Below are 106,420 nucleotides of genomic sequence, written 5' to 3'. Positions count from 1 at the left end.
CCTAAATAATGGTCTGTATAGCTAAATACAGACTGTGGAACAACCTGTTTATTACCAGTGTTCAAAGATGGACCTCCTGATACATTTTGTAAGCATACATAATTCTGCATATCATGGCTCAGCTGAATGTGAACAGTGTGAAGGAGTTCCTGGGGTGGGTAATGGAAGTGTGAGAACCAGCCCTGCAACCCTTCTGCCTGTTGCCCACGCGTCCAGCAGGCCTCAGTGGGTCTGTTGCAAAGCATGCAGTAGGAGGCCCTTCGTTTATAATGGGTACAGGGTTGTGGTATTGGAAGGGATGGTTCTTTTGAGTGCTGAGGATTCCTCTTTCTGCTCCTCCAAATTCCTTTGTGTACTCCAGCATGAAAACCTTTCCTTTGGAATGAGGAGGATTGAACTGGCACAGGATTTACTTTGCAGGGTGTATCAGGGAAGTGTGGGACACACTGACACTCAGTCCTGCTAGCCCAGCTGTCAGAGGGGCAGCCAGGGACACTGATCCAGGTCTGGTTCATGCTGGGCAGCAGTTATGTACTTCCTTGCCCTGAACTGCTGGTAGGAGCATGAGAAAGGCACACTGGCTTCAGTTCCAGTCAGGCCATCCACATCACAGGAAGAAACTGGATTTTTGTAGAAACATTAAGTATGGATTATGGTTTGGGAGATAGGAGAGGGAGTTTTAAGAAGGCACAGAATCCAACGGGTAATTTTAAAAACAAATTACATGAAACAGCCTGTTACTGCTGTGGCACACACAGCACGTGGTGCTCAAGGTTTCCCTGCCCTGCTGGAGAGCCGGGGACAGCAGGCTGCACAGACACTAAGGCCAAGCTCCTGGGTCCAGAGTGGTGTAAGTTTGCACATCAATCAAGTTAAACCAGTTTGGTACAGAGGAATTTGCTTTCACTTCGTCACATCACTCAGTCCTGTTGATCTGTGTGTATCAGCCTTTCTGTACTCCCAACAGAATGGGAGCTGCAGTAGAAACTCTCCTCTGCTGAGCGCCTCAGAGCCTGGCAGGACCTGCTGCTCCCTAAGGAGCTTCCCCGTCGCTGCCTGGCCGGTGCCGGGGTGTTCCCACAGGCGCGGTGTACCTGTGCCGAGGGGCAGCAGTACCCTAACCCGTACGTGCCCGGCAGCCGCGGCGCCGCGCGCTGCAGAAAGGGTGTTTCTCATGCTTCGCGCTGAATCAAAAGCTCCCGACGGCTGTTGGGGTTCGAATGAGCGTTAACGCGTCAGACGCACAGCAAGGATGTCACTTTCGGTCTCGGCTAATAAACGTGCGCTGCTCGGCGAGCCTGTGTCTCCGCCTGTGTACCGCGGCCCCGGCGAGGCCCCGAGGAGCAGCCGCACGGCAGCCGCTGGGCACCCGCTCCCCGCTGCCGCTGCCGGGCCCGCAGCCCCCGCACCCCTCCGCGACTGCAGGCGGACCCTGCCCGTCCGGGCGGGGCCTGCCGGGTGCCGCCCCGCTCCCGCCTCCGTCCCCATGGCGAGCGGCGACGCGCCGGGGGCAGGTAGGGCGGCGGGCGCGGGGCGGCGGCGGCGCGGACCCGGCCCCCCCACTCCACGGGGATCCCGGGTTTCCCCGTGCCGCCCCTTCCTCGGGGGCTGCTCAGCCCTGCGGCTCGTCCCCATACCCCAGCCCCCCACCCCGGCCTACCATTCCCCATGCCCTCGCTGTCCCAGCCGCCCTGCTCCCGGCGGTCCCCATCCTCCTTCCCTGGCCTGGCCCCGCTCCCGCAGACACCTGGGCCCCCTGAAACATCAGATCCTTGCCCCACACCTCGCGGGCTCCCTGCTCACTCACTCTCAGCCCCACTTTGGAGAGTGGGTCCCAAAATACCTCCACCCCTGCGTAGGTTCAGCAACCCACCTTGGCCCTGCCTGTTACCTGCCCGTTCCTTCCCCTGACCTGTGGTCCCTAAGAGACGTACCAGGATGACACGACCAGGGCAATAGTGACCGTCTGCCTAAGGGTTACACTCCTGCCCACCTTTAAAGACCCATAAAAACAGTGATTCCTACTGTCATTTGGTCTTTCTGAAGGAATCTTACCTTTCTGTTAACTCTCCCAGACTCCCCCCCCTCTCCATCACCAGGCTTCACCCTGTGCTCCTCAGGAAGGCTAAGCAAAACAGATTACCAGAAATTTCCTAAACATAAATGTCCACATGTGGAATTGTTTCCCAAAAGTATTGATGAATCTTTGCTGCCTGGACTAAGTGTACTGAATCAAGTAATACCCTGAATGCTTGACACTGTACGGCTTTGGCTGCTGTTGATTTTGGGTTCCACCTTCACAGGGAATTGGAAATAATCAGGTCATGTGCACTGCAAGACAACATAGTCAGGAATCTACACATCCACATGCTTTTCATTCTGTCCATCATACCTGCTTGACATGAAAGAAAATACAAAAACGTGTAAATTTCCCTAAGACTGTAGCCCTTAGATAGATTTTCTGCAGGCAATGAAAGGAGGTGGCAACTTCCCTCCTTTGTTTTATTTTTGGGTTTGTTATATTCAGTCACTTTGTTGGTAAGTCTGCTCCCCCTCTAAGAAAATTCTTTCCTTTGTACTTAATACATTTGCTTCTCCTCAGGCTTCAAGGGGGAAGGACTGCTGAGCTGGACTGTGGCATCCAGCATGGGAACCCCAGTGGACATGGTGCCCCGACACACATCACAGCCTGCTGCATCCTCAGTAAGTTTCCAGGAGTCCTTTTTTTATATCTGACCCGTTCTGGATGCCTGACGGGTGGTTTGGAGGGGACACTCAGTGACACCAAGGCATTAGTTACACTAGGCAGCTCTTTTCTTCCCCTTTTACTGCAGCCATGGCCTCACAAGTCTGACAGCCTTTGTTTCCAAATCAGCCACACTTGCTTTTATTTCCCAAACCAAAATGTTGTTTCCAAGGGCTGGTCTGTGGCCAACGATCTTTCTCAAGAACTGATAAGAGAACCAATGTTGATGAAGTGCCTTAAAATGCTTGCAGGGAAGTCTGTTGGCACTGGTGGTGGTTGAGACACAAGGACAGCCGAACAGACTGAGCACTACCAGCCCTTTGCCATGCACCTTGCCCAGAACGCAGCAGGGGCAAGTACAAGGGTCAGGCTCGTACTGAAAGTGGCCAGGAGAGGGCGATGCCACCAACTAAACTGCCACCCTGCGCGTCTGTTCCGAGTCATTTACCCCAGCAGCAGCTGATGTGGGGATACATCCTGCTGCTGCCGAACAAAGCCGGTCTGCGTCTCTGACACACTAGAGATGCCTGACAAGACATAACATCCAAACTCCATGGACAGACAGAGGCTGCACTGTGAGCAGTGACTCAATGGAGGTCTCTACATCCTGCTGTTGCCCAGATGTGTTGTAGTCCTTACAGGATGGAGCAATTCAAAACGGTGACTCCTTTTTGAATGACTCGGGCTGATTACAGAGGGAAACTGCCTGTTGCTTTCCTTTCTGTTTTAGCTGCATCTCTGTATGGGACAGGGTACAACGGCACAATTAGGGAAGTGCTTTTTCCTCCAGATGCTTCAATACCCAGGCAGAAAAAAACAGGTTTGGTTTTGAATGCACGTCTCACAAAGGCTTGGCCTGATACTTTAAATCTAAAGGGAATCTGCTGAGGGTTTAATTCTAGTTTGAATGCTCTCTTTTTCTTCTGTCGAAGGGCAGGTGGGGAGAGCGTGGCTGAGTGCTGTGGTTTGCAGCTTCCTGTGCCGAGTAGGTTGCTGACAATGCTGCTGTTTCTTCAGGGCTGCCAGAACCACTGCTGAGAGTTAAGGTCTGGCAGCTCTGTCAGCCTTCGGTTTTGCTTTTCTAGCTACGCAAGGCACCTCCTATTTGTCACTCCCCGACCCTCTCCCAGCCCCCACGCCACACAGGCCTTGCTGTGTTTGGAGGGTTTGAAAATCTCTTCTCTGCAGCACGTTTCCTCTGGGTAGGGCTGCTGGAAATGGGTTTCAGATGTTTCCCCAGCTCAGTCCTGGGCCTGCATCTTGTAAGCTGAAGCGTTTCTATAGGAACCGGATGACATCTCTCCCCCAGCAGCTCCCTCTCGAGCATGCCCAGTGCAAGCCCTGACTTTGGCTCAACTGTGCAGTAACGGGCTGCACATATGGGACCATGAATGCGGCTCCTAATGAGCTCCAACTCTTTGTCTTTGGGAGGAGGAGGAAGAGGTCGTGCCCAGAGCTGGAGGATCTGTCCTGTGCCCTCTGAAACCCTCGTCCGTTGGTGGGCTCGTGGAGAATGCTCGCTTGTTTGGCCAGGGGGAATTTGCTGGATATTCTTCAGGAGGGCTTCACAGAGGTAAATGCATGTCCCAAGTCTCACACAAACCTTTCCAGGGCAAGGCAGCATGCTTTTATTTTGCAGCATCTCTCGTAACCGCTACGAGTCCCTGTGCTTAGCGTGCTCTGAGGGATAGAGGAGAAAAACGAGCGAGGATTCGGGGCAGGAGAGCTGCTGGCTGGCAGAAGGACATGCTGGGCAGCTCAGCCAGGGCTCTGCAAATGAGAGGTAGATTTTGGAGTTTATGGCTGTTTTACAGATGGTGCTTTTAGCTCAGAGGTTTCATTCTCTTTGCACAGCTTCACTGTTGTACTGGGGGGAAACAGCAATTGCAGCACGCTTACGGAGCACAGTTTATTTTATAGAATTGACTCCTCTCCTGAGTATATGAAGGCTCCATGTCTGAAGGCTGTTAGAAAGCCTCTAAACCTGCTTTGTGGACACACATTTCTTGGGAGAGGCTGACAAAGAGCAGGCTGCTGGTTTTTTTCCCCGTTTGTTCTGTAGGTTGGATCTCTAGGGCACTATTATTCATCTTGGGCAGGAAAATACAATTTTACAACAGTTTGCAGTTTGCTTATTCTGCTGTTAGAGAGGCTAATAAATCATAACAGAATGAGTGAGAAGTATCCAGAAATTCTTGAGGTGGGAATCCTGTAACTGTATGGTGAGGGCAGTTTGTTGTTGGTTTCCCTTTTTTAGGGGACTCTTTGTGGACTAAGTACAAAATGCCAGGGCAGCCACTACCTGGTCATGCATTGTACAGCCCACGCTGGAGAAGGGTGTCCTGTCTGTAACCTGAAAAAGAGGGATGACTGTGGGCTCTTGTGCTGAAACAAGCAGTGGCTGCTATTTGCTTTCAGGGATAGTATTTTGGTGTGGTTTATTCCTTCTGAGACTGTATAGCTTATTTTTGTTTGTGCAAGTGATTCCTCATCCCTGCAAAGCTCATCCCCCATCAGATTCTTCTATTCTCATGCTCCATTCTGCAGAGAAAATGAACATCCCTCCTGGGCTTAACAGCACCAGTCATTACAGGGAAAACAAACTGGGTATGAAACTTTAGCTGCATAGCTTCACACCAGTCACAGGGCTGTAACTGCTCTGCGTAACCGCCCAAGTACTCCATCCCCTCCTCCACAGAGTATCTTAGTCTCATTTTTAACTACAAAAGGTATTGCTTTAGCTCAAGCTTATACTTCCTGTGCTTGAGGGCAGCAGATCTTTCTCTGACATAAGCTAATAGCAAGCTGTATATTAACAGTATGATTAATAATGGGAGCAAAGAACTGTTTTACATTCAGTACTAGCTCCATCCCAGCTGTTTTTACCCACAGACTACTCAGCTGTGGAAAAGAAGTCCCTCTCCCACCATAAAACCAGATTTACTTCCATGTCTTCCTCTTGGGATCTCTCTGCCACATCACACACTTCCCACGAGGAAAATTAAAATCCATTTTGGAAGTGCAGAGCCTATGGCATAGAGAGGTTAAGCAACTTGCCAAGGGCATGCATCACATCACAGGCACAGCTGGAAACGAGTGAGAAACCCTGTAATTCCACGTCTTTTTTGATCCACCAACTGTATTTCCTCCCCTCTGTGTACCTTACAACCTTATTTATAGAAATTCCCTGGATGTGAAAGAGTGTCCCAGGAAGTCTGATCCCAGCGCAGCACTCTGATGTTTGGAAGGCTGGGAGTGGCTACTAAACCTCATGTTTGGGTATAAAACCATTGTGTGCCCCTTTCCCTTTTCTTCACAGGCAAGGTTCTTGCCTGCAGAAAGCACTGTTCAGTCATGCTGTGTGCTCACCGTCCTCACAAAGCTGCTTTTTCCTGTCTGTACCCAGCTAGTGCCTGTGCTCTGCTAAATAAGGAACAATGCTCCTTTTCTTTCCTGAAGCATCAGGGCCTGTCTCAGTGCAACTTGTTTTGACAGACCTTAGATTCCCGATGTCCTGGAACCACTGGGTAGTTAAGGGTGAATCGTGCTCCAAAGTGCTGGCAGTTTGCAGTGAAAGGTTTCTTGTGGCTCAGTGTTTTGCCTGCACAGAAACACTGTGTGTGAAGAGGGCCTCAAAATACCAGGCTGGGGGAAATGCAGAGGTATTTAAAAATCTTGCAGAAATGCCAGAAATCATCCCTAAAGCAGCAACCTGGCTTCAGACGTGACATCTTGGGGTTTGGATGTCTGACTGTTGATTCAAAGGAGTAGAATCATAGAAACCCAGCCTGGTCTGGGTTAGGAGGGACCCCAAGGGTCCCAGAGCTCCAACCCCCTGCCACAGGCAGGGACACCAACCTCCAGGCCTGGAGCTACACAAGGTTGCCCAGGGCCCCATCCAACCTGGCCTTGAACACCCCCAGGGATGGAGCATCCATCCTAGCATCCATGCCTAGGGCATACATCCTAGCCAGATCATTTTACGCTCGTTTCTATGTGGTAGACTTCTGGCAGTGGCTGCTTCCTGCAGTGATAGTGAATTTGTCTAAGGAATGAGTACCATCTTCGGCTTTCTGAACAGAAAAAGGGTGCAAAGAACTGCCACTGTGGGTGTGGAAGGTATAGTGGGTAATGCTGGGACTTTTAGCAAACAGGAGATTGGAGTCAATGGGGGTATAGGTAGAAAACAGGTTAATTGCAGGGAGAATCCTTGTGTGTGGTGTTAGGAAAGTGAGAGGCAAAATTACTCTTTGAAGAAAGCACACTTAGATGCCCCTGACAAAAATACCCCTATCTGGCAGATAGGGTAAAAAATTAATAGAAGGGAAAAGTTTCTTATATGAAAAGGGAAGATGGAATGATCAGGCTTTTGTTCTGCACAAATTAAACAACTCTACAGATGTTAAAAACTGTTGGACATGCATTTCTGCCATTTGCCCACCTAAGCACAGTTTCCTGGGAGGAGACTTAAGTTTAGTTACTACCAGGTTGCACCAAACCAGTGAGCATAACTGTCTTTCAGATGTGAGTGGTGCTGCTGGTTGTTCAAAGAGATTTTGTGCTTACATCTGCTGAGCTCTTCCTAATGGATTCAAAACTGCAACACTAAATGGATGGAATACCAGTATAATGTTGCATTTTACAATCTGAAGAAAGGGTTTATATTAAGATGAGGAAAATCCAACTGAGTGTGCCTAGAACATACTAAGGACATCGTTGGACTGCTCCTCCCACAGGTTTGTGCTGCTTGAGTCTTTGAACATGACCTTAGAAGTTACAGGAAACATAAGCTGGCTAGAATTTCATGGAGAATTCAGGATAATCCTTCAGCAAATCAGTGAAAAATCCTTGTCCAGACATGCTAGGGTGTTGGAAAATCCGTGTTTTCACTAGGATATGGGTGAGGGGTTAAGGAGTTGCTGGTCTCTTTTAGATCACACACTCTTTCAGTCTCCTGGTGTGCACTGGAGTGCAGGGGGCCTCCTTTTCCAGACTTTTCTCACTGTACTGAGGCATCTTCTGTGCTCAAGACAGGCTGTTTATAGAAGACCTGGAAAATAAACATCAGACCAGGCGTTATTTTGAATGAAATTACACCTCCTGCTTGAAAGGAAGAGCTCTATGAAAGGGGAGTCCTGCGGGTGCCTATGGCACTCATGCTGGCATCACTCTGGGCATAATCAGGTGGCTTTCACTGTTGGATGCACCAGGAGCTATGTCAATACATTGAACAGCCTGCATCACCTTTAAGCAACAATCTTGAGGATTTGTCTGTTGTGCCAGACATCTGGCTCAGCACTCTGAACAAACAGGACACTGACTGCCTTTCATACTGGGACAAACCCCTTAGCATGAGGGCTGTTGTTAGTCCTGGGGCTGGGCAGTGTCCATGAGGTATAAAGGAAAAGGCAGAGTAAAGATTATGAGCCAGGCTGATTCCTAAACCCAACAGTAACAATAGATTCCTCAGATGAACACAGAAGAGTCATCAGGGTGTGATGGGGGTGCAGTGCCCTCACCTCAAGGGATGTGAACGTTACCCTTGCACAGTGGAATGCAGATGGCACTGATAATGAGGGACAGGGTGGTATACTGAGGCATTGTGATCTACCTATATTTAGTGTCAGGCCAACTGGACTGACTGTTGGTCACGGATGGAGAAACATGAGCCCTGAGCAGCAGGTGGTGACTTGCACTGGTGAAATGAGAAGAGCCAGGACAGTTACAACTGGCAGGAGGGCTGCAATAGAGCTGCTGCTTTTCTCCCACCTGTGGAAAGCACCAGATAATGACATTTGATAGTAATTATCAGTAAGAGATTACAGCTGCTGAGATGTTGACCCTGGAAAGGCATTTTCCTTTGGTGTAGCAATTGGAAGCACAAAGATCATGATCTCTACACCTGGTTTCCTATAGCTGGCAGGTCTCAGGCACTTCTTCAGTGTGTCTGCTGAGTGTGATCCAAAGTAAAACCCTGCTCTGGGCGTGTGTGGTGGTCACTCAAGTGCCAACCTGTGATTTGCCAGAAGAAGTGCCTGCAAGGTGGGAAACGCCTTAAAACTGCAGGTGAGCCCTAGCAGCTTCCTTTAAAAGCCTTCTCCTGACCTGAAAAGCCTTTCAGGGCTTCCAGAGTGATTGGGATATCAACACTCCACAATGGTCTGCCGGGGAGCTGAAGCAATCTGGGCTCAAACTTCTTTCAGGTAAGGGAGTGTCTCTTCCCACCCCAAGGTATGGGTAAACCTGGCCTTTTTTTGGAATGCAAAGCTGTGTTAACATAAATAGGATTAAGCTTAACTCCACCATAATCCTAATAACATATGCTCTGTGTAGTGGATTTTAGAGTAGGCTGATATGTTTTTCCTCTGAAAATCTTAGTTTTGAAAGAAATATTGGTGTAGGAGTGGAACAGTGTGAGCCACATCAAGTGCAGGATTTGGCTGAGCAGTGAACAGAAGCTCAAAGCAAAATGCAAAGCTCTTGAGTGGGCAGTGGTTGAAGGAAGAATTATTCAGGAAATTATTCAGTTATTATGAAGGAAGAGGGATCAGCTAGTTACAAAAATAGCTGTTCCTTCTTTCAGCCATACCAGGTTACAAGTGAACGAGGGGAAACTCTAGGGACTTGTTTGATCCTGTCCTGTGAGGTCTGGAGGTTCTGTATGAAGCTGTGGTGGCATAATTACAGCTTCATAAGCATTGGTGTAATAGGTCCCACAGGATCTTCCCTCTCACCTAGAAAGACAAAAGTTAAACAAGGAGAGTGCTAAGAATTTGAGCAGCTGATAGAGCAGGGCCCCTGAGCAGTTTTGGGGGCTACCGGGTCCAGCCTCCTAGGCACAAAGGTTCACTCTGCACCCGTTATTCAGTCTGGGATGGAGTGTCCTGTTTGGCTGTGGGGGTTAGTGTCTCTCTTTGCTAGTTGTCTAGAAGGCACAAAATGTCATGTCCCACTCTGATACCAGGAAGCCGTCTGAAAGCACAGGGGGTGCAGCCTTGGAAAAGGAGAGGAGGAGTACTTTTGAGATGTCATCTACCTCCTCATTTATTCTTGACCTCTTTTCTCTCCTCCTTGGAGTGTTGCTGACTAAGAGGAGCTGAGACCTATGTGAGACTGGATGGGACACATTTATCATGCCACCTGGGATGCCTGCAGCCACAAATCGTGATGCAGAGTGTGGGTTTTGTGTCCCTTGTCCACAGAAACAACGACAGGCGCAGGCCAGGGAGAGTTTTGGTTGGGTAGCACAGGCAGTGTAGAGCTGCTGTTCTCAGGGCAGAATAGCAGATCTTTGTTTTCTCTGTGCTTGAAGGTGGTACCTGGAGTACTTGCTGGAATAGAAGCTATGAATGATGTCCATACAAGTAGCAGATCATACTGGTAGTACTAGTTAAGGTTTTTCTGTTGTGAATTGAGATGGGTGCCTTGGGTTTTGAAACAAATGGAATTCAGAGGGAGTGCAGTAAGTGCTTTTTCTTATGCATCTGATTCGTTAAAATGTGTGGCTGTGGATCAAGACCTCTGCTTGTATTGGAGGTACAGGGCTTTGAGGTATGGGCCACAATGACTTTGGTATTGTCCAGTTCATGCCAGCTCATGGGGAAGCTGCTGAGAGGGATGAAGCAAAACATTTTTGACTTGCTAGTGTTGGAATTTCTGCTGAGCAGCTCGGGGGCTTTATCCCTTCATGCCTCTAACACTGCTGTGCTGTTTTTAGGTCACTAGTTTTTACTTGTTAACTTCAGGCAACCACTCACCTCAGCTGCCAGAACTGAGAGCTCACTCCCTGGGTTTTCAGCTTTGTAGCAATCCAGTTTTCCTGCTGAAGTCATTAGATCATCTAGGTTTTGGATAACAAATCAGGAAATGCTGATGAGTCCAACTGTCTGGACTTCAGCAGGAAAATCTTATGCTTGGGTTGAGGAGAGGAAGCCCAGCTGACCAGCAAAGTAAGGCTGCTAATGAAATGGTCTGTGGTATTAACAGCAGCTACTGGCATGAAATGGCTTTAATGGTGACATCCATGTTCCGTTGACTCAAAGTCCTGCTTTTAATAATCAGTGTTTAAAATGTAAGTGCACTAGGGTTTAGGAGTGACTTTTTTTACCTAATCACCCTTCCCATGTTTGTAAGAGGTTGAGACTAAAAGTTTCCCAAAACTGTTTTCTTATGAATGTGTGAAGAATGTTCTGAGAAGAGGAAAGAAACTCTTTAGTGAAAGGGTCTATTTTTCCTTTGAGTGAAAATGAACTTATCTGAATGGAAGAACCATATAGACTCCTGTAAAAACTCCAAATGTTCTGCAAGGGGCTGTGCAATATAGTGCAGTAGAACAGACTGAACCTCAGTGCCCACATGATCAGTTAAAATACAGGTGCAACAAGTAGGGATGCACTTTGCAGCTGGCAGGAGTTATCACTGCTGCTCTGAAAATTAGCACAGGGTCACCAACTTGTGCAAGACAGAGAAAGTCAAGGCTTTCTTATTTATTTTCTTTTTAATTTTATTTTCCACAGTGCCTGGTTGCATTAAGTAGAAAATAAAGCCCTCTGAAACTGGGCAGGCAGACCTGAGGTGTGTGCTGGTGCCAGAGAAGAGCACACAGACCCGATCCACGTGACAGGCCGAGGCTGCTTCAGCTGACGCCCATCAGATCTGCCACTGCTGGTTCCTTTCTTTCCAAATCCCACAGGCAGTCCCCCAAGGTCATCTCCTCTGCTCCGCTCTCCAGCTCTCTGCTGAGTGAGTGGAACTGATTGAATGCAGGTCCAGTCACTTTTCTGAACCAACAGACCGAGCCATGTGTGATTACAGTCGGATTTGTCTCTGTCAGGATAATTAAGAGTGAAACTATGATCAGACCGTGACTTGGATGGGCTGTAAAAGCAGAAACTCTAACGAACCTTGCTGAGATAATATAGAATGGAGACTTAAAACCTGCTGGATCAGCAGAATAATATGAAGCTTAGGGAAAAGGGGGCTAATCCCATAAAAGGATCAGTTTGTTTACCCTTGATGTACCACACTGGCCCTGCCAAAAAGGATTTCAGTGTTACCAGTGTGCCTTCAGCATGGAAGCGCTACAGACGGGGCAGAAAGAGAAATGCCTTGTGAACCTGCTCTTTGCCTTGTGGTTACTTAGGTAAAATGGGTCCTCACATGTAATTTAATGGGAAATAACTCAGGGTTTCTTGTTCCTGCATTGTGGGTTTTACACTCTCTTGCTGTGCAGAGAAATAGTGTGGGTGGGACACTAAATGCTACGAGTGAGACGATTCTGGTACCAGAACTGAGGGGATGACTGCATTGGATTGGCACCAGCCTAGATTCATTGTACTGTAAAGCTCTCTTCTCAGCTGTGCTTAGCTCATGAGGCCTGTCCTGCTGCCTGCTTGCTCTTCCTGCCCTGGGGTGGCATGACCTGCACCACAGCGTGCAGTTCTGTCAGGCAGTGCTGGGCAGGCTTTGGGATGAGACCTGTGGTGTTTGTTTTCAAGGACAAAAGACACCAAGATCTGTGGAGATGAGTGAGAAAAGTGAGAGCTATGCAACCTCTCCCTGGAATGGCCGTGATGTGCAAACGCTTTGTTTTCTGTTTTCAGCAACAGTTACAGGCATATGTGGCCTGGGTGAATTCCCAGCTGAAGAAGAAGCCAACAATAAAGCCAGTCCAAGACCTGAGACAGGATCTCCGAGATGGAGTCGTTCTTGCTTTGCTCATTGAGATTGTAGGTCAGTAATGCCATATGGCACTGTTTTCATCTTGTGAAGAGGCTGGCCTTGGCTCTGACATCCGACAGGCAAACTGGCAGAGGCTAATGAAGGTGTCGGCTTGCAGGGTCGGGGGGGAAAGGCTGTGATATCAGTATGGGTTTTGTCCACTTTTTTGGAGGGCAGTGCCTCTGGGTGGGAGGCAGCATTATTGGAGGCTCGTGAGGGGTCACACCACAGGCAGAAGGAGGGATGGGATCTGACCCTGCCCACTGCACAGCTCAGTAAATCAGAGGAGGCTGCGCTGTGGCTGGGATTCCAGCACCATCTCCATCCATCAGCACCTGTACTGCTGGGAATTCTGAACCTCAGGCTTCCAACCAAAGAGGTAAACGTTTAGGACCCAAACCTGGGATGGCAATAACCAGAGCAGAAATCTTTCCATTCCAGTGCAGGTCAAGCCTGGTTTAGGCATTTCAACCCTCAGTCCTGTGCAACCTGCTCAAGGTGGTTGTTCTTTAGGAGGGGGTTGGACTTGATGATCTTTAGAGGTCCCTTCCAACCCTCTCTGTTCTGTGACTGTAAAATAAAACAAGCATAAAGCAAGTCATAAATGCAATTCTATTAAAGTCCTTATGTTTTAGTAAACAGTTACAACAGATGTGCTAAAATCTGTCAGGGACCATATTAACTTGTGTGAGGCTGGCATGGAGTTATGAAAGGATTTTCCTTGTTAGATGAGTGGTGTTAGTGTGTGGCATTTTTGGAAGAGTAATCTGCTTGCTGAGACACTCCCTTCTTCCTGGACTCTACTCCTGAATTCTCTACCTCTTCCTCCTGAGGGGAATGGGGGTTGCAGTCAGTTCATTGTGGATTGTCTCTGCTGTGGTGTCTGCATAGTGGTTTGTCTCACTCCTCTCACCTGGCTGGAGTTTTTACCCCTTCTTAAATACCATATCACAAAGCACTACCACAACTGCTGATTGGGTCAGCCTTGGTGGGCTTGTCAGACATGGAGAAAGGTTCTAGCATCTTCCTACAGAAGATCAGGGCCTACACCTATAGCAATTCCTACGACAGCACCAAGTGGTTCAGATCTCTAATGAATTTTTTTCCTTCTTTTAGCTGGAGAGAAACTGAATGGCATTCAGTTCAACCCCACCAGTCAGCAGGAGATGAGGGAAAATGTGGATAAAGTCTTACAGTTTGTGGCATCAAAAAAGATCCGCATGCATCAGACATCAGCAAAAGGTACGTGTCTCCAGCAGTTGTCATGGTTATTGTACCTGTTAAAAGTCCTGCTTGTCTGTTTCATATCAGAAAGATACATTAGTGGGTTATGGGAGAGTTTTCTTGTTTGTTTGGGTTTTTTTCTCCTGTGGTTTAGTAGCAGGTTTTGGGTTAAATGATACTGCACTCTTGACTGATAGCAGTGCAGTGCACAAAAACAAGTGTCTTTTCTCCTGCTACTGAGCAGTCAGATCATGTTATGGTGTAATGAGGAACACAGACTCAGAGTCTTTCACTAGGAGGACGTACAAACCAGTTACTGTGACATGAAACATGGGTAAAATATTCCTGGTCCAGTGGAAGCCTGTGGTATTGTTTTACATGGCTTGTAAATAGGAAGGAGACTCAGTATGGAAAATCACATGCCTGTGGCATGGCTTAATCAGACATCACAAGGGTTGCTGGCGTGTGTGTGTGTGTGTGTGTAGAGCTATGGTGTAGAAGACAGCCCTTACTGTTTGCTGACTGTACTGGGAGGATTTACAGTTCTGATTGTGGCCCTTCAGGGAGAAAGGGGGGAAACGCTGAGATAGCAATGGTCACACACCCAGTGTAGTGTAGCAGAAGCATACAAGCTGTTGGTTTACTGAGCTTTGAAGGAGGCTTAGCATTTAAACACAGAGCACTGAGGAGTGTTCCCACAGTACTGCCCCAGACAGGTTGAAAGCTGGAATGTTTCTTTCAGTAATAGTGTGAGTTGTCTTATGAGCTCACGACTACAGGAATTACAGCAATATTGGCAAAAGTCTCACATGAGCAAAGGTATCAACCTGCATATGGAATGAAATTGTCATGTGGTCATAGATTAGGATGTAAGTATGAGACTGGGACACACACTCCAGAGTTCCAGTCTTAGTTATCATATTGACTCATTCTAGGACCACATAAACTTTAGGCTTCATGTTTTCCATGGGTGACATGAAAGTACCACTTGCTGTGTCTTATTTTGACTATTTCTAATTTTTTGGGTACTAAAGTAAGTAATAACAAGCCTTCACGCCTCCAGCACTTGATTATTTAAATATTAATTTTTTTAAGGTACCTTTGATATTTGGAAACCCTGTTCCTATTATTTTAATGGGCTTTGAACATGTCGTTTGACTAAATTGCTTTGAGAAGTCCTAGTCTGAAAGATCTGAAGATCTTTGCATGAGATCAATGGGTGTGAGCTAGTTAGTACGCTGGGAAAACACCTAGTGAGATGTTATTAACACTGGCTGGTCAACGTTCACAAGGTGCCACAAACAATTTGTGGTGTGCTCTTGCTGAAGGAATACATAGCTGCTCCCCGGTATTACAAGCAGCAAACCCCCTGTGCTGACCGAAGGGACTGCGGCTCAGCGGGGGTCTCGGGTGACCGCTGTGCGTTTCCAGTCAGCGTGAAGTGATTCCCATGTGCTGTCACACAGCCTATTGCTGGGGATGGCCGCAGAGGGGAGGCTCAGGTGGGTTCACAGCATTCAAACTTGTGATCGGCAGGTGGCACTGAGCTGCTGGGTACAGGACCGGCTGTAACTCAGGCCTCTCGGCACAGTCCTGCTCTGCCCTCACGGGGTTAGCGGTACCCGCCCGTGTTGGTCGGACCCAGCCCGGGTGACCCTTCATGTTAATGGCAGTTACCCCGGCTTCATTTGTTTTGCAGATATTGTGGATGGGAACTTGAAGTCTGTCATGAGGTTGATCCTGGCCTTAGCTGCTCATTTCAAACCCGGCTCCGGCAGAGCAGCGCCTCAGCGCGCGGCCGGCGTGGCAGGGAAGAGCTCGTCCGCACCCGCTGCGAGCCACAGGCCCCACTCGGCTGCTGCCGTGGCCCAGGGGGCCGTGGCTGCTCTGGCCGACGTTCGCCAAGATGTCCTGCAGTCTGGCAGGGATGTTTTCCGCCACAGGCAGAGGTAACGGGTTTTCTGTGGTCATGTGAGGTCACGTCGTGTTAGCAGGTGGACGATTTATCTTAAAGTAGCCGATTCTTTACCTAGCAGGGTAAGGAAGGTAACTCTGTTGTGCAAACGTACAAACACCGCTACCCTCTGGCTCTAACTGAACAGATAGTGGCCTAAGGAAGGGGAACTTGACCTATCCTGCTGACCACTGTCACTTCACTGGAGGGGAAAAGCGTTATTTACGGCCAAGCCAGAGGGAAATCTGCTGCCTCGTTTTCCCCCGTTTCCTGCCCAGCACAGTGCCCTTCCTTGGTGCTGTACGCTTGGAGAAATTCTCACCTCGAGTGAAGCAAAAGTAAGGTCCTGACAACAGGTATTGGTGGTTTCAGATCTGGGAGCTGCTGCTTCCAGAATTTGAGGCACTGGGCACGCTGCACAAGTCCGTTCTGTCTTGTAACCCCTGGGACGCTTACTACTGTATCCCAGAATCTTAAGCAGAAGCAAAGTGCTGCGGGCTGTTAATCAGCTGATGCAGCCTGCCATGCAAGCAGGAGAGTTCTGGTGATAATGGAGGAATGGTCCATGTAGAGGAGGAATGTGTAATCCTGAGAAGCACCTTTAACATGCGCAAGAGGTGCGATGTGGATTATAATAGTAATGACATTTAAATGGAAGCCAGATGGTGGTCTACTGAGGGTTTAATTTACACAGCTGAAGGTCATTTGCCCATATTATACTGGATTAAGGGAGTACCCATTGGAAATGGCTGAAATGGTGTATTTGCTGAAAAAATAAATATTAAAAGTTTCCCTTGCAAAGGTCTTGGGCCAGCAGTTCTTCAGAAAAGCCAGTCCTTGTGCTATTTGCAAGTTCTGTTCTTTTCCTTGCCTTCCTAGGGCTTTGGTAGTTTTCTAGTTACAGAATTAGTATAGTCCCCTCCTCCTTAACCTTCTCTTCATTAGCTTTCCTACCCATCTTGGAGACAGGAAGGATTTCAGCTCCTATCAGGTGAGGCTTTCCTCATTCTGTGATTATTATCTCTAGGAGTAGCATGGATGAGGAGATTGAAAACCCTTACTGGAGTGTCCGAGCACTGGTGCAGCAATATGAAGGGCAGCAGAACATCCTGTCAGAATCCCACTCTTCCAGGTAAGGAACTTTATTGCCAAGATGTGTTCCCTCATGGTCCCTTCACAGTCCCTGAAGTGCCTGTTCTTATCACTGTGATCTGGTTAGGTCTGATAGAAAAGAGCATTCCCAGCATATAGTCTCCTCCCTGATCTGGAGAACGAAGCCTCAGGAACCCACATGAAGTAGTGGGTTCATGATGTGATCACACAGATAAGAGCTGAAAACTTTGGAGTTACAGTTCTCTAAAGCTGTACAGTGTCCCTCAGTGAGGCTTTCAAAGGAAATGGAGCCTGTAGAATGCAGGATTGGTTACAATGGCATCACAAAATGCCTTTTCAGTAGGTGTCACAGCTTGTGGCTCTGAACCTGAGCAGCATGTGCCAGTTACAGCACCTTACATCGGTGCCTTACAAGCTCTTCTTACTACCCTTTCCTTTCTGGCCAGAGTGAAAACTCTTGCCCTGATTCACTTGAGCAACAGAGGGGAGAGGGAAGACATGTAGCTGTGGTGTTTGTTTTCCTGGATGTAGGAGAGACAGTGTCGCTGAAGGAGCTTTTAAAGCAAACCTGTACTACGTTGGGGGAGCTGATCTAGCTCATAGCTTCACAGCAAAGGACAGCCTTTCCCTTTTTCCCCAGAGAGCAAGAAACTAGCTTGAAGACAAAGGACTGTGCAACTGAACATATTAGATCTCCCTCTGGATATGATGCTTTGCTCAATTTAATCTCTTCTAGAACAGACTAAGAGGGCAGAGCTGCAGCTCTCTTAGATTCACAGTTTCCAGTCCCCAGTGTAAGGTCAACTCTTCTTTGTTGCCTTCTTGTCCTGCCTGGCCTGGTCCTTGAGAGTGCCTCAGCTAGCATGCACACCATCCCACCCCAATTCTTGCAGAATTGAGAAGGCTCATTTTCCTAGGTCAGCAGAAGTTTCTCAGCAGTCAGGGTGTCTTCACAGGATTTCTCAAGCCATTTTTGATGCTCCATAGTGCAGAGAGGCCAGTGAATTAAGGTGTCTTGGCCCAACAGAGGAGAAAAAAATACAATAGTCCTTATCACCAAAATTTTGCTGTGTAGCATTGTGAGGTCGGGTTTATAAAAGCAGATGTACACACTTGGAATTGTGGGAAACAGTGCTGGACCACTGCCTCCACATGATGTCAGTAGAGAGTTCTGAAGCTGTCATCCCAGGGAAGACAGAAAAATTCCTGTCTCGGCAACAGCATCTCCTGTCTAATGTCACAAGGCTTTGGTGTTGACTCTTGAACTGTGATCTCAGCAGAACTATGAGTGAAACATTCTGTTCCCTTCACTCGTTCTTCAGTTTAGTGTGGCTGTAGTATTTTAGGTGTGCTCTACACCCTGTAAGGGATGGTCAGGCGACTGCTCCTGTGTGGCTGGCTGCATTTTGGTGGCAAGTGAAAATGTCTCTGCACATCCTAAGTCACTTTGTGCTGTGGGGTTTGGTTTCTTCCCCCATAATGTCCTGAGTTCTCTTACCATATGGTCACGGTGGATATTACTGCTGACAGGAAGTAACAGAGTGAGAATCTTCACACAAGTGATCAGGGATCTGCCCAGGGGAATTGGGAGCAGGATGATCTCCAGCTCTTGGGCATGGTCTCTGCTGACAGGAGGCTGCATGATGAGAACAAGATGCTGCTTTCTCTTTCCTCCTAGAGAGAAATGTGCTAGCTTAGTTATGAGAACTGGCTGGAAGAATCAAGCTGCCGTGGGTTTTTTATTAGTAAGAGATGTGGTTATTAACTGCAACCACCCCCTCCACTTAATTGTGCTGCTGTCGTGTCCGTCCCAGAGCAGCATCCCCAGCCCAGCATCAGCTCATTTCTGCATTAACTCTTCAGCAAGAGAGCTCACAGCCTGAAAAACAGAATTCCCAGAGACAAAAGCTCTAATAAGCAAAGGCAGTTGAAATGATTCATGGAAAATTTGCCAAAATCATATGTATTCCCAGGCCACTAAAGCCCCTCACCCATCCATCTCCCTTTCCCCTCCCCTTCCACCAGCCTTCCCTCCCCCACTGTGAGCCAGGCATCTCAGAGAAAAGGCTCTGCCTTGCACAGCCTGTGTGACAGCAGGAGGGAGAGGGAGCTGGAGATAGCGAGGAAGAAGCCGTGCACAGGGCTGGGACGTGCTGCGTGCTGCCTTCCGAGACCACAACCAAGCGTGGAGGAGCAAGGAACTGACTGCGTGCAGGAGCCCCTTCTCTTGGCTGTTCGTTGGCATCTGCAGCAGGTTCTTGGAGTCTAAAGAGGGCAGAATGGGATGAGAAAACACCTCTGGAATCCACGATCGCAGTTCTTGTGATGAAAACAACTGGCTGTGCAGCTGACCAGAATGCAGCAGCAAGAGACAAATAACCCGAGGAATAAACCAGCGAAAGCAAAACTCAGGCTGCGGGCAGAATTCCCAGCCTCTGGAATCAGACCCGCCTGTGTAGGCTGCTGATCTGCCAGCTGACTCCTTCCTGCAAAGACCTGGAGTTGGGGGTGGGGTTGTGGGGGGTTTTCCCCCTTTTTTTCCTGGTTTCTGCTATGAATTTTTCGGCTCATGCGAAGCAGCCTGGCTGGCGAATGTTCCTCCGGTGGTTTGACAGGAGCCGGCGTTTTCCTGCGCTGAATTCGGAGCAGATGAAGGGCCGAGGCATGTCTGTAGCCAGGATCCGGAGGCTTCCCTGGAAACGCGTTCTGTGAGGAGAAAGGTTAAAGTGGGATCATGGGAGGGAAGCAGGTCAAATGGTGAGCGATTGTTGCCATTGTCCTTTGAAGCAGCGGGGACGGGGTGGTTATGAAAATGATGAGAACCCAGGCTGCTCACTGGGGCTGCTGCCCTAAAGCCTGAACTCTGCAGGCACTGGCAGCTCTGGGACTGGTGAGGAAAGGATGTGGGTTAAGAAACCAACCAAGAAAGAGTAAATCGGAACATCAGGCATCATAAATCTGTCTTGAATAGCTTTAATTTCCCAGCACTTATTTTGGCTATGCTTTAATGGTGAATTATGTACTTTTAAAGAGCAAATTGCATCAGCGTACGTTTTTGTACTCTAATGGGTTTGGTGACTGATAGGAAAACTGTTAGAAATGTTTTCAGCGTTGAGTTGATGGCATAATGCATGAGGCAACCTGACCTGTGCTACTGCTTCATCTGAGGGCATCGCAGTGGCACTGTCACTGTTTGGCATGGTCTGAGAGCTTGTCACTGATGCTGTGTGAACCTGCTGGCCCTTTAAAATAGGGAAACTGCCTGTGAAGGGGGCAGTGGACATAGGAATGTCTAAGCAATTATTTATTACACTGTCTGTGTTGAGACCTGCAGAGGCCACTTAACCCCACCCTCCTGCCCCAGATGGGCTCCTTTGTATTTGCTTTGAGCTGTGGATCCCGAGCTGAGAAGAGCAGAGATGGGAAGAGGGAAATGTTATTTCTAGGCTCTGCATCCCTTGTGGGGGTTTTTTTTGTCTTGCTTCTCCTTCTTTCCAGTTCCCAGGTCTTGCCAATCCCTCAATTTCACCACTTCTCACTCTTCTGCCCACACTTTCAGGGATTAGTTCCTGTGACTGTTGAATGGGTCAGTGACCCTCAGCCACCTTTTGAAGTTCCGACTTGGGTGACACATTTAGGAAAAGTTCCTGAAAAAGATTGCTTGAACCTCATAGTCAGGGAGTTTTAACCTAAGAACACGAGTGAGCAGTATCTGACTTTAAGAACTATATTGCCCTTGGAATTTCGAGTCAGTGAACTAGTGCTCTTGAAAGCCAGAGCAAGAGGCGAAGCCAGCAATGGTGACTTGATGTTCAGTTCCCAGTATGAACGTGAGGCTTGCTGTAAAGCGTTTCTGAGCTGACCTGCAGCAGACTGCAGCCTTTCCCCTGTGAATCCTGTGTTGCCAGTCTCAAACTTGCATCCTCTTAATGGAAACAGAGAGATGCTGTGCTGCTCCTAAGTTAGCCTGCTGTGACAGTGACGTAGGGTGGTGGAAAAGTCACATGCCTGGTTTGGTTTATTACTGGCTTCTCCAGTCTGCAGATGATTCTTAGTTTGAACAAGCATGTGTGCAGTCACTTTCCTGTGAGGTGAGGAGGATGTTGATCAGCACTAACAGTAACTGTGTCTCCTGTCCTCTGCAGTCTTGCATCGCCCAGTCCTATCCACAGTCTGAAGAGTGACTCCACTGTAGCCCCATCTGAGGAGAAAGGAAGACTTGTGATCATCCCCACTGAAGAAACAGAAACTAAAACAAGTACCCTGCAGATGTTTTACAGCTCATACTTTCACTGGGATTTGCTTATATCATAAACTTGCTGAAAAGCTCCTGGGTGACTGAAATGAACGTAGAGAATGTGATACTGAGTATCTATCCACACAAAACTGAATCCCAAAACTTCTGACACTACAATAGTGTCATAACATGGCTTGCTTGGGAAATCAGAAGCTGTGGAGCTGGATTAAGGGTCATACATAATTTTTGCTGTAGGGTGAACATGTTCATCGCAGCCTCATTAGGCCATGCGGCTTCATTCACAGTTCCCTTAAAGAAAGAGTCAGTGTTAAAGCCCACGATGGATAACGTGACTCTGTGTAAGGGTCTGTGTGTGTAGCACATCTGTACATAGGTCAGATGGCCCTTGGCAGGGAACTGTAGTATAGTGGTGGTGTTTCCATTGAGAAGTCGTTGCTGTGTTGCCACAAATGCACTCTGATATGGTCAGTTTACACTAAAATTTTCCAGGCAGATTGGAGGAAAGGTTTTCAAAACTTTTCTGAAATGATTTATTTCTGTGTTGGTTTCTTGTCCTTCTCAGGAACACAGCCCAATACTAACTGCTTCTGGTTAGCATCTATCCCAAGAGCAAATGACAGAGAAGCTCTCCTGGGAAATGCTTTGCTGCCTCAGTGCTCCTTCAAAAGTATTTGTCAGGCTCTCATCAGCTGAAGTAGCTGCCAGGCTGTGGCTCTTCCTTAAGTTTGTACCAATATTGTGTCTGCTTGGTGTCCTTACTGCAGGATACTGCAGCTGCCCATCTGCAGACACACAGCAGCTTGAATGAGCTGATTTAGCTGTCAGTCAACTACCTAACAAGCACTGCTATGACTATTCCTTGTCCAACCTCATCCCTTCTTAAGGAGGAAAAAGGGAAACCTGTGTTCCTGGGCTAGCCAGTGGACCAGTGCTCGTTTGTTAGTGATAGCTAGTGTGGCCAACAGGCAATTATTACATGGTGCAAGGTTTTTTTTCTGGACCCCTCTGTTTGTCATGACCACATTCAGCTGCTCTCTCTTCCAGAAGACACAGAATCTCATTTCCAGCCTGAGTGGCAAGCATGGAACCCTGGGTCATATTTGGAGAATTCATGGGAGGAGCAGCTTTTGGAACAACAGGACCATTTGGAAAAGGAAATGGAGGAAGCAAAGAAGATGATTTCAGGTTTGCAGGTAATAGATTTTCTTCTCAGCCAGTGTTCCCTCCCACATGCATTTCTCTTGCAGTGACAGGGACATCCTCCTTCACCAGGGCACTGAATAGCCTGCAAGCTTTGTGAACAGCTGAGAGAACAGAGCAGTCTCTGTGACTTGTGATCAGAAGTGATGCAGAGACAAGGAGTGTCAGGAGATCAGTGAAAAATCACAGAGCTGATCAGGGGTCCCACAGGCTTGCATCAGCCTTTCAGTGAGCTAGGCTGAGCTCTAATATTTGGGACACGCTCTCTGTGACTGTTTATTTGTGGGAGCTTTTTCTTGCTGCCCTGCTCTAGTCCCTCCCTGACTAAATGACCCTCAGCCCAGTGTGTCTGACTTTGCATGGGGAACAGAGCCCCTGATCCATATGGTAAAGACCGTGAACTCTCTCAGGAATATTCCTTTCTGTTTGTGCTGGGAACCATACTGGCTTTGAATTGTAAATATTTATGTGCCAGTAAACAAAGCAGAGATTGTGTGAGGAGCATAGGCAGCCGAGGCAGAGGGTGGGGAGGGTGGGGTACAGAGGGTAGGGGCTTGCCCTGAGGACAATGGGCAGGAAACAAAAGACCAGAAAAAAACCCAACCAAAAAAAAACCCCACCACACAAACCTCCCCCACCCCCCAAAACACCCAACCAAAAAAGCCACAGAAAAAACCCCAAACCACCCCCCCTCCAAAAGAGACCCCAACCAAACTCATCCCCTTTTCCCCCTGCTCTCCCATCTCCCCTCCACAACCACCCAAAGAAACCTCAACCAGAACTCCCCACCGCACCAAAAAAATCCCCCCCAACCGAATTCTTGGTTTCTTGGTAAAATCCAGTTGTATTATGTGCCCACTGGGAGCAGGGGGAGGTGGCACTGGAGGGACTGGCAGGTCCTGTTCCTCCAACTCTCATTTCGGGAGCGAGGAGGGTGAGCAGCTGGTATTGCTGCCCCGTCACTCCCTGGGAGCATGAAGAGGCAGCTGATGTTGCTACACAAGAAACTGGGCTTGATTAATTGATTTTTTTTCCCCCCTCTTGCTCAATACTTAAACTCTCATCAGCTGGAGGTTTTTAGCTGAAATATCAGGGACCTGATGTTCATACACCCCATAAGGCACTAAAACCAAGGCAGGTTTATGTTCCTGTGTGATTCCTGCTGGGCAGGCTCTGGGACACTCAGAAAAGAGTCTTGCAAAGAGTGCTGGCATTAGCTGGACACAGATTGCTACCTGCTGTTCAGCAATGGTCACAGCTTTTGGATGGGGGATTCTTTCCTTAGGCAGAGCCTGACCTGGCAGCCTTGAAGTCTGCTGGGCCTGAGCTGGCCTGTCCCTGCAAATGGGTGGTTACTGCCTGAGACAATCTTCACTCCCTGAAAATCTGAGTAGTTGTCCTCCTTTGGTGTCTTTCTGTGGGGAAGAGTATTGTCTGATAGATCTCTTGGAAGAGCTTTTTCAGGGGCTAAATCTTTTTCATTTCTGAAAAACTCTACTTATTTTTGAGGGGAATAAGTCAGCAGAAATGGAAAATAAAACTCTTTAGAGACTGTTGGTATGAGTGGCTGTTAGCCAGAGCTGCAGCTGCCTGTTCTCCTCTGAAACCCTTGAAAAGGTGGTGTTTGTTGGTGGTTTTATTCCCTTCATCTAACTAGGCTTTGTTGCTCAATGGGTCTTTACCTGAGGATGAGCAGGAAGGGTCCTTTGAACTCTGTGAACATGGAGCCTGCCCTGAGGAGCAGCTGGTGAGTGTATCGCTGTACCTGCCTTTCTCTGCTGGAGCTGCCCTTTGCCCTGTCCTGCTCCAGGCAGGTGTCTTGCACAGTAACAGCCACCCTGTTTGCATTTAGATCATAATCCGAAGTCGCCTGGACCAGAGTGTGGAAGAAAATCAAGACCTAAAGGTTAGAGGGGGAGAGGTGAAGGGGGAAGATCTTTGCTGACTCTGTCCTACTTGATTTTTATTGCTTTGGCAGGGCTTGGGGATGGGGCAGGAGGGATGGGCAGTGCTATGGATAACGAAGGAGACATTGCATTAGGGTTCTGTTCCTGTGTGGGTTCTCCACCTCTCTGGGAGTGTAGATATCTGCTTCTCTTAGACCATAATTCATTGACCCAGAAAGCACTTGATCCTTGACTGGGGAGTGCTTATTGTAACAATATTAGCAATTAAAAGCCATTTTGTGGATAGCACCAAAAAAAATATAAGCTGCCTCCCCAGTTTGCCTCAAGCCAGTGCTGGTGGAGTCAGTTGTTGGTAAAAGAAGCATCTAAATATTAATGGTATTTAAATGAGCCCTGCATGTTCTTCAAGCTGGAAAGATCTAGGTTGTAGTAGCTTCTCAAAACTTTATTCTGGATAGCTGTTAAGTTTCTAGCCATGTCTGAATAAAACCATCTTCAAGTAGGAAATAAATGCAGCGAAGAAACTGACCTGTCAAGCTTTCTGCTGATGCTGGCTCTGAGACCAGTCCTGATGCTAGGAGAGAAGTATCTGATGAATTTGGGCAACTAGGCAGTATTGCTCTCTCATGTCTTTAAGAGCAGGGAGTTGGGGAGCTGCTCAACTGTTTTGTCATGGTTTTAACTCAGGAAAATGGCTCTGGGCCTGACACACTCCTTGATCTGTGGGAAAAGGTGGGATGTGCTTTCTTCTGAAGCAGGTGTCTGGGGCAGACAGAGAACTCTTCCTTGGGTTGATCTTTAAGGGGTGTCAAGATGCTGTTTATCCAAACTGTGTTGCATTTCTAGAAGGAGCTGCTGAAATACAAACAGGAAGCTCGAAACCTCCAGGGAATAAAGGTGAGGAAAGTACAAATACATGTAGTAAAGCTTTAGAGTTTGCTGCAGCCCAAGGCTAGGGCCAGCAGCACCCACACACCTCTGAGGGTGTTTTATTATGGGACTGGGAGAAGGGGAACCCTATGGTCTGTTTCTTGTGCCAGGGAGACACTGCAGTGGTGGCAGGCACAAGGAGTTAGATCTCCTGGGTTCTATTTCTGTCTGTAAGACTGGTCAAATGTCCCCTCTTCTGTCTGTTTCCCCTAAACAACATACAAGGTGTAGGCTGCCTGCTGGGTTCCCATGGCTTCCCCACCACCTCTGCCTTCAGGCACATACAGTAGGACTGGCCCAGTGAGCTCATTCTTGTCAGCAGAGGAAGAAGAGCACAGGATTATCCTCCTTTCCAGCTGCAGCATATTTCACAGCTTTGGCTCCTGTTGGGTTGGTTTCAGCCTCTGGAGTTCTGCACATCAAGAACTGGCTCTTGAGCAGTGGGATTTTGAGTGGGCTGACAGGCTCCTGTGAAGGAAGCAAACAGCAGTAGCTGGCCCAGGCAAAACCCTGGCGTCTGGGTAACACTGAGTGAAAGGTGCAGAATTTGTTCTGACTTTGGGCTCTTCTAGGAGGATTTCACTGCAGAACTATGTCACACTGAGAGCTCAGGTTTCGTTCTGTGGGGCTGATGTTGGCCTCTGTGCCCTCGGGGTGCTGCAGGTGTGTGGCTGGAGCCACCAGGTCTAGGCCACTGAAAAGACCCTCCAAAGACATTGCTGCTTTCCATAAGAGCAAAGTGTCAGGCTGCTTCTGGAGCAGGAAGTGCAGGCAGAAGCACAGAAATCCCTCTGTCCTGGGTGGCTGAAATGCTGTCATGGAAATCACCTCAGGAAGAAAAAGGCAGAAGGGCTGAAAGCCCATTGGGCAGATGTCTGTGCCTCCTGCTCGCTTGGGCCATGGCAGCACTTCAGCCTTGTGAGTAGCCCCCTGTGTTATGGACACTAGTCTAGGTCAGTCTTTTCCAAGGGAAGGGTTTCTGCCTCTGTCCTGCACCTTCCTACAGATACCATCTTTCCTAGGATGCTTTGCAGCAGAGGCTGATTCAACAGGATGCTTCAGTTCTTCAGCTAAAGCAGGAACTTCTGAGAGCAAACATGGAAAAGGAGGAATTGCACAACCAAAACGTGAGTCACTGCTGCTGGGGGTCAGATTATTTTAGGAGATTGGTGGCCCTGAGGGATCCAGCAGCCACAGGGTGGGGTTGGTGGTTGCAGCAGAGTTCTTGAGGTCGTGGGATAGTGAATGACCAGTCAGAAGTCTCTGCATATTAAAAACTGGACAGTTTACTAGCTAGCTGTGAGACTTCCTGGAGTTTCCTGTTCTTCACTCACACTTCCTGCCCTCCAAGACCTTCAGCTGAAACAGGGAAGAGCCTCCCATGATGTTTTCAGGACAGTTGCATTCTTTCTTCCTCGTCGTGCTCTCTGGGTTAGCACGTGGCACTCTGACAGGTGAGGCTGCTGTGGACAGTGTTTCTCTGGAGAGAGAAGGCCAGGGAAGGAACTGTCCCAAAGGTTGCCATCTGCAGACACTAGCTCACTTGAATTCTGCAGACATGTGGTCTCAGGTCACCCTTTAGCACAGGGGGTAAAGAGGTTGTCAGTAACTCTCTTGAATGCCTCACACCCGGGTGGTGTTTTTGCAGGTTGATCTTCAGAGGAAGGTTGAAGAGAGAAACCGGCTCCTGGCAGAATACAAAGTAAGGGGACCTCTCTTCACTGGAGGCTTTCCTGGGGCAGCACCTGGCTCTTCAGTTTTGTGAATGTGACTGCTGCCTCCCTGGTCACCTCTGGGAATGGCACTGTGGGTAGTGAATAAGTTGCAGTAGCCGTGAATGTTTGCAATGAGACAGAGGGGTCAGATGTTCTTTGTGTTCCGCCCACAGCTTTTTATAGCAGATCTTTTATTGTCATGTCTTCTCTGTGATGGCTTGCTGAGCATCTAACGCTTGTGCAGAGGCCCCTTGGGTTGGGTTGGGTCACCAGATTGTCCACTAATCCCTCAGGAAGCTGTTTGCTCTGGGACAGTTGTCTGGCCTCAGTGGTGGATCTTTGCTGGGCAAAAGGACTCCAGGGAACGAGCACCTGACCAGTCTTAAAAATAATAAATTAATCCTTGGCACTGAGTTCTAACATCTAGCTAGAAGTGCACATTGTGTAAGTCAGCCTGGTCCTTGCCATGGGAAGATGATTGTGATCCTTACTCACTGTCCTGTTGATTCTCTTGACTGTGTTGCAGAAAGAACTGTGCCAGAAGGATCACCATTTACAGCAGCACCAGAGCAGACTGGATGAAGTGCTTAGGCAGCTGTCTGAGGCCAGCTTCCCACAGGTATGGAGCAGGTGGGCTACAGTGATGCCCTGAGAGCTGGCACTTACCTTGGTGCTCAGTTTGTGCTGACTCTTCTACTCTGCTCCCATCGCAGGTGGATTTGGAGTGGGAGCACAAAGAGGCCCTGCTAGCTCACTGCATGAAGAGAGAAGCTGAAGAGGTATGGGAACCCTTAGTCTAAACATCAGATTGTTGTTTCTGTCCAGCACCCTCTAGTCACCTACCTCCAGAAATCATCCACTGCACCCCAGAGAGGCCTGGCTCTGCAGTCTCATTGTCAGTGCCATAACTCCACAGACACCCAACCTGCCTTGGCACTGAGCTCTCTAGCTTAGCCTCCTGTGTCAGAATCCTAAGGGATGAAGCAGTGAGGGGAGTACAGGGGTGAGTGGAAGCCAGAGGCTCTTGGCTTCGAACTTCAGCTCTGACACTGGCTGATGGTTAGACCAGGGCTTAGTTTCTTATCTCCTCCTTGTCCTGCTGACTCTGGTACTGAGCACTTGGAGCTGTCTTGGTGGAAAGAGTGCCAGCCCCAATATCTGTCCCTGAACAGTGCCACCTGAACACTGAATGTGCTCACTGGAGCTTGCAGAACCCTCTGATGTAACATAGCTGTCTCCACCTCTTTTTTTTTTCCACCTGTATGTGAGGAATTTTGTCTGCTCTAACCTGTAGGGCTGTCTGCACACTCCTTACTGAGTAGAAGATGGGAGTTACATTGCTGATGTAGAAAGCTGTTATTCCCTCTCATAGTTTTGAAGCTCACCAATTGGAGTCTTTAGGGAGGTCCTAACACTTCCATTCCTAGTGGCACACACATCTTCCCCTGAACAGGTGATGGCTTACAGTGGTCCCAGTGCTCAGAGCAATGGCTTCCTCCAGACAGCAGGAAAAGGAGCTGTTTCCACAGCTCACCAAATGGTAAGTGCACCTTGGGGATCTGCAGATGAGGGCTCTATATATACTGGATCTATGATCTTGTTAAGAGATTTCCCTGTCTAAGACCCGTGGCTTTAGGAGGAAATAAAGCAGCCTGGAGTTTGACTTGTGGTCTCTTGGGCAGACAAATGACTTGCAGCTGGTTCGTGATGCCCTTCGCAGCCTCAGGAATAGTTTCAGTGGCCACGACCCCCAGCACCACACCATTGACAGCCTGGAGCAGGGCATCGCCAGCCTGATGGACCGGCTGCACCACATGGAAGCGCAGCGGAGGCAAGAGAGAAGGGTAAAGGCTTCCTAGGACACTGAGCTCTTAAGTTCTGCCCCTCAGACACAGCCTGGACCTAAGCAGCAATGAGAGCTCCACTTGGGAAGCTACACTTTGTCCTCACTCTTGGTTTCACACCCTAGGTCCGGGGGAGATCACCAGCAAGCAGAGCCCCAAGTGAGCGTAGAGACTCCTGGCCTCCCAAACCCAGTAAGTGCCGTTTGGCTCCTGCCAGAGTGCCTCGCGCAGGTCCCCCGGGCAGCGCCCGGGACGCAGCATCCCCGCGGGCATCTCTGAAGCGCCATCGCGCGGGGAGCCTGGCTGGGCCCTTCGGTAGGGCTGCCGCGGAAAGAACCGTCAAGCAGTGCCCCGGGGTGAGTGGGAAACGTCACGTCAGCTCTCCTGCGGGTTTGCCCCATCCAACGGACACAGGGCGCTGTGCAGGCGCCTCGCCCTGTCCCGCCGCAGCGTCTCGCTCCTCTCACCCGGCACAGCCGCGCCTGGCACCACGCTCCCTGGCTCCAGCTGCAGTGGCGCCACGTTCCAGTGTCCTCATGAAGGCTTCACTCCACTGTTGGGTGTGAACATCCCCTAGAAAGTCTCTGAGGCTGTAGGGGGCTGTAGGTACTAGGGAAAGACAGGGAGCCCCACCGTCCAGCTGCGTGGTGGTGTCCAGCAGCAGGGCAGCCTGGAGGCACAGGACGTGGAGAAGGGTAGGAGAGGAACTCTGAAGCCTCAAGTGTGTTGTGGAATTTGCTGTTCTCCCACCTCTCCCTGAAACTGCTGTTTTTAGAGCAGCCAGTCATGTGTTCCCTGCATGCAAACTGCACCCACCCACTCCCCTTGGCAGACTCTGTTTCCCTGCACTGCAGCAGGTAAACTTGGCTGTGCAGCTGCAAATGCAGACTGCTTTGGGTGTAGAGAGCTCTGAGGGGACTCCAAAGACTTGTTAAATTAGAAAGCCTTTGAATGGGTGTCCATAGTGCTGTCTGCATGCTATGAATCTTGAAAGCTGTAGAGTCTCTTGGTGTTGTTACCCTTCCTCTGCCCCAGCTTTTGGCACAGCGTGTTGCAGGGAAGCAGGAAACAAGGCAATAGCCAGGGAAAGAGACAAACACAAATGAGCAAAAGAAAAATCCACGGGCAAACACCCATCCTGGCCAGCTGGAATGGGAACATGGGGAGGAGACAGGTGGCCTTTTGCCCTGATGATCAGTCACTTCATCCTGCCCTACCCATCTGCTAGTGAAGACAAGTGATAATGTAGCTGGGCAGGGTATTGTTCAGTTGTTTTCTCTTCCAGAAAGGTTTTTCTGTCACTGCTGAGGTAGTAAGTAGAGTACCTGTGGAGATGGTGGCAGCAAGCCCCTCTGTGGATGGGACAGTAATCCTGGGGGACAGTGCTAGGCAAAGTTCTCCAGCAAGCAGGAGAACACCTGGCCCTGCCCAATAGGGGTGATTAGCCACTCTCCAAAGAATCTCTTCCCATCACCAGGTTCTCTGCTGTGGTGGCACATTTGCTGAGACCCCCCTCTTTGTCTCTGGTGTGGCAGGAGACAGGCTGCTTCCCCAATTACTGTGCTTTTTCTTCCCTGCAGAGCTGCCTCATTCCCACAGCACGCCTGTGATGAGCACCAGTGCCTGCACCAAAGTGTTGTACTTCACTGACCGCTCCCTCACACCTTTCATGGTCAACATACCAAAGAGGTGAGGTCTGTCATGCTGACACAGGTGGGAGGTGCTCGTTCCCCTTAGAGCATTAGTCTCATCTCTGATGGGTACGGTCAGCACAGGTTTGCTGTGCATTAATGTGGGCATTGTCTAGGGAAAGCTGCCTGAAGCAGTCCTCTAGCTGATGCATTTGTGTTAGAGCCCCAAGAGATTAACTTTTAAAAAAAATTAACTTCTAAGAGCAAGAGAAAGCAGCCAAGCTGCTGTTCTGTGGCATGCAGTGCAGGGCATTCCTGCCAGAACAACTATGGGTGTCAGTGCAAAAGGGAAGATGGAACAGGCTGTTCTGAGGTGGTTCTTCATCCTATCAGGAGGCAGCCCTTCCTCTGAGGGAGACCTCGAAGGTTGATGGGTGTGTTGGTGTGTTTCTAGAGGGGCAAACCCTTCGCAGCCCTGTGGCCAGGGTGCCACATGCCTTGTTAGACTTGTGCTGTGGCTCTGCATGCCACATGGTACTAACTGAATCAATGGTGTGCCATGGGGTAGCTCCAGACCCTTCCCTTGCAGGTTAGGGGAAGTGACTCTGAAGGATTTTAAAGCAGCCATTGATCGGGAAGGAACCCACCGGTACCACTTCAAAGCCCTGGACCCAGAGTTTGGCACGGTCAAGGAGGAGGTAAGTGTGGAGTTCAGCCATCAGTGCTGCTACATGGTCCTGAGACCTTGGTCAGCTTCCTTCTCAGCTAGTGTCCTCAGGCAAGGACAGTCACTGGCACAGCACTGCTCAGAGGAGGCTGGGCAGGACCCCAGCCTGCACTTCTATCCCTTCAGGTGGCTTTAGTCTTGCAATAAGAGACACTTTCAGGCAAATGTGGTTTATTTAAAAAAACATGATCCTGCTTTTAAAGGCTTTTTGGAGAGAAGAGTGTGTGTGGCAGCCTTTGTGTAGTGTGTTACAGCCCTGCCTGTGCTCAGGCTGCTGTTGGTGTGGAGTGAATTCATTAATGTTTATTGGGAAGGTTCCTGTTTGAAAGACAGATGGAGACAAGTCCCAGGGATTACTCTCTGGGAGCAGTCAGCTGGCTAGGAAGCCATTCCACAGCGACAGCCAGAGACTGTAGTCGTGTTTCCTGCCTTAGCTTTCCTGTCAAAAAAACCTGCCAATGATCATCTTGATGATTACTGGTTAGAGAAGGGGCCTAATCTGTTTTATACCTAAAAAGATCACCCAGACATGTGGATGATGGATGAGGTACACCTCCTCCAGGCTGTGTGGTGAAATCTGAGCTAGGATCTCTGGCTTGATGCCTGCCTCCTGTGCTACTCATGCCATGGAAGAGCAGCATCCAGACTGCAGTCCTGACTGGACTCTTCTTTCCTTTTTTTTAAGGTATTCCATGATGATGACATCATTCCTGGCTGGGAGGGGAAAATTGTGGCCTGGGTAGAAGATGACCATGGGGAGAATTAATCAAGCATTTCAGTTTTGTCACTATGGAAACCTGTAACTGGCTGCTGAGTTCAAAGAATGACCAAAAGGCATGTTTGCTGGAAGGAGTCCAATTCAAGCTGCCAAAAAGGGCTTCTCTGCAAACAAGGAGTGATGCATGTCGTGCATGGACACCTGGCACCTGACTTTCTGTGGCCAAATGCAGAGTTCTGAGACTGGAATAACAGGGCCACGAGAGAGAACCACCTTGTTTGTCCTGTCAGCTTAATCCTGCTGGCTCTAATGATGCATTGCTCCTTTTCTCTGCTTCTCCATTCCTGCAATACGTGCTGCAGGGTGTGACCTGTGCATTTCAAGTCTGGTTCTTGTGTGTGGTGGTACCTGACTCTGCCCTGATGGCAGCTCTGCCTTCACCAGTCGGAAGCAGCCACTGGATTGTGTGAGCTGAAGGTTTCACCAGCTTCTGTTCCTGGACTCCACATGTGCTGCAGGAGCAGAGTGAACTTCCTGGACATCCCAGGCTGACAGTATGGAAATCTGACCTGGAGAGGGCAAAACAGCCTTCTGGAGGTTTTATGCATGGCCTGAAGTAAAGATTTGCCAGAAGCTTGGCAAAGCTCCCTTTCTCCCAAACTCAGGCTTGCATTTCCCAGCCCTGCTTTTCCCACCTGCTCTCCAAAGCTCTACTTGCTTCTGGGTTTGCTTTGTTGCCATGGGGACTGCAGGAGAATGGTGCTTGCTTGTTTGCTGGAGGATTTCATTTGTGGGGGAGCTGGAATCAGCTGCTTCCCTGAGATGCCTGCAACCCCTCTTCCTGTCGAGCCTCCTTCCCTATGCTCCTGCCCTCTTTCAGCAAGGCAGTTTGTCACTTGTGGTGCCCAGGCATTGCTGTGAGCTGCTGTCCACTCATTGCCAGGGCCAGCTAACACTTATCCACAGCAGTAGGATAAGCCCTATCAGTTACCCCACCCTGGTGTGCCTGCTCCTGGGGTGCCCAAAGGATCACACACACAAAAAGACGACTGCTTGGGAAGGAACAAGCTCTTAAAATCCCTGAGGGTGGGTGTTTCTCTTTGTTTTTGTAGGTCAGTTTGTTTCTGCATTGCCTGTCTCAGCTCCTCTGCTGCCAGTCAGCTGTCCTCTCAGTGTGCTGGCTGTGATGTGCAGCAGGCACTGTTGACTTAGAAGGTCAAAAGTCAAGTCAGGGCTTTGCTCATCTGAAGTACATGTGGCCCTTCCGTGGCCACCCTGCGTGTCTGCTGTGCATGAGGCTGGGGGGTGAACCTGCTGGTACTGTTTTATATTGACGTGTCCTTTTGTAAACATATTCCTGTCCTTGGAATTATTTTTTACCAGTTTACATTTGTCTGAGGACTCTGGATATTTTTATACTAGTGCAAGTGCTTTCTGTATATTTCTGCACACATTATACTGTGTTTTACTCATTTTTCTAGTGGATTCCAAGATGTTTTGTATCATCTCCTGTTAACACTGGGCTCACAACTTGATTTTACTATGGAAATTCAGCTATTTCCTACTGGGTTTTGTATTCTTGCTGGCTTTAATTAGCAAGCAACAGTACTGTCTTCTCACTGCTTCACAGTCCAGGAAGTAGCTCAAGGCTTTTATGTCTCTGTGCCACATTGGCACAGCACAGCATGCCTGCTGCTCTGGACAACTTGTTACGGACTCTCGTTACAGACAGCAGTAGGAAAGGTCATCAAGGAACAAGTTCATCCCTGGGCTGCAGCAGGGATTACATCTCTCAGAAAATCTGTGGGGTTTTTCCTCCTCCCTGGAAAGTCTCTCTGTTGCATGGTGTCTAGTGGGTTGGTAGAGAGAGCATGGGGCTGTCAGGCTGAAACCAATTCTGTTTGACTTGCAGGGGGTTTTATTTGCTCAAGTGTTTCTTTTTTCATGTTTTGCTCAGCAAGAGCCACACACCCAGGCTAGAAACTTAAGAAGAAAACTAAGGCAGTGTTAAAGGTCTGCAGGGGCCAGTTCTGTATTCCCCTCTGCTACTCAACAATGAGCTGTTTGGTTTTGGAGCACTGAGGGGCCAGGAGGCTGTTACTGTGATTAGAGCTTCTAAAGGAAGAGTCTTCACTCCAGCCTTGCCCACAGCTCCTGAGTTTTCCCATGAAGAAATCCGTTGTTAGCTGACACAGGGCTGGCCTGTTCTTGTCCTTAGCTCAGTTCAGGTAGTAGCCATGGTCGTGTTGACTGCCAGAGCAACAGTGAGCTGTGTTTGAGGGGGAGCAAGACTGGACATCAGGCTGGCAGTCACTATCCTCTATCAGTGCTGACATCACCATTAAGGTAGGAAAAAGACATCTCTTGGAACAACTGCTGGCACTGCTCTGCTCTGGGATTCCTGTGTGCAGCTCCCCTCTGTGACAGCGAAGGTGGAATTGCTGCCCCTGCTCCTGTAATCAGCTGTATCCTACGCCTGGGTTGGGTCCAGCTGTATTTCTGTATCGACACTGTGGCCTTCTTCAGCCTTTCTCCCTTTTGCCTGACTGACAGCCACGGGGCTGGAGTTAAGGAACAGTAAGCATGACAAGGGCTCAGCTGGGGAAGGCCCTGGCCAGCTGTCTCTCTCTAATAAAAGATGTTGATTTTGACTCCCTCTGGCCCCGCTGTAACACCTGACTGCAGTGAGTGTGTTCTGGGGCTGTGCTCTGAGTACCACACCCAGGATGTTTGTCTTTCACTGTCTATTTCTGTCCACCCCGAAGCTGCTTTCCTCTTCCTGTGTTTGTAACTCCTTGCTGTGCTGTCTGTGCTCCCTGTGAGATGACATTTTCATAGACACTCTGCTGTTTGTGCTCATCACTGAGGGCAGGTGCTCTGCAGCCTGTTCTCCAGGCCAGGAAAGCTTTGTTTGTACCTCCAGCCCCGCTGGACCGGCCTGGGGCAGCCTGGGAGCAGTTTGAAATAAAATGGGGTTGGTGACCTGAGTCTGGCCAGTGCTTCCCCGGGGCCCGGGGCTGTGGCAGGAGGACGCAGGGGGAGGGGTTCGCTTCCCGCGGCTTTCCTCGAGGGCTCCTCCCTGCTCCACACGGCGTTAGAAAAGCGTTTCTGAGCCGGGCCCGCTGCGAGCCGCTGCGCCCTCCCCCGCCCCAGCCTTGCGGGGGCCGGGCAGCCCCCCTTGGGGCGCCTGTGCCGCCCCCTCCAGCGCAGGGCCCGGCTGCTCGCTCCCTGCGCCTCCCCCGCGCCCTGCCCGCGGCCGCGAGCAGCGCCGAGCGCCCGGCGGGGCTGCGCAGCCTGGGCTGGGGCTGCGGTCGGCTGCGGGCCCGTCTGACCGCCGCTGGCCGAGCTCCGCCCACCGCCGGGCGCCCCGCCCCGCGCCCGCCACCGCCCCGGCCCCGCGCACGCAGCGTGAGGGGCGGGCAGGGCCCCGGCACACGCCGCCCCGCCCCGCCCCGCCCCGCCCCTGCGCACTCTGCGGCCGCGCAGCCCCCGCCGCCGCCGCACGGCGGCCCCGCCCCGCCCCGCCGGCTGTCCGGCGCGCTTTACGGCAGCGCGGCAGTGTCGCGCGGCGCTGGGTGGCGCCGTGCCCGGACGGCGGAGGTCACCGAGCGGCGGCGGCTCCGGCATGTGGCGGGTGTTGGCGCGGCGCGTGGCGCGGGGCGCGGGCGGGGCCCCCGCGGCGCTGCGCGGCTGCCGGGCGCTGGGCGCCGGACGCGGCTCGGCGCTGGGGGCCGGGCCCGGGCCGCTGCGCCGCGGCCCCGCGCCCCGTCCCGGCGGGCTGCTGCTGCCCCCCGCCTGGCCCCGGCTCGTCCCGTGCCGCCGCTGCAGCCTCCCGGCGCACCAGAAGGTGAGAGAGGCCCGGCTGCCCCCGGGCCCGCGCTGCTCGCGCCCCCGCAGCCGCCGGGTCCCCGGGAGGACAGGCGGGTGTCCCTGCCCCTGCCCCTTCGCGCTGCCCCCCGTGTCGCCCCTCTCGGGGGCAGCTCGGCTGGCCCCGGGGAGCGGCAGGTCTGCCCCAGAGCCCCGTGTCACCGCTGGGCCCCCCCAGCCCTGGCCCGTTCTCCCTGTGCCTTCCTGGCTCCCTGGCACAGCCGCCCCCGCCCGGGGTCAGCCCCAGCTCGGCTCCCCAGGCTCGGTTCGGCCTGGGGTTGTACCGGCCGGTTAGTGCAGCCCTGAGCTGCTGGGGACTTGAAGGCAGGTTGTTCTTTGTGTCGAGTCCTGTCCCCGGATCCCCGCTCTCCCCAGCCTCTCCCCAGCCTGTCCCGGGAACTCGGCCCGTCCCCTGCTGCCAGGGCCTGTCTGGCTGTAGCGCCGTCCCGTTCCTTGCAGGTGGCCTTGCCAGCTCTGTCCCCCACCATGCAGATGGGCACAATTGCGCGCTGGGAGAAGAAGGAGGGCGACAGGATCGGTGAAGGGGAGCTCATAGCAGAGGTACCCTGGGGCTCAGGCTGGGTTGCATTTCTCAGGAGCTGTGTTCTGGGTTCTGCTCCTGGTTTCTCATTCAAACACAGGTCTGGGATTCAGGATCACAAATCCCAACAGATGCTGCTGGGAACAAGTGGGTAACAGCCTTTCAGAGCTTGTTGCTGCTTTAACTCTTTCAGAGCAAGCGCAGCCCTTAGCCTGTTAGCTGGCAGACTTGCCTAGGGCTGGGCCCACGGGCTGATTTTTGCAGACCTGTGTGTGTTGTGACCCTGTGCAGTCAGACTGGGAGGCTCTGAGCATGCTCACTGCTTGTTGCCATTCCCATGGTGATATCCTGTTCTCTCTCAAAGGTGGAGACAGACAAAGCAACAGTTGGCTTTGAGAGCCTGGAGGAATGCTACTTGGCCAAGATCCTGGTGCCAGAAGGAACAAGAGATGTTCCTATTGGGGCCATAATCTGTATCACAGTTGAAAAGTATGTATTTTGCCAACCCTTGAGATGAATTTTCTCCCTTGGGCCTTCTTGGGTGCCTTGTGTGACAGGCATGGAGACTGATCTGACCAGTCTTATGGTTCTGTGTTTTCTTCTAGGCCTGAATATGTTGATGCCTTTAAAAATTACACTCTGGATTCTGCAGCATCTGCCCCCCCTGCAGCCTCAGTGCCTCCCCCTCAGGCTTCAGCTCCTTCACCACCACCTCAGCCTTCTCCTCAGGCCCCGGGCAGCTCTTACCCTCCACATATGCAGGTAAGAGAGCATGGATGGCTGTTTAAGGCTTGTTCCACTCTTCTGCCTCTGGCATTGCCAGCCCTGGGGTATTTTATCAGACATACTCTGTGGGGTGGGATGTTGTTGGCTGTGATGGCAGGAGTGTGTGTGCTGCTTTGATTGTTGCATGGCAAGGGCAGGTGTTTGGGGAGGTGACAGGAAACTTCTTTCAGGAAATTGTTCTAGCATCTCTTGCTAGAGAAGAGACTTGTCTCTGCAGGATTGTTGGGCAGTGTTAGGCTAGAGAAACCTGCTATATTTGCATTATCTGGATAGTCCTGGCATGAAAAGACCTTGTCCTAAGTGTGAATAAGCTCTGAAGGCCCTGCTGTCACCTCAGAGCAGAGCTTGTCTCTGATACTCTGACAAACACCCCAGATGTGTTTGTGGGTGGCAGATGATCAGGTTTATTTGTGGATTATCTTTTAACCTTGCTTAGATACTGCAGCATCCATCCACTGTTGCATTTGAGCACTTTGTAGCAGGGTATTTCGGTGAAGTTCCTTTGAAGAGGAAACCATGAAATACTCAACCTCATTCCACAGATAATACTGATTTGTCTGAGATGTTAGGCAAAGCTGGTAACTAAACAAAGAATTAATTAAAGGCTTCTTAATCTGGCTTGTGTTGCAGCTCCTAAACTTGCTTCCTTCCCACTGCTTGTCCTATCTGCCCAGTTTTGCTCCGAGGCTGCGCTCACACGTGCTGTGTTTGTAGCACAGCAGTATGCCTGTGCCAACCTCCAGCACCTGTGCCAGTTTACTACAAGACAAGTCTGTGTGGCTTTTTGAAGCAGCCAGACCTGTTTGTCACAGACAAAGTGACTTGCTTCAGCCCTGCTTTTAGCCTCACAGGTGGCAGTTGTGAGACAATCCCAGTGTGATGGTGGTAACAATTATTTTGAGGTATAGACTTCTTGCTCTTTGCTTGTTTCTTGCTTAGGCCTTAATAAAAGAACCCAGGCTGACAATATGGGACAGCACTTTGCTGTAATAGCCCCAGATCTAAGAGTGCCTTAAGGCTGGCTGTTTCTGTAGGTTTGCATTGTTTAGTCAGGAGTTCAAATCATGTTTCCTGTTCTTCTCAGATTACCAGGATTTGATTCTCTTGTATTCTCTGTCTCTGCAGGTCACTCTCCCTGCCCTGTCACCTACCATGACAATGGGCACAGTGCAGAGATGGGAGAAGAAGGTTGGGGAGAAACTGAATGAGGGAGACTTACTGGCAGAAATTGAGACAGATAAAGCCACAATAGGTGAGTCAGCTCCAAAGCCAAGAAGGGGAGGGTCCAGAGCAGGCTCTGTGCCAGCTGTTCTCCTGGCTGCTCAGCACATGAAGCTAAAACAGATTTTGTTAATTTCTCGTTCCATGGGAGAGCTAAAAATGCTTGTGTTTCTTCATCAGCCCTTCTTGGCAATGTGCAGTGCGTGGAGATGTTTCCCTGTTAGTTGCACTGAAAGCAGTTCTCTTGCCCACTAAATACAGGACAGGGCTTCAGCTGCCAAAGTCTTCAGAAGCAACGTTTAGAGGAACTCTTCAGCTGCATCAGAACCAAACCAGTTGTGTTTCTTTCCTCAACAGGCTTTGAAGTGCAGGAGGAAGGCTACTTGGCAAAAATCTTGGTGCCTGAAGGAACAAGAGATGTGCCATTAGGAACAGCTCTCTGCATCATTGTGGAGAAAGAGTCTGATATTCCAGCCTTTGCTGACTACCAAGACACTGCTGTAGCTGACATGAAGGCACAAGCTCCTCCTCCTCCTCCAATAGTAAGGGCCGTTTGTAGCGTGTGAGGAAGTTATGGGGACCATTGAGAGGTCTGATCTGAACGTTGACAGTGTGATAGTGTTTATGATGCTGTGACTGCAAGGCTCACACAAGTTTTGGTGATAGGTGACCTCAGAAGTGATCCCTGGTTTGCCCTGCAGAAGCTGGAGCAGATAGTCAGTCGTTACAGTCTCTTCTCCAGCCTGTTGCTGGTGCCAGTTCTAATCCCTCCTCCTTGAAACCTGGGAGAACAAGTTGTATCACCTTTTTGGGGTGTATAGGTCAGCAGCTTAGTTTGCCTTGTTCCCAGTAAGTTTCTGATTTAAAAACTGGGAAGCTTATCTGAATCAGGAAGTGCTTTCAGATCAGTGGCTGGTTTTGCTGTTCTTTTGACTGGTAATTAGTTGGGTTATCCTGTAACTTCAAAGCTTTTGCTGAATGATCCTGAAGCTCACAGCTCTGATTCTTCTGTTAAGGTGGTGGCTCCTCCTGCTGCTGCTCCTCCTCCTCCACAGCCTGCTGTTCCTTCCACTCCAGCAGTCCCCACAGCTGGGGCACCTCCCTGGAAAGGAAGGATCCTGGTTAGTCCCCTGGCAAAGAAATTAGCAGCAGAAAAAGGAATTGATCTTGCCCAAGTGAAAGGTACGTTGCCCTTCCACTTCCTTGCCCTCACTGTCAAGTGTCTCTCCCTCTGGGTATGTACTTGCCTGTTCTTGTCTCTTCTCCATGTCAGGCACATCCTGACTGTCCAGCTGTTCTCACCAGAGTTGTTCAGTGACTTCTGTTGAGTAAAACCTTTGCCTTTTGAAAAACTGGCCTGTTGCATGTAATTGAAATCTTCTTCCATTTTTTCTTTGACCTTTTTAGGCACTGGACCAGATGGAAGAATCACCAAGAAAGATGTGGAGTCGTTTGTGCCACCAAAAGTTGCTCCAGTGAGTAAGCTTGAAAATGGGTATTTTGTGATAGAGATGGAAATGTCCTGCAGAGATGCAGTTGTTCTATGGAACTGTTACTCTTGGATCAGCTGGGTTATGGTGCAGTGTGGGCTGTGGGTGGCTGTTAGGTTGTAGAGCTCTAACCTGTCAAGCACAGATGAAGTTTTTCTTCCTTTATTTGTCCCTTTGGTATTTCACTGGGATAAAGTGTTCGCTCCCAACCCTTCATTTGGTTGTGATGTTGTTATGGGTTGAGGTAAACCCACTCCCAAGTGATCTGACACTGCTGAAAAGAGGCAATTAGAAAGTAAGTCAGGCTTCCTAACGAACAGCCTGCTGCTGTTACCACAGACCTGTTCTCCTACCATTGCTTTGTCTTCTGTGTGAGGTGGTGGAAGTGTTGCTTTGTGCACTGCTGGAAGGGCTGTGGCTGAGTGCAGTTTGGGAGTGCCCATAGCACACCTCTGCTGGCTGTAAAACATCCATCTAGCAGGACTTACTGCTCTAGGGGCTTCATAGCAGTGTCATCAGTGTCGCATTTCCACATGTCACTGCTGCGTTCAGCGACCGAACGCAGGACTCACAGGGACCCTGGTGGGTACTGGGGAGTAGAGGTACGTGCTGCTCTTAGGCAAGAGGCAGTTCAGCCTTAGCATTTGCTCCACATACTGAATTACTCTCTGCTATTGACCCTTGGATAGCACTGTGAATGGGTATTTGGGTTATTGATCCTTGGATAGCACCGTGCATGCCGTTCTCTCCCTCCCATCGCAGGCACCAGCAGCAGAGGCAGCACCCGCCGCTGCCGCAGTGGCAGCAGCACCAGCAGGAACCTTCACAGATATCCCCATCAGCAACATTCGCAGGGTAAGGAGGTTTTGTTCTTTCCCAAGGCCACGCTCTGCAGTCACAGATTTTCCAGGCTGATTTACCTTCCTCGCCTCTGTTGTGACTCTGCAGGTCATCGCGCAGCGGTTGATGCAGTCGAAACAAACAATACCTCACTACTACCTGTCTGTCGACGTAAACATGGGACAGGTACTGGTGCTAAGGAAAGAACTCAATCAGGTAAAGCACCGAGGCATGGTGGGTCTGTGTGGGAGGGAAACTGCATTCTCTCACAGTTTTGCTCAGCCTGTGACATGCCATTTTGGTTTGGAAAAAGTCTTTTCAGTGCCTTTCCTGCCTGTTGTGGATTTGTTCTGGACTGTCTGTGACAGGAGGAGACTTTGTGCACTCACTCTTTACTTCCTTAAGAGGGCTGCTTTGTACTGTGCTTGGTGGTCTTCAATTCTTCCAGCTGGAAAGTAGGACAAAAGGGTTAAAAAGGGTTTTTCAAGGTAAAAAGTCTAAAAAATTTAAGCAAAATAATAATTCAAGGCCAAGTTTGGAGAGAAACAGGCATTAGAAAAGGTTTTACTTTCTTAAATTAGGAAGGAGATGTGCTCACCTCCTAAATTATTGTGGCACTTCATATGTTAATGCTTGTAAATAGTGTGATTGTGCTCTAACACTTTATGTAAACAAGACTGCAGGGCAGTGACTATCCACACTCATTGAGTAATGTGTCAGACAAACTCATGCCTGGTATCTGCTTGTTTCCAGGAGGTCTCAGATAACATTAAGCTCTCTGTCAATGACTTCATAATTAAAGCTTCTGCTCTGGCGTGCTTGAAGGTGCCTGAGGCAAACTCTTCCTGGATGGACACAGTTATTAGGCAGTAAGTTTATGGTACGGTCGAAGCCAGAAACTTTCTTTGTTCAGTAGAGTTCATGCCAAAATAGCAGGCCTTCTGCTGGGGGGTTGGGCAGGGAGGGGAGCGGGTTTAATGCAGAGGTTGAGGACTAAGAAACTCTGAGGCTGGCGTGTGAGGTGAAATAATTGTTGTGAAATCAATCCAGAGTTGTCTGAACAGTTCTGAATGTTCTGGTTGTCCCACTGTGTTCCTGCTGGAGTAACCAGCATCTCCCTTGTCTTGCAGAAACCACGTGGTGGATGTTAGTGTTGCAGTTAGTACTCCTGCAGGGCTGATAACCCCCATCGTGTTCAATGCACATATCAAGGGCCTGGCCTCCATTAGCAGGGATGTGGTTTCTTTGGCAGCTAAAGCCCGAGAAGGTAAACTTCAGCCTCATGAATTCCAGGTGAGAAACTCGGATGGCTGGTAAACGTTGCTGCCCTTGACTTCTGCTCAGAATAAGCAAAGCCTGTTCTGGGATGTTTCGGCCATTTTCATTAATATTCCATGTGAAATAGCTTTTGTGGGTTTGACTATGGATGTGTTCTTCTTGCAGGGTGGTACTTTCACAATTTCCAATTTAGGAATGTATGGGATTAAGAATTTCTCTGCCATAATCAATCCACCTCAAGCCTGCATCCTTGCAGTTGGTTCCTCAGAGAAAAGGCTGGTGCCAGCTGACAATGAGAAGGGGTAAGCATTCACTCAGTTCTGCAGGTACTGAGCTTCTCAAGTCAGGCTTGGAAATAATGGCTAGTTTTCTGACACTGTAATTAGGTTATCATTAAAAAAAACCAAGATGAGGCTTCTTGTCCTAAAGCCAACATGCAGGTGGGTTTCTTAACTGTAGAAAAGGAGTGAACACCATCCACTCTCTGATGTCATCTTTTTTATAGAAGCCCACAGGGACAAACACATGTTACCAAGCACCAGCTGCTGTTGCTGGTTCTCTGATAAAAGCTTGGTTAGTGGCACTGATTGGCTCTCAGGCTTGCAGCAGACTGTATGAACCTTCCATTTCCCTTCCAGGTTTGATGTGGCCAGCGTGATGTCCGTTACCCTCAGCTGTGACCATCGTGTCGTAGATGGAGCAGTTGGAGCACAGTGGCTTGCTGAGTTCAAGAACTTCCTTGAAAAGCCAGTAACCATGCTGCTATAATTTAACCAAGCAAGCAAAGTGTTCCTGGGTCACACTATTTTGTTTTAAACAAGCTATTTAGACCTTAGTGTTCAGACTTAATAAGAAGAGTTCCTTTTTTATTTTAAATATGTATTATATTATCTGGTAATGTTATTACCAGTCTGTACAGAAAAAAGTTTGCAAAAGTGCTTTTCAGAGCAATATTACAGCTATACTGTATTTTTATACAGTTAGTTAACTTGCAAACACTTCCAATACAGACCTGAGCATCCCAGATGTAAAATTGATCCAGACAGAATGCATCTGCTTCTAAACTAGGGTGAACAGGGGCAATTCCATGACCTCAGTGTTGGCAGAAATTTAAATCAGAAGCATCTCTTCACAGGAGTTCAGATGAGGTGGTAACTGAAACGTTCCAGGTTAGTAGAATGCAAATTCCCTCGTTGTCCTGTTGGCTGGCTGGCTGGGTGGGTATGACAGATGCACAGAGGGAGACTGAAACACCTGGGAAGAGTTTCTCAAAGGCAAGTGCCAACATTCCCTGTCTCTCCTGGAATTTGGCACCAGCCTGGACCTTCTCAACTATGTGATTCCTTTTTGAGCACTTTAAGGTGAAAGAGCACTGATCTCTGTGGGGTTGCAGCTCCCTCATACCACAGGGACTGTGTTGCCTTCTCATGAACTTGTGCTTTTTCTATGAAAGCTCCTTAATTGCTCTTCCTCTAAGTTTATATCAGACTATGATGCCATGGAAGCAACTGTTTTGCAGAACCTTAAAAAGAATCTTGGAACCCAATATAGGCAAATCACAGGGTAATAATCCCATCAGTGGGTATTAATCATGTGGTGACTGGAGCGATGGGATTTTTTCTGTCAGGTGTTCTAGCATAGGGAGCTCTGGGTTAGCCCCTGGTACCGTGCTTCTTCCTTGAACTGTCTGTGCTGACCCAGCCTCAGAATGTGTTGTCCCTGTATATATTGTATGTAAAATGCTCCAATAGTTTGTTGGGCTTCTGTCCAGTCAGCCCCAGTCGTTGTATCCTCAAAGGGGTACAGTGTTGAACGTTCTTAAATTCTACTTTCCACATGGAAACGTTGATGTAAAAAGGACAACTGTGGAAAAATAACAAAACCAAACCAAAAACAGTTCAAGAGGAGTTCAAAAGAAAAGGTTAAAGCCCATCTGTTATTCTGTATATTGCATTAAGTATTGTCTCCTGTAAAGTTCTGCAAAGATCACTAAAGATACTGAAAGAAAATACTGTGGAAATTAAATATTTTTGTGGGAACTATTTAATGTCTGGTTGCTGTGATACCTGGTTTTCATGCCTGGCTTAAGCAAAACAAAAAAAAAAGTGCATTAAGATTTTTGGGTTGTTTTTTTCTTTTAATGATCTAAACTATCTTGGTTCCAGGCTTGCTCTGGTGAGCCTGCATTCTATTAAATGTTTGGAATTGACAAGTACTAAACCACGTCCCAGTGCTTTTCTATTCCCTTGTGTCTGGCTCACTCCACTGCCATCAGTTCAGCCTTTGGGTCTGATAGTCAAACTCACCCTATTAACCTTGTACTGTAACCACAAGTGTTCTAAAGTAATCCCTGCTTTGTCACCACCCTGCAGCAGTGATGTCAGCCTGCCTGGCTCCACTCTGCACTGTTCACCAGAACCTGAACTTCTGGCTACTACTTTCTTAGTAGGAACCCTAAATGGTTTCTCCTCACGTTCTGGGAGGGACTGTTGGGCTCTGGAACACTTGCAGCTCCAAAAATCCTACCTGGTGTGTGGACTTGTGCTGTAACAGCCCAGCTCAGCTCAGGGAGCGATAGAATTGCAGCTTGAACTCGTGACTAAGCAATGAATGGTGATTCAATCCAGCCTTCCGAGCGGCTCTGAAGCAAAGGGGGAAGGCCAGGAGTTCCTGCTCCTTTGTAAGCCCCTGTTTTAAAGTTGTAGCTCAAACCCAGTTTGTCTGTTCTGAATACTGGTGCAGAAACAGCACTGTCAGGCAAATGAGTCCTGGAAGCCACAGGAATGACACACTGCCCAATCAGTGTGAAACAAAGACCTCAAGATCTCTTAAGACTCATTTGTCCCTTCCCCAATTAATTCTAATAATGCTTAGTAACCCTTGAAGCTGTTCTGTTGCTTTGTAACTGTTTTGTGTATTAGCATAAACGAATGCAGGTGCCTTTTCCCAGTTCAAGTGCTCTAAGCTGGGTTTTGGCTGCCAGCTGCTCCATGAGCATCCCTGAGACCCGACTCCTCCCGTGCTGCTTTGAATAGTCCTGTGGTCTCACTCAGAGATCCCCAGAAGTGAAGTCAAGCACACTCAGTGGCTGAACAGACAGTCTACTCCAGGTAAGATCAGCTGGGATTGTCCTGAAAAGAACAGGGCAATTGTAGAACTGTGCCTAACACACCTCTGCTGGTTGTCCCAGTATTAAACCTGTGAGAGCTGCTCTTACCATGTGGAGTCCAGCAATCAATTTATTTAGCAAAAAGACTTCACAGCTGTTACTGCTGGACCCTAAGGCCAAATGAATGCTGTAGTAAAGCCTGAGTGCATTAATGGTTCTTTATTACAGCTGAGAATGTATTCCAGTATGCCTTGAGTACTTGCAATCTGATTGTTGTCCCCAGTGTGGTGCAGGATTAGTGTTCCTGCAGAGCTCCTTTCCTACAGGTGTCTTCTAAAGGCACTTGAGCTATTTGTCCCAAAGATCATCACCATCTAGAATTCAGCAATCTCACTCTGAGCTGTCATTTTGTTCTCTCCTCTGTGAACACGAACTGGATGGAATTCAGTCTTTCAAGGATCTGCTTTGGCAACTGGCACTGTGACAAACAAGACCCGTTTTCCTTTGTTAAACGCTGCTGCAGCTCTGTCTTCATCCACCAGTTCTGGCAGATCTACTTGTAATTTGTATTTTTCAGGGACTTCAATGATTATGTCATCCTAAACCAAGAAAATTAAAATACTTGATTAACAATTTGACAACAAGTTTGCAGTGGGCTTTTCTAGGGATTGGATGATAGAGTGAAAACAGGAGGTTATTCCCTCTGCTGCCTTACCTTTGAAACCCTCAGATCACACTCAGAAACAGAGCTGACCTTCGGCAATTCAATTTTGAGCTCAATTTTGAGTGGTTTCTTGTTTACATCTCTCATGGTGGTCATTTCATAGACAGGGGTTTTTAGCTTCTCTGACATTTCCATACTGGGAATTTCCTGGATCAGAGGTGCTTTAGGCTCTGAGATGCTTTCTTCCTTCAGCAGCACAGGAGAGCTGCTGCAGTCCTCAGCTTCCCTAGTGAGCAGCAGCTGAGCAAGTGTCAGTTCTCCTGAGAAAAGTAAGTTTTTCACATATATCAGTTACTAAAAATGGGAATGTTTGGCCACTTGAGAAATATATCACAGAAATTTCAACTGTAGTTAACTATAATAAGCAATTTTGTTAGCTGGAGACTTACTGTCTATTTCTCCTCTGCCCATGACTTGCTTTTAGTGCCAAGGAGCCAAAAATTGTTGTCTTAAAACTACTGACAGCAGCAATGCCTTTTGCTCAGGTTAAAGCAAAAGGTAATTAGCACCTCTAAGGATTGAACCCTAGCAGAGTTTGTGTGTCAAGTGGATATAGGAAAAGGGGAATTTGCTGTTCCAATATCACTGGTTTCTTAACTGTCAGTGAATGTAGTTGGGCCAGTGGGGTTACACTGATGTCTGATACAAATACCTCTGAATTCCTTGAATTCAGTTTATGTTTATGGCAAGAACGGGGGTTGGAGAGATGCAGTTTGAGTAAATTGGAAGGATCCAATAGGTCCTCCAAGAAAAGTGACAGCAGATCTCTCCGTACCCTTCCCTGGGTCCTGGCTGAGCCGGGCAGTTGGCCCCTGCCGGCCTCGCAGGCGCCGCCGCATGGCGTCCAGGCTCCCTTTCAACGGGAAGGACTCCAGGGAGCACGAGTTGGGAAGCACCAGGCTGCACTGTGCCCCGACGAATTTCAGAGTCAAACGAATCAGGTGGTCCATATATTCTGGGTTTTCTTCTGCCCTCTGAAGAACCGCTGGGTTGTATGCAACATCTATAACGCTGGACAGGTCTGTGAAGAGAAGGTGTGAGTCAAAGTCCTTGCTCCGGGGCCATCTGCCAGTGTTCTCTGCAATCACTTGGCTGAAAAAGGAAACGAAGTTGAGGGTTGTGGGTAGAGAGTTAATTGTATCAACCTCATCTCCAAGTGACACCGCTCCAGGTCTCCAGTCTCCTTGTTCAAGCAGCAGCAGCAGCACGGGAACACGATCCAAGCCAATGTGAGTGTGTGGCCAAGGCGATTCTGAGCGTGTAACTACTGCTCAGGATCTAAAGGCGTGCGGGTTTGGGTACTTCTGGTTCCCACCCCCGCCCCAGACTGAAGGACTCTGTAGTCCCTGTTGAGACGCGCCTATCGCATCCTTGCCCCCCGCTCCCCCGCCCTTCCCGAGCCGGGAGCCGGCCGCGGCACAGCACCACCCTCCGTTCCAGCGGGGACCTGCGTGCCATCGCCCGCAATGCACCGCTGCAGCGGGGACCGCATCCGGGGCGACGCGCGGCGCTCTCGGCACCCACCTCCCTCGCCAGGCGCTTCTTCCAGCGGCCCCGCGCTGACAGGTGTGGGGTCGGCGGCGGCTCCGGGCGCCGGGACCCGCTGCCAGCCGCAGACGTTGATGAACAGCGGCCTCCCGGCAGCACCCTGCAAGAGACCGGAGCGGGGCTGAGCGCGCCGGGCCCCGCCGGCCCCCTCCGCCCGCTCCCCCGGGCACCCGGGCGGGAGCCCCGCGCACCCACCGCGGGACGGGCCCGCAGGCACAGGTGAGGCTGCGGCGGGGCAAAGAACCGCTCGGCCTCGGCGCGCTGCTGCCGCAGGAGCCGGCGGTAGGCGTGCGGGTCGTTCTCCGCCATCTCGTCCAGCATCGCCCAGAGCTGCGCGACTGCCGCCGCGCCCGCCATGGCGACCGCTGTCGCCTAGCGACGGCAACCGGAAGAGCCGCGCTGCGCAGGTCCGTCCGGCTTCCCCGTCCTCCGGTGCCCCGCGTTCCGGGCCCGCCGCCGCCGGGCTTCTCCGCCCCGCGCTTCGTGGGCCCCGCGGCGATTTAACGCGCCGGCTGCCAAGGGGGAAGGCATTTGGCGCGGACCGCTTCCGGTGGGCAGCCGGGAGCAGGCCCGGCCTCTCCCGTCTGTTGCCGCCCGCGGCTGCGGGAGCGGCCCCTGCCCGGCCGTGCCGCTGGGGCCGGCGTCCGCGGGGCCGCGCAGGGTGAGAGGATGTCCCGGGTGCCGGTGGGGAAGGTGCTGCTGCGGAACGTCATCCGGCACACGGGCGCGCACAACAAGGTACGGCCGGGGCGAGGGGCTGCCCCCCCTCCCTCCCGGCCCGGCCCGGCCCGGCCGCTCTGCCGCGGCTCTCCCAGCTGCCGCTGCCCGCGTCTGCCGCCCGCTGTTCTCCGCAGGCCCGGGCTGGGAGACTCCCCGGGCATCACCTGGGCGTTGCCGTGCGCCGGGCCCGGGGCTGCCGGTGCCTCCCCGGCGGTGCGGGGCCGGAGCGGGGCGTGGGGCGGGCGGGGTGCCCGCCGGGTGCCGGGTTTCGGGGGGGGGTGGGGGGAGAGGCGCTCCTTGCGCTCGGCGACGTAGCCACTTGTGAAGTCTCACTTTCGGTTTTCCTTGAGCCCTCATCCTGGCCAGAGGATGTAGTTCAAATAAATTTCCTGACGAAGCTCAGCAAGTTTAACTCGTGTATTTCACATGTTTACAGAGTCAGTTATTTACAGTCAGTGCCCGAAGCCACTCAGCATGTGCAGGCTGTGACTCACCAGGGTAGTGTAGCTCCTCGCTGTGGCTTGGTCCTTCCAGATTATATTTATATCCTGAATTCTCTAGCTGTACTTAAGGACAAGGCAGGGCAGCCAGAACAGATAACGGCAGGACAAGGGGGAATGGACTAAAGCTAAAGGAGGGAAGGTTTAGATTAGATATTAGGGGGAAGTTCTTTGCAGAGAGAGTGGTGAGGGGGTGGAAGGGGCTGCCCAGAGAGGGGGTGGGTGCCCTATCCCTGGGGGTGTTCAAGGCCAGGTTGGCTGGGGCCCTGGGCAGCCTTGTGTAGCTCCAGGCCTGGAGGTTGGTGTCCCTGCCTGTGGCAGGGGGGTTGGAGCTCTGTGATCCTTGGGGTCCCTTCCAACCCAGACCAGTCTGGGATTCTATGATTCTATAACAGCTGGGATAGCATAATCAGGAAAAGCCACCATTTCTGAGGCTGTTTTGTCAGGGTGTTACCATCAAGCGAGTCTCCTTTTGGTTACACCTAGAAATACTGGTCAGTTCCAGTGTGGTAGGAAAGCTTGCTGGGAATGCTGTTAGCTGCAGTGTTGAGCCCAGAGATGACCTTATGTACTACGTGTCTGTAAAGTTTCCCTAATGTTACACTTGTTCCTTTTCTGTGATTTTTTTCAGCTTCAGGAGGAGACAGAAATGTGGAAAATAAGGGAGTGGGAGAAACAGACAGAAGAGACTTACTGGAAAAGGCAGAGCAGAATGCTGTCTGACACCTCCAGGTGGGTTTTAGCTGTGTAAAGGGCATAACTTTCTGCTCTAATACTTTAGGAGCACTCTGTGATGACTGTGTGTTTACAATATATGAAGACTACCAATACATGTATTTTCTCCTTAAAGAGTCCTGTGGAAAAGGTCAGACCGGTACTTAAGTCTGACCCTTATTCTCTTCATCTAGGTTCATAGTCTTCAAAATGCAGCGTTAGGCGGGCCAGGCTCTCTGAAGCAAGGGGGTGGGAAGTGCTTAGTGTGTCAGAAGGTTGTGAGGAAGGCCTAACATATTTCTGTTTATGTAAGCAGTAACCAAACCTCTTGTGGTGGGGTTCCTACGCTGTTCTGACACGCCAGTCTTGGCTGCTGCTGTGTGGTATCAGTTAAATCACTCTGATCATCTCACAAGCTACAGGAAAACAAGCTGGGTTTGGGGTGAGGGTTGAGGTTTTGCATGGGGGAGGCACAGCTTACTACCCTGAGGGCTTCTCAGAAGTGTGAACGCTGCAGGAAGTGGTTTTAGTGTCTCTGGGGAGGACACCTTGAAGCCTTACCTAGGCCTGCAGCTGCTGCTTGGCACAGGAAGTGCAGCCTGTCAAGTGAGAAACAGACCTAGAGTCACAAGCGTGTGAGATGGCTCAGAGCTGCTGGCACTTGCTGTGGCTCTGGGGTGTCAGTCTTTGTGTCTGATCGAATTAAAGCTCTAGCAAACCAGTTCTACTTCTCCAGTCCCCCCCTTTGCTGCTTTTGCTGGCCTGTGTCTCACTGCGTATCGTCAGTCTGCTCCTGCAGAGCATTCCAGAAGGGCAGAGCTGCATTCGTTGTGATGGCCAAGATGACCCCTTCCTCTAATTCTGCCCGGTGAGATCCCCGCTAAGGATCTGGCCGTGCACAGAGGGCCCTGGGAGGTTTGCAGACCGGTGTTAGCTACTGGCCTGGCTTTGTGAGAGCTGTTAGTGGTGACTTTAAAGCGAAGGCTGGTCTTCTCGCGTAGATGGACATCCCGGGCTTGCTGGGTTTTTGCTCCCCTTGTTGGACTAACCCCTTGCTCCCTCAGAGGTGGCAGCTAGCTAAGGACAGCTGTTGTCTCTCTGCAGCAGTCGGATGCGCAGCGATGGCTTTGACGAGGAGGGACACAGGCCCGACTGGAAAACCAGGAACTCCCAGTTCCTTGACCCAGTGGAAGATGATCTCCTGAGGGCCCGATCCTGGAATAAAAAGCTGTATGAATGTGAAGCCAACATGCCCGACAGGTCTGTGGGAGATGGAAGGTCCTGTGCTTATAACTGTAACTACAACACCTTTCTGGAGCTGATCTGCAGAGCTCAGGAAGCATCGTGAGCTCAGCCCTAAGCTTAGCAGCTGAAGTTAGCATCCATTGCTCTGACTAAGGAACTTTAAAAACCTCAAGAAACGCAAGTTAGTGCTCTCCAGGGTTACTTCAAAGAAATTAGAGCTGCAGTTTTCCCTAATTAGAAATGGAAAAGAGACTGAGAAACTTAAAGTGTATTTAAATAGTCCCAATTCAGTCATGCTTCCTTCCTTCCTTTGTTGGGAAGGTTCAGATCTTTCACTCTCCCCACCCCAATCTCATGTTCATTCTGTGGCTCTTGTCTCTCCAGAACTGTGTTTTTTTAGTTTAAACAACTTCTCTGTTTTTTTAATGGATGGTTCTGCTTTCTTACAGGTGGGGTCACAGTGGTTATAAAGAGTTGTACCCTGAAGAGTTTGATACAGATAGGTAAGTGAGGCTTACTGATGTATCCACAGTCTTACTGCTGACAGGTTATGCAGGGAATTTTACTGTTGAGTTTTAAGTTTTAAATATAGATCGGCCTTGAATGTAAAGCAGCACTGTTTAGTTACTAACACCCACTGAAAAACATCTAATCCCCCTTGTTTGAGCTTTAGGAGGGGATTGCATCTTTTATACTAATTAGACATACAGCTTCAGCTTGACTTAGTAAAATGCTGGGAGTCTGAGAGGGATATCTGGGCTGACAGAGAACCAGTGTAATAGGCCAAATCCACACCAGCTGTGTGTACACCCTCACAAATACCAGCTCGGGTTCTCCTTCCCATTATAGTGTGCCTGTATGTTCTGTGTTTCTTATTTGGAGAACATAAATTCATGCAGTATCCTGGAGAGTGGAGGCTTAACTGGAAAATAAGACCTTGGACAGAATTAGTTATTTTTCAACTCCATCTCACAGAATCATCAATCACAGTATTTTTCAGGCTTCCTGATTTGAAGTAACCTGAATTTTTATTGCCTGGTGGCTTTCAGTACACATGCTCACTGGTTCTGGCTCAAATATCTTGGTATTATTAAGTATCTTGGTATTATTGAATATATTATGATTATCAAATATCTTATTTCTAAGATGTGGACCCACATTGTTAACGAGCTCTTGAACCAAAAATGCAGCTCCCCCACGAGTCAAGAATCCGCTTCCCTGCTCTAGCCAAACGAGTCGATGAGCTTGCTTAAAACTTTGACACAGAGAGGGCTCAGCTGCTCTGTGCCTGCCTGGCTGCTTCATTCTGGTCATCCTTTGTTCTTCTTACAGTGACCAGCAAGAAGGGGATGAACGAAATGCCCTCAATGGGAAGAAGAAGTCTCACCTGGGGAAGCAGACTGCCCGCGAGGCGCACAAGCGGAAGAAGCTGCACAAGTCACACAAGAAGAAGCAAAAAAAGCGATCCCACAAAAAGAGAAAGAGAAAGAAAAAGGAGCAGGGGAGAACATCATCAGAGTCCTCCAGGGAAAGCGAGTGCTCGGAAGAGGAGACTTCAAGTACCCGGAAAGGGAAGCACAGGCGCAAGAAAAAGACCAGGAAAGTGCCTGCCAGGGATCCTACCTCGTCTTCTGGGCAGGAAAGTGACTTTTCTCATGCCAGCAGCTCAACCACCAGCAGCTCTGAGAACAGCGAATCTCAGGAGAAAAAAGAGAAACGGACCCCGAGAAAGAGAAAGAAGCATCATAATTCTGTGCCAGAGAGTGAAGTACCAGAGAAGAGAAGCAAGAGGAAGAACTGGAAGGTGGCTGCTGATGAGAAATCAGAGGATAGCTCAGATGAGGACTGATGAGTCTAGGCTCCAGCTCAAACAATAAGGTAGAGGACAGAGGCAGATGTTTCTCTTTCATCACTGCCCCACGGTTAAACTTGTTTCAACACTGTGGTTTATCTGCATCCTGCCAGCCCACGGGGGACAAACTGAGCCGTGGCAGCCTGCAGTAGGTGCTCCCGTGCTTTTCCCTGACTTGACATTCAGAAAAACAGGGGAGCAGTTGCCTGTCTCACAGGTTGGCTTGTCCTCCCAGCCTCAGGTTCTATTTCTTTGACCAGGTTGACCTCTGATGCATGAAAATATTACAGGCTGTCTGTAGGGGTAACAGGCATGTTTGCACCATACTTTTTTCTTTCTTCTTTAATTTTTTTTTACTAACAGATTGCTTTTTGGGGGGGTTACCAAGTCAATGACCAAGACTTGCAATAGGAGAGGGGAGAGGCAAAATGTCTGGTAGCAGGACATGTCCCTGGATTTAACCCCCCAGTAGCTTTGTCTTCCCATCCTTCAACAGACCTGTGTGGTGACATGCGTGTGGTCAGCTGGACACAGAAGGGAGCATGAAGGGGTACTCCCATTCCAGCTGCAGGTGCAGTTACTCCTTCCATAACGAAGAAGACAAGGCACCAGTGTGTTTTGCTTGTTTTAGACTTCTCCAAACCATGGCAGGGGCTGGCCATCGTGTCTACCTTTCCTTCATTCTCTCTAGTGGGGATGCTGAAACCATTTGTGCTTGACAGAGAAGCCTTGGTGGGTGTTGTGTTCTGTCTCTGGTCTGCCCAACGTATCACTGGAGAAATTGGTACTGGGCTGTTCTCCCTCCAGTTGAACAGCCAAGCCTTTTAACAAAATAAATACATCCAGACACGTCTGATCCCTTTGTCGTTGTTTTGGACTGAAGCCCAGGGACAGAGCACAGGCCTGAGAAGTCCAGGTGCTCCTCGTGTGCTCCCTGTGCTGCCTGTTTCTGCCTGGTCAGAGCGGGGAGGGGGGCTCGGCCGCGAGGGCAGTGTGCTGCGCTGGTGTGCGCTGCGCTGGTGTGCGCTGTCCCACCGCAGCAGCGGAGCGCAGCTCCAGCTTCAGGCTGCCCCTGAGCAGGCGCAGAACAGCCTCTGGGTCCTCCCTGCTGTCCCTCGTGCGCTCCGCGTGCCGGCCGCGCTGTGCGCAGCCCTGTGCCCTGCGGGAAGCGGCGCCGCGCCGAGGGGCTCCGAGGCGGCTGGGGGCCGCGGCATCCCCGCCCGGCCGAGCCGCCGGTCCCCGCCCCCGGCCCGGAAGCGGAAGGGCTGCGGCAGCGGCGGCTTCCGGCTCCGGTGCGCGGTGCCCTTGGGCCGGCTGGGGACGATGGCGGCGTCGGTGCTGCTGCGGGCGGGGCTGGCGCGGCCCCGCGGCGCCCGGATGGGTGAGTGCCCGGCGGCCCGGCCCCGCGGCCCGCCGCCCCGCCGCCCCGCCCTGACTCTTCGTTCCCGCTCTTTCCGCAGCTCTCGCCGGGAGGACCCTCCTCCTCCTCCGCCGCCCCGCCGTGCTGGCGGCCGTCGCCGATCGGAGCGCTCCGGCTCGGCAGAGCCACGGTGACCCCCGGCAGAGCCGCGGTACGTCTTGCGCCGCGGGGCAGCCCCGGCCGAGCGCGGGGTGCGGGCAGGGCAGGGGCTGCGCGCGTGTCTCGTCCGCCCCGGGGCCGGCAGCGGGTTCGTCACCGTCCTCGGGGCGGGCCGGGCAGGCGCCGTGTCCTTCCCGTGCCCCGTGCGCCGCCGCCGCCCGGTGCGGCCTTGAGCCGTCGGGAAGAGCCGGGGCGGGGCCGCTGGAGATGCCAGGGCGCTTCACTGGCACCTGCGTTGGGTTTACACTGCTGGAGCTCGGAGCTGACACCCGCCTGTCAGTATCCAGCTTCTGAGTGCTGCAGGGCTGGCAACAGGAGATCACAGAGCCGCAGGGGCTGGAAGGGACCTCCAGAGCCCATGGGGTCCAACCCCCTGCCCAAGCAGGGTCCCTGGGACAGGTCACACAGGGCGGTGTCCAGACGGGGCTGGGATCTCTCCAGAGAAGGAGACTCCACACCCCCTGGGCAGCCTGTCCCAGGGCTCCCTCACCCTCACCGGGAAGAAGTTCTTCCCCAGATTGGGGGGAACTCCCTGTGCTCCAACCTGAGCCCATACTAACTGACTGTTAGTAGATCTCAGCAGCTAAGGTAGCGGTTCTCCTGAGTGTGGGGGAAAAGTTGAAGGATTGTGGAAGCGATGGGAAGGTGTAACAGCTCTCAGGTTCCCTGGCAGTAGCAGTACGAGAGCGCTGCGCCCGGGGCGTCTTTCCTGGAACAACAGAGCTGCTGGTGCACTGGGGTTACCGTGAGGAGCCTGATCTGCAGGCAGAGTATTTCTGAGGCTGTGTTTGCCTTTCTTCATATGGTGAGAGGACGCAGAGGTGGTGAAAGACACCACCCAGCTCTCGTCTGGCAGTTGCGCAACGTAAATACCAGAAGATGCTGGGGCTGGGGCTGGGGGTGATTTGTCACCGTTGTGACTCCGCTTAGAAGCGGAAGGGGAGATGAAACACTTGTAAATAAACTGGCTTAAGCACAGCTAAGCTGGTTCCTTCTACCTATTCTGGGCTTCATACTAACATGAAAATTCGTGCATGTGGTGTGAGGCATCGTTGGCTGTGGTGTGCTACAGGGACTGCTTATTGGTCCCCGTCCCAGGTCCCTTTCACGAGTTACTGAAGGTCCTTTGCTTTCCTTACCTTGTCAGCTTTCTAAACTTCTTTCTCCTGGCAACAGCAAAACACACTGTGTTTCAGTTTAGATGGATAATAGCTGTGTGGTAGTTAAGTGCTTTCAGGATGTTGTAAAGGTGGTTTTGCAGAGTCCCTTCTCAGTGGTTTTAGCCTGGGCTGATGCTGGCTGGTGTTCTGCTTCAAACTGTTGCTCATGCTGTTAGGGTTTTGGTTCACTGCAGAACCTTCCAGATTTTTTTCCCCCTTAATAGTATTTGCATGCTTCTAAAAAGTAAGAATTGGTAAAAAAGCTCCTTAACTAATATTTTCTGGTGTCATCTGTTATGTGGTTCAGACTGTATTCAACTGAGTACCAAGGGAGGACTAAAATCCTTTGGCCTTCAGGCTACTTCTAGGCCATGTATCACTGTGATGATCCCATAAGTGTAACCCTCTGTTTCCAATTAAAAATGACAATCCTGGCTCCTGGACATAACTGTGCACAGTAGTTGTTATGTGCTATTCACTGGAACTTGCAGCTGTGTCCATCTAGATCTCAAAGCCATTCCTTACAAGCTGGGAATAGTGAATCATATGTAACAGAGAGGAAATTCACTGGGCTTTGTCTTTGGACATATTTCTTTCCTGTGATGGTTAATTTGGACCTTATTCCTTATTCAACCACAAGTGTTTAAAGTAGGACTGGTGTGTTTTTTCATGTCACCAGTTGAGCTTCTGTTCTTCTGTAGTAAAAGAAACTTCTCTTTCTTAGCAGCAGCAAAGAGTATTTAAAATTAACATTTTAGACATTGTAAAATAGATAATATATTCCATAGCAGTAATGCAAAGGCATCTAGGCTCTGTTTGAACGAAAGCATGGTAATCAAGTGGGAGAACACAGGTAATTGTGTGTTGCTGAGCAGGATGAGGGGTGTTTTTAAGGTTAGGGCACTTTGGACAGGAACTTTGCACTGAAAAATACTTCTTCTTACAGGCAGTTCCAAGGCTGCATCTTTGCACTGGACAAGTGAGCGAGCTGTCAGTGTCCTCTTGCTGGGTCTCCTTCCTGCAGCTTACCTGTATCCTGGACCAGCTGTGGACTATTCACTGGCTGCAGCCCTCACTCTCCACGGCCACTGGTAAGCACAATACATCCCTCAGCATTAAAAGTAAAGTCTGGTAGTCAGAATGGCTCCAAGCCTTAGGCCTTAAATCTGTATGAGGCACTAAGTCTGCTGGCTTATTTCCTGATCTTATTTCCTGATATAATTCCTGACCTCTGGAAAGAGGTGCAGAGTCCTTCCTCTCCAGGTTCAGTGACAGTCACAGTCTTTGACAGGACTTGGGCCTTGGTCTTCCTTTGTCACACTGTTCTCTCAGTCAGAAGGAAGGATGTGTATTCTCACTAAGGAATCCATGAACATTTTCTAATGGTTTGTCTTACTTTAGGAGGACTTCCTTGCCACTGGCTGTGTAGAATCTTGGACATTTTTATCTTGTAGAAGAAGCAATGTTACATGAACAGAGGGAACACAGACAGGACAGATCTATATAAACCAAGTTGTGCTTCAAAGGTTCTGTGCTGTGGGCTGGCTTTGCTCATCTCAGCAGTGATGAGATGCTGCATGATAAAGAGATCATAGTAAACACTCCACTAGAGAAGCTGAGACTTTGATGATATTTTCTTGATTCCTGAGAAATGGATGTTTGCTCCTGTCCTGAAGGGTAGTTCTACTGTGATCTTTAATGTGAGTAGGCTAGAGTCTTGCTAGGAATGGATCCAGCTGCGTGCTTGGCCTGACTGGCAGCATTTGCATCCTGAGGTGATGCTTGCCCCAGGGGTACAGCAGAGGGGCAGCCCCGTGGTGCTCGGGGTGCCGTGTTTCCTTCCCTTACAAAGTCGTGCCAGGAGCTCTTGCGCTTTCCTCACCGTGACTGGGCTCTTGTTCCTCAGGCCCTCAAATCTAGGACAGAGCATGGAGTGTGGCTGTCCTTGAACATATTTAACTCTTTAAACCACAGAACACTCCCAGCTGAGCTCTCCCAGCTTCAGAGCATTTGTTCAGCTGATTGGCTTGTGCGTGTTGGCTCCCTACTGGATGTGACCAGGTGGGGAAGTTGCAGGCGGTGGGACAGGTTGGTGCAGGTTGATGTGCTGAGATGGGTTCTCTGGACTACATGTCTTGCCAGTGCACAGATGTTTGTTTTTCTAGTGAGTGTCTCTTGTTGGCAAAAGTATCAGGATTGTTCACACTAGAAATCCCTGCTGCATGCTCAGTCCCATACTAGACAAGATTTGCTTGAGATAAAAGTTCGCTAGATCACCACAACAGATCAGATAATCCCTCTGGTAGCTAGTCAAAAACTGCAGAGGAGCATTGCCTGTGGTTTTGAGGGGCTTGTTTTCACCTTTTGCTATGTTTTTCCTTAGGAAATCTTGTCCTAAAATACGTTTGGCATAGTGTTTCAGATATTTATCAGTCCAAACAGTAGCCTATCAATAGATTTACTCAAGACACCCAAAGCCAGGTTTATCTTGTACTGTTCTTGCTGCCATCTAATACAGATTTTTTGCCCAGTCAAGCTGCTGTGTTGTGAGATGTAGATTGTGTCTCTACCACACTTCAGCTATTTCTTGCCAATCCCCTTCCTTGTTCTCAGGGCCAGTGGTTGTTTTTACAGGACTCTGTGACTCAGTTTGCGTGCTGTGAAGTCCCACACCAGTTCTTCTGAGAAGTCTTAGAGTGTCTCAGTCTTATTGTGCAACACAAAGAAAACATCCTATGAAATTCCTTTATCAAGGGTACAGTTGAAGGAATGCCAGTGAATCCTGAGCTGGCTGTGCCTTATCTAGCTGTTTTCTGAAGGCACAAGCTGTAGCTATGTGCTGCTTGCACTCCTGTCTGTATTCCACTCCCCACTTGTTAAAAAGAGATGGAATAGTTTGAGAGTAGTTGCCTTTCAGGTTGCTTCCATTTTCTGCTTCTCCTCTGTGTATCCAGGGGTTCCTTGATCCCCTTTTCTTGCTTTGGACACCTTTATGGTATTAGAGCCCCATCTAAGTGAAGCTGAGCTCAGTGTTCACTTGCAGTGGCATCTCATGCAGGACTTTGAACCTTGCTAGGTCACTACTAATGTGTGGAGATGGGTTCTTCCACTTCAGGCTAGACCAAGGCAAAATACTATGAAGAAAACCTTTTTGTTCTCTGTTTTTCCCCAAGTTGACACCTGTCACTGCAGAAAGCAAATACTGTAGGCTTGGAAATGGAATTACTGCAGTTATTTAGAAGCATCTTCTAACATTCTGGATAGCTTAAATCTGGACTGTAGCTAACTTCCAGTCTGACATAGGTAGAAAAAACCCCACAGAGTATGCTAATTTTTTTGGTTGCCACTATCTTCTAGTCAAAATACGCATCCTGGAGTCTTTAGTGCCTTTGTGGCTGATCCCAGATCCACACCTTGCTGTTCAAGCAAAAAAGGCTATTTCCTTTGGTTTCTTCAGTCCTTGGAAGTTGGATAAACTGCCCACTGTTCCTTGGAGGTGGATCCTACAGACTCTGTAGTTTGAAAGAGCTGTGCTCAACCCCTTGTTTCCTTAGTACTGTCAAGAAAACTCTGAGCCACTGTGTATTTATTTTTAATAGAATGTTAATGGAATGTTGGTTTGTTTTTTAAACAGATGCATCTTTCTGAGTAGGAACTGGGCATTCTTCAGGAAAGGTTGATCTAACAGGTGGAAAAGAAGATGTGTTTGAGCCATGTGTGTAGGATGCTCGCAGGAACTGGGTGGATTTCAGCAAGGAATGCTCTTTCCTGATTGCAGCTTTTTTTCTCCCTCTTGTTCCATAGGGGCCTTGGACAGGTTATAACTGACTATGTCCACGGAGACACACCCATTAAACTGGCCAACACAGGTCTGTACCTACTGTCGGCCGTCACCTTCGCTGGCCTCTGCTACTTTAACTATAACGATGTGGGTATCTGCAAGGCTGTTGCCATGCTGTGGAGCCTCTGAGATGCAACTGGACCCCTGAGACAAACACGATTCTTCACTGCTGCCTCTGCTTCAGCCTATTTTTACCAACATGTTTAATGCAGAAGAAAGGAATAGCCAAGGGTCCATAGTATGTACACACTGCAGCAAGTTCAGAGCTAGTCTTTTAGAAATAAATATCCTTTCTTGTTTTTTCATTTATTGCAACACCAGTTAAAATGTTAGAAAAGAAAAAGTAGATTTGAAGTGGGTAATGTCCAGGTGAGAGCGAGTTGATTTAAGCTGCACTGTAAATCGGGAGGAGTTAATTACATCAGTGACAGACATATGTAGCTGAAGGGAACTTTCCTTGTCATGGCAGCTTCAGTGACTGATTTTTTAAAAATAACTGTTATTTCATCTCCTATTTTGTAAAACAAACTTGACTTGTGGCAAATTGAACTGTTATTTCTGACATCACGACAAGGGAACTGTATGTAAGGCACACTCTGTAAGTCTTTGGACCCTGAGAGTTGATGTAGCAAAGGGAATGCTTTTTTCTTAATCTACATAATAAAGAATTTACAGAAATTGTCTGTCTGTGCTTCTGAATGATTTTTGCTGCTTTTAGGTTACTTAAAATGTTTTCTCTGCAAATAGTTCTGGCTTGTGGCTTCTTTTTTCTCTAAAATCAAGTTCAAATACTTTATCTTTTCTGACTTTCATAATAGTGAGGAGTGGTTAACTGCTTCCACATTCTAATGGTACTTCTGTAGTACTATTAATAGTAAGAGGAAAGAATAGTGTGTTACCATCAGTCTGGTTAAGCAATGAGCAGATTGAGTAAGTTACTGATTGAATTCTTCAGAACTTTCCAATTTGTTTTTTTTAATTTGGATGGGATTATCTGTGTTCTTATTCACATAACCACTGGAAATACCATGTAGCTGGCCACTTCTGTTTTGCTACCCTTGCAGTCAGAGTTGAGATGGGTGTTTCTCTTCCATGTGGTCTGACAGAGGTATCACTGTAACATGTTATTGTGTCGCAGTGAGGAAGATGCCTGTGTATGAGTCACTGGTAAGTACACGTGTAGCATAGAAAGTGTTTGGCTTTGCCATTGTTGAGGTTAAACAGAGGATGTCTCTGTATGTGGTACATGTTGAAGATCATCTTGTGTGAGAAATGAGTTATGTAAGGACTCTGGGAATATAGTCAGCCAGACCTGTGATGTTTGGGGCTGCCAACGCTGACACCCATTCGCTGTAGTTCTGAGGCAAGAATTAGCAGTAGTTAAACCACAGCTTTTTCAGTGAATTGCACATGTTCCTCAATCCTCTCGAAACTGAATCAGTTGCCTGTAATTACCACTGACTTGTCCTTAACATTGTGTAACCATCTGGCCTGATCAGATTTTTGGACGTTTATCAGACACACAAAACTGGGCCTCAGTCCCACTGAGTCCCCAGGTTGTTAAATACATCCTGGAGTTCAAGCCCCTCTGGTGAACTCTTCTTAAGTGGTTGTGCACTCGATGTACCTGCCTCTAAATAATTGGGTTCTTACTGCCTTTGGGTGCTCCTGTAGCAGCTGGACAAGTGAAATGGCAGGGGCAGCATAACATGAAAAACCTGAGACAGAAGTATCCCAGCAGTTTCATGTCTCTGGGTTTTTTTAAAGCCCTTGAAATTAAGAGTTTAGTTTTTACCAAACAAGTCTTGAGACTTGTCTTACCTCTTTTGCAAGCATGAGGATTTTCCTTCATTTCATGAGAGATTGATGCCTTTCTGTTCTCTCTGACTGCTTCTGCCTGGATGAAGTATGACAATTGTACTGGCTCTTCTGCATGGCACGTTGAAGACCAGGAGCCCACCCGAAACCAATGTCCAGGTTAGTGCTGCCTGGCATTGGAAGAGAAGAGGAAGACCAATGCTTTTGTATAGAAAAAAGAATAGTATATCCCATCTTGATTTCCTCAAGATGAAACACTCAGAATTCATCACACTAATTTTAGTTTTGGTGAAATTCAGCGTTTGCTCAGCTTGGAAGGTGAGATGGGAGTCACAGCCTGACCCCAATGTGTTGTCACTTACACAGAATGAGACAGGGTCCTGGTGGGGGCTAGCCATAGCTACACTTGTCCCAGACTGTTAGGACAACCATCTATTTCATTTCAGTGCTGATCTACAATTTACATCAAAGCATGATTGATCTTTATTTTTTTTTCCTTGTGCCTTCTAAAGACAGACAGCTTTATTAGAACTTCAGCTGTTCAGGGCAATTAGCAGTTTAAATAAAGGTTTCTAACAAGTAGAAACAACAGACAATTTTAAACTTCATTTGAAGGTGAGAACATCACTGTGTAACTCAGATTGTTGAAGACACTCAGGAAATAATCTTGACACAAACGAGCGATCTCAAAGTGTTTATTGGCCAGGGGCATTGCCTGCTTATGAAATCTGTTACTTGAAGCCGATTTCTCTCCCTCCCCAAAACAGGTCTGCTTCCTCTATGAGACACCTCATTCTGAAGCTCTTTGATCCACTGGCAGTAAGATTTCAGGGGACAAGGTTAATGCAGACATGTACATTCTTGTTTCTTCCTTGTGCAATTGTCTCACTGCATGGAAAACGTTCTTCTGCTTTTTGCCAAGAGTGAGAATTTATTTTCCTTTGCAAGATGCCCATTTTTGTACTGACTTACAGTAGCTAAAAACATGAAACTGGTTTGCCTCAGATGAAAAAAAAGAGAGAGCCAAGATGTATTTTAAGACAGCTGAAGTGTGGCATAGGCTGACTTTAGTCATTTTGACTTAAGTTAGAAACTTATCTTCATGGTTTCATCCACTTCATCTTCTCTGGACAGTTTCTTTAGAATTAGTTTTCTTAAGCAGCCTTCTTCCTCAAAGGCCAAGAACATTCCTTGTTCCAGTGAGTATTCAAACTTAAATGCTTGGGAGCTACAAGATGTAAATGTCTTTTTGAAGAAAATGGCGTTACTTTCACCAGGAATTTCTTCAGGAACTTCTCCTTCCTGAGGAAGAAAAGAAGGGGTTAAGCCCAGCACAAGGCCTGAGCAGTTTTGTTTCTGCTCAGACACGCTTGGATGTTTCTCTGTTACTTCTGTAGACAGGGGAGGGATGGGAAGCAGATACTTACCCTAAATCGAACTGTCATTTTTCCATACTCTTTCTCACAACACATGTAGTAACTTTTATCTGCTATCTGGATGCTGAATGCGACAGGCAACCCTGCTGAAGGTGTAGTAGCTTTGTAACAGTGAATGTTGAAATGCATTCCATTCCCTAAATATAAGTTGTTTATGATTATAGTCTGCTCAGGAGGGAGCTACAACAACTTAACTTATTAGGTCTTACCATTCCACTGGAAACTGCTGTCTTCCCAGGATGCTTTTCCTGACAGGAGAGCCAGGGCTGGGATTTTTATGACTACTGAGCACATATTTGATCTGCAATCATTCAGCAATGACTCAGAGATTTTTAATAAAAGCAGGTGAAGCTACCAGTCAGTAGGGGCTGGATGTTCAAATCCTTTTATGTGCATGCAGGAGGTGGGAATTAGGTTTGTAAATACTGATCTGTAAATCATATTGCACATTTACAGATGCAATCTGTGAGTAAATGTGTTCAACACCTCTAGTCCTGAATGAATTCCTGAGTCCCACCCCATCAAAATCAAAGCCAAAACCCTAAGTACATCGGTAACTACTGCTGTTAGAAAAAGGTAAGAATTCCATGTGAATGTAAGGCAGAGCTTTTACACTGTGAGGGTGATGGAGCACGGGAGGCTGCCCAGAGAGGCTGAGGAGTTGCCTTTGGAGACACACGTTCCTGTGTGATTGAGCCCAGGTGATCCTGCTCTGGCAGGGGGTTGGACTAGAGATCTTTCGAGGCCACTTCCAACTCCTAACTCTTATATAAAGGTGGGGGAGAGGATTAAGAATTTAGCTCGGTATCAGAGCTAACCAACAATCCTAGCAACCCTTTTCTGCACAGGACATCTTGCAGCCCTCGCTCTAATCCAGGAAACTAGTTAATTAGCAGCACACAAGCCACAGAATTTCAGCTCTCCATTTGCAAGAATAAAGGTAAGTCTTTCCTCTTGGTCTCAGAATTTAGAGTGATTTCAAAGAACAAAAGCACATCTAAACTAAAGGCACAGCACAGGGTTATATCTGAGAGAGGGAGTACCAGATTTCATCTCCTGGTCGGTCACGTTTTCAAAGGCTGCCACGTTTAAGTCGGGTCGAACCACAAGCAACTGGCTGTTGACGTTTCGAAGGACTCGGTGGAGGATTTTGTCCTTACAAAAGGCATCGCATTCCAGCCCTGTAGGAGTATCAAGCCAAGAGGGTAATATATCTTAGCTCTAATTTCAGTTGAAGAGGTTGCTACAGCCATAAGCATGTCATTAATATACCAGGTGAAATAAATTCTCAGAAGGGCAAGCCCACACAATACAGAGGGCATGTCATTCTTTCCCCCTCTGGCTTGTAGCAGCCCAGGCAGGAGAGGGGGATTTCCCAGAATACAGAAATCTGTGTATATGAGCAAGAGAAGCTACTGTATCTCTCAATGGAAATTCAGAAGCAACAGTTCTCTCTTTCACCCAACCATTAGAACTGCATGATAAGGTCCTTCTGTTAAGGAAGCATGTACCTTAGAAGGAAATAAAGCAACAGCAACTTCAGGTGGAAAGGGTGAGCTGTAGCTCCTATTCATTTTTCACACTAGCCATTATCAGTTTGAGGACTTGTGCTCTTAAGGTACACAGAACATTTGTGGGTTAGAAAGCATTACCAGGTTAGGTCAGGTAAAACTGAAAATCAAGGTAATAAATGACGAGCTTTCAGCTTACCATCATCATCTTGGTTCCAAGTGAGCAATGAAAAAAAGGAAAGAAAGAAACGTTAGACTGCTCCCATGAAATAAACCACTTTCCATCCAGTTCTGTTCTGCAAGATTGGAAGCCAGCCAGCCACCCCCGCATTTCCAGTGGTAGTCCTCAGTATTATTAGCTCACCAAGATAAAGTGGTCTAAGTACAGAGTGTGTTGTATTTGGGAGCCTAACAAACTCAACAGAATGATTAAACCAGCAGTCATTTGAGAACTGGGGTTACCACAAAACCAAGAGGCATGCAAAATCAAGGGTGAGCAGCTCAGCCCAGTTTAAGCCTATGAGGAATGAATGGACCTAGAGTTTAAGTTAGCAAAAGGACAAGAAACAGTTGTTACAAATCACCCCTAATGAAGAGACTGTTTCCCAACTTCATCCTATCAGATTGGAAGTTATCCACTTACTCCAAGATCACCCCACAGTATTACAACCCTTCTGAGCATCCTTTACGGGAAAGTACTGTATGAAGCAACAAGTATTTCCCTGGCTCAGACACTTGGCTAACAGTACTTCAAAGCTTGTGGGAAAATCAGGTAACATCAGAATGATAAAGGGCTTTTTTACTCAGTATTCAAACAGAAGAAGTTACTCCGTGCTTCAGGTGTGGCCATAATAGGGTAGTGACTTGTTACCACACTGAGAACACCGTCTCAAACTCAGATTCTTTTTGCGGCGGGCAGCCTGGTTCCATGATCTAAGAACTATCGTTCTTCCAAGTGAGCAAGGATTGTAGCTGCTTTGAGGATCACTCAGGTAACATGACAGTAAAGAACAGTAATCCACAAAGTTAGGGAGGCCAGCCCAAGGAAAGGACTGAATTCTGTATCAGGTTTTGATCTGTGCAGAAAGAAGACACCGTGTCTCAGCAGTGGGTAGTAATTACCTGCAAAATAGAGGCAGAAATTTTCTCCGAGCTGTACTGCATACACAAGAATCTCTTCATCACTCATCTTCACTCTGCCAAAACCAGAGAGGGCTTGGAGTTAAGAACAATGCTTCTTACTCGACAAGGCAAGGGAGGTTTTGGGCAAGTTCTCTTCTAGCACTTTCACTACCTGTTGAAAAAGCTGCTTTTAAAAATAAGTGGTCTCCTCCTCTGTTGCCTTTTATCATTATCTAGAATAACACAGAGCCAGCCCCCTTCAAGTGCTGCTAGTTTACAAAACTTGTTGATTACACGGTGTTGCACAGGAATAAACAACTGCTTAACATTTGCTCATTCTCTGAGCATGCTAGTAAGTAGCTCCATGAACATACTTTTGGTATCATATAGTCATTTGATTTTATGTTCCTAATTTTCAAATAGGGAAGTGACTAAGATTGGATTAAGCGCCCTGTTACTGACCACTAAGCCATAAAAGTTACATTAAGTCTACAGAGAATGATCTTTTCATTTTCCCTCTGTAAAGACAGAGCTTCCAAAACGTAATCCGTATCTAGAGCTGGAATTGTGTAGGTTCCTAGAGAAGTTGGGATGGCTTCATACCTTCAGTTCTAGCAGCAGGGCAGGGAACTAACAAGATAAAACAGGAGCTGACTAGGGCTTGAACTGTAAAGTCTAGTCTTTCAGTAAGTTTACTACTGTTGGGATGGTTGCCATTGGAAGGAAGAATTCTAAGGAATATCCTCTTCAGAATTAAAATAGCATCTCCTACCTTTAAAGACAAATGAGAATAAGAAAAAAGGGACTTATACAGCAGAGGAAGATGTGGCAAAGAAATGAATTCTTTCTCTTCTCTGGAGGTAAGCAGTTCTGAGATGTCCTCTTCTATACCACTAGTTTTGTGGAATTCAGGTGGTCACTTTCCTTCCTGGCAGCTTCACTTTGGTCTCTATCTTAGCAAATATTTTTTGTTCATTTTCATAGAATGATTTCTGGGTGTGAATGTTCTTACCCAGTTTATCGACATCTTTAGAAATAAAGGCATTTTACTTGCTGAAAATAACAAGCAGCTAGTCTACTATCTGTGAGATCTGATTTATTTGGCTTTGTGATTGGTGTGAAATTTGTGGTCAGACGCATGAACTAACATGCACAGACATTCACCAGCACTGCATCTGATCTTTAGGCGCCCAGCATCTGTATGAAGTCTTAAGCCTGGAGTTGTGTGCCTACTCTCTGTACACAATACATGGATAATGACAGCAGAATGCATGAGACAGCACCAAATAAACAAAGCTAACAACAGGGATCATAAACAACACTGAACTTATCTTCAATAAGCAGCCTAGAGTATGATGTGCTTCACTCAAACCTGCCAACTCCTGTCAAGGCATTCTTTCCCTTTGCTACTCACAGAAGTAAGACAAGTAATAAATGTGTTAAATCTAGGTAAAAATGGGAAGAACTGGCTCTTGCACTGGGATTTTATTATGCAGTCAAACATTTTGCTTACTTCCAAGGTGCTTTTCCAGTGCTTGGAAAAGACTTATTACACAAAACAAGTGAGCAATGCCTAAAGTAAATAAGCACACATCAACCTTAAGGGTTGGGGTGGGGAAATCGGACTGATTTCCTTGTCCCTCCAGAACAGCACTTTGAGGAACGTATTTGGGAGTGATCCTTCTCATCCTGTTTTTCATATGATCAATAATTCTAGCTGGTCTGTGCAGAAGAGCCACCCGAGCTCTTAGTTTGAGCATCTTTGTTTCCAAACTCAGGCGCCCAAGCCTCTGATGCTAAATACCACAACAGCAAACAGTGCATGCCTCCCACGTAGCAAAGGAAACCAGAACGGCAAGAACTGTTATTCTAGAGCAGAGGGGAAAGCACAGGCAGGACTTACTGATAAGGGATTAAAGGAAAAGGTGCCCCGTGGTTTACTTGGTGAAACACATAAAACAACTACACTTTTCCCCCTGATGCGTTGTGAAAGATGGTTCGATGTCTCACTGAGCATGGGTGGAAGGAACGGGGAGGCAGCGTGTGATGACTGGCCCCATCAATAGGCAGGGATGCAGGCTGTAAGAACAGGGCTGTGCCCCGGCCTGTGCGGGGGCCGGGTAGCGCGGGTCCCATGATGGACCAGAGGACGGGCCGCGCCGCTGCCCGCAACCTGCCTGCGGTGCGGCTGCGGGATGCCCTCCATCGCCAACCCCGGCGGAGGGTAAGTCTCTGCCGCTCGCTGCGGCCGCGAGAAAGGGGATGATGATAGCTCTCGGTCCCACAGCGGGACGTCCAGCCCGTCCCGCAAACGCGCCAGGAACGCGCGTCTCCGCCCCTCGCGGAAAGCCGCGTAGACCCCGGGCCGGCGGGGCCGCCCGGCTCTGCCCCAGCCCCCAGCCCCCAGCCCCCAGCCCTGCTCGGCGCCGGGCGGCAGCCGTGCGGCGCCCTAACGCGCTCAGCCCCGGGTCACAGCGAGCTCTCCCGGCCGGGCTGCGCTCGGAGTTGCGAGCCGAGCTGTTAGCGGGGCGGGCGGGCAGCCGGCCCCGGGGCGAGGGCGGCGAAGCGGCCGCGATCCTACCTGGCTCCTCGGCGGGCGGCGGAGGGGCGGGCAGCACGGACGCCCGATCCCGCGGCCGGAGCCTCCTCGGTCACCGTCCCCTCCCCTTCCCGGACGCTTCTCGCCGCGAGTACGCTCGTCTAATCGGGGGCAACGGGGCCGAGAGCCGTGCGGCTGCGGAGTCCCGCCCGGCAGGGCTGCGGAGGCTGCCCCGGGGCGGGCGTCAGCACCGTGTCACGCGTGCCCGGCGCGGCCAGCGGTCGCTGCAGCAGCAGGTGGCAGCGCTTCGGGGGCCGAGGGAAGGGGCTTTTATAGCGGCTTGCATCACTGCGCGACTGCACAGGGCGACTGAACAGACCGTGGAGGGAACTGCAGCTCTTTCCCAAGATATGTGCCTACGTCGGCATTTATTCTGCGGCACTTCCCCTCCTCGCTGGAGAGCACAGACGCAAATCTGAGGTTACCGGGGCAGCTCGTTGCCACTCACTTTATCTCGCACACACGTTGTCACAGGGGCACATCTGGTTCCCGCACCAGCCCGCTGCAGTCCCTTTGCGTGGTCCATCGAGTCTCAAGGAGCAGTTTTGAAACAGGTACCGGCAGCCAGTGTGGAGACTTCCCCTTCCTCACATGCTTGCTGCCCGTAAGCATTGCATCTGCCTTGAGGGAAGCCCGTTTAGTGCTGGAAACACGTTGTATGTGTCTAGTTCTTTATAACAACCGTGCCAGGGAGTATATCGCTGGTGTCTGGTGGGAACTCGCCAAATCATCTTCCATCCCTTGTACCTAAGTAGCTTCAGGAAAGGAATTGAGGCTCCTCTCAAGGAACCAGCCCGGAACGATAGCTGATAGCTGGAGCCAGAGTGATAGATCGCTCCTAATGCACCAGTTTCCCAGGTCTGTGTTAATGGCAAATAAATAAAACAGCGATGACCGTCCCTCTTGCCTGACTGCTGCAGCCTCAAAGTGTGATGCTTTATGGAACGTTAGGTGCTGCCTTTGGTGGTTTTCTAATGCTGAATGTGACAAATGTTGCTGTAGCTGCAATGGCAAACAGCATAGCGATGGGACAACAGAGGCCATACAAACCACAAGAGCAACCTTGGGAATGAATAATTAGCCAATATTTTATACAGTGTGTACAATTCAGCAGTGTTAACTGGAACCCCTCTGTACCTTGATTTCCTCTTTCTAATGCTGACCAGCAAAGCATTAGGGCAGCTCAGTGGGTAAAAGAGGCTCAAGTTTTTGCTCTGGACTCGTGGGAGGGGAAAACCCTAGCCAAAACCCAGCCCAAGACTCTAAGATGTTCTTTGGCCTATTTGCATGCCTGTTACTGCTCCTGGAGAAAAACAAAAGAAAAGAGAAAAACATCTCTAGGAGATGTTTTAATGTCTGTATCATAAAACTAGGGAGAGAATTTTGAGGTCAAAGGTGCATGTGTCAACCTCACCTGAAATAATAACCCTAAAAATAAAACTACTATCCATTTTACTAATAACCATGATATTTTGGCTGTTCTACCCAAGGGACCAGTGTATTTCCCTGATATGTTAAGATAAAAACTGTGCTGCAGAAGTTTCTCTTTTTAAAGTTGTTGAAAGAAACTAATGAAATTGATTCAGAAGAATTTAAAAAAGCAGAAGGATTCAACCACAGAATAAAAGCTCCTGTTCCTGGCAGACAAAGCAGAATACCTTTTTGGAGCTACTGCTTTCAGACGGGAAGTATATATCCCTATTTACAGACACTCACTTGCACTGACTGGATTCCAGTCAGAGCATTTCCTTTCAAGTTCCTGTTTCATGACATGGTATTTGTTCATTCATTGTGTGCAGCTGTGTCTGCCTAAACCTGTTTAAAAGAGATATCTAAATGTGATTTAAACACCTAGACCTAGCTGATTTCTATATACAACTACTGTCATTCTACCATCCCTCTTGGTACTTTATTTGAATGGTTGGTTCTTACAGGGGGGGAAAAATCTTTCTAAATTTAACTGCCATCTGGGCGCCTGTTTTTGTACATTTTCTTGATAGCCATTTCGTGACAAATACTTCCTTCCTGTGAAGGAATTACACCTGAAATAAACAGCTTCAGCCCTTTAAATTTCAACCTCTGAAGAATTTTCTTCAGCTTCAAAACAATATTCATGTGTTATTTTGACTACAATTGACTTTTTTTAATTTTAGTTTTGTTTTATTTTTTTAATCTGGGCACCAGAGCTTTATTCAAGAGAGTTCCCCATCTGGGTGATACTATCTTGTTCCCAGATACCTATTTTTTAATAGCACTGCAAAAAAAAAACCCAACCAATCTTTTTAAAACATGAATGCTGTCACACTTGTTTATAATTTAGCCATTTTTCTCATTAAGTTTAGATTTACATTCACATCACTAGTGAAACATTAAATAATAATGTACTTGGTAACAAAATTTTTGTAAAAACACCAAAACCACTGTCAGTCAGCCAACATTGCTTACTTTGTATAGTCAGTAATATTTTTGTCCTGCTGACTTTCTGTACAAAACTCTCAGGAAGGAGGATCTTGGTCTTTCTTGTCAACCTTTGAGGTCCTAAAAATTCAATTAGGTAATGTTGTATACTGAATTAAAGCTATTTCCTCTTAGCCTGTACATAGGTGTGTTTATAAAGACCACGGTCTAACTCATATTAATAGCTTCTGTTGCAAGTTTTAAGCTTTTATTTCTCTATGCATTTTAATATCTCCAATCTTAAAAGAAAGAGGGCTACTTTTAGAAGAATGGCTTAGATATTTTTCTTTGTTTGTTTGAATTTTCTCCATAGACCATCTCATCCATAGGGCACTGAAAGTGCTAAAGCAATTCAGGTGTTTCATTTCTTTGAATTCAGGTGGTCTGTTAACAAAAATACCAGTATGGTAACTCAATTAGGCAAACACACACTTTTAAAAATATTTTCATAGAATCAGAATTATTTTGGTTGGAAAATTGGCCCTTCAAGATTCCAGGGCCTCACCACAGGGAAGAAATTCTTCCTAATATCTAATCTAAATCTTCCTTCCTTCATCTTAAGGCCGTTCTCCCCTCTCCTGTCCCTCCCTGCCCTTGGTACCAGTCCCTCTCCAGCTTTCCTGTAGCTCCCTTTAGGTACTGGCAGGCTGTGACGAGGTCTCCCATCAGCCTTCTTTTCTCCAGGCTGAACACCTCTCTCAGGCAATCTTCACAAGAGAGGTACTCCAGCCCTCTGATCATCTTCCCAGCTCTATTATGGACTCAGTGCCACAGGGGTACGTCTGTCTTGTACTGGGGACCCCAGATCTGGACACAGTACTGCAGGTTGGCGGGGTGTCTCACGAAAGTAGAGGCAGTAAATCACCTCCCTCATTCTGCTGGTCATGCTTCTTTTGATGCAGCCTAGGATATGGTGCATGTAGTTGTTTTTTCTGGAGTATTCTCTCATACCTGTTTCTTAATGTTTAGATACTACAGCTAATAGCATAAAAATATTTTTTAGAATTTAAGGAAGTGAGCTGTGGCAGCATATGGAATATTGTTTCTTCTTTGGGGAAGTAATTTAGTTCTCCTTCTTTCAGCAGTTTCATTTCTTGTCCTGAGTTTTGACTCTCAGAGCCTATTTGGATAACACATGTAAGGTTAAGATACTTTCTTCTCTCAAAAAAATAAATGAAAGATGCAGAGAATAAAGTTCCCTTTACTCCAACATTACTTCAAATTTTGCAAATATAGCTTACCTACAGAAGTGAAGAACAACATAAGGAAACGTTAGGAAATTAAGCTGAGGAGGGCAGATTTAGATTAGATATTAGGAAGAAATCCTTCCCAGGGAGTTGGGGGACTCCCTGGCACAGGGTGCCCAGAGAAGCTGGGGCTGCCCCTAGACCCCTGTCAGGGTTCAAGGCCGGGTTGGATGGGGCTTTGGGCTGGTGGGGGGTGTCTCTGCCTGTGGTGGGGGGTGTGTGTGTGTCACTGGGGGGAGCTTTGGTTTCCCTTCCAACCCAACCCATTCTATGATTCTATGATAATGCAAACTTATTTTGCATTGTTTAGAGAAAAGGTTGGTCTTGGCAGTTGGCTGATTTTAGTGCTGCCAGTCATTATAGTGACAGTCACCTCTCAGATTTTATTCAGCCACAGCTCCTCTTTTGAAATGGATCCATCTAACCTTATCTGCATGTCACCCAAAAACAGTCCGGCGGTTCAAACCGTGACTGGACCCACCACAGAAGGCAAAGCGTGACCAGAGTAGAGCGGGCAAGGCAACAGGTTAAGCAGCTGCAGGCAGTCTCATTGTGCTTTAACTCAAACGTGATTGGGATGAAGCGCTTCCTCCTGGGATGGCCAGAACAGAGGGCGTTTTAGGGCTAAGCCCGCCGGACGTCCTCCTTAGCCAGCGCTCCAGAGGTGGGCCCGGCTGTCAGAGCCGCTGCAGGAAGCTTCTGCTGGGCGGCGCTACCTCCCAGCCTTCCCAGCAGCCGGCCCTCCTGCAGCCGCCGCGTCCGGACAGCGCGAGGGCTGCGAGCGGCTGGGGCAGGGCTCCGGGCCGGGTCCAGCCTGCCTCGGGTGGCCGCCGGGCAGGGCTCCGGGCCGGGTCCAGCCTGCCTCGGGTGCCCGCCGGGCAGGGCTCCTGACAGGGCTCCTGACAGGGCTCCAGCCTGCCTCGGGGGCCCGCCGGGCAGGGCTCCAGGCCGGCTCCAGCCTGCCTCGGGGGCCCGGCGGGAGCGCGATCTCCCCTCTCCCCGGCAGCTCGGCCGCAGCGTCCGCCCTGTCGCGCGCCGGCCGTTGACGGCTGCCCACGGCCGCGAGGGCCGCTACGTGTTGTGGGCCGGCTCTGAGAGGGGCCCTTGGGGCGTCCCGGGAACCACAGGTACCGCTAGGGACAGACAGACCATTTTTGGACAAGGCAGAACAGAACCAGCCTCAGCTGCCGGTGCTCGACGTTCGGCACCTGTGAGAGCACCTGTGAGCACCCGGGCTGTTAGCTGAGCCCTGCTCAGGCTGGCCTGGGACAGACAGGGTCGTGGTGCTGCTGTCTCCAGCCCGATCGGTGCCCTCGCTGTGCTTGAGGCCTTGTCTCTGTCCAGTTCCTGTGCAGAGGAGCTTAGAGGTACTGGTTATAGCTTCTACGTGTTTCTATATAGATGTATTTTCTGGTTGTACATGATACCGAATATGATGATGTACTTTTTATCAGGTAACGATGACAAGTAACACACAAAAACCAGATGAAAATAGAAGCAAACGTAAGAAAGACATGGAGGTGAGTGCTACTGATGAGGAAAGAGCCTGGGCCTTTCTCCTGGCCCAGGGAAGTAGCGCAACAGCCCTCCCCACACCGCATCCCCAACACACACACACATTTCCCCTCCCTTCCTGGATGTCCTTCAGTGGCATTGCCGTGGGTTCCTGTCAGGAGAGCAGGCAGAGACGTCCCTGTCTGTTTATGTAGGTTAAGGGAAACGTATGACCTTACTGAATGAGCAGAATGTTAAGATAAAGTGTTTGAAGTTCAAAACTGGGTATGTGCTGCAACACAGTCATGTAGGACTTCTCAAGAGTGAGCTTCTGAAGTACAACCATCTTTTGACTGATACAAGCCAGGATCTCTAACTGGTAGTTCCCACCCACTTCCCTAGTGCTGAATGCTGTTTCTGTTTGGGATAGATGATGTTGATGCTGTGAAGCCAACATCACTTTCATTTCCTCTGAAAACAGTCTTTCAAGATCTTTTTAAAACTCTTCTTTCTTCAGTGAAACTCTTATCTGTGCTAAGCTTGCTTTAATTCTTAGAGCATGTATTTTTTATGTGCTCTGTTATTAGAATGAAGGTTCAGAAAATCCTCAGTTGTCCTTCCTTGACAAAACAGACGTGGCATTTTCTGAAGGCTCGCAGTCTCTTTACAAACCTGAACCACTGGAAAAAGTTTTAAATGGTGATGTATTAAATGAACTGAAAGTAACTATGAAATTATCTAATTGGATGTTGCAATGAAATTGAATTAAAACGCTTAAATATCTTTTCTCTTTTAACAGAGATGAACAAAGAGATTATGAACTTGTTATCAAAATATGCTCACATTTTAAGGCAAGTGGACTTTGTCCTATTTGTACATAACTTTTCTAGTTTCCCTAGATAAGATGGATTGCCATGGCTGGAGTTTCTAGAAGTTAGCACACATTATACACACCTTGAAATAAAACTACTGTTTTCCTTTACAACAGAGAATTAATTTGGTCAGAAACTCAGTATTAATAGGCAAATTTTCAGGAAAAATCATAAACCCAGATTTAAGTAGTGAGAAAGTTAATGGTATTAGGAGTGATTTTAACTACAGATTTTTTCAATTCAGTGAGAGAGCAGCGATGGATGCTTCTTATGTTCAAGAACTTGATGGAATCTTAGAAGAAGCAAGGACCATAGAAAATCACTTAAAACAGAAGAGGGAGAGCCTGAAACAGAGATTCACTGTGATTGCAAGTACTCTGCAAAGCTAAATGGAATTCGTTAAATGGCAGAAATGCAGGGAAAAACTTGTCTTAAATTTTATGTATTAAAATATGAACTCTGATGAGTGCTATGATGAATGCTCCATAAATGTCTTGTGTAAATATTTCTAACAGTTAGGAAACTTTCAACAACTTAAACAGCAACTTTGTTTTTAAATATGTAGACACAATGCATAGGGTAGTGGCAATAAAAACCAATGCTAAGTAATCCATTTGAAATCTTGTGACTCCAAGAGGTTCTTCGCAGTAAAACATCTTTTTTACTTGTTGACCCATCGCTGAGACTGTCCCTATGCTTCCATCCCTAGAAAATACTGGAAGCATTTGAAAAAGTGAGTCAAATGAATTTTGCATTGCTTGGCTTTAAGGCTATGGCAGTTAAATACAACTGAATTCAGAAGCAGCTATGGTATTTCTATTGTCACTGCTAAAGATGGGTTTTTTCTTCTATTGTTACAACCAGTCTTTTGCCTTAGAACACAGCGTAGAAACACTTCTGTGAAACATAGAATTTTACAATGTAAATGGAAAAGGATCTCAGATTATTTCATATTAACCATTTCCTGGTGGGATTTTTTTCTACTTTAGAAAATGTTCTGCTGCTAAAATCTTCATAGATTGTACTTGCAATCTTACTTTCATTTTGTCTCAATATAAATAGATTGGGAAAATCAGCTTACAAATAGGAGGGTTCTGTACAACCTTGGGAAATGTATAAAGAGGTGTTGAGTCTGAATTTGAAAATATATTTTAATACTTCTGTAGCCTCTCAAATGAAACCAAGGCCCTTTTGATACAAACATAAAAGCACATCATTAAAAGTTTTTTGGTAATAAATAACTAGATAATATTAAGATAACCTAGAATTACATTGCTCTTTTGTTGTTTAGATACCCCAGTATTGTTTGCTGCATATGCATTTATTTAAGAAAGCTTATGGGGGGTTTTGAGCACTTTTTCTTGTCATTTGACTCTGCTTAAACAGCTGATACATAAAATGTACAAAGCATCATTTGTACAAATTGTGAGGCTAATGTAATAAAGAAAAGTGCTAGATAGTCCTGTTGCTGGCATAAGATATATTTAGATCTTTACCCCAGTACTGTATATTAATTTTGTCTTTAAATCCTTTCAGACTTGGTCAATCTTCCTTTCCCCCTTATTAGATAAAAGTCACAAACAAAAGTGGTACCTGTCAATCTAAAACTAGTTAAAACAAATGATGAGAGAAACTGGACATCTAGGGTGAGATATTCCAAGGTATTTAGATACCTAAAGATGCAGATATGTCCTTAGTAGGATTTTAAATGTGCCTAAGCATGTTAAGCGCCTTACATGCTTAGGAATTTTGGAAAATCCTATAAGGTTCCTATCTGTATCTTTAGCACCTAAAGACTTCCAAAAATCTTGCCCCTAATCTAGACCATATTTTACCAGCCCCCTACTTTTTGGTAATAACGACATTTTGTTTTGTAAATAGTCTTAGTAATGCTGTGTAAACAGAAGAAAGAGGGAGAAAATATAGATGATTTTGGAAGTTCAATTGTCTAGAATATTGTGCTGTTTCTAAAATCTACAATCATCTGTAAACGACAAAAAGCAGTTTTAAATTTTCATCTATGAAGTGTCTGAATTTAGAAATTTACCTGTGGTTATTCATGTAAGCCTTGAAAGGAAAAAAACCACAAATTTCATTACTGTTCAATATCTGCCTGTTAGCAAAGCTTGCTGCATTTAAACTGTTTGTGCTTGGGAAAATTATGCCACTGGTTTAGATCACCCAGCTTTAGATCATCTAGATTTAGTTTTTATGTGGCTAATATATCAAAGTTGCAAACTTTGTCCAAGTATTAGTTATTACTAAGAAGCAGAACTTAGATCCATACTGTTGCAGCAGTTTGCTCCATTTACAAACTTTATAAAATACAATAAAAATCAGTAAAACTATACTTAGAAGAATAAAGAGCTGCTGCTTCTTGTAGCCTGGCATTCGAGTACAGTTAGATTCAAAACATACTTGTTTTTCTACAGCGGTTTCTTAGGCACCTGGTTGTCATTACATGTGATAATTTAGAGTGGTATCTCTGTAGTAAGGGTATTTTTGAATTTAAAGAGAGATTGGAAGTAAAGTTTGTAAGTATGGGCATAGTAACCTAGCTGAGATTATGAGCAGTGTGGTTATGCTTATTAAAGGGAAGTCATTCAAAGCTTTGTAAGAGTTTGAAATAGGCATTTTTCCTTTTTCTTTTAATGGCTAAGAGCTACAAAGCTGCTGTTTTGTGTGAGGATATATAAAAAATAAACCCTGACCAATTAAAATTAATAAAATTCTGTAGCTGCATGAAGTTCCAACTTGCAGTGGTAAGTTCAGAAAGTTTATAACATCCACTGAAAATAAACTAGGCTCTTCTCTTCTGAAGCTGCAAAATACTTCAGCAGTAGAAATAAGCACTCACTGGCTGCTTTTATGCTTTCTCTTCCTGTTTAAAAGGCAGCCTCCCGTAATTATGTTGCTGGCTAATAATATAGATTATTTTTCTGTTGGCTGCCCTTCAGTGTTCCACTCACTATCCATATACAGAGGAATCATTACACACTGGTTTTCTTCTAAACCATAAGAAAATAAAATTTTGCTAGTTTTGCCTACTCTCTTAATGATGTTTCTGCCCTGGTTGCCCTCTCATGTATTTTGGTATTTGTTGGGAGAAAGAAACCAAACTTTTCACGCTCTTCTAATGTGAAACTAAAAGCTCTACCATTCTGTCTCTGAGGAGTGAGGTACACATGAAATCCAACTGGCATCCATCCCATCACTATCCGCTTTCCAGTCTTACTGAAGGAGGTTTGAACAGAATATTAATTGGCTTTAAAGCTGCCAAATCTGATCAGTGAAGCTCAGCTGGTAACTACGTTTTCTTTAAGCTTCTCCTCCTGTTGTTTAAGCTGTGGTGCCTTAACAAGAATGTCTAAGATGACAGATCAGTAGCAGGATATAAATGGGTTTTTAAAAAAGATGTGGAAACATCTTACACAAAGTTTCTACACTCAAATCTACAATCGTGGGGATTTCTGACACTAAGTCTTTTGCATTTCTGAGCTTGCTGTGAGTACCTCCACAGTCTGGAAAGTGTAAGTGATGAAAAACTAATATTCAGTTCCTCTCATTGCTCTTCAATTATCTGAAAGCTGAAAATGGAAAATAACAGTGAATGCAGGGACAGCTTAGGTATTCAGTTGAGAAAAGGCTGATTGTGACTGTTCACTTAAAATGAAACTGCCTTTTAGCATAGATGTTGGAATGTGGATCATGACAGAGAAAGACCAAATCAAGCAGGTAATGGATGTGTTTAAGGCTCGTGGCAGTCTGGCTGGAGCTCATCAGAATTCAGTTTTTCTAACTGTAGAATTGTTGTTTTGTCTTTGACTTATCTTTGTAAACCTGATGCTGAAGGCAGCACTGGAAAAGCACTGGGTGTTTTACACTGTTAGGGTGATTAGCCAGGAAAAAGGAAGGCAAAGAATCAATCAGCCTATTACCCATTCTGCAGAGAGCCTGAAGTAAATTTCTTAACCATGACTTTAAAAGCACTTGGGGAACAATAAACTTAAAAAATAAATTCCTTTATTAGAGTAGCTGATTCATTATGGAAAAATGATAGATGGGGTATAACTTGATATAATTGACACCATCCCATATGATAAAAACGAGCAATCAGGAAGTGGGGGCTACATGAGTGGGTTAAAAATTCAATAAAAAGAATACTCGTTCCTTTTGGAAGGTCAGCCTAGGTGGCATTCTATAGGGATCTGCTTCAAGCCTCACTTACTCAGTATCATCCTGAATGATTTAGGAAGAGGACCACATTAGAGAATACAGTTTGATTTTCAAATGGCAGCAATCTTCGAGGGGTCCCAAATGCAAATGATGACATATGTTGGAAATTGACTGTAATCTCAATAAGGTGAAGGGCTGTTCTGAAATCAAGATAAAATTCAAAAATGACATTATGCTTAGCAAGAAGAATCATAGATGGTATTTACAAACCAGAAGAACAGCTAGAGTTGGCATGAAGTTACTGTAGGGGGGAAAAAACCCAGAGCTGAGATGTGTTATCTGTAGGATAGCAGATGAGACATGGAAACATAGTTGTTCTCCTTTACTCTGTCTGTTTTGATCTTCGTTGGAAGATTGGTCAGCCTGTGACAAAGCAAGTGGTCCTAATGGGACACAGGAACAATAAAGGGCAAAGCAAACACGATCTGTGAGGGAAGGTTGAAGCAGTTGAGTTTAATTTAGGAAAAGCACAAATTAAGGGAAGGCATGATGATACCAGTTATGTTTTAGAAAGACAGTAGTCAGGTGTTCACTGTGTCTTGTAGAAAGGACAAGAGGAAATCAGCTTAATTTGCAGTGGAAAAATTAGGATGAGTAAAAACCTGTCCCACTTTAAGGCCCAGAGTACTGTGTGTGCTGCCTTGCTCTCTCTCAAGGGGTAGGGCAGCTTTTAGGGGCTGTTTAATAAGATGAAGCAATCACAGCTGTCACAGTGCATCTGCAAAGGGGTAGCAGCTTCCTCTCAGTATCCTGATTGAAAGGGTCCATCAAAGGTCCATCTTCATTTGAAGCAGCAGGGCGTGGCCATTCACTGCTCCTTCCCCAATTTGATGGTCTAAGCTGGTGTGGCAACCAATATTCCTAAATTCTTGAGATGCTTTGAAGTACAAAATGGTTACTCAGATTTGGAAACAATACACGGTGTTTTTGACATGTGAAAAAGACAACACAACAAGAATTCTTAGAAGAATCACCTAGAAGCCTGGCTGCCGCAGCACCTGGCTGCAGCCCCCCCTTCCCTCTGATTCCCCCAGGTGCAGCTGGCAAACAATCATGAAGCGTTTTATCCACCAGTGGTAACTGCTGTTTTCACTGGCTCAGTACGCCAGTAGCTCAACTCCCTTGGCCCAGCTGCCGAGAGGGTCTGGGGGCTGCTGAGCTGCAGCAGCGCAGCACGGGCGGGCTGCCTCACCCGGCCCGGCCCGGGCAGGCGTGCCCGGCTCTTATTCTGAAGTGGTGATGTCGGGCAGCTCTCTCCAGCCGGTCCATCGGTGCTGGCTGCACGCTCTCATCCTGGCACCGCTGCCTTTGCCTGCCCACCTCCGATCCTTCTTCCGAGCCGAATATGTTTTCCAAAATCCTTTTGTCTGCCATCAGCCTCCTGCTTGCTAATTTGCGGCATTTCCTCTGCTCTTTGATGCCATTCCTTCCAGGTAAAACGCATAAACAAACATTCCATCCCCTTGGAAAGGGGGTTCTGCTGCTGTTAAGTGCTGCTGCTCGCACAGGTCGGTAGAGCTATTTAATTTCTATGGATAAGAAGTTAGCAACTAAGCTATTGGAAGTGTTAGAAGCCAGAAATTCTCTGTTATTTATTGAAAAGATGACCAGGAGAGAGAGAAGTACGTTGCACAGATTCCCTCGGATTACTAGCAGATGCTAATGGTTTAGAGCTGGGAAACCAGTAGGCAGCAGCTTCTCTCTGCAAGGGAGCTTGCTGTAAAATGTGTGTGAGATGGCTGTGGAACGGAGAAGGTTGTTTAGAGCAGTGATGTGACTGAAGCTTTGATCTGAGTTTACAGGTGGGGAACAGCCCCAAGGGATTTTCTGTCACCGCTGCACTGTGCAGCTTGTGCCATCGCTGCACCGCTGGAGCTGGGTTGGATTTTGGTTTGGTGGAGGGTTTCTTGGGGGTTGTTGTTTTTTTCTTGCATATCTAAGAGTGAGATCTATTATCACAAAATAGAATCCAGTAAAAATTACAGCTTCAGAATCTGCTTTTGAGTGGTGGTGGTGTTTTCCTCCCTCTTAGGATCAAAGGATTGCTTCTGGGATATCCAAAGATGTGAGAGGTTCTCAAAACTGACTTCTTATGCCACCAGAACACATCTATGGATACAGCAGCAGTCCAGGTGGTTTCTTTTTCACTGCACGTTACTAAGTTTGTGTAAGTTGCTGTGTGAGCAACGACCTTGTTGAGCTGGAAGGCAGAAAATTCAGAGGCAGAGCAATTATTGCAAACTAGATGACCAAATATGAAATCTGGCATTGGGAATGTTATCTAAAACAGCCTATGTTGTTAGCATTTCAGGGCACAATAAAGTCCTTTCCTATTGGCAAAAAAAAAAAGCCTATATACATACATTTGTTATGTTATTTTGATCTGCTAGCAGAGTGAAACAACTGCATAGTCTTGTTTAAACTAAATTTAAAATCTCTTGCAGTTTACCTCTTTCATTATACTTTGAAACTGAACTTTATAAGCTGTGCTTCTTGTCTTGATTATGAAAGGCCTCCAAATTTCCTTGCCTCATTTTCTGTATCTTTTTGAAAATTATGGACTTTTCCACTGACTATTACTAAGCTCTTCTTGAAAAAGCTTTCTGATAGAGAATTGTCTGAATTTAGCTCAAAGGTGAGAATATCGAATCATGAAAAAGAAACCCCTCTATTATTAGCATTTGAGTGAAACAGTGGTAATTAAAGGAAAATGTATGAATAAAATGTATTCCACCTGATAAATGGAAAAACTTTGCCAGTTTCGCAGGAAACTTCTCTCACCTGTGCTTGATAGCACCTCTCTAGGATAAATCTTCCAAGGACTTGATTGTATACATGAGTATTTAACAAAGAAATGACACTTCCTTCATGTCAGCAAACAGACACCCCTGAAGTGTATAATCTGTATCTACAGGTGTCTTTGGGAAACCAACAGGTATTTCATATGCAAGAGTATGCACAGTTCACAGTTGCTTTTCTTCCTTCTCTCCTTTGGACAAGCTTTTCTCCCCTCCTTTTCTCCATGTCTTTTCCCTCTGTCATGTCCTTGATACTCTTTTTGTTTCTTTACCTGTTAGCAAGGAAGTGGGTGGCTGAGCCCCTGACAATGGGAAATCAACAAGTCAGAGGGCATAAGGAGCCAAGTATGGGGACTTCCCAGCCATCACAAGGCAAGTGCGACCGCTTCAGAAATTAGTGTGGGGCACTCAGGTGAGCTGAGGGGTTCAGCCCTGGTGAAAGCTGGAGTCTGGATGGCAGAAACCAGTAGCTGCAGCAACTCCAGTTCTGGGTGGGGGGCTGGGGGCAGCTGGCCTGCTTGCTGCCTCATTCCAGTCTGTGATCTGCAGGGACCATAAGTGGCCTGCATCTTTTGCCAGCAGATTTCCACATCAGCTCTGTGGTATTTCTGAATTTGCATGAATCCTCAGGGAAAATGGAGTTCATGCTTCGCTCTCCCTGCTTGAGCTATGCCAACTGGCAGTGTTCTGCTTACTAAAGGCTGCCCTCAGGTTGGTCCTGGATGTTCTTCTGAGTCAAGCAATTGTGCAGTTGCATGCAGAGACAAGTGGTGGTGCTCTCTGTACCTTGTGCTTGATTAAGTGGGTTAAAATCAAAGTGGGTTTGCTGTGTCTGATGTGATTTAAATTTCATAGCCAGCAAATGGCTTCCTTGTTTCCTTCACCCACTGCTAGGATTTCCTTTCCCCCTCACTGCTGTTGAAATACAACTTCAAGTCTGATTCATTGCTACCCTATCCGAAGTAGAGGGAGGTAGCTCCTCTCCTTCCCATGTTCCTCTCCTTCCCTTCTCCTCTCTTCACTGTCCTTGGTTCCACTGTTTCTGGATCGAACACAGAACAGCAACAAAACGATTTCCTTTGATGTGTTCATTCTGTATGATATTGTTCTGCATATGTATTGCAGCAGCTCGATATTGCTTTGTTGAGTGAATGCAAGCCTTCCCTGTGCTGACAGGGGAGGAATGGGTTGCACTAGGCCCTTCAGGGCTTAGCTCTGTGTGTTAATTACCCTGTGTTGTTTTCTACAGCTGCTACTAATCAAATCTCAGTACAGTACATATGATTCCTTAAAGCTAAACAAAGGGGCAGGTTTCATGAAGTCCTGTCATGAAGAACCTGTCTGACCATACCCACTCAGCCATCCTTGTGTTGTTAGGTGCTGTGTTGCTTTGTAAAGAACAGTCTCTAAAGAACACCCTGGGAATATCTTGTTTTGAGATCAGGCCAGTGGTCTGCAATACATGGCAGATTACATAATGCGAGTAAAAGCCACGTCGTGTTGTGCCAAGTTGAGAGGAGGTCATTGCTTATTTGTGCCCTCTAGTTTTTGTCCTGAATCTTCAGAAGAACAAACTGACCAGAGCAAACCTCCTTTTGGTTGTGGAGAGGGTTTCTGTTGTTTGGGTTTGGGTTTCTTTGGTTGTTTTTTCCCTTGGGTTTTGGGGGTTTGGTGTGGGTTTGGGGGGTTCCTGCACCTGTCCCTCCTAGATTTTCAAAATTGTCCTACAATGACCTGTCATGTTCCTGAAAACTTCTCTTTGATTCATCCAGGTATCGTGAGTTCATTACATTTTGCAAGCATTATAGTCAGGATCTTCAGCTCAGTTCAGTGGTTCCCAGAAGGAAAGCTTATACGTTACCCTGCTGTGCCTGTGTGGTTCTCTGCTCTGAAAGGACAGGGTATTAACTTACACATTATTGTTGTATATAGCCTGTTCTCAGACACTTTCTGGACTATGTCTTGAAATGAAATCAAAGTAGGTGAATTCTAACTAGCTCAGATTTCAGGAACCATTACTAAGAAGATCATGTAAATGGCAAGGTTATCACAGGAGAAGGAAAACAAAAAGAACTTGGCTTCCTTATTTTAGGAAGGGGTATGACTGGTTGCTCTAAATACAAAGTGGCGAGCATGAGAGAGGGAGAACTACCAAAGCCACGTAACAGTCCTGATACAACAACAGGGACCAACTGTCCTATGAATAAAGACCTGTAGATTCTCTAATTATCAGGGCTATGGCCAGGCTTCCAAGGAGAGGGAAACATAGTAACTTTTAAGATAGAGTTCATATATTCCACTTTCAGGGACAGCAGTTGGGAGGAGATGACCTGGCAGGTCTTTCCAGTCCTTCTCGGGCTCTTTCCTGAAGTTTATTTTAGTAAATTCCCATATGCTGCTCTCCAGGATGTTTCTCTATGGTGCCATCTTTGTTTCTGCTTGCTTGCAAACATGTCTTAGAGACACATTGCTTTCATTTTTTCTGCATGTTTTTACATCTTTACAAACTCTAGCTTGACCTATAGTTGCATTTCTGCAAATACTGATGGCAGTCTCTAGACCTGCCAGGTGCTGGTTGAAATGAAAAGCCTCTGCTTCCTTATGTCAGAGGAAATACTCTGAAGCAGTAGTGTTGGGATCAGATTGAGTGCTTCATATAGGATTTAATCAGAACTTAATTGAATTTTAAGAGGGAGAGGATGTTGGTGGTTTGAGGTTAATTGCTTTAGCCCTGCAGTCTGAATTCTTTATCTAGCTGACTTACCATATTAGAGATCTAAAGAAGGATTTGAGGATTGGCAAGCCAGAGAACTACATTGAAGGGATCTTGCAGTTTACCTTCCTGCGTGCCTAACACCCACTCTGTCTGTGGCTGTTCTAAAGAAGCAAGCTTAGAAAAATGCTGTCTGCCAACCCAGTTCTTTGGCAGATGATCTCCTATTTGAAATAGCACATTTCCTCTGTAGGTGTTCACATGTCAACTGGGCAGCAGCTTCACTTAATTATCTGGCCTAGAGAATGTAGGCTGGAAGAAGCAATAGTGAAAATGTCTAGTGTGACCAGAACCAAGTGGTACAACAGAAAAACAGAATGAAGTTCAGTATTAGTCTGGACCTGTTTAGTGTGTGGCCTTGTTCAGTAACAGACTTGTGTTTTTTTATCAGTGCTTCACTCACACCTACATCTTCATCACATCTAGTTTAGTTCTGGGCTCAATGGTCTGACAGTCAGGATGGAGCAGTGTAAAAGCAAAGCAACCCCACTGACCTGTGGACATGAAGCCTGGGATGGATGAGGAGGTGATAGCATCGGGGGGGAAGGCAACAGCCTGTGTGTTAGGTAAATCCACCTCTGCAGCTAAATGGATTTCTAAACCAATCCTTGTGTTGATGAGGCTTTGCAAGCCAGGCTACTGGAGCCAATAATGAACTGTGTGCACACAGTATTCCCATCAGTTCACGCTTCCTTGGTGCTTTTGTCCTGTAACTGTGCCTAATAAGGGCGGTATTGCATTCAAACAAGAGGCTCTGTCAGAAATGATCCCTTTCTACTATTTCTTGTTTACTTACCAGTTAAGTCTGGTTAATCTGTTTTGTCCTGTCCTAGAAATGTATTTCATCTTCGTTTCAGTTGTGTTCTTCCTGAATAACTTTTTTTTTTGATGGTTTGATTATTTTGGGGTCCAGGTTTTGGTTTTGGGGCTTTTTTTTGTGCAAGAGAAAAAGCCAGTGATTGCTGCTGCTCACTGTGAGCAACCTTACAGCACAGATTTTCAATACTATTTCAGAAACCCTTGGTTAAATCCAGCTCTGATTAAGTCCTAGCCAGCAGTGTCTGAGGCAGCACTGACTATTCACTTGGATACCACTTCTCATAGCTCTGTATATTGCTGTATATTGCATTTGTGACTTCATCCATAAACTGTGGTGACCATAAGCCACAGTTGTAATGGCAGAGCACAGGGTAGAGGCCATACATGGTGATCCCTGCATCCAATCTGATAGCATGTAGTTGAAATGAACCATAACTTTAATTGCAAAGCTCCCAACCCCAAAGCAAGGTACAACACTTGTCTCTGTCCCCTGTGTTTGGCTTGCCCTATTGATTTTTCTTTCCTGTGTATGCTTTTCTGCATAAGCTTTCCAGTTAAGGAATTTACAAAGTTCTTTTTAGGGCTCCCTCTCAACATTACGCTGTGTATCATCCCAGCTTGGAAGACATTTCTTTTTGCAGCCTCATAGGTTCTTATACCCCTATCTTACTTGCTCTTAGCTTCTTTCTGAAATAAATTCCAACTGTTAGCTTCTTTAATTAAAAGGAAAGTTCTTGCATATCACATGTATTTTACCACCTCCTTTGGACTGCAGCACAGTTGTCTCTAATGGATTAACTGGATTTTCTGCTCCCTCTGGATGTGTGGGGTATTATGGGAACACAGATTTAGTTTGAATATTCACCACAGCTTGGCTGCTCGTGGAATGTTATTCTCCTAAACATCCAAACTCAAGCTCTAGCAATTGTCTGTTTATTTAAGTGAAAATCTTAGTTACCTGCTTTTTGTTCTCACTCATTTCTTTGCAGGTTTAAAGAATGCCCTGCCCAGCCCATCAGAAGAGCAAATCACCTTCCGGAGCCCCAAGGGTTTGCAATGCATCTCGCCCTTAGTGCGGACAGTAGAGGAGACCCCTGAGCCCATCCCAGCTAAAATCAAAGGACATATTCCCAAATGGATTAATGGCAATCTTCTGAGGAACGGTCCTGGAAAGTTTGAGTTTGGGGAGGAGAAGTAAGTCCAAGTTTGGTGGGTTAGTGAAATGATTCTGGCCTGAGCCCTGCCTGAACCTAAATGGGACCTTCCCAGATGTCTCTCCGCCGTTTGGAGCACCTTATAATTTCTTTTTAAGGAAGATAAATAAACAAGTGTTTTCTTTTATTGTTCTTTTCAGAACAATTGTTCCCTCATCTGGATATTCCCAGTGGGGTCTCTGAAAATAGGAGCACGGTTAACTTATTAAGGTTGGAGCAGCTGAGTCAGAGAGGCTGTGACCTACTCCGAATGATATAATGCGGGAACAGAGCTGGGGATTAAAACATCCACACTCCTAGTCCTTTGTCATTAACAAAAGTCCATCCCGTGAGCACTCTGAAATCTGGGGCAGGATTTCTAAAGTTTATTGGACTGAATTGTGTGAGTTGCTTTAGAAGCAAATCCACCTAATTTTCAGAACAATGTATTAAAATATTTGAAGAATACAACAATGCCTTTGGCTTGGAACCTGCAGTTCTAGCTAACTGACAAACCCAACCAGAGTTTGCAGAGCAACTGGCTTACAGTATGGATTATTTCCCACAAAAGCTGATACAGAGCAGAAGTCCCTGAGGTCTACTTTCAAAAGTAATATAGTGCCCAACTCTTGTTCTCTTATTGATCTCTTGAAGATTTAACCACTGGTTTGATGGCATGGCCCTGTTGCATCAGTTCCAGTTGCAGAATGGCACAGTGACCTACCGGAGCAGGTTTCTGCAGAGCAGTTCCTACCTGACCAACAGCCAGCACAACCGCATCGTGGTCTCCGAGTTTGGGACGCTGGCAATGCCAGACCCGTGCAAGAGTGTCTTTGGGCGCTTCATGTCACGCTTCGAGATGCCACGTAAGAGGATTTCTAAGAAATAAGAAATGTTGTGAGATTGTTCTTGGGGAACTTGTGGTTTGGTTTGGAGCGAGTCTGGTAGGCCTGTTCTGGGGTGTTGTTTTTCTTGGAACAACAGCAGCCACAAAAATGCAAGTTGGTGGCAGACATGGGTGGGAGGAGGCACAATTTAGTGTTTTAGTACCACCTCAGCTCACTTGATTCCAGAGGGTTTTGCAAGTTTCCAACAGAAATCTTTCCTCAAAGAACACCCTGCGCAGTCCTGATAATGAGCATTACAATCTGCTGTTCCACCTGAGACACAGCTCTGCCCTTAAAACACCTTGTCTTTCTAAGCTTGTAGAGTAAGTGGGCTAATCCTTCCCTTCCTGTACTAAGCTGCAGGAGATGATATGAGTAGGGTGAGAGGTGGCATTGCACAGGAATGGAAGTACCACAGCCTGTAGGATTCTGTGTCTCTCAGTGAAGAAATAGGCTTAAATGCAAGCAGAGTACTTTCCACTAACACCAAAACAGACCTGAAGTTTGCAACTTGTTGCTCATGTATGTGACCATCTTCAGCTTACCTTCCCCAAAGAGATGGGTCCCGTCCTGCCATGTCATCTGTTCTCTTCAAAGGTGCTCATACCTTCAGTCGTTGAACTCCCTCATTACCTACTCCCCCCAGCTCTCTCAAAAAAATGACATCCCCCGTGTTCATTTCCAAACTGCAGCAGGTTGTTCCTGCATACCCTTGCCTCTTTGGCTCCTTACACACATGTAGCCTATTCCTCACTACAAGAAGGCCTGTCCTCCAGGCTTTTCCTTACCAACTTCAGGTTGCATGTTCGCTACCTGCAGTGTTCAGCTGGGGGAGTTGCTTTTTCCTCAGCTCTTCTCAGCCACCTGGCTAGTGAGTTTCAGCTCCCATAGTAGTAGCAAGAACAGCTCTGGCTGCTGTGCGTGTGTAGCTCTCAAAGTGTGTGTCCCTGACTCCGTTTTAAAGAGGAAGAGAACAGGGAAGAAGCAGCATTTCCTGTCTGAGCCCTGTCACACAAATGGCATCCCTGCACTCCTCTCAGCCCAAGTTGTAGCTTCAAGTCTTGCCTCTCCTTTCCAGTGCTGTAAATCAAATTCTTCATATCACTGCAGAGGAGAGGACTTTGTCTAGGGAGGAAAGGATATGAAGAAATAAAAGGTCAGGAAGAAAGGGCATACGAAAGTATGCAGATAATCTTGGCTTCACTGCGGTGATTCCCCCAAGAGCCAGTCCTTGTCCTTTTATCCTGAACTCACCTGTGCAGACAGTTTCCTCAGTGCCTTTGTAGATTAGTGAGATACTTCTAAGCAATTGCAGAGGGATTAATGTCATCGCAAATGGGTTTATTTGTGTAAACATGTCTAGCTTGCTACAATGTGATGTGAGCTTACACAGAGCTCTGGGATGTCATTTCAGAACCAAGTGACAATGCCAGTGTGAACTACGTTGTGTACCAAGGAGACTATTATGTCAGCAATGAGAACATCTTCATGTACAAAGTGGACCCAGAAACGCTTGAAGCAAAGGAAAAGGTGTGAGCAGGTGGGATAAGGGATTTACCTTATGGTACAGGAGAAGCACTCCTTGCTGTCTCTATGAGCTGCAGGGGGAAACCCAGTCGGGAAGAAATGGTAAGTGCAGCTCTCAGCCACAGCCATAAGTGTGTCTTCATGGTCCACTTGAGACTCTGAAAAATCTCCTCAGTGATAAGGCGTCTCTCAAGAGTGAAGATGCAGCCACAGCCCACTGTAGCAAGCAAGGAGAGAGACAGAGACACTCCTTTCGGTTTGGGTACAGCTGGCATTCTTCCAGTGCACTTGCTACTTGCCTGGACTTGTCTGTACCTACTAGTGTATGAGGAGTAAAAGTGCACACAGGAAGAAGTTAACATCACTGATCTCAGATCTGTATTCTTGTTTTGCCTCTTCATTCTTCCTATCTGTTCCCTTTATCTCCTTCTTACACCCTCAGCTTTAAACACTCCCAAACTGTCCCTTTAAAGTCTTGACTAAAACCTCAGTTGCAGATGGGGGGGTGAAGTCAATGTCAAGTCGAGTCAGAGTGCAGTGTCCACTTTATTCCCTTCCATGCTAGCAAACAAAGAAAAAGCTGAAGTACAAGTCTTCCCCTGTGTTCTGGGCATCGTATCACAGGAGTGTGGCTGTAGCCGAGGTGAAGCATGACTTGTAAAATGGCAGCTTGAGCTCTATGTCCATCTGCCTGCATCCTGAGAGGGGATTCAAGTATTTGCTGGGCTGGACATCTGTGAAGAAGGGCTGAGGGAGAATTCTGCCATTCCTAAATCAGTATTAGCTACCCTGCCTGTATGTTACTGTGGAATACTTAATACCCCAAAATACCAGGCTCAGCACACCCTCAGATCTTGAGGGAGGCATTCCAGGAGTCCCTCCCTCCCCCTACACAACCAGTTGTAAGTCACAGAGAAGCTCTGTTTATGAAATGTAGCATGCTACTTGCATTTTGAAATGGAGAGTTTGACAATTTGCTCTTTCACCTGTTTTGTAATCCATAATGCAATGATGAAAAAACTCATGGGTATTTTCAGTTTGAATGTTCAGCTCTGCTGAACTACCTTCACATTAAAAAAATGAATCCCTTAAGCTGCTTTTTAGATGCAGACTGGTATTTTCTGGCTAGGTGAAGAAATGGAAAGGATGATTTCACATTTAAAGGCTCCAATTTGAGATGTCCTTAAAAGGACATAGTTTTCTAAACTTCTGGTAGTGTTGTACTCTTTTCTACTAGGGCCTTGAAAAGGGCCACAGGTTGGAAACTTGAAAGGTTTTTTTAAAAACTTTTGGAGAAGAAGCATATCTTTCATGGCTTAATGTTTCAGTGCATGGGGTGATCTTGCTCCAACTTTTTCTAGAAAGACTGTGGCTTGTTACAGAGCAACAGGAAACTTCTCTACTGACTGGAAATCTTTGTCATTTGCAGATAGACTGGAGCAAAATCGTTGCAGTGAATGGGGCCACTGCTCATCCTCATTATGAGTCTGATGGAACAACATACAACATGGGCAATTCCTATGGGAAACATGGTAAGAAACATGCCTGGCTTGTGGGCAAGCTGCTTCTTGCTTCCACTTCAGTGAGCAGTTATTGAAGAAACTTCAGTGTCTAAAGAAACCCTGAAATTGCTATTTCTCTTTGTGTCAAAATGATTTTTAAAGTCCCATCCAGCACTGAAGAATTCTGACAGTCACAGGTTTTCACTTACAATAATGGCTTTTGATAAGGATCAGAAGAATTTATACAGGGGAGAAGGTGAATTTATTACAGTGACCTGACTATCTTACAGAAAAAGCTGAATTTTCTGGGATAACCTTTTCTTCCTAAAACTATAAGTGAAAGTTGGGATTTACATGGGTGCTCAGAGCTAGCTTTTACATTAGTTACATGAAAACTGCCTTTTTCAGGAGCTTGAGGCCTGAGAAAACAGCCACTGCCTTTTACTGTGATACCTGAGGTTGGTTCCAGTTCACTGAACAGTTGCCCTGTTTTGATCATTTTTCATTCTTGCTGTTTTCATTTCCTTTTGCCTTTAGCAATATCTAGCTGGGCAGCACATGCTGTTTTCAGCTGCAGAGACCAAACTATAGATTCTTATTCAAATGTGCCATTCTTTCCTGCACATGTGTTCAGATTTATTAAATAAGTGTCAGTCATCACCAGGGCTCAACGTTTTCATTTCCTTTGATGCACTGGCTATGAACATTGGCTTTCTTTCTGATCCTGTTGTTATAGGATACTCCAAGTTAGCATAAGGAATGCACAGCAAACAGTAAAATTAGATGGCACTCTACCACACTGAGAAGATCCTTCTACTTCCTTTCTAGCTGGGTTTTTTTGCTAATCCTCTATTAGTTCTCAAGTCAATAAAATGACTGTTTGTTTTCTGCTCAGTTTAGTTATAACTGTGGTTCCTAGTGTTCCAGGGAGACAGAAAGGAACAGCACCTGATCAAGGTTTCATGAATCTGGGTGGTCTCAGATCTCAGTGATGCTGAACACACTTTGCCTTTCCAGGGTCGAGGTACAACATCATCCAGGTTCCTCCACAGAAGTCAAACTGCAGTGACACGTTGGAGGGAGCGAAAGTGCTGTGCTCCATTGCTCCGATGCATAAGCTGAAACCCTCCTACTATCACAGCTTTGGTAAGAATTCTCTCTCAAATTCTGTGTATTTAACGTACTGTGAGGCAGAAAGGGCTGCTCCCTGCCCTCAAGACTCTCTTTATCACATTTGCCTAATACTGAGGTGGTATCCCCTTGCTTTTCTTCTCAGGGATGAGTGAAAACTACATCATTTTCATTGAGCAACCCATCAAGCTGAATCTGTTGCAGATTATCACTTCGAAACTCCGTGGGAAAGCCATTTTTGAAGGGATAACCTGGGAGCCTCAGTACAATACTTGCTTCCATGTCGTGAATAAACGCACTGGGGAAGTAGGTGGATCTTTGACCTTTCCAGCAGCTCTATAGCTGTGGCTGAAAATTTAGGACCCAAGAGGAGAGTGCTGGGTAACAGCCACAGATAGCTGTGTGACTCAATCCATAAGTCACAGCAATATATGCTTTATAAACACAAGTCTAGGTTTATTAGAAATGGGGTTACTTCATGCATTTTCTTCTTCACTGATAAATTTCTTTGCCAGCCCTAAAAGAATGGGCAGAAATGAGCAGTTTTGGTTCCTGAGACTGCAGCATAGGGACTGAAATGCAGTTCCCAAGTATTGCAGAGTGTAAGAAAGTTTATCCTAGACTGGGAATGATGCTACAGGGATGGAATCATGACAGCAAGGGGCCTATCCTGGGCTGCTTTACAGCTAGCCTTTTATTCACTTGTTTTTGCCTAATTACTGACTTAAAGCACCCATTCTATAATAACACAAGGGCACAAAACAAATACCAAAGAATGAGTGGGGAAAGAAATGGGGGAGAGAAGAGAAAACCTTTTGAGTTGCGGCTAGGATCTTTGAAAGGAGGTTTAGTCTCTCTTCTCATTCCTGTAGGTGCTGCCAGGGCAGTGGTACAGTAAGCCCTTTGCTACTTTCCATCAAATCAATGCCTTTGAAGATCGTGGCTGTGTGGTCCTTGATCTGTGCTGCCAGGATGATGGGACAACTCTGGCTACTTACAAACTTCAGAACCTACGGAGGAGTGGGGAAGGGCTAGATCAGGTAAGAGCTCTGCATTTGGGTTGCACAGGATCTGGTGATCTTGACTTACTTTTCTGAAGCAAGGCTCAGGTTAGTAGAAAGGAGAGAACTATGGGGAGCTACGCAGTGGAGGATGTGAACTGGGGAAAGGAACCAGGGCTATATTGAAAAACTAAAATGATGATCTATTGGTATGTTGGTATTTTTATTTCCTTTTAAATCTCTTAGCAGATAATCTCTGTGGAATGTCTCCTTGAAACCTTTAAAAATGGTGCATGACAGATTTCCATCAACCTGACAGAGTGTACTTTTGTTTTAAAATCTTATTTTTAACGGTACTAATTTTCCATATCCCTGTGAAGTGATTCTTTTCCCCCAAGAAAGTATGCAAAATGTGGTTTTACATTTCTTTTAAAGGGCAAAATTAAAAAAACCCAAACCAAAAAACCTGCTGTTTAAAGGCAGAAAACTAGCCTTTATTATGTAAATCACAGAAACCCAAACATTACAGAAACCCCTGCACTGTTGCTAATTTTCACCTCCTAATAGCATGTACTCATAAACCCCCTACTTTATCCAACTCTATCAAAAGCACCCTTTAAAGCCATGTAAGAGGCTTTATTTTGCATAAGTTATACACTGGAAAAGTGGGGGGTGCTTTCAGTTTCTTGTATTACAGATGGGCTTATTGGAAACCCACTGTGTTGTGGGTGAAGGGCAGGCATTTCTACATGTTCAGACAGGTCTGAACTTCCTCTGTGTTCTGAGCTGTCTAGAAGCAAGTCAGTTCTCATCTGAGAAGCACCTAGCTGTGTCCCTGAAGGGTCATTTTGTTCTGCTTCCCTTTGTTGGTTTTTATTTGCAAAGATGTGGTGAATGTTAAATCACACACAGCATAGTATTAACAGGACAGTTTCCGTTGCAAACTTGTTTTAGCTTATGTTTTTGTCTTCTCTGAGCACCAAGAGCTATAATTTGATCTGTCTGAAGGGGTCTTTATGTGTCAACGTTACATGTGTTTCCAACACCCACGTTCTTTAGCTGATGAGTAGTGTGGCCGTGACACTGTACTCACACACGGGTGCAAGTCATTTCAGAAGACAATCTTAAATTTAGGTGAAGATTAAGGCATGCCTGGGCATGATTTGTCTCTTTTCCCTGAATCATGCTCAGTGGTTTTGCCTGCTGACTAAACCATGTTTTGTCTCTGGCAGAGCACCTCATCCACTCAGTTAAACGTAGGGTTTCCAGATTAACACCTGATTAAAGTGAAGTTTCACACTGAACAGGGGAGTTACAGATTGAAGTAGCTGAAATACCCCAAAACAGTGTCCCTGACATCTATTTTATTTAGGAGGCTTAATATTTGGAAGTATTATGGAGTTGAAAGTTGGCTTGAACAGAGCTTTAGCGGCAATGGTGGAATTACTGCGCTCTCGCGACCTGCTGAGTGTCACCCATGCTGGGGGCTGCCAGCTTCCTCTCAACATTGCTCCCCAAGTAAACCCCTCACTACACTGGACTTTCCAAGCATGGAGTCCATGTGTACCTGAGAAGAGAGGAGGATAATTGTTCAGGATAACTTCAGGCATTGAACAGCAGTCACCTTCTGCTCACCTTATCATAGGGAAGAGGGAGGCGCCTCCAGAGCCTGGTGTAGAGGATGTAGTCAGGTATTCCCAGTCATCCTCTGGACAAGCCCCTCCTTCTATTAATTTCACATGTATGCTGGAAGATTAACAGCAAGCAGTGTGGTCAGTGTCTGCATCATCCTGCCACCCCACAAAGTTCTCAGTCTACAGTCAAGCAGTTCTTAAGCTTTGTAACTGCATGTGGGTTTTATAACTAGAAAGGTCTTCCATGCACAGTTCATGGTGTTTAAAGTAATGTGGCAGTTCCTCAGTGCTTTGGCCAGCCCCAGGCTTCCAAAACAGGACCACCACTTACACCAATAGGACTCTAGAGGGTAGGTTTCCAGCAGGGGTGTTGCCTCTGCTTGCTCAGTGCTACAGAGTTCCCATTATCCGTAATCCCTTGTGATCTGGGTTGTGCAAGAAGGGCCCAAGTCACACAGTAAGTGTGCACAGGCTGTATAAAGGATCATGTTAAGTCTGTTCTAAGTGAATATAGTGTGGCATATGTCCTAATGATGTGTTTGGAGGATAACTGAGTGATCTGCATAACCAAGTCAGCATTAATTATTATGAATGCGATGATGGCCTATTTAATTGGGTGTATTTTTGTTTCCTACTGTAAAGTGCTGGAACAAGCAGAGGTGTTACCAGAGCTTGGTGAAATACATAACAGAAAGATGATTTCAGGAGTGAAAAGGATGTCTAAAGTTTCTGAATTGTTCCCCAAAATGCTGCTCTCCTCTACCACCATGACTTTCTGTCTCTAACAGGTTTATGACTCCATATCCCGAGCTTTCCCTCGCCGCTTCGTTCTCCCACTGAACGTGAGTTCAGACACACCTGTGGGGAAGAATCTGAATCCTCTCTCTTATTCATTGGCAAGGGCTGTGAAAGAGGCAGATGGCAAGGTATGTGTTAAAGATCTACATAACTACATGGCTGTGGGGAGATTGTCTGCAGCAGTCATCACCCCGTGTTGTTATCTTCCCAGAACTTGTCCACCAAGCAAACAAGCGAGGTTTGCTCATTACTAAGATGGCACTTAGCATGTTAGTACAAAGATTACCACGTTGCTTTATAAATGAGAATGAAAAGATAGATTATGACTTATCAAAAATGCCCAAATGGATTAGGAGCCTTTATGATAATTGGCCAAACTTCAACTTCTTCATTGACAAAATCCTCCAGGCTTTCAGCTGGGTACAGAACACTCTGTGCTTCCAGCTCTGAACAGCGCCGGAGAATCGCTTTGTGTGGCATGGAACATGTTTTGTCCACTGGAAATGGAGTTACCTGTCTGTGTACTTTGGACGTCACACTGCTGAGTGCTGGATCTGAGATTCTCTGAGCTGGCAGCACATGAACACATGGACTTGGTCCTGTTTTTCACATTAGATGATGAGTCAGTGCAATGTCAGGCTCGTCTTTAAACATTTCTCCGTGACTGTGCAGTGGGTTGGTGTGACCAGTCAGGTCTTCTGCCCAGTCAAAGCTAAACTGATATTCCTGGCATACTTCTTCTAGGTCTGGTGCACACATGAAAACCTCTACCCTGAGGGTTTTGAAAAGGTTGGGGGCTTGGAGTTCCCCCAGATCAACTACTCTGGCTACAACGGTAGGAAGTATCGCTACTTCTATGGATGTGGTTTTCGGCATTTAGTTGGAGATTCCTTGATCAAGGTTGATGTGGAGACCAAGAATTTCAAGGTGAGGTGAAGGGAGATGATCTTTTGTCAGCAGTGGGAGTTATTCTACTGAACTGGCCTTGAAGATATGTCATTTACTGGGCACCCTTTAGGGATCTTTCAAATGGGTCTAGAATGAAATTCCAAAATTCACCCCTCGCCCAGCATCGTATGAATGTGGCATGTTTACCAAACAGGACAGGCTGTCACTCCAGGTTCCCATTATAGAGAATGAAACAGAAAGGGTTGGGTACAGCATGCATGTGTCTTCCTGGGCAAAGAAGAGTAATCTCTTACCAGGCACACAGAAGATATGTAAGCAGCATAGGCAGCTGGAGATAAACTGCCAAAGTATTTATGACTCAGGCAAGAAACAAGTCTTAAGATGTTTCCATCTGCAAACACAAGCTAATTTCTCCTGTGTCTCCCTAAAGTAGAAAAGAATGATCTCCAAAGTATTAAATGCTTATTAGAAACTTTTCTGGAGGCTAGAGAGGCTTGGCAAGAGATGCCCATTTTAATTGTTCTGCTCCAGATACTGATTTAGCAGGAAGACTGGCACCCTCTTTCAGCACAGCTTTGGGGTGCTATGGCCCTGCCTGCAGTAGGAGCAACAGCCAAGCCCTCAGGTGATGATGGAGATGGATCTCCTCTGCTGGCATGGCACCCCTCTCTCCACAGTGCCTGGGCACAACATGGTCTGCACTAGGATGATGGGAAGGTGACTGTACCGGCCAGGAAAAGTGGAGTTGTCTGAGCTTGTGGCTTATTCCTGTGCCAGCACAAGCTACGGAGTAAAAGGAACCCTTTTCATTCCCTGTTTGCATGATGTCTGGCACAATGGCCATGCTGTCACAACAGTGGTATCATAGTACTATTGGAATGAAAGAATTAATTAAAAGGTCCAACTGTAGGTTTCTTGGAGCATAGAATATGCCTGGGTATCTTTGTGGGGAGCACTCCACCTTGCAACTCTGCTAACTGCAGTAGACAAGTATTAATGAAATCTAACACATCCATATGTCACTGTGCTTGCTAGATTTGGCAGGAGGATGGATCCTACCCATCAGAACCCGTGTTTGTGCCAGTGCCTAATGCCACAGCAGAAGACAGTGGAGTTATCTTGTCTGCTGTGGTCTCCCCCGCTGAGGTAACAGTTTACTAGTTTGTCAGACCCATAGTATTAGGTATATTTTCTAAACCACAAAACTGAATTTGAGGCTTTCTGGCAGGTAGTTCTAGTGCCATGTTCCCCAGGCATGTGCCTCTGCAACTGCCAGGCACAGCCAGGCAAACTTGTGTCCCTTGGAATGTCACCTGTCACTATCAGCACTCCCGACCAGCTGCCTTACAGGTTTAGTCTGTATGACTAAACAGAGGTTGTATGTTTGGGGTTGTCCTGGTTTTCAGATGGGATAGAGTTAACTTTCCTAAGAAGCTGGTATATTCCCTATCAGATGATGTCATGCTTGATATATAAAGGGGAGTGGCTGGGGCCTGAGGAAGAGGGATCTCTGCTCTGGGCTGGGCACTGGGCTCTGAGGTAGTGAGCAAATTGCACCCTGTATCACCTGCTCTGTATATTCTTGTATAAGTATTGCTGATGGGTTTCTTTCCCCCTTCCTTTGCTGTCGCAGTAATCTGTCCTTATCCTGACCCACAAGTCTTGTGATTCTCCCCTGTGTGTGTATCTCTGTGTCTGAACCACAACAGGCTCCTTTGTGTTGTGACAGATGTAGTGGTTTGGACAGTGGAATGAAGCTCAGCATGGGCATTCAGCCTGCCTTTCTTTTCATCCTGCAGAACCAAAGTGCTTTCCTGCTGGTCCTGGATGCAGAGACCTTCAGAGAATTGGGGCGAGCAGAAATCCCAGTGCAGATGCCTTATGGGTTCCATGGCGTCTTTACTTCCCGCTGACTGAAGACCTTGTCACCTCCTGTAACCTAGGGCCAGGTCAGGCTCAGAGAGAAACCTCTGCTTTCTTTTACCCTCCCACATTTGCATTATGCCCTGGATGAAGGAAGGCTTGTATCTCATATCCTCTGAGTAGCCTGTGCAGCAGAGGGTCTGAGGAAGGCAGAAGCCCCTATGCTCAAATAGCCCACTACTTCATGACTGTCTTGATGGACAACTTAGCAGCAGTTCACAAATGCTGGTGTGTGTAAAGCATGCAGGGAAGCAAATGGAAGCTAAGATGAGCATTACCTTCCCTTGCTAGCAATGCATTCTGAAGGGAAGAGAGTATCTGTGCTTAGGGCAGTGGCTTTGACTGAAATGTGTAAAGAGAGAAGTAAAATCAACTAGTACCATGAAGTGATGAAAGTTCACCCCCATTGCATAAAGATTGCCTTCAATGATTCCCAGAAAGTAGATGCTTCTGTGAGTGTACACTCACTTGTAGTGCTTTTCTCTGTGCACTAACAGTGCCCTCAAATAAAACCTTCTGAAGTTTCTTCTGGGTTTTTTTTTCCCCTGCCCTCCCCAGACCCATGGCCAGCTCTGTGCTGTGCCAAAAGAGGCAACAGCTGCACCCCTGAAACACACCTTATGTTACATGGACTTGTAGATACGCATGACAGCAGTTCACTTGCAGGTTCTGTGAGACGTGAAGGCTTTCAGGGGAACAGATTCTGGCCCAGGCTGAAGGACTTTCTATATTGCTTCATTGTTAGAAGCCGGGAGAATGTTTTGAACCACTTCCTGGAGCTAAAATGAGCCCTTGTGCCCTAGGGTTTGAAGGAAAACCTTTGCTTCTAGCTGCAGCCTTGCTTTGCAGCCTTTTTATGTTTATTCTTTTGACTCCTGATGTTCTGGAGGCTAGCCCAGGCAGCACAGAACCAACTCGGAGCCCACTCGCTCTACCCAAACAATCCAGCTTTATCTCCCCCCTGACCCTGCACCTTTCTTACAGGTCTTGGGCAAAGCCAAAGGGCTGTATGCCAGGGCTGCAGCACTGAGGAGGCAGCCCAAGCCGCTCTCTCGCAGCCAAGCACCTGCAGTTGCTGGTGCTGTAGCCCTGCCAACCGGCTGCTCCCTCTACTGCAGCCGGCCCCTGCCTGGGCCTGGGTATGGCAGCTGCGGGCACGGCCCAGCAGTCGCCATGGAGCAGCCACCACGGAGGCGGCAGCCGCAGGGCCGGGAGCCGGGCGGTGCTAAGGCAGGAGGCAGTGACAGCAAGCAGAGCGTGGCGGCTCTCCTAAGCGTGTTTCTCTCCTTGGGGACGGGGGCAGGGCGCGGGCAGGGCCCGAGGCTCCCGTGCGGCCAGCCAGAGCGCCCCGGGGGCAGCCCCAGGCGGGGCAGCGCCTCACCGCCGCAGGGCACGGACAAAATACGCTCCCCGGAACTAGTGAGCCGCCGAACTTTGGTTCCCCCTGGGCAAAACACGGCCCCTGGAACTAGTGAACTGGCAGAAATTTGGTTCCCCCCCCACCCCCCCCCCCCCCACCCCGCTGCCAAAATCAGGTCCCCCGGAGCTGGTGAAGGGCTGAAACTTCGGTTCCTCCCGCGGGTTATGGCCAAAATACGCTCCCCCGGAACTGGCGAGCCGCCGGAACTTTGGTTCCTCCCAAGGCCCATGACCAAAATACAGTCCCCCGGAACTAGTGAGCCGCCGGCACTTTGGTTCCGCCCGGCCCGTGGCTGAAATACGGTCCCGCGGAACTGGTGAGCCTGCGGAGCTGCGGTGCTGTCAGCACCCGGCGCCGGACAGCTCTGCTCGGCGGCGGAGAGCCGGCAGCGCCGCTCAGCACGGGACCCTGGACAGCTCATCCCAGCACTGATGCGTGGGCAACGGCTGGGACGGTTCTCTTGGAAAAGGGAAGCCCTGAGCCGCAGGGCGCCAGGGGCTGCGTGGGGGCCCCCTGGAGGCTCTCAGGCCAGCTCTGGCTTTCGGTCCCGGCTCCTTTGGTTTGGGAGCTGTTGCTGGACGTTCGGCGTGTTTGAATGGGAATGCTGGTAGAGGGAAGAAAAGTGCGGAAGGAACTAATAGGACAGAAGAACATCTGGGGATGGAGACTCTTTCTTGGGGTGAATGCTGTTCTCCGTGTCGCCTCCCAGCAGCTGCTCTGGGAAGAGCAGCCTGACAGAGGAGGAGGAGGAGGAATATCTGCAGTGGGTCGGTTGGTGCAACTAGATTCACCTGGAGAGGGTGCACCCCCTCTGCCTCCTCACCGCGCCCCAGCTGGAATTAGGTGGGGAGGGGAATCTCCAGCTGAAGCTGCTGCCCATCCCAGGGCTGCAGCTGGTGAAAGTTTCCTTTCCCCCAACCCCTCTTCATCCTCCCCCAGGTTTCTCTGTCCTCAGGGAAGGCTGTGGAACTGGTAAGTAGCATGAGGTAAGGAGAGGGGTAGGATATCACATATTATGACGTATTAAAACACAACGTGTCACCCAGAGCTGGCCTGAGTGCTTAGACCCTCCCCACTCCCCCCCCCTCCCAAAAAAAAAAGCTTGCTGGTGTTTCCCATCTCTGCTGTGGGGTGGGAGTGACCCCCACTCTGTGTTAACACATTCTTCACAGGTGTAGAGACCTGGGGCCATAACACAAACAGGCAGAGCAGAGCCCCAGCATCCACTTGGTCCACGCAACAGGTGTAGCAAAGCCAAGAGCAGAAGCACTGGTTCCCACCTCAAAAAAAGCGTTCAGAGTGTTTTAAATACACGTGGTTGCGACCACGGGCTTTTCCCCGCAGGTTCAGGAGAAGGCTAAAAGGGTCTGACTCTGCCTTTGGCTGCCCAGTTGCTGAATCCCAGTCCTGCTGGACACGGGGATATTCTGTGTTCTGGGGGAAAACTGTCATGACACCCTCTCCTAGCCCTGTCCTGCTTCCTGGGGGAGGGGGATCTCCGTCGGACTGGCGAAGCCAGCCTGCGGTGATTAAAAAACCCAAGACAGCCGATTCCTTCTGCCCAAGGGTTCAACTAGAACCTTCTTGTCCTGAAGCTGTCTCCTTTCTCAACCCACCTCTAGCTCAGGAAGGCGAAAGATAAATTGGAGGAGACCCTGCAGAGATGCACCGAAGCCATCAGCACCTCTAGCTGCGTCATGAGCAGAGCTGGAAGCGCGGAGAGGCGACAAGCCGGAGGTTTCTTGGCTCGAGTGCACCTGGAATTCTTCAAAGCCAGCTCTCTTCCAGGTGACTGTTACTGGCACAGAAGCCAACAGGCGGGATCTTTTTACTGAAAACCACAGTCGTGCCTCCTGCCGCATGCCCCGCTACCCCGAGCAGCGTGAAAGGCTTTGTGGGGTGCCGGAGGGTTGGGGGGCGTGCGCCGTTCTCTTTCCTTGCTGATTCCCTGGTGTTTTAGCCTGAGGCCAGTTTGCAAACAGAGAGGAGAGAGACATTTCAGATCCAGGGCACAACTGCGAACGCACTCAAAGGTTTCTCAGGCTCTCTGACTCTTTGTGAGTGCGTTGTCATGCGTATGGTGGAGGTAGAGAGCTTTGGCTGGGCTTACGGCTCCTCAGGCACATGCCGAGTGGTCTTCTCTCCCCCCTAAAGATGGGGACTTGGTTTCCAACTTGGAGCTGTTAGAGAAGTCCAGCTTGAATGGTTCTTGTGTCCCACAGCCCCCTGAAAGCTTTGTGTTTGTACAGGGGGAGGTCTGTTTGTGGCGATGGCAGGGTCAGGAGGTATCAGCTCCTTTGGGTGTTTCGTGCCTGGCTCGGCCTCGCTGCATCAGCATCGCTTTGTGCTGCTGCAACATGGGAAGAGCTCCCAGGATTTGCCGGGGCTGGGGTTAAATCCTGTCCTTTCTGCTAGGAGAACATGAGGAGGAGAGGAGGCTGTGGGTTGGGAGAGTCAGTCAGGGGGTGGAGGGGGGTCTGTGAGTCCCGGGCAGGTCCAGCTGTGCTGCTGTTGGTACTCAATGCAGACGCTGCTGCGTTGCAGCCCTTGGCAGCGTCCTCGGAGCGCTGGGGGTGCAAGAGACATGCTTGGCGAGCACCACGGCCCTTTCCATTAGCCCTGCTCTGCTCTCTCTGAAGAGTCGGGCTGTTTTTATGGTGGGGGAGAGGCGGCCTCTCACCCCCCACGTCCTCAAATTCTGTGAAGCGGCAGTAAAAGAGCTGAACTCGGGTCTCTGCCCCTCCTCCCCGATTCTTCACAAACCACTTCAAAGCTGAGCTGGCGGCCAATTGAAGCGACCGGTTCTGCCGGGCTCGTCGCCACTCACCTTTCTCACTGCTCCCCCGTGGAACAAAGCGCGGCGCTTCCCTTTGATTTCCCCCTTTGAAAGCCATAGGGGACAGAGTCTGAAACGCTCTGCGACTGTTTCGGCGACTCCCCTCTGGTACGTTCCCGAAAGTGCTGGGTGGATCGGGATCACGGCTCCAGGCACGGAGACCTCGCTCGTGGCTGAATGAGCCATGGGGATGGTCACAGCCAGCATCCCCTCCCCAGGTTTGCAGTGAAGGGGGAGGAAGGAGCCACCAAGTGCCTCAGAGTCGGTGGCCTTGACATGTGAGGCTGTCATTTGTGAGTGCACAGTGACGCTGGTCCTCCCCACATCACGCTGGGGGGAGAGCTGGGGGAGGAGGACATGAGATGAAGACCACCTAGCAGTGAGGCAGTGACCCCGCTGAAAGCCGTGCCCCAGTGGAATTTCCTTATGGAACATTTCCTTATGGAAACTGTTGATGCCCATAGACCTCAGAGATGACAAGGCTGTGGCAGTGCAGTGAGCAGAGCTGCGGGTCGGAAGGAGTGGGATGGTGGCAGCGCAGCAGCGTGGCATTCAGGCTCTGGTAAATACAGGAGCAGGAACTGGTTGTGCCAGAGGAATTACTGGGTGACAGGCTTGAGCTAAGGGTAACAAATCTGCACCCTCTGTTATTCTGGTGAGACTCTTTGCCCCTCAGCCCCCGGTGGGAGCGTGAACCACTGCTGGGGTCCCGTTCAGCAAGGTGACCCTGTGTCCTGGGGTGCAGCCCTTCGCTCCCAGACGTGTCTGTGTTGATTCGGTGTCGAGATGGGGGTGCTGGGGGGACACACTGAAAGCTCAGTCAGGAAAAGAGGAACCTGATCCGTCCCTTTTCTCCACGCCACCGCCCGAGGTGGGGACATTGAATCTTTAAGGTTCAACCCCTTCCCACTCCCCCGACATCTAGAGGGGGCTCTGAGTGACTCCGGAGGAGAGGATCTGATCCGATCCGTGCAGGAGTTGGAGGCATCCTTCCCTGCTCCCAAGGCCGTGCTTTGCTGTTTCCATGGAAACCATTAGTTACTAGGCAACTGGAGCATCATCTGCTGCTGAGCCCTCGCATCTAATTATCCCATCACTGTGGCTGAGAGGGACTTGGGGGGGGCGGGGGGTGAGGGGAGGTGGGGGGAGATTAACTCCTCTGCCATGGCAGATTGGTTGACAGCACTTTTAAAGCGACATGGCCTCCTTTCTGCCATGCTCACTGGTGCTCTCCGAGGCAGGCACCCACTTGGTTTTCTTGTGTCGTCAGGCTCCAAGGAGGGATGCAGGGTCTCAGGGAACAGAGCTCTGTGGAGAGCTCTTCTTCCCACCAAGGCAGCACATGATGTGCATACCCATATGCTCGTGTCGCCTGCCTTGCAGGCTCTGTCTGGGCTGTATGTTCCTCCATACCACTGATCGCTTCCATGTTGCCCTTTACACTCGGGTCTCCATCCTGAGAGCCTGATGTCATGGCAGCTCTGTGGAGCATCATTAACTCTTTGGGGCTCGGCAGTGGGGGAGGTGGGGCAGCTTGCCACCTTCAGTCTGCCCGTGAACTAAAGCACATGTGGCGTGACTTGATGCTCTCGGCTCAGGGTTGCCACCAGGAGGGGTAGAGATGACACTGAGGAAAATTGGATTTCCCAGAAGGAGGCAAAGCCACCTGCCACGGCGGCTTGAGCGTTCTGGGAGAGGGTTGGCTCCGTCTCAGGTCTGCGAGCCCAGGGCCCATGATGTTAGAAGCCCGTTACTCTGAAGCTTCCCAGCAGCGTTTGCAGCGCCTTGTGGAAACAGGGGCAGGGGTGGTAGAGCTTCTGCAGCAGGAGGGTGGGATGCAGTGGCTTGGGAAGATGGGGCAGGTGCCTCCCCACTTTGCTCTTGTTGGACAGCAATGATCATAATCAGATGCCGGTGAGGGGCAGGAGGAGGAGAGGCAGGTGTTCTGTTGCGAAAAGGGGTGATGTAATTAAAGTCCACCTGTTAATTAAGAGCTGGAGGGGAGAAAGAGATGGATTTCTGCCTGAAGTCTCGTTGGCACTGGAGTAACACTAATAGTCAGGGGGGAAAAGGCTCCGGAGGGAGATGGAGGGGTTGTGCTGAGGTTCCTGGAGCGCAGCGCCCGATGGGAACCAAAGAGAGGAGGGGCCACACCCGAAGCCTCTCGCGTTGGGGCCCTTGGTGTGAATCGGCCATGTCGAGGTGCTCGGGGAGCCCACGTGCGTACCTCTCACCTGCCTGGGCCACCTCCCTGTTGTCCCACACGGGGACTTTTCAGTCCCCCAGAGTGTGCGTCCAGCATCCCCATCCTCTTGCGAGAAGCGGGTGTGGGGGAGTTCCCGAGCTCCCCCTTCGCCAGTGGGCACCGAGCCTGCGTCCCTCACAGCTCCGGAGACAGAAGGTGACGATCTCTGCCGGCTCCGAGCAGATCAGGGCAGCTGGAACCCGCTCCCCTGCCCCTCCGGCCCCGCGCAGGAACGCCTCGGTTATCCCGCGTCACTCGCTCCTCCGCTTCGCTCTTTTCCAGGGGGGCAGGGACCAGCCCCCACCCCAGTGAGCTGCCCAAAAAGCCTCTTCTGCTTCTCTCATTGCTTCCTTTTGGCATCTCAGGGCTTTAAAGCCTTTCCAAGAAGAACTGAAGTTGGGAGAGCAGCAGCTGAGGAAGCTTGCCAAGTGCTCTACGCTGGCTGACAGCTCTTCCTGAAACCAGATGGTTACTAATTAAAGGGAGTCAAGTGAGGAGGCCGCATTGGCCTTTCCGAGGTGAGTTTTGGTTCTGGTATTTTTTTTTCTTTTCTCCTCTTTCCTCTGAAGAAAAGATTTGGTGACCTTGGAGGAAGGTCATCCTCCCTCTGTTTGCAGGGATGTCCTGGTCCATGGCAGCGTCGGTGGGCGCAGGATTGTTCTTAAGAAGCTCTTAAGGTAGCTGCCATGGAAGGCAGGGTCGAGACGCAGTTGTTAAGAGATTTGCCACCCTTCTGCTGAGTCTTGCTGCCCTTGGGTGACTTCTCCTTGTTCCTCAGCCCACTGCGCCGGTCACACCCACAAGTACTTCCAACCACAGCCATCCCATCTGTACGTGGGCAGCTTCCTCCGTGGTACCTACTGGGAGCTGGGTGGCTGGGAAGAGGGAGGGCGAGCATGGCACATGTCTGCCTTGATGATGTTTTTTTCCCTTTCAAGAACATTTGGTTTCTAGAGCCGGGCTTAACGGATGCGCTGCCGGCGCTTCGAGGCTCAGCCCCTCGCAGAGGAGCCGTGTCTGAGGACACAAAACACCTCCCACTCAAACTCGCGTCCAGGGAAAGTGCGTCGGCTTTGCCTCCCTTTGCTTCCAGAGCTCCCCTTTGCTGGAGTCTTGGTCCTTCCTCCCACTGGCACCGCTTGCTCCGACACTTAATCCTTTCCGGGATGGGGAGGCCCGGCAATGAGTGCAGGGATAGCCGGGGTCTGGGAAGATGCTGAGGTGCTTCAGTCCCCTCTCAGGCTGGGAAGATCGCTCCCAAGCTTGGGAGCCGTGCTGAAACAGGCTCTGCTGCTGCTGCACGCGCTGGTTTGGATCCGTCTGGCGGATTTTGCCCCGCTCGCTGTGCAGAGTGCAGGTCCTTGCTAGAAGGTCACGGAGGAGCACGCTGCTTCCCCTTGGGTCTCGTGAGCTGCTTCAACCATTATTAGGTTATTTGGGGGGGGGGGGTGTGTGTGTAACATTTAGGGTGTTTCGGAGCCGCCTCCTCCTCGTTTATGGTTAAGGTGTTGGACAGTGAAAGTAATATATCGCATCAGTTACAGGGGTCTGGGCCTGGAGAGGGGGCGTAGGGGTACCTCTGGAGCCCTGCTGTGCTGTGGGGAACCTCACCTGGCTGGGTGGCTCTGGAGCGGAGAGAACTGATGCACCAGGAGCTCTCTGGGCAGGTGTTAAGGTGAGGAGGGGACTTGGGCACGTGCAGCAGATGCAACGGGCTCATTCGTCCCTCCCCGCTCATCCCCTCGATTAATCTGATTTATGTTCCCCTGGATCCTGCTGTTGCCATGGGAACCATGTTCACAGTTGCGTTTCATTGGCTTCTGGGAACACTCCTCTTTCCCCTTTTTCCCCCTCCTCTCTCTCCCCTTTTCCAGCTGGGACACTGAGCTGAGGAGATCAGGGGACGGGGAGGAAGCTTGCAAGGCTTCTGATAGGTGGGATGTGGGCAGCAGTTCGAGGGAGGAATCAGGGGGAAAAGGGGTGAGACTGGATGAAACCATTCAGCATCCATGGTCTTTTCTGCATCCCGCAGCTACAGAAGGGGCTCCTGGGCATGTGCTGTCCACCAGTCCGGCCCCTCACCCCAAGGGCCCTTCCTGCTTCGGGTCCAGCGTTGTCTCTGGTGGGCTGGGAAGCCGGCAGCGGGGGGGTGGTAGGCGCTGCGTTCTTCGCTGTAGCTGGGGGATTTTTCCTGGTCGTCTTCTGCAAAGGCCGAGCCCGTTGTCCCGGCAGCGCGGGCGGGAGACACCCGGATCTTGGCGCCGTGTAAAGTGCACGGAGGTGCCCGTTACCCAAGGAGGGTTCTTGGTGGTTTAGTGATTCTGGTGCCAGTTCCACGCTGACGCTGCTGGGGCGGGGGGGGGGGGGGGGATAGGGGCTGGAGGTTACATTCAGCGCTTCGTGTTCTGGCAGTGATGAGGATGAGGATGCAGTGTGTGCTGCGGATATCCCTTGCCTTGCTTCGGTGTCTGGAAGTGAAAGACACCCCCCCCACACCCCCCCCCGTGCTTGGCATGTGCCATGGGAGCCAGGGCGTCCCCTTCCACTCAGCCGTGGGGCGCAGCCGGATCTCCGTTGCCTCACCTGAGCGGCAAAGCGGGCTCAGTAGCGGGGAGGGACTCGTACGGAGCCTTTCTCAGTCCCGCTCCGCGGGTGGAGACGGAAAACCCGGCTGCGATGGGCGAAGCCCCGCGCCGCCGGCCCCGGGAGCCCCGGGGGAAGGGACGGCCCGGGAGCCCTGAGGGGGGTGGGAGCCCCGGGGCGGGGGAGCCGCAGGGCTGGTCGCGGCTCCGCTCGTGCCCGCCAGGTGGCGCCGCCGGGCCCCGCGCGCTGCCGCTGGGCGCCCCGCCTCGCGCTGCCCGAGCGGCGCTGGGAACGGGAACCGCTGCTGCCCCCCCAGCCCAGCCCGGCCCCAGCCCGCTGGGACCCGGGACCGGCCTCCGGTTCCCTAAGACCGGAGCCCCCGGGGAGCCCCGCGCCGGCTGCGGGCAACCGGTCTCTGTCACCGTCCTCGTAGCCAAGGCAGCGGCTGGGGCTGGAGAGTACCTCGGGGGGCCGGGGGACTGGGTGATGCCGGGGGCATGGAGGGACGTTGTGGGATCCGGGAGCGCGAGAGCCAGCGCGTTGGGGTGCCCCAGCAAGGAGGACCCTTCCCTCGTGCCAAATCCTTGGAGTCCTCGTGACAGCGGGACGAGGTGCTCTGTGCCTCCGGGACCATCGCGAATGGTCTGGGAGGCACCAGCCTGGGCCGGATGAAAAGCCCGGTTGTGGAGCCCGAACGCTTGTACCGAGCCTGTGGCTCCACTCCAGTGGTCACGGGGGCCGGGACGCGCTGGGCTCGTCACCCAGCTGCATGTCGAGGCAGGTGAGTCGGGCTGCGGCAGCCTCCACCTGCCAGGGCCTGTGCCCTGCCGCTCTGCGACGCTGGGCTGCCCCGAGACGCGGGCGGTGAGGCTCTGCTCCTCGGTTGGCACGGTTGAGGCCTGGCGCACAGCGAGACACACGTGGCTGCCTGGGGAAGGGACGCTGGC

At 48.5% G+C, this 106,420-nt stretch overlaps 8 protein-coding genes across 8 annotated transcripts; 6 read left to right on the top strand and 2 right to left on the bottom strand.

Moving 5' to 3' along the window:
- Positions 1–4,259: 4,259 nt before the first annotated feature.
- DIXDC1 (DIX domain containing 1) lies at positions 4,260–31,735 on the top strand (the record flags this gene model as incomplete). Its single annotated transcript, XM_084274860.1, has 20 exons — positions 4,260–4,319; positions 12,349–12,478; positions 13,583–13,708; positions 15,390–15,639; positions 16,672–16,776; positions 20,903–21,015; positions 22,060–22,208; positions 23,873–23,962; positions 24,068–24,121; positions 24,969–25,019; positions 26,075–26,179; positions 26,701–26,754; positions 27,294–27,386; positions 27,481–27,546; positions 28,221–28,307; positions 28,450–28,611; positions 28,737–28,803; positions 30,192–30,300; positions 30,832–30,940; positions 31,655–31,735. The coding sequence occupies 20 exons, from the start codon at positions 4,260–4,262 to the stop codon at positions 31,733–31,735; spliced, it is 2,061 nt and encodes a 686-aa protein (XP_084130986.1).
- A 3,577-nt stretch (positions 31,736–35,312) lies between these two features.
- On the top strand, positions 35,313–43,752 carry DLAT (dihydrolipoamide S-acetyltransferase; the record flags this gene model as incomplete). The annotated part of the gene is made up of 14 exons (XM_084274851.1): positions 35,313–35,534; positions 36,014–36,115; positions 36,460–36,584; positions 36,701–36,857; positions 38,007–38,133; positions 38,460–38,644; positions 39,119–39,284; positions 39,510–39,577; positions 40,355–40,447; positions 40,541–40,648; positions 41,186–41,301; positions 41,563–41,725; positions 41,876–42,012; positions 42,349–43,752. The coding sequence occupies 14 exons, from the start codon at positions 35,313–35,315 to the stop codon at positions 42,476–42,478; spliced, it is 1,899 nt and encodes a 632-aa protein (XP_084130977.1). The 3' UTR covers positions 42,479–43,752.
- Positions 43,753–44,786: 1,034 nt separating this feature from the next.
- On the bottom strand, positions 44,787–47,463 carry PIH1D2 (PIH1 domain containing 2). The gene is made up of 5 exons (XM_084274909.1): positions 47,287–47,463; positions 47,068–47,191; positions 46,319–46,564; positions 45,535–45,803; positions 44,787–45,418 (listed from the first exon to the last, which is right to left on the bottom strand). The coding sequence occupies exons 1-5, from the start codon at positions 47,446–47,448 to the stop codon at positions 45,272–45,274; spliced, it is 948 nt and encodes a 315-aa protein (XP_084131035.1). The 5' UTR covers positions 47,449–47,463; the 3' UTR covers positions 44,787–45,271.
- Positions 47,464–47,651: 188 nt separating this feature from the next.
- Positions 47,652–52,963, top strand: NKAPD1 (NKAP domain containing 1). Its single transcript, XM_084274992.1, has 5 exons — positions 47,652–47,829; positions 48,943–49,043; positions 50,130–50,285; positions 50,720–50,773; positions 51,603–52,963. Exons 1-5 carry the CDS (start codon positions 47,761–47,763, stop codon positions 52,117–52,119), a joined length of 897 nt encoding a protein of 298 aa, XP_084131118.1. The 5' UTR covers positions 47,652–47,760; the 3' UTR covers positions 52,120–52,963.
- A 461-nt stretch (positions 52,964–53,424) lies between these two features.
- SDHD (succinate dehydrogenase complex subunit D) lies at positions 53,425–59,385 on the top strand. Its single transcript, XM_084275069.1, has 4 exons — positions 53,425–53,503; positions 53,583–53,693; positions 55,808–55,952; positions 58,666–59,385. The coding sequence occupies exons 1-4, from the start codon at positions 53,446–53,448 to the stop codon at positions 58,829–58,831; spliced, it is 480 nt and encodes a 159-aa protein (XP_084131195.1). The 5' UTR covers positions 53,425–53,445; the 3' UTR covers positions 58,832–59,385.
- Positions 59,386–61,275: 1,890 nt separating this feature from the next.
- On the bottom strand, positions 61,276–64,656 carry IL18 (interleukin 18; the record flags this gene model as incomplete). The annotated part of the gene is made up of 4 exons (XM_084275095.1): positions 61,276–61,822; positions 61,948–62,093; positions 63,000–63,137; positions 64,590–64,656. 4 exons carry the CDS (start codon positions 64,654–64,656, stop codon positions 61,607–61,609), a joined length of 567 nt encoding a protein of 188 aa, XP_084131221.1. The 3' UTR covers positions 61,276–61,606.
- Positions 64,657–72,352: 7,696 nt separating this feature from the next.
- On the top strand, positions 72,353–73,647 carry TEX12 (testis expressed 12; the record flags this gene model as incomplete). The annotated part of the gene is made up of 4 exons (XM_084274849.1): positions 72,353–72,412; positions 72,974–73,085; positions 73,186–73,241; positions 73,507–73,647. The coding sequence occupies 4 exons, from the start codon at positions 72,353–72,355 to the stop codon at positions 73,645–73,647; spliced, it is 369 nt and encodes a 122-aa protein (XP_084130975.1).
- Positions 73,648–78,084: 4,437 nt separating this feature from the next.
- Positions 78,085–96,398, top strand: BCO2 (beta-carotene oxygenase 2; the record flags this gene model as incomplete). The annotated part of the gene is made up of 14 exons (XM_084274908.1): positions 78,085–78,118; positions 78,745–78,927; positions 80,572–80,664; positions 84,874–85,078; positions 85,732–85,943; positions 87,379–87,494; positions 88,921–89,023; positions 90,011–90,139; positions 90,270–90,430; positions 90,997–91,164; positions 93,548–93,685; positions 94,302–94,484; positions 95,502–95,612; positions 96,266–96,398. The coding sequence occupies 14 exons, from the start codon at positions 78,085–78,087 to the stop codon at positions 96,377–96,379; spliced, it is 1,950 nt and encodes a 649-aa protein (XP_084131034.1). The 3' UTR covers positions 96,380–96,398.
- Between the last annotated feature and the right edge of the window lie 10,022 nt (positions 96,399–106,420).

Source organism: Gallinula chloropus, assembly GCF_964237585.1.
Source record: "Gallinula chloropus genome assembly, chromosome: 24".
In the NCBI taxonomy this organism is placed as follows: Eukaryota; Metazoa; Chordata; class Aves; order Gruiformes; family Rallidae; genus Gallinula; species Gallinula chloropus.
This window is presented reverse-complemented; position numbering and strand designations above follow the sequence as displayed.

What these genes read in the sequence shown, in the direction of transcription:
- PIH1D2 (XM_084274909.1), bottom strand. Translation starts at nt 47,448, where the DNA reads ATGGCGGGCGCGGCGGCAGTCGCGCAGCTCTGGGCGATGCTGGACGAG. An exon ending in GCCTGCGGGCCCGTCCCGCG is followed by an intron (nt 47,192 to 47,286) that starts GTGGGTGCGCGG and finishes GGTCTCTTGCAG; the next exon opens with GGTGCTGCCGGGAGGCCGCT. An exon ending in AGAAGCGCCTGGCGAGGGAG is followed by an intron (nt 46,565 to 47,067) that starts GTGGGTGCCGAG and finishes TTCTCTTCACAG; the next exon opens with ACCTGTCCAGCGTTATAGAT.
- NKAPD1 (XM_084274992.1), top strand. Translation starts at nt 47,761, where the DNA reads ATGTCCCGGGTGCCGGTGGGGAAGGTGCTGCTGCGGAACGTCATCCGG. An exon ending in ACACGGGCGCGCACAACAAG is followed by an intron (nt 47,830 to 48,942) that starts GTACGGCCGGGG and finishes GATTTTTTTCAG; the next exon opens with CTTCAGGAGGAGACAGAAAT. An exon ending in ATGCTGTCTGACACCTCCAG is followed by an intron (nt 49,044 to 50,129) that starts GTGGGTTTTAGC and finishes GTCTCTCTGCAG; the next exon opens with CAGTCGGATGCGCAGCGATG.
- SDHD (XM_084275069.1), top strand. Translation starts at nt 53,446, where the DNA reads ATGGCGGCGTCGGTGCTGCTGCGGGCGGGGCTGGCGCGGCCCCGCGGC. An exon ending in GCCCCGCGGCGCCCGGATGG is followed by an intron (nt 53,504 to 53,582) that starts GTGAGTGCCCGG and finishes CTCTTTCCGCAG; the next exon opens with CTCTCGCCGGGAGGACCCTC. An exon ending in TGACCCCCGGCAGAGCCGCG is followed by an intron (nt 53,694 to 55,807) that starts GTACGTCTTGCG and finishes TTCTTCTTACAG; the next exon opens with GCAGTTCCAAGGCTGCATCT.